The sequence below is a fragment of the Neovison vison genome, chromosome 6 (genome assembly GCF_020171115.1).
Source record: "Neovison vison isolate M4711 chromosome 6, ASM_NN_V1, whole genome shotgun sequence".
NCBI lineage: Eukaryota > Metazoa > Chordata > Mammalia > Carnivora > Mustelidae > Neogale > Neogale vison.
Genome location: NC_058096.1, coordinates 214,754,409 through 214,890,616, shown reverse-complemented (window position 1 = coordinate 214,890,616; position 136,208 = coordinate 214,754,409). Strand labels below are relative to the sequence as shown.

Below are 136,208 nucleotides of genomic sequence, written 5' to 3'. Positions count from 1 at the left end.
GCCACAATGAATTCCTGGCTGTTCCCTGAGCACTTCTGAGGGCCCTGGAATGTTCTCTCCCCAAAGTCTCCTCCTGATGGGGGAGGGAGACTTCTCTGATCAACACGTTAAGATTTTAACCCCTTCCTCACTGTCTTTCTCAACACTCCACCATCTGACGAATTTGCTCGTCTCTCACCTTCCCACCCCCACCAGAGGGAAGCTGTGGGTTTTGTCCCACACTGTCTACCCATGCCCACAGCAATTCCTCGAAGAGCTGGCACTGATGGCGTTAGTATCCATGGAAGGGGCAGAAGCACCATAGCACCCCGGTGTCTAATGCATGTGGCCTGTGGGTGTGGGCCGAGGGCTGCCCTCCTGGACTCAGGCCAGCAGCTGTTCCTAAATCCTCCTCCACCCCAGCATGCCAGGGTCTCCTGGGCTGTCACCACAGGAACTCCAGCTCCACCACCCACTGCAGTCACCCCGAGATGGCATGTGGGCCTGGCCTTAGCCGATGCTTGTCTCACTCAGCCATAGGCCACTGCACCAGACCCATGACCTGCCTGGGGGCCTCCACATGTCCGTGTGGGTCACATCAGAGGCCACTGGAGATTCAGACAAGAAGCTCCCTTCTCTTTGCTCAAACAATAGTAGAGCCGCTCTCGCTAAACTGCCTCTGATCCCGTGCAGGGCGTGTGTGTGCCTGTGTGTGTGCATGCACGCGCGTGCGTGTGGCAACAAGTGGTACAGCAGGTACTATGTATAAATGTGTGCATGAGTGGGAGGTGAGAACGTGGTCACCCTCTACCCTGAGGAGGAGAAAGAGCAAGGAGACCTGCTCTGCCAAGGGCTGTGTCCCTCACCCCTCCTCCACACCTCTTGCCAGACACAAACAGAAACTTGGCCATGAATAATCGATAAGCTGCAGCCTCTGCAGAGAGGCCAGTTCAAGTACAAGGTAACAGGAGAGGACTGTCACCCAGTGCTAACGGCTGGCAGGGCTGGGAAAAAGGGAGGTGAGGGACTATGAGAGGCTCTGCGGTGGAGACAGAGGACTCGCCAACACACACACGCACACGCACACATGCGCGCGCGCGCGCTCTCTCTCTCTCTCTCTCCCCATGGCCTGCAGGAGGGAGAGAAAGCAGCCTGCCTCACGGCACTGAGCCAAGTGAGGAGATGGGACAAGTCAGGAACTCTGCAGGGCCCTCTGGATGCCAGAGTGGGGAGAGGCCCCAAGACCAGTGATTTTTAACCCCTGTCTGGGTCCCCTTCCCCTCCAGAGATTCAGGGTAAGCTCTAGATCCTCTCTCCAGAAAAACACCTAGTATGTTAAAACAACCTATGGAACTGGGGGTACTATCCCAGGGGCCCCGGGGAGACACTCTGGTTTAGCTGTAGGTGGAGATCACCAGCGCTGGACTTGCGTAGAATGAGGGCTGCACAGTGTGAAAGACGGGGCTCAGCTCCCTCACGGAGGCCCATGCAGGGAGAGTGTCGCGGTGCCAGTGCCAGGAAAGCAGTGACACTCTCCCCTCCCAGGGACTTAGGGCAACTGCTGCTGGGACAAGAGTCCTGGGTTAGCCTCCCCCTTGCCTACCTCAGCTGGAGCTCCGTGAGAAGCCTTCCATCCGCATGTGGGCTTGTGCCAGGCCAACAAGAGGCCAGCCTGCTCCCGGGAGGAAACAACTGTAAAGAGGGCACACACACGTGAGTGCTCTAGCTGGTTGAGCCCTGCACGGGGAAGGAAGAGCTCCTGCAGGGAACCTCTCAATTCTCCTGGGCCAGGCCAGGAGCACAGAGGTAGAGACCCCTGCAGAAAAGTGATGAGTGAAGGGACAGGATGCCATGACAGCTAAACCTGGGGGCCACCAACCCGGGTTGCTCTCGCCCTCCCTACTCAGAAGGAGCAGACAGGGCAATGTTAGGCCTGACCCTGGTGTCCCCTGCCGAGCCCGTGCTTTCTGAAGGGCTGATCTGTGTTGGACGATGGCTCTGTTCCTGGCGGCTGAGGTGTGGCTCTGTCTCCTGCTCATCCTGCAGCATCTAGAAAGGTACAGAGAAGACCCTCCGTGATGGTGACTGGGGCGAAGTGGGCATCTGGTGTTGAGGGGAAGAGTCCAGCTAAGTAAGCCACCTATTTTGTGTCAGGGAAAGATTTTAGAAATATGTTGTAAGGGAAAAATTTATAATTAATAGGGGAGAGAGCCAGATAAACCGGAGAAGCTTAAGTTTCTAAATGTCAATGGTGGTTTAATTTTCATGGAAAATGTCAAGCTCCATCATGGAGGGGACATGGGTCCCTCTGAAGAGGCAAAGAGGCTGGGGTGGAGTGGCCAGTCCACAGCCTCTTCTGAGGAGACAAAGTCCTGGAGTGAGAAGGGATCTGTTCCAAAGACATAATTTCAAAAGCAGGCCCCTCTCCCCTGCCGGGTGGGGGATGGGATGGAAGGCTTGAGCTACAGCTTACAGCTGCAGATCGGCCCTGAGTCTCAAGAACAGATGTGAAGAACTGCTTGTAGCACGGCGGTTCTCACGGGGACGATCACCCTGAGGCCCTTCACGCTGGTCAGCACACTCTGGTGGGGAGACTGCTACTGGCATCCAGTGGGTAGAGGCCAGGGAGCACCCAAAATTGCACAGGACAGCCCCACCACAGAGAACCATCTGGCAGCAGTGCCGAACTGGAAGTCTGCTGTAGACAATACAGTATCTCCCAGGCATCAGGCCTCCTGTTCCAGGTAAGTGGTTCTTTGGTTTAAAATACAACTCACCCAACTCACTGCACCATTTTCAGCCGTGAGGACTATTACCTCTCCTAACACTCCAACCACTGCTCCCACCTGGGCTGTGTACATGTTTGACACAAAAAGGGCAGTCCCTGTACTGAATGTGCTGGAAGCCATCACTGTAAGACCCAAGAGGGCCTTGAAATCAGCTTGTATTTTTTAAAGATTTTATTTACTGGGGCACCCTGGTTAATGCAGTTAAGCACCTGCCTTTGGCTCAGGTTATGATCCCAGGGTCCTGGGATCCAACCTCACAGTGGGCTCCGTGCTCAGTGGGGAACCTGCTTCTCCCTCTGCCCTTCCAGCCTACTCATGCTCTCTCTCTCAAATAAATAAACAAAACCTTAAAAAATTAAAACAATTTTAAAAAAGATTTTATTTACTTATTTGACAGAGAGCACAAGCAGGCGGAGCAACAGAGGAAGAGAGAGATTCCCCACTAAGCCCAGAGCCCAACGCAGGGCTCCGTCCAGGACCACCAGAGCCAACGGCAGATGCTTAACCAACTGAACCACCCAAGCGCCCTGGAATCAGCTTTTAAATGACACTCCTTATGCGGCATACAGAGGCTCCACCAGCACTGTGGTGAGTGTCACATCCTAAGGGAGCTACTATAAAAAAAGAAAATACCACGCTTTCCTGTAGGAGGACCTGGGTTTGACACTGGTCTGTCACTGCTGTGTAACCTCTGTGAGGCCTCCTCTGAAGCAGTGCTCACAGCTGGCCCACTGGGGGCGGGGAGGGCCTCTTGGTGGGAGGCCACTGCTGCCACGCTCTCCATCCACCTGATTCTGTTCCCAAGTGTCCCTGTCCACCAGCCTTCCTGCCAGGCTCTATCTGGTACCTTTCTGTGGGAACCTGCTCATGCCGAGGTCGCCCTGACATGTTTGGGAACGCCCGGTATCAAAACAAAATGTGTCTGGACGTCAGCAATCTTGTCAGGGCAGCGCCTCTGCCCCTGGGGGGCCTCTCAGGTCTGACCACCCTGGCTGTCTGCCATTCCCTGCCTGCGGATTCCTTGGTGTTTTAAAGCCCAAAGTCAGTGATAGCCAGCCTACCAGGAAGGACTTGCTCCTTTACCTGCTGGATGCCACTGAATATCCCAACCGCTTTTCCTTTAGCCACTGACCAACAGCCAGAGACTGGGGTCAGAGACTCCTTTTCTTTCCAAGGGAAGGATTTATATTGTTTAATGGATGAGACTCCAGTTATAAAATTTCAGCTGTGCCCACACCTGCACGCCTACCTATCCTAGGTGACTGTGTTCAGACCCTAGGACTAGACTGCACTGTGACTTGCTTCCCATGATCTTGCTCATCTGGCGATTGAGAAATGGGTGGCGCAAGAAGTAGGGGGCCCACATGGGGCAGGGAGGGCCTGGTCTGACTTCACCTTGCAGGTGAACACTGTGAAGAGCCAAAAATGACCCCTGGCCCTCCCTTGGGAAAGCGGCACCTTGGAGACCCACATTTGCCCCACCCAGCCACATTCCCCTCTGCGGCTGGAGCAGCTGGCTTTCTTCAGATCGGTACCAGAGGAAACACTATGCCTGTGTTTCAGGGCCATGTCATATGAAAAGACTCTTCAAGTGCTGAAATGATAGGGTACAGAATGTCCACTCTGGGATACAGGTGGGAACGGTACTACCACAAACCTCGCAGGGGCAGGGACCACGCCTAATCTGTTGACTCCTGGCAGAGCCGGCCCTTGATAAGCACGTAACTGAATTAATGTTTTAAAGATCTCAACAGGACAGCCAGAAAAACAGAGGCCGCTGTCTGTGAAGCAAGCTAGGCTCTGTGCTCCAGGACAAGGCATCTGAGGCACAGGTGTGGAATCAGGCCAACCTGGGAGCAGACCCAGCCTGTTTCCCTCCTAGCTGTGTCACCTTGGGCAGGTGCCTGGACTCCTTCAGCCTCTTAATCACACCCAGGATGTGGAAAGAGAACCACCTACCTCCAGGGTGTGACTGCAAAGCACTTAACCCAGACCCCCATGTGCCAGTGGTGAGGGCTGTGGCGTTTCCCTGGGGGCGGGGCCAGAGCAAGGCTGCCACCTGCCCCAGAAAGGTGAATGCCAATGGGCTGCATAGGTTCAGCCGCTGGGGAAGGAGATGTTAGGCAGCTCTCCCACTGCCTGTTGAGCAGGCAGACCCCTGAAGGAAAGCAGAGTCCCTACAAATTCCAGCAGGAAAGCAAAATTCTGTCTATGTTTGAAAAAAATCGTATCAGGACCCTGAAATGACCTTTAAGGTGGACAAAGACTCTTTCCAGTTGGGGACTGAAGTCCTCTCCCCTAAGCCCAGCCCTGACATGGCTGGTTTTTGCAAAGTTATCGCTCAAGGTCTCAGGCAGTCTCTGTATATCTCTCAGAAACCTGCTGCCAGAGTCAGGCCCTGAAGTGTGGAGAGAACTGGGGGCTCCAGTCAGGAAAGCGAGAACCTCCATTAACTCTGCCGAGGCTGACAAAATACGTGCAGGTCACTGCCCAGGGCTCTTCAGCTCCCAAACAGACCCCTTACAGAAAGCCAGGTCTGTCCTTTCCGGAAAATCACTGACTCCATACCCACCAAATCTGCAACTCATTCCTCTAGATCTGTGTGGCATATAAACAGATTGTCATGCACCCCAAATTCCACGCACCCCCTACTGGGTGGTTTGGAAGAGGCTCATGGCCACTTGACACCTGTCCTGGGATGGTCTGCCACAACATGGGGAAGCTCTTACCTGCTCAGGTGAGGCTTCGAAGTCAGGGGCTTCCAGGACATCCTGTATCTGGCTGTCTGGCAGGAAGTCAGGTTCCATGGCTGGGGACTCCCCCAACACAGCCTGGTCTGCAGAGCCAGGAGGGGGCTCATGCCAGCCTGTGGGGTCCGCAGGGACATCTATGCTGTCCTGGCAGGCCCTGGTCTCCTGGGAAGGGCCACCCACTGCTTCTCTGTGCGCTGGTGGAGCAAAGGCTCCAAGAGACAGACTGAATCCCTCAAGGTTTTGTTCAGGGCTCTGGCGACCTAACTCAACTGCTTTTTTACCTGTGGACTGCAACAATAAAGGCAGTGCACACACACCTCCCAGCCCCTCTCGATCCAGGCCAGGCACCTTTGTCTGATTAATACCTGGGCCCATTTCCGAGGCTAGAAGACTGAAATCTCCTGCACCTGTCGGGGGCTCTCTTATCCTGTGACCCAGAGTCAGGCAGGCTGCAGGGCCCCCTGGAATGTTGCCAGGGAGCTTGTCTTCCCACCCTGCCTCCCCTCTGTGTCCTGTTCCCCCCATGAGAGTTGTGCCTCTGAGCAGGGTCCCACTGCAGCCTCCATCAGGGGCCTTCCCACTGGGACAAGTAGGTGCCCTCGTGTTGGCCTGCTCATCTGGCCGGATAACCTCCAGAGCCCTCTGTTCTGGCTCAGTGGGGTGTGTGCTCAGATCTTTGATGACAACGGTCCCAAGGGAGGAGTGTCTTGGGCTGCTACATCTCTGTTCTGCTTCCCTGCCAGTCTCGCTGGTTATCTGCAAGGTGTCAGGGAGGCCCTGGGCTGCAGATCTGGGCTCCGGGCCCTGAGCGATGGGACCTACGACACTGTCTCCTTCCTCCTGATGCCTCTCAGGCAGGTCAGCCCCTGCTCCCCCCTGGGGGCCTGCTTTCTGGAGTGCTCCTTGTTCTGACTCCTTCTCTGCAGCACCACTGCTCAGCAGGGGCCCTTTCTGGCCATGATAGTCTAGAATCCAACACCCTTCCCTGCTTTCACCCTCTGTTGTGTTGGTTACTTGCTCCAACAGGTGGTCCTGGCTGGCCCTCTTGGAGGCCAAGGGCACTGTCCCCCATTCTGGAGAGGCATCAATGGAGGCTGAGGGCTGAGGGTTCCCACTGCCAGGCACACATGTCATGGGTTTTTGGTCTCTGTGCTCAGGGTGGGTGCTGTCTCTCTGGGTCTGGGCACTCAGCTCCCTGGCCTCCCAGGAAGCAAGCCCTAGGGATTCCTCCCCCGGCTGGCTTCTGTCCTGCTGGGCACTGGGCTCTGGTGGTGTTTCCTGTGGAGAGAAAAACACTCAGCCTCGAGCCTTCAATTATCAACCATTTCTAAAGATTTTTTTCTTTTCTTTTCTTTTTTTTTTTTAAAGTAGGCCCGTGCCCAGCGTGGAGCCCAATGTGGGGCTTGAACTTATGACCCTGACATTAAGTCCTGAGTGAAATCAAGAGCTGAACACTTAACTGACTGAGCCACTCAGGTGCCCCAAGACTTTTCCAGTTGTAATTACCCCCCATACAAAGTCTCAGATGCTGCACGTGATGTCCCCATTCAGTACCAGTGCTGGCCATAGTTAGAACCAGGGGCTGCACCAGCAAGAGGAAGCACAGGAATCCCTCCTTCCATCAGCTCCTTTCCACCAGCACCAGGCACACAGAGGCTCTTGGACAGATCAAGGATATAAAAATCAAGGAGGCCTGTGGATTGTGCCCATGTTGATTGCCTGGCGCTGGTAAAAGTTGCTAGTTACAGAACATGTTACCACTGGAGGAAATGGGAGGAGGGCATACACAGATCTCTCTGAAGTGTTTTGTTTTTTTGTGGTAAAATACACATTACATAAAACTCGGCATCTTAACCATTTTGAAGTGTACAGTTTAGCCCCATAAAGTACGTTTGCTTTGTTGTACAAACATCACTACGATCCATCTCCAGAACTCTTTCCATCTTCCCAAACCGAAACTCTGTTCCCATGAAACAACTCCCCATCCTTCTCTTCCAGCACCTGGTACCCACCAACTGTTTTCTCACTGTACAATTTTTTTTTTTGAGAGACAGTGTGTGTGCACCAAGAGGGGTCGGGGAGCAGAAGGGAGAGAATCTTAAGCAGGCTCCAGCACAGAGCCCAATGTGGGGTTTGATCCCATGACTCTGAGATCATGACCTAATCCAAAATCAAGAGTTGGACTCTTAACCAACTGAGCCACCCAAGAGCCCCTGCCTCCTCTAGGGACCTCCTATAAATGAAATCCTATAGTATTTGTCCTTTTGTGGCTGGCTTATTTCACTGAGCATAATGTCCTCCAGGTTCATTTATGTTGTAGCAGGTGTCAGAATGTCTTTGCTTTTTACGGCTGAATAATATTTCATCATATGGATATGCCACATATTGTTTATCTGTTCATCTACTGATGGACACTTGGGTCTGTGCTATTTTTGCAACTTTCTAGGAGTCCATAATTATTTCAAGATAAAGACTTAAAAGAGCAAGAAGGAGAAGGAAGTGAAGTGAAATGTCCCTAACGGAAGTAGAAATGACCAGAGCAGGGTGGGAAAGGAGGGTTCTGGCTGGGACATAGATACGTAACTGTCCTTTAGGTAGATGGCAGCTCAATCCAGGCTCTCAGGCCTAAACCTCCAGAAGCGCTGCAGCCCCGGATCTCCCCCAGCTCTGGATGCTGGTAGCCAACATTTTCACCTGGTATCTCCCGGTCACCTCCGACGATACACGGCTGACACCGGCTCCTGAGTGTGCCCTCAGAGGCTCCCTGTCTCGACTACAACTCCATCCTTCAAGCTATTCAGGCCCCAAACCACGGAGTCAGCCCTCCGTTGACTCCCTTCCCCTCACATCCATGCCATCAAGTCTCCCTCCAAACTGGACTGCAAATAATTACATTTGGTAGGCAGGGACAGAGGTTTGTATGCAAGGGCACTCTACAGACAGCAACTGTCCGCCTTCCCACACTTCTCTCATGCAGTGACCAGCGCTGAGGGAGAAACCTCTGCCACAGTTACTCCTTACACCAATCAGGCCCAGCCTTTCTAGGAGGGTCTGCACTGCCAGTATCAGACCACTGAAGGCCAGAGCCTGTCAATTTGGCTTCAGAGAAGCCACTGGCAACCAGCTGCTGAGTTACACAGTGTTTCCCACAGTCAACAGCGAAGCTAGGACCCCTCTTACTAGTTAGTTAACTTTAAGTAAGCTCTACTCCCAACATGGGGCTTGAACGCACAACCCCAAGATCAAGAGTCACATGCTCCACTGAGTGAGCTGGTCAGGCGCCCCAACGCTTCTTGTTTTTAAATTAAACTTTTTGTGAGATCATTGTAGATTTAGATGCAGTTATGAGAAATGATGGGGAAAGACTCCTCATGCCCTTTACCCAGTTCCCCAGGGGTAACATCTTGCATAACTCAAGTACAATATCACAACCCAGACGCTGACGTCGATAAAGTTCACCGACCTTGTTTGGCTTTCCAGTTTGAGCTCTACTTGTTTGGATGTGTGTATGAAGTTCCCTCTCACGGTGGAGGCTGTGCATCCACCACACAGACAAGATACGGAAAATCTCCACCATGGGATCACTGTGCTGCCATGTGTAGCCACACTCGCCTCCCTCCACCCTGCCAACCCTGCTCCAACCCCCTGCAACCACTAACCTCCCCACCATCTCTATAATTTTCTCATTTCAATAATGTCATGCAAATTGAACCCTCCAGTGTATCACCTCTTTGGACTGGCTTTTCCCACTCCACACAATGCCCTGCAAGTCCATCCAGATTGTTGCGTGTTTCACTAGTTTGTTGCTCTTTAATTGCTGGGTTGTGCACCGTGGCGTGTTCAGCCATTCACCCACTGAAGGATATCTGGGGTCTTCCCAGTTTGGGATGATTACAAACACAGCTGCTGGGAATGCCCACCCCTCACTTTTGCAGGGGTCTCTGTTGCCAGAGACATCATCACCCTCCGAGCTCCCAGGGGAAAGGACGAGAGAGTATATTGAAAGACCCACCCTCTTCCCCCAAACCACACAAAATCTTCCGAGAAGCAAAGGGGTTCAGGGATAGAATATGGGCTGTCTTTCTGCATTTTTACTATTCTTATGCATCCTGGGGAAGAGGGCTGTGGCCTTGACTGCTTTGCTGCAGGCCCAGCTGTCCTGAGTACCTCGCATAGGCCTGGTGTGCACTCCACAGACATCTGCAGCACGGCGTACTGAAAAGGGGCACACTGACCAGTGCGGTCTAGCCAGTGCCAAAGAAAACCAAGGCTGAAGTCAGCTGCCAAGGATGGACCAAGAAGAAGCTGTATCTACGGGGCTGACCTGGCTGATTTTAGGGGCTCCGTCCCTGAGGTCCTCTTCCCTCAGCTCTGCTTGTCCTATCACTGTCTTCCTGGGTTTTGCAAACTGGGGGACAAACCTCCTGGCTGGGTTCTGTGAACCGGAAACAAGAAAAAAACAGCAATAAAGATAAAGGGAGGAATGAGGTTTCAGAAAACAAATGCCAAACCAGTTTCTTTCTTGCAGCCTCAAATGCAGCCCTTGCCCTCCATCCCCAGCGCACAGTCTCACCAGCCTGTCAGCCTTCTGGTGAGGAATGGAGACAAGAATTCCAGCTTAAGGGAGGCAGTGTCATTGGTTCATTCATGAGGCCCTAAAACAGGCTCACCTGGGAAAGAGGAGAGGGAACTGGCTCCTTTTCTGGTTGCCCGAGGAGCTTGGAGGGAGCTCCTGCTTCTTCATCATGGGAGCTGGATGGAGAAAGACAAAACAGGGGAGGTTCGGAAGTCCTGGGACGCTGTCAGTGCATATGGTGAGGCAAACAGAGGAAAGTGGTGCTCAGTCTCCTGTAAGGGAGGCAGGCCCTAGAGCACGTGCTTAGAGCAGATGGGAGGGAGAAAGGAAGCAGTGCCTACGGTGACACTTGGCTGACAAGAAGGGTGCAGAGACCCACAGCTAGAATCCAGGCTGCCTGCTCCTGCAGCAGTTTATCCTTATAATCCCAAGAATTGGCTCCTAAAATAAGAATAGGAACTCCCATTTGGAATAACACTCCAACCCCCAACTCTATAAATTCTAGAGAAATGAAGTTGTAGATTAAAAAAAAAAAAAAGCATCTAAAAAGCAGGTGTAGGGGTGCCTGGGTGGTTCAGTTGGTTAAGCTTCTGTCTTTGGCTCAGGTCATGATCCCAAGGTCCTGGGACAAAGCCCTGCATCAGGCTCCCTGCTCAGTAGGGAGCCTGCTTCTCCCTCTCCCACTCCCCCTGCTTGTGCTCTCTCTCTGTCAAATAAATAAATAAAATATTTAAAAAATAAAAAAGCAGGTGTATTCGTAATTGCCAAAACGCAGAAGCAACTGAGGCAGCCTTCAGCAGGTCAATGGCTAAACCGCGTGCATCCAGACGCCCAGGCGCCCCTAAAATTGAAATTTTTAAGTTTTAGTTCCAGATTTTGACAATGAGTATTATTCAGCGCTAAAAGAAATGAGCCATGAAAAGACTGAGAGGAAACTTAAATGCATATTCCTAAGTGAAAGAAGCCAGTCTGAAAAGGCTACATACTGTATGATTGCCACTTTCTGACATTCTGGAAAAGGCAAAACTATGAAGACAATAAAAAGATCAGTGGTGCCAGGGTTGGGGAGGGGAGGGATGAACAGATGGAACACAGGATTTTAGGCAGCAAAAATATTCTGTTTGAGATTATAATGGTGGATACATGTCATCCTGCATTTGCTCAAACCCAAAGAACATACAACACAGAGTGAACTCTAAAATAAACTGTGGATTGTGGGTGATTATCTATGTCACTGCAAGTCCATCCTTGGTAACAAGTGTACCACTCTGGTGAGATGGTGATCATGGGCAGGGGGGCGGCGTGGGGGGTGGCTATGAGAAATCTCCATACCTTCTCTTCAATGTTATTGTAAACCAGGCACCTGGGTATCTGGCTTCAGCTCAGGTCATGATCCTGGGGTCTTGGGATCGAGGCCGGTACTGGACTCCCCACTCAGTGGGGACTCTGCTTCTCCCTCTCCCTCTGTCCTTCCTCCTCCTCATGCTTACTCACTCATTCACACTGTGTCTCTCTTTAAAGTAAATAAATAGCATCTTTAAAAAAATTAAATTATAAACCTAAACGTCTCTAAAAATCTGGGTCTTTTTATTATTTATTTTTTAACATTTTAGAAAAGATTTTATTTTATTTGACAGACAGAGATCACAAGTAGGCAGAGAGGCAGGCAGAGAGAGAGGGGGAGGCAGGCTCCCCACTGAATAGAGACCATGATGTGGGGCTCGATTCCAGGACCCTGGGATCATGACCTGAGCCAAAGGCAAAGGCTTTAACCCACTGAGCCACCCAGGCACCCCAAAACTAGGTCTTTTTAAAAAGCATCTGAGACTTACAGTTTTATCTAAATAAATGTGGATATATATTGTTAAGAAAAAAGATCAAAATCTGGAACTAAAACTTCAACATTTCAATTTTAGGGGCACCTGGGTGGCTTAGTCGTTGAGCATCTGCCTTTGGCTCAGGTTATGATCCCAGGATCCTGGGATTGGGCCCTGCATCAGGCTCCCTGCTCAGCAAGAGGCCCACTTTTCCCTCTCCCACTCCCCCCGCTTCTATTCCCTCTCTCACTGTCTCTCTCTGTCTCTCTCTGTCAAATAAATAAATAAATAAATTTTTTAAATTTCCATTTTAGAAATTTTAGAAGTGGAATAGGAAAAAGCATGAAGATGTGTAACAGGTTTAAATTGTATTAGGGAGCTGTTGGAGAAAGAATAAATCTAGATACTGAGAGCAAGAGTCTCTGTGAAAAGAAATTTTTTTTTTGTCAGAAAGAGGGAGAGAGAAAGCACGCAAGCAGGCAGAGGCGGAGAGAGAGGCAGGCTCCCTGCTGAGCAAGGAGCCCGATTCGGGACTCGATCCCAGGACCCTGGGATCATGACCTGAGCCGAAGGCAGCGGCTTAACCCACTGAGCCACCCAGGCGTCCCTGAAAAGAAATTTTTTAAAATATTTTTTATTTATTCATTTGAGAGACAGCAAGTGAGCACAAGCAGGAGAGGAAGAGGGAGAAGGAGAAGCAGACTCCCTGCTGAGCTGGGAGCCTGAGGCGGGGCTCAATCCCAGCACCTAGAGATCATGACCCGAGCTGAAGGCAGACACTTAACGACTGAGCCACCCAGGCGCCCCATTTGAAAATTTTTATTCAGAATGGGTTGTTTGGGTGGCCTGTAAGGTAATATTTCATTTCTCAACATAAATGTGTTAGGTTTGTTTGCTTTATATTGCCTTTTTTTCTGTTATACTTCTATGCACATGGTATTTCTTTCTTTCTTTAAAGATTTTATTTGCCAGAGAAAGACACAGCAAGAGAGGGAACACAAGCAGGGAGAGTGGGAGAGGGAGAAGCAGGCCTCCCGCTGAGCAGGGGGCCTGAGCAGGGCTCGATCCCAACACCCTGGAATCATGACCTAGACTGAAGGCAGATGCTTAACGACTGAGCCACTCAGGCACTCCACCTTTTTTTTTTTTAAGATTTTATTTATTTATTTGACAGTCAGAGATCTCAAGCAGGTGGAGAGGCAGGCAGAGAGAGAGAGAGAGGAAGCAGGTTTCCTGTTGAGCAAAGAGCTCGATGTGGGGCTTGATCCCAGGACCCTGGGATCATGACCTGAGTCGAAGGCAGAGGCTTTAACCCACTGAGCCACCCAGGTGCCCCTCTTTTTTTTTTTTTTTTTTTTTTTAAGATGTATTTATTTATCTGAGGGGTAAAGAGAGAGAGAGAGAGAGAGAGCACATGTGTGGGGAAGGGGCAGAGGGGAGAGAGAATCTTTAAGCAGACTTTGCACTGACTGCTGAGCTCAATGCAGGGCTTGATTCCACGACCCTGGGATCACAACCTGAGCCAAAACAAGAGCCAGACGGTTCACCGACTGAGCCACCCAGACACCACACACATGGTATTTCTTAATAAAACATTTAAAAAACAAAACTAGAAAAAAGAGGGTGGGAACCCACTTATATGCATTCTGACTATTACAGACTCAAGACAGCAAGATGGGCAGTGCCTAGGACCCCATGAGCCCTGTTGGCCTCACCAGGAGGGAGGAGTACAGTGATACTGTGGCGCCTGGGAGAATGGCTTAGGTGTGACATGTGGCCCCTCTTCATATCATGCACACGGCAGTGCTGCCTTTAATCTTAAAACTGCAGTGACCTGAGATCACACATCTTCCACCTCCAAAAACAGTTTTGTTGGGCAGACTGTGTGCTGCAATTGTTTACTTAGAAAACCTGGCAGACCAGTCCATGAGGCTTTCTCTGAGGATTTCTGGTGGCAGGAACCCTCCTTCTCCTAACTCCTGCTAGCCCTTTCTACTTTGCTCTAGTTACATGTGGTTTAACCCCATGAACAAACTATTCTCCAGATTCTCCTTTTCCCCCCACTGCCCTTCATTACATATTCCTGGGGAAAAAAAAATTAAAAGAGGAACTGAGAAACCATGGTGGTTAGGAGCACAGGAGCCAGACACAGCCAGGCCCCCAGCTTGCCCTGCACCAGTTCAGTGGCCTTGGGCAAATAAGTCATTTGATCTTTCCAAGTCTCAGAGTTCTCACCTGTGACATGGGGATAAAAACCTATCTCACAGTACAAACGAATGGATAGGTGGTAAAGTGTTTATCATTAGCATACTGTCTGGCACATAACTACTATCTCCTTTCATGAGTTATTATTTCGCAGACCTACAACTCCATCAGTCCCTTCTTGGTCAAGAAGGAATGCAGGCTTAACATGGGTCTGATCAGCAGACAGGACAAGATGCATTCTATTATTAAGTGATCTTGAAAAATTCAAGTTTTTCCTTGCTCCTGGTTAAAATATCAACCTTTCTTGCTAGAGAGGAGAGTCTGGGGAGGAAGGCTTTGAGAAGCAACCCGAGGGCCCCTGCGCCCTGCCCAGGGGGAGGTGTGGAGTTGGATGGGTTACGTTGGTCCCCTCCCCTTTGCGTCCTGTCTACTGGGCTGAGGTCTCTGTTGGTGGGGAGGCTGGCTGGAATGTGCCAAGGCACCTACCTGGAGGCTGTCTGTACTGGTTCCTCCATCTTCTGCTCTGCAGAGGAAACAGGTTCTGATCTGCTTTCTGACTCTTCAGGGAGACATGAAGAGCCCCACTCAGAATTCTGGGGGGGCCTGTCAGAATCTCCTAGCCTTGGGTTCTTTGGGGCCTTCAGAGGACGGACTCCTTCTCCTCCTGATTTAGAGAGAAAGGAAGATAAAGGGATGGGAGATGCAGGGAGTGTGCACTGCCATGGCTGACACCAAACATGGCAGGGCCACAGCTGCAACATGAGCAAGCTTATTCCAAGGGTAGGAAACCCCTGCTCTGACTCTAGCCTGGAGAGAGACAGATGGGATGGCACCTTGTCCAAGAGCTTAGGTGGCCATGGGATTTAAAGGCTTTTTACCTAAGGACCGGTCGTGACTGAGACTGAATCCTGAGGTGGCCTGGCACCAAACTATGCCAGATAACCTGGCCCAGCCGACTGTCTCTCTAGGAAGGTGGTGAGAGGTGTGTGTCCTGGCTTCCTTGGGTCTCAGCTCAAATGCTGATGTAAAGGGACATTCCTGACTTCTCTAAAGAGCACCCTCTTTCAGACCCATGCTCTTTTTTTTTATTCTCTTCACAGCTTTTTAAAAAATTTAATTTTTTTGAGAGAGAGAGGGGAGGGGAGGAAAAGAGACTCTTAAGCAGGCTCCACACCCAGTGCAGAGCCTGACATGGGGTTCGAGGTCAACCCTAAAATCATGACCTGAGCTGAAGTCAAGTTGGAAGCTTAACCACCTGAGCCACCCACGCACGCCCACTTCACAGTTTTTTTGTTTTTTGCCAGTAGCTATGCACTGGTTATTTTCCATCTCCCTCAATATAAGGAGGGGTCTTTCTCACCCTCTGCTGAGTTTCAAGTGGCTTGAAGATCATCTACTACACTGTTGGTGCTCAATAAATACCTGGTAGATGACTGAATAAACATCTTTGTAAAACAGAGATCACCACCAGGAAACACAGACAGGACTAAATTATGTGCCACTCTAGTTTTCTGTGATGCCTGCAGATTATCTGTCCTGGGAAAACTGGGACCTAGAGTCGGCAAGTAGGGAAGTGATGTTCCAGCTGCCCCTTGGTCTCTTCTACCTCTGTGATACCTTCCCCATCACTGACAAAAACAAACAAGAGCCTAACACATATTTGCTGAATGAAGGAAACTTCCTTACACAGAAACTGCCAATAGTGGCTGACTTCTAAGACCTCCCCAAATGTGGCCCCAAACCAATCATTCAAAAAACAAATGATAGGGGTGTCTGGGTGGCTCAGTGGGTTAGAAGCCTCTGCCTTCAGCTCAGGTCATGATCTCAGGGTCCTGGGATTGAGCCCCACATCAGGCTCTCTGCTCAGTGGGGAGCCTGCTTCCCCCCTCTCCTCTCTGCCTGCCTCTCTGCCTACTTGTGATCTCTGTCTGTCAAATAAATAAATAAAATCTTAAAAAAAAATGATAAGGGTTGAATCTAGTGAGTTCCATGACAGACGATGTCCTGAGAAGTTGGATGCGTTATGATAAACTTCAAGGTAGGGTTCCCACTGTTACATCCATCTTATGAATAAGAAAGCTAAGGTACATGGAGGCCAAGGAATCTGGAATGGGATCCAGTCAGTGCAACTGCAGAGCCTGCACACCTAAGGGTACTTGAGTATTTACTGAGCACCTACTATGGACTATGCCTCTGACCCCACAGTGAGAACAAAAAGGCAAACCAGACCCTGGCCTGATCTTTCTGGAGGTCTGTCAGGGAGACCCTTTCCAACCTCAGCTCCTCACAGAGCTTGAAGCAAACCCACTGAATAAGCTCCCTCTCCCCAGGACTGATCACCAGGGTCCTCATTAGCATTCACTCAGCTGTTTGTGCTCCAGAAGACCAATGACTTTCCTATAATTTCTGGATTCTGTAAGTTACGGTGTGCCCATTTAGAACTTCACTGTACTGCTGCGTATTTGATTAGTGCTCTCAGCTAGAAGCATTTTTTCTTTCTCCCCTGAGTAGACCTAAGGGTCACAAGGGCAGGAACTAAGTCTATTGCACCCACTGATCTCCTCCTTGTCCTGCCTGTCATCCCACCCTGCTTAGGTGTCCACCCCAGTGCTGCACTCAGAGCAAGGCTCCAATGAATGCTTCTTACACGACCATATTCCCGTCTTGTGGTCTGCCAAAAAAAGAGGCAAAATTAAGCAGCTTTGTTTATTTGGTTTCTTAAGATGCCCAAACACTAGCTCACTTTGCTCATCCAGTGGACATGTGTACCAAATAAAAACCAAAATATCAACAGAAGTGAAGAGCCTCCCATTTCCTTCCTGTGATCTATCCCCACAGGACTAATTTAAGAAAAACTAAAGGCAGAACCTTATGTTCAACACCAAAGGCCAAAGATGTTGGGAGGGAAGGGCTTCTTTCACCACCTGCCAGAATTATCTTCTTCTCTCCCCACCTCTTCCAGGACACACAGAAACAGCTGTCCTGGACCAGCCTTGGATCCACTGAGCTAGGGAGCCCACTGCCAAGAGAGGCCCCAAATGACCTGCTGTGGGTGGGCCTGGCTGTCCCCAGCTTCCCCAGGCAAGGTCAGTGAAATTCCTATGTTTCCGAGCAGTCTGTTGCTCATCTCTACACAGAACATTTTTAACCCATTGCTAATTTTTCTATCCCACATTGTGGGAAAAAATAAATGAGTGCTACTCCCTATGCTCATTATCCAGTAAGTAGTCATTTCTAAACTTTTTTTTTTCAAAGAGTTTGTTTATTTATTTGACGGAGAGAGACAGTGAGAGAGGGAACACAAGCAGGGGGAGAAGCAGGCCTCCAGCTGAGCAGGGAACCCGATGAGGGGCTTGATCCCAGGACCCTGGGATCGTGACCTGAGCCAAAGACAGATGCTTAACAACTGAGACACCCAGGCACCCTCATTTCTAAACTTTCAAGAAGTTTAAATTATCTTCAACAATGACAGGGAAATGGAGCTATGCTATGCTGTGCTAGCTGTTTTTCTTTGTGCATGAGAAAACTACATATATACATATATGTGTGTATACACACACACACACACACACACGTAAAGATGGTCATGATATTCCATAAAATGAAAAATGGGGATTACAGATCAGCATGTGTGATGATTCTATTGTCTAGTAAAAAAAAAAAAACCACTGTATTTGTGTATTCAAAGAAATTTGGAAGTAGGGTACTGAGGTTCAGTGCCTGGATTTTGATGCTGTCCTGTGATTTATCATTGTCCTGTGGTTGCATTGGACATTAACCTTAGGGGAAGCTGGAGGGAGAGTAGAAAGAACTCAACTATTTTTGCAAGTTTTTTTAAGTCCCAAATTATTTCAGAATGAAAAGATTTGTGGGGTTTTGTTTTATTTTGTATTTAATTCTGGGAGGAGAATCATAATACCAGCTAACACTTGTGTACTACCTAAGGTCTATCCTTCATGCTTTACAAATACTAATCCACATATGAGCTCTAGGGCGAGTTCTCTGCCTTGGTACTCTTGATATTTGGAACCAGATCATTTTGTATTGTGGGCAACTGTCCTGTGCATTGTAGGATTTAGTACATCCCTGGCCTCAACCCGCTAAATGCCAGTAACCAGCCTGCACCACATACATCAGTTATAGAAACCAAAAATGTCTCTAGACATTTCCAGTGTCCTCTGAGGGGCACAAATCCTCCCCCAACCAGGTTGAGAATCATTGTTTGAATGGAAAGGGAAGGTGCCTTTATTATCCTCTATTTACAGAAGGGGGAAACTGAGGTGCAGAATAAGTCTTCTGACATAGCACAGGGAGCCTGAGAGCTGGGATGAACCCAGGGTTTTGGTTCCAAAGCATAACAATTAACTACACACCCAATGACCCTGTAGCACCTCAAAGACCTTGTAGTTCTATTCAAAGGTTGTCTCTGAGAGTGCACCCCTGGCCTAAGCCCATGGGATCCCACCAGAGACTGGAGGAAACTGCAGAAAGCTTTCACTTTCTACTGTATGAACTTCCCACAATTTATACTTTTCTTACTAGCATGTACTAAATCACTTTTTTCCCCGAGGAGCTTGATGTGGTCATGTTAGCATTTCTGCAACAAACAAACCTACAATCCTCCTATAACCAGAAGCAGCAATAAAGCAGTGCCAACTTGAATGTCCAAATACCTGAAGTCCGAAGCTTCTTCCTCTTACTCATTTTATCCCTCTTTTGAAAAATCTGAAAACGAGCAAAATCCCATCATTACAAGTAGTCCCTTGTCTCTGGGTACAGACAGACCCAGTGACCCTGGCTGAGGGCAGAAATCACTCTCACCCCACCTCACCCTATCTGCCTGGGGGGCCAAGCTGGGCTCCAAGGGGACACAGTGTGGGGAGTCACAACCACCTTGGGCCATGACCCGGTAAGAATTCAACCTTCCTTCATGCTGCAGGGAGCAGAGGGAACTGCCCACCTGCCCATCCAGGGAAGCCCTGATGACCCCAACTCTAGTCCCTAAATTGGGACAGGCCCTCCCCTCTGGCTGTGGTCTGAGACCCTTGCAGGGAATCCTGAGGATTCTGGAAGGAGCCACCTGGGGCCCTTCAAAGGGGCAGGGAGCCTTGTGGGGGATGCCTGGGGCCCGGAAGCAGGAGACACCATAGACCAGCTCCTGCCAGCCCTGGGGTCCAGACAAGCCCCAACCGACCTGGGCCACTGAAGTTGTCAAGGTCGCTCTGTTCTTATCAGGAACTGAGTAGGTCTGCCCGGATCTGTTGGGAAACAATTCGGTTAAGTCATTTGCGTTAGGATTTTCTGAGAAAATAAAAGGCAAAGTTGGCTCTCACGGAGGCCGGGCAGCAAGGGGTCTGGAGCTGAAGGGCGGGAAGGCCCGAAGCCTGAGAGCTATGAACCCGACTTCCGGTGACCAAACCTACATTAACTCCACCGCGGCCACCTAAAAGTGTGGAATGCCCAGAACGGGGCCGCCAGGAGAAGCCAGAGCCCACAGGTGGCCACTGGACGCCGCGAGTCCGGGAGTCGCCACCGACCCTCACACCTGCTCGCGCGCGCCGCCTCTTTCCCGCGCAACCAGCGGCCCCGTCGTGCGCAAGCGTGATGATAGCACCGCCCCTCACACTCACACACCACGCGCGACCCGCCTCTTTCCCGGCGCAGCCCACAGCACCGCCCACCGCCCCGCAGTACGCACGCGTACCCGCGCATTGCCTGCCGGGAGTCGTAGTTTCATTGCGGCGGGCCCAGTAAGTCCAGTGGCTGCGCTCCGGTGCCGCGGCGCCTGAGGGCCGAGGCGGAAGTGAGGCGGCCACACCGGGGGTCGAGGGCGCAGGGTCAGCGGTCGCGGGGAGCTCGTGAGGGGCGCGGGGCTCAGGAAGTGCGCGTGCGCGGCAATAGCCCCCGGGGGAGGAGGCAGGGCAAGGCCAGGCGAGGTGGCCAGTGGCCTGGGCATCCAGCCTGGAAAATGCACAAGAGGAAGGGACCCCCGGGACCCCCAGGCCGAGGTGCCGCCGCCGCCCGCCAGGTGAGTTTGTACCCCACGGCCTCGCCTAGGGAACCCTACTCAGCCCTATCACAGGTTCATTGGAGGGCCCCACCCCCCAGGGGAACCCGATCACCACCCGCAGGTAAGCCCCGGTCCCCGCCCTCCAGATGAGGTTCTGCCCCCAGAGTGCGGCCTACTGGCCCTGGCTTCCCAGCTTCTCAGCTCTTGGCGCCCCGCCCTGGGCTCGGGGCCACCTGTTGCCGCAGCCTCTCCAGTTTGGGAGGGGAAGGCCTCCGACCTGGGATATGGATAGTTCCTGCACTCCTGGCCCAAACACGCACGGAACCTCCCATCGGCCAGGCCAGATAAGACCCTTTTTATCCCCACTGTACAGATGAGGACACTGAGGTCCAGAGAGGTGAAAACAGCTTCCCAAGGTCATAGGGATTAACAGCTTGGCCAGAGCTAAGTGCAAATCCAGAGCTGCTGCCATGAGCCCATGGGACTATGTGTGGCTCTCCTTTCCCTCCTCCATCTCCTCTGCCTCAGGCACCTGGACAGTTTGTTTTTTCTCAGCTTTGATGGAAGAAGCCCAGGCCACAGCTTAGTGCTGGGGTATTAGAGTCTGGCCAGCCTGGAGTTCCCTGCTGGCCTTTGCACGTTGGACACTCGGCTTCACAGTCTTGTGCCTCAGATTCCTCATCTATAAAATGGAGGCCCTAACACAGGACAGGTGTGAAAATTCATTGAGATAGTTTATGGAAAGTGCTAGAACATAGCACTCAGTAAGTGTAACTTCGTTATTATTCTTAAAAGGAGCCATACGTAATTGCCCATTTTGACCCACAGAAAAGGCAATTTTGTATAGTTCAACATAATAGTATCACATCATGATTGGTCATGAACCAGGAGGGGATAGCTTCCTTTGTCCCAGGTCCGTTATCCAATAAAAACCCCACTTTCAACTTCTTTGTTGTTGTCCGGGCTTCTATTTGCTCTTGCAGCCTTCCTGCATGGCCCCCTCTGCTGAGTATGCTGGAAGGAAAAGCCCAGAGTGCCTTTGCTTTGGGCAGGGTGTTGGGCCTGCTTTTCCCGCTGAACTTGGTCAGCAGCATATCATGGGCGTGGGCTCAGAGCAGGGAGCAGGGTCTCTGCCTGCCCTTTGCCCTGTGTTGATCTGTGCCAGAGGACCTGGCCCATCTTGGGACACCTGTTGCATTCTGAGCTTGTTCCGGCCTCTTAGCACTCCCCAGGGAAAATGACTTTCCCCAGGAGGTCGGGGTTTCCTTCCTCCTGAGGGAACTCTGGGTCCATCCTGGCTGCCTCTGACATCTAATTGGACCCTTGCTGTTCCCTCAGCTGGGCCTGCTGGTTGACCTCTCCCCAGACGGCCTGATGATCCCTGAGGATGGAGTTAATGATGAGGAACTGGAGGCCGAATTCTTGGCCTTGGTTGGAGGCCAGCCCCAAGTCCTGGAGAAGCTCAAAGGCAAAGGTAAGACTCTCAACACACCCCTGAACAGTTTTTGAGCTCCTGCTGTGGGCGGGGCTCAGTGCTGGACCCTGGGGAGAAGGAGGACAGGAAACAGAGAAAGTCTTTGACCTCCTGGAACCCACAGCCTGGGTAAGAGGTGAAGTGATGAACTCTGGACCTAGGGTGAGGGTTCAAATCCCACCTCTGCCACTTACTGGCTCTGTGACTTAATAAGTCCTAATATCTCTGTGGACCTCACTTTCCCTATCTGTAAAAGGGGAATAATGACTGCACTTAATCACGGAAGTTACTCTTCTAGTGTTCGTAAAGCACTTCCAGAGGGTCTAGCATTTCCTCCAGCTTGCTGTCCCATGATCAGGGCCGGGATGAGGGAAGCACAGAGCGGTGGGAGAGACCTGTGAGCTGGGCCCAGATGCCCGCAAGAAGCACCCACAGTAAGGAGTGCCAGGTGAAGAGCTGGGAAGCGCTTTTGGGAGAGGCCACAGCCCCTGCAAAAGCCCCCTAGGGGAGGTGGCAGAGGGCAGCAGCTCTGTAGTGGACAGAGGGGCTAGAGCTCCGAGGGCAAACGGAACCTTGATACTTTACCAGTAATTCAGCCAGTCCTCATTATTGATGGATTCCATATTTGTGAATTTTCCCTACGGGCTCAACTTTATTTGTAACACCCAAATCAATGCTGGCGGAGCTTTTGCTATTATTGGCAGGCGTGCGCCGAGCTGCCGGAAGTTGGAGTCGCTCAGCACAGATGCTCCCAGCTGAGGCAGAGCACGGGGACGCTTTATTCTGCCTTCTTGTCCCTGGGTGGGCTGTGAATAAGGCTCCTTTCCACAGTCTGTGTCAGACTGCCTTTTTTTTCTCATAGTGGTGCTTTTGTTGGTGGTTTTGCTCTTCAAAGTGGCTCCCGAGTGTAGGGCTTAGTGCTGTCTCGTGTCTCTAAGAGCAAGAAGGCTGTGAAGTGTCTTATGGAGGAAAGATGTAGCAGATGAGCTTTATTCAGATGTGAGTTACAGGGCCCCTGTTGGCCTTGAGTTCGATGTTCACAAATCAACAATCTATTTTTAAAAAGGTATCGTTAGATAGAAACACACATCAAGCGAGGTTACGTATTGACTGGTTGACAAAAATGTTGTGCCCAGAGGCTCATGGGACCCGAAGCTTCTATCTCCTCTAAGGGGCAGTGGTCCAGTGTTCGCGGAGTGGGCATTTATGGCAGCTTCATAGAACGTAACTAAAGCAGTTAATGGGAATAACTCAACAAAATGCTGACCACGTGCTGCTCTGGAGTTTCCTCCATCTTTACTTCCCACCATCCACCTGTGAGGGAGAAGCTCTTGTCCTCATCCAATAGATGGGAAGACTGAATCCCAGGCAGGGCAAGCGACTTGCCCAGGGCTCCAGAGCGAGAGAGCTGTGGAGCCAGGGTGCCGAGGCGGGCGGGCTTTGCTGGGATCAGGATTGTACCTGGTGGGCCCGAGGACCGTGGTGGGGTGCCCGTGGAAGGGCTGGGAGGGGGACAAGCTGCCCTGTTCTTTGGGGCCATGGGTCACTGGGATGGGAGGCTGGGGACTCTTGAAGGATCCCAGTCCAGCTGGGGCCTCTCCCTGTCGCCAGGCCCCCTGCCCATGGAGGCCATTGAGAAGATGGCCAGCCTGTGCATGAGAGACCCGGATGAAGGTGAGGATGAGGGTACAGACGAGGAGGATGTGGAGGCTGATGATGACCTGCTGGTGAGCACCCCGGGGCAAGGCAGGGGGTCTCCCGTGCTATCATTGCGCCATCCAGCGGGCCCTCATGCTGGGCCCGTGGCCGTGTGCCCCTGCAGGCAGAGCTAAACGAGGTCCTTGGGGAGGAGCAGAAGACTGTGGAGTCCCACCCTCCTGCCACTCAGGTACAGCCCAGCAACCTGCTCCCCATTGCCCAGAGTTCGAGGCCTTTCCTGGTTCCTCAGCCATGTTACCTTGGGCACGTGACATGACACACCTCTGAGACCCAGTTCTCGGCACCAGGAACAGGGATAATGGTTTCCTGGTTGTGGGGGGGGCAGTTGGGGACAGCTGGGCCAGGGGCAACATGCCTGGTGTGTGCGGAGACACTTGACAAAGGAACTCCTGGGGAGAACTCAGGTGGGGTCACCACCCAGACCATGCCCCGGTCCCTCCTGCAGCCGAAGGCCACAGCCCCCAGCCCAGGGGTGGAGGCCACCTTGCAGGAGAGGTTGGCCCTCTACCAGACGGCGATCGAAAGCGCTAGGCGAGCTGGAGATGGTGCCAAGCTGCGGCGCTACGACCGGGGGCTTAAGGTGAGCCGGCATGTGACAGGAGGGTGCTGGCGCCCTTCCACTGCCCATTGCCTCCAGCTCCAGGCTCCTCTAAAACCCGCTTTCACACCTTATCTCAGACCCTTGAAAACCTGCTGGCCTCAGTCCGGAAAGGTAACACCATCGATGAAGGGGACATCCCGCCACCTGTGGCAGTGGGGAAGGGCCCGGCAGCCACGCCCTGCCACACTCCGACACCCACCCAGCTGTCATCTGCACACCAGCCAGCGCCAGAGCCCAGGGTCACGGTAGAAGGCCTTCCTGCCAGTGCTCCCACCACATCCATCGGCTTAACTAAGCCCCAGCTTCCTCCAGGTAGGCCAAGGGCGGGGCTGGTCTGACGTGGGATTTGTGGGGGTGGTATTCAGCAGTTGGGCATTTTGTGGGAGTGCTGACTCATTCATTCATTAAATATTCTTTCATTCATTCATTCATTGGGCATGTGCGAGCAGGGGGCGGGGCAGAGGGAGAGAGAAAATCCCAGCTCTGTGCTGAGCTCTGAGCCCAGTGCCGGGCTCGGTCCCACAGCCCAGAGATCATGACCTGAGCTGAAATCAGGAGTCAAAGGCTTCACCAACCGAGCCAGCCAGGCACCCCGATTGTTAGATGTTCTGAACACCCCTCCCCTTCCTAGGTCCTCATGCCTCTGGAGTTCACCAGTACCTTTTTTCTGTGTGTGGTGATGTAATAGGTATAACATAACATTGGCCGTTTAACCATTGCTCAGTGTGCAGTTAATGGAGTGGCCTGTGGCACAGTCACACATCTTTTTCCAAAGAATTTTTGTCACCGCAAACAAGAACTCTGTCCCCATGAAACACTAACTCCCCGTTCTCCCTCCTCCAGCCCCTGGCTCTCCCCATCTGCTCTCTGTCTGTGGATTTGTCTCTCCCAGATTTTTCGTGTAAGCAGAACCACATGCTTTTTGTCCTTTTGGGTCCAGCTTCTTTCACTTTGTGTAACGTGGCCGCGGGCATCAGAGCTCTGCTCTTTTGGAGGGCTACCGTTCTCACACAGAGAGTTGTAAGTGGATCATTTCCAAGCCCTCAGCTTGTCTGTCTTCTCTCCTAAAACTCACCTGCTGGAGGTTTTCCAACCTCCCAAGAGGTTTTCCTTCTCTGATTGCCCTCCTCCCACTACGGGAAAGGAGTGCCCGCCCTGGTGCCTTCTAGAATATCAACTCGGGCTCTGCCTCAGAGGCAGACACTCCCCAAGTGAACCAAGGAGACACTTAAAACTGGGCTGGCCTGGTTGACAAAGTAAACAGCAGGTCTAAATCTTCCCGTAGCCAGACTAGTTTCTAAGCCGTTGTTCTGGCAAAGGTCAAGGAGGATTGTTGGACATTATCACCCGAACTTCGCTGCCAAAATCACCAAAACATTTTTCACGATGGGGTTTAGGCACATGGCTTGGCAGGGGTTCAGGGGATCTCCCGGCAGGGTGATGACAAGACTCCGGCTCTTGCCATCTGTTTGTTGGTGTGAAGCAGGTTTCTGTATGCATTAAAAAAAGACAACAGGGAAGTTGGGAAAGAGTAAACCAGGAAACAGTTCATTGGTAGAGGGTGGGCACAGGCCCGACCATGCCAGGCAAGAGGTACCTTGCTCACAAAATTTTACTCTTGGCATATAATCCGGAAGCTTGACATATTTAGGCTTTGCTTTCTTGCACGCTAATAATAACAGTGATTGAACCTGGAAGAACGTTTTCTTAACTCAGAGACTTGCAGTGATGTGTTGTAAAACCAGGCAAACGTCAAGGTGTTTTTGCTTCAACCTACAGACGGCTTTTCCAGCAACTACACCTAAACTGAAAGCTTAGGTGCGGTTGTCCGTCTGAGAAGGTACAACGCATGCGGCTTTCCAGGCGTTTCTAGGATTTGTGGACCCTGGGTGGTGTATCTGTTACACTTTGTTTTTTTTATACCAAAAATTGCATGGATTACTTTCAGTTTAGAGATACTTGCCCTGAAAACCTACTGAACTGTGTTATTTGATCCTGTAACTAACACATTGAAAAGAAGCTTAACTCTTTGTTTCCTCGCTTGGCCAACGCACTGCGGGGATGGATTTTGGCTGAACAAGTATATAATAGGGCGGTCAAGAAAAGGCTTCCAAACACCCACATTTACAAATGACCCTTGAACAACACAGCTTTGAACTGAGCGGGTCACTATTTCTTTGATTAACGCAGAACAACACTGTATTTCTCTTCCTTGTGGATTTCCTAGTCTCATTTTCTTTAGCTTACTTTTTTATAAGAACATGATATATAATGCACATAACATCCTAAAGGTGTAGATCGACTGCTTTTACTATGGGTAATGTTTCCGGTCAACAGTAAGCTCTCATGGTGAAGTTTTGGGGGAGTCAAAGGAGATTTTCAGCTGTGTGGCAGGAGGGGTGTTGGCACGCTTAACCCCCACATTGTTCAAGGGTCCACTGAATGCCACTGAACTGTATACTTAGAAAGGGTTAAGATGCTGAATTTCAGGGGCGCCTGGGTAGCTCAGTCAGTTAACATCTGCCTTCAGCTCAAGTCATGATCCCAGGGTCCTGGGATCGAGCCCCGCCTCTGGCTCTCTGCTCAGCGGGGAGCCTGCCTCTCCCTCTCCCTCTGCCTGCTGTTCCCCCTGTTCATGCTCTCTCTGTGTGTCAGATACATAAATAAAATCTTAAAGAAAAAAAAAGGTGGTGAATTTCATGTGTATTTTGCCACAATTTAAAAAAAGACAGAGGCTTTAATCCTCGGAACTACCCAGGCACCTTATACAAAAACTTTTAGATGCCAGTTTAAAAATTCCTGAGGGTACAGAAGTTTTCCAAAATTCTCTGAAGGCCACCAGTCCTGGGCTTGGGTGTCCGCCTTCAGGCGGTGACCTCAGGGAGGCTACATCCCCTCTGAGCCTTGTTCTCACATCCTTAAAATGGACCTCAAGAACAGTCTTTGTTGTGAGGATTAACTAGAACTGGTTCAGGCGTGCCTGGATGGCTTAGTCGGTTGAGTGTCCGACTCTTGATTTCAGCTCAGGCCATGATCTCAGGGTCATGAGATCAAGCCCCACAGGGGACTCTGCACTCAGCATGGAGTCTGCTTGTCCCTCTCCCTCCCCCTCTGGCCCTCTCCCCTCTCTCTTTCTAAAATACATGAAATCTTTAAAAAAGAAAAAAAAAGAAGAAGAAGAGGGGCGCCTGGGTGGCTCAGTGTGTTAAAGCCTCTGCTTTTGGCTCAGGTCATAATCCCAGGGTCCTGGGATCAAGCCCTACATCAGGCTCTCTGCTTAGCAGGGAGCCTGCTTCCTCCTCTCTCTCTCTCTGCCTGCCTCTCTGCCCATTTGTGATCTCTGTCTGTCAAATAAATAAATAAAACCTTTAAAAAAGGAGAGAGAGAGAAGAAATGATTCATATACTGTCCCCCCTTCCAGGTCCCTGCAGCCCCGGCCCCCTGGCCCAGTTGCAGAGCCGCCAGCGGGAATATAAGTTGGCTGCCCTCCATGCCAAGCAGCAGGGAGATACTGTCACTGCTGCCAGGCACTTCCGTGTGGCTAAGGTGCGTCCAGGCAGGCGGACGGGGTCAGAGGGAGAAGACAGGATGCTCTCGACTTTGCATGGCTGCAAAGAACAGGGGCTCTGCAGTCACACAGGCCCAAATTTGGGTCCTGGCTGCCGGTCACTCTGGAGCTGTAGTTTTCTATACCTCTTAAAGCCCCAATTTACCCTGTCTATGAAATGGGCATAAACATGGGAAGGGGCTTAAACAAGATGGTGCAGAGGAATGAATAGAGCTAGGAGTCCTCAGTCAAACAGTGAGGCCCAGAGGCTCCCCACAGGGTCCTGGCCCCCCCAGCTGCAGCTTCCTGCCCTGACCTCCTTTTCTCTCTCAGAGCTTCGATGCCGTCTTGGAGGCCCTGAGCCGGGGGGAGCCTGTGGACCTGTCCCGCCTGCCACCTCCCCCTGGTGAGAACCCTACCCTGCTCACCCTTCAGGACCTGATGCCGTCACCATCACCGGTCACCTGGGAACCCCCTCAGGCCACACCAGCCTGGGGGTAGGGGGTGCCCAAGCAAGCCCCTCATAGGACTGGACCTCTCTGCCCTCAGACCAGCTGCCCCCAGACCCACCATCACCACCACCACAGCCTCCAACTCCCACCACGGTGCCCTCCACGCCAGGTAGGCTCCTGGGAACCCTGTGTGGTGGGCAGGCCAGGGCAAGACAGTCTCCCTCCTTCCCAGGACTCTGAACCCTGCCCCTCTGCCTCCCGCCTCCCCCGTCTGCCGCAGAGGTTCCCCCACCTCCGCGGACTCTCCTGGAGGCCCTGGAGCAGCGGATGGAGCGATACCACGTGGCTGCAGCTCAGGCCAAGGCCAAAGGGGACCAGCGGAAGGCTCGCATGCATGAGCGCATCGTCAAGGTGTGTGGGGGCCTGGTGGGCAGGTAGGTAGCCCCCGGAGACCTGGCCAGGTGGCCCTCATACTGTGTCTGTTGCAGCAATACCAAGACGCTATCCGAGCCCACAAGGCTGGCCGGGCCGTAGATGTGGCTGAGCTGCCGGTGCCCCCAGGTAGGCGCTGCCCCTCCCCCCAGCTCTCTGGCCTCTGAGGCTTTGCAGCTGCTATTCCTTCCAATGGTACCTTCCAGGGAGCTCTCTGCTACACATTCAGGAATTCTGCAAACTTGTTAGGCAGTTGGTAGCTTAAAGTTGGGTCCCAATAGGAGTGTTTATACCCTGGAAATGGGCAGACACTGAAAATCAGGGGCGTTTATTTGGAGAACCCGTTCATCAGCCCGCCGCCATCTGATCCCTCCATTTCTTCTTTGTTCAACTCACTCTCTCCTAGTCATCAGCTCTCAGCTTTACACATACCTACTCAGGCTCCCATCAGCCTCCCAGTGGTTGGGGGTCTCCTCTGGGATCTCAGAGCTGCCTGTGTATCCCCCATGGGAGCAGTTATCACTCAGCACCTCGGTGTTCTGGGAATCCCTCCAGGCCTGTGATCACTTCTTGTGCCCAGTAACCCACCTCATCTGGTGCTTGCTTGTTGGAGTCTGATCGAGGCCCAGGGTCAGGTGAGAGGCACCAAGAGGCAGGAGGGAGATTGGAATGGTCTGGTGTCTCCACAGAACCAGCAAGAGCTCCTTCCTGCATTCAGAATATATCCAAAGCCCTGAAGCTCCTTAGGAGGGGAAGGAACCCAGGTCTCCCCCAGAGTGGCATGGGTCTCTCCCTCCTGACTGGGCCCTAACTGGCCGCCCAGGCTTTCCCCCCATCCAGGGCCTGGAGGCCACTGAGCCCACGCAGCAGAGCCTGGTGGGGGTCCTGGAAACTGCCATGAAGCTGGCCAACCAGGATGAAGGCCAAGAGGATGAAGAGGATGAAGAACCTAGGAAGGTGTGTGTGAGTAGCTGGGGTCTTGGGGTGAGGCAGTAGGGTGGCAGCAAAGCAAAATATTGATATTGGGGAAGAACGACCTTATCCTTGCCCTGCCTCTTCCCAGCTTTGAGGCCATGGCAAGTCATTTTGCTCTCTGATCCTGTCTCGTCATCTGTAAAGTAGGCGTGGCAACAGTCTCTGTCTCCCAGTCTTGTTGCAAAGATTCAGCGAGAATGAGACCATAGGTTGTGTTCAGTGCTGAGGAAACAGAAACTAAGACAGCCCCTGTTGTCAGCATCAGGCCCTGACCCTTTGGGGAATGGAAGGACCGCAGGCACTGGGAGAGCCCTGACTTCCTCTCCATCCCTCAGCAGCCCACCAGCCCTCCGACCACCGCAGCCCAGCCCAAGGCCCCACCCTCAAGAGCAACCCCGTCAGGCTCAACCCCAGCAGCTAAAACAGCCCCCAAGGGCACATCCACCAGAGGTAGGTCCGTCCTCCCCTCCCTGGCTGCCCATTGCCTGGCCATGGTCTGGGCAGTAGCCACTGACACCCCCATACCCACAGCCCAGCAGCAGCTGGCCTTCCTGGAGGGCCGCAAGAAGCAGCTCCTGCAGGCCGCGCTACGAGCCAAGCAGAAGAATGACGTGGAGGGGGCCAAAATGCACCTGCGCCAGGCCAAGGGGCTGGAGCCCATGCTGGAGGCCTCACGCAACGGGCTGCCTGTGGACATCGCCAAGGTGAACTCTCTAGACCTGCTGGACTTTCCCAGGCACCCACCCATGGGGCTCTGGCCACTTAGCCATGTGACTGGGAGTAAGCTGCTCTAACAAATAAGTTCCTCGAAGATGGTGGCTGAAAGAAGACAGACATATTTTTTGCATGTAACGCTTTGAGCAGTCTGGGCTCTGAAAGACAAAGCCCTCTAGGGCCCAGGTTCCTTCTGTCTTGTTGTTCTGTTGCACCCTAGGGGGTCACCTCTGTCTACATGGTGAGAGTGGGTTGATGCCCTGTCTGCATTCGGTCTGTGGGAAGCAGTGAGAAAAAGAAAAGGCAAGGCAAGCAGTTTCCTTTAAAGGAAGTGACATGGTGTACTATCATTTCTGCTCACCTTGCACTGGCAGAGCTGAATCACATGACTGTACCTAGCTGCAAGGAATGCTGGGACATGTAGTCTCTTGGCTGTGTGCCTAGCCAGAATGCCATTACTAGGGGAGACAGGGTAAGGATCACATCTGGGAGAGACAGTTGACAGATGCTGCCACTTTGGGAGGGACTATCCACTTTTCTCTTTGCACCACTTTTCACCTTCGGGAAGAAGAAAAGACCAGGGCAGGGGCAAAACAGTGGTCCAGGAAGGCCTTTCCAAGCAGGGTTGACATTTCCATGGGTGGGCCTGTTTGTTGCTAACCAGCAAGCCCTTCCCCATGAGCCTTGTCTTCCCCAGGTGCCACCCGCCCCCGTCAACAAGGACGACTTCTCTCTGGTCCAGCGGCCCGGCCCAGGCCTGTCTCAGGAGTCTGCCCGCCGCTACGGCGAACTCACCAAGCTCATAAGGCAGCAGCACGAGGTGAGGCGGGTCCCTGGCCCGGCTCAGTGGGCCTCCCTCAGGGTCATGGCCCCCAACCCTCCACTTACTGTCTCCTGCTCTTCAGATGTGCCTCAACCACTCTAACCAGTTCACCCACCTGGGCAACATTGCTGAAACCAGCAAGTAAGTTCCCCTGTCTGCACCTCTGCCACACATTTGCACCCCCAGCCCACCCTTGGGACTAGGGATCTGAACAGGGCTCTCTCGGTGGCAGATTTGAGAAGCTAGCAGAGGACTGTAAACGGAGCATGGAGATTCTGAAGCAGGCATTCGCCCGGGGTCTCCCCACGCCCACTGCCCGCTTTGAGCAGAGAACCTTCAGCGTCATCAAGTAAGGCCCTGATGCCCCTTGGCCCAGATGTCCCTTTGGAGAGGGGTTTGCCCTCCCCAGAAGCCAGCAGAAGGCTTGCCTCTGGGGGAGAGTTTGATTGGGTGGTGAAAGCATGGTATATGCAAGGGTCCTGAGGCAGCTATGAGGTGCAAGTGAAGGATGGTGATGGGATGTTGACAGTGACACATTGGGAACTGGGGAAGATCTAGTGAGTGCAGACATGGGCCTTGTTCCAAGGCCTGGGTGAGCCCTCGAGGTGATTATTGGTCCTGCTCCTTTCAAGCCTTCCCACACCCTGGGAATTGGGGTCATTTTTCCCATTTATAGATGAGGTTGGGTGCAGCTACTGCAATAATGTAAGACAAGTCACACCCCTCACCCCAGCTCCCCATCAACTCATCTCTATCCACTGTCCCCATTTTGCTTGCCTTCTACCACACAGGCCTCTTTTTGGTCCCTCAGATGGACCAACCCTATTTCTACTCAGGGCCTTTTCATTGGCTGTTTCCTCTGCCTAGAGCCTCTTTCCTGGGTCTCCATGTAGCAGTACCTCCCCGGCATCCAGAATCACCTGTGATGTCACCTCCCTCAAGAGGCCCTCCTTGACTGCTCTGTCTACAGCAGCCCCTCCCGCGTGCACTCTACCTTCTCCCCTATTTTAATTCTCTGCAGGGTTGCTGTTTCTCTATTTATGTATTCGTCGGTCCTCTGTTCACTGAGCTAGCTTGGGCTCCATGAGCACAAGGGTTGGGGTCTATCTCACTTTCTGCCATATCCCCAGCAGCAAGGACACTGGCAGACACATAGTAGGGGCTCCAGAAACATTGCTAAAGGAAGGGAAGGTCTCCCAGCGGCTAGGGCACTCACTGGCTGGTACATGGTAGATGCTCAAGAAATGTCAGGTGAAGCGAATCAGGACCACCACACGGCAGCTGGGGCACTGGATGATGAATATCAGGGACCCCAGAAACGTTAAATGAAGGGAAGCTCCCCTGACAGTGAGGCCACCAGCTGGCACAAAGTGGGTCCCAGACAGATCCATGCAGACTGAAGAAAGGTCTCAAACATAAGTCATTGGCCAAATGGTACAAAGAACTCCAGTCTGTCTGATTTTAAAACTGAAGCCCGGGCCTCCTGGGTGGCTCAGTGGGTTAAAGCCTCTGCCTTCGGCTCATAATCCCAGGGTCCTGGGATAGAGCCCTGCATCGGGCTGTCTGCTTAGTAGGGAACCTGCTTCCTCCTCTCTCTCCCTGCCTGCCTCTCTGATTACTTGTGATCTCTGTCTGTCAAATTAAAACAAAAACAAAAACAAAAACCGAAGCCCACAAAGGCCAGCAGGGGGTTGTTCTCTGGCCCCACCGAGGGAAGAGAAGGTGGGTGGGCAGTGGGGCTGAGGTGCTTCTGTCTCTCCATCTGCCCTCCCGGAAGGATCTTCCCTGACCTCAGCAGCAATGACATGCTCCTGTTCATCGTGAAGGGGATCAACTTGCCCACGCCTCCAGGTGAGGGGCGGCAGGCTGGGGTCAGGGCTGTGGGACTGCCCCTCTGCCCAGTTCTGACCCTTGCCTGCCCACAGGACTGTCTCCTAGCGACCTGGATGTCTTTGTTCGGTTTGACTTCCCCTATCCCAATGTGGTACGTGGAGAGCCCAGGAGGAACGGACTCAAGCCTCATCGGGCTGGGAATGGGTGGGCAGGGATCTGGGGGAGGCCCCAGCCTCCCTAAGCTTTCCTGCTCCTATTTGGCTGCAGGAAGAAGCTCAGAAAGACAAGACCAGTGTGGTTAAGAACACGGACTCCCCCGGTGAGCTGAGCGGAGGCTGAGCGGAGGCGGGAGGCACCCCAGCCCCATGCCGCAAGAACACGAGACCATAGCCTGACCCCTCCCTCTCTCTTCTTCGCCCACCCCGTCTTCACCCCCTGAGTAGAGTTCAAGGAGCAGTTCAAGCTCTGCATCAATCGCAGCCACCGTGGCTTCCGAAGGGCCATCCAGACCAAAGGCATCAAATTCGAAGTGGTCCACAAGGGGTGAGCTGGGGGTGCAGGAGCTGGGGGCACTCAGGGGGGTGGGGGGAGCCACCCTGGGCCAACCGTCCTGTCCCCGTCACACATGCAGGGGGCTGTTCAAGACTGACCGGGTGCTGGGCACAGCCCAGCTCAAGCTGGATGCCCTGGAGACCGCATGTGAGGTCCGGGAGATCCTGGAGGTGAGGCGTGGACATCTGCCCGCAGGCTCTGGTGTGGCTCTGTTATGTTTAACATGACTCAGATTCCTCCTGCAGGCCGAGGGCCTCCCAAGGGTCCCCTCCGGTGACCTGCTTCTCCCCCGGCGTTGCGGGCAGTTCCCAGACCTCCCTACTACCCAGCTCTAAATATTCCCAGCACCCTGCTCCATTTTGACCAGTTCATATCTCAGCATACCCAGGGGCTCATATTTTAGAAATCATGCTGGTCCCCCCTGATCCCGACCCTGGGCCTCCAGCCACTGCCTGCTTCTTAGGAGCCTCCCCTCATTTCCATGCAGGTCCTGGATGGTCGCAGGCCCACGGGGGGGCGGTTGGAGGTGATGGTCCGAATTCGGGAGCCGCTAACGGCCCAGCAGTTGGAGACCACAACTGAGAGGTGGCTGGTCGTCGACCCCGTGCCAGCAGCTGTGCCCACAGTGAGAGTCCTACCCATCAGCTACCCCAGGGAGGGAGGCTTGGTGCAAGGGGGCAGGGCCGACAATCACAACGCTGGTTCTGTCCACTGAAGCAGGTTGCTGGGCCCAAAGGCAAGGCCCCTCCTGTGCCTGCCCCTGCGAGGGAACCAGGGAACAGGTAGGTGGCTGGGTCTAGCCATCCAGGAGAGAGGCCCCTTCTTCCCATCTTAGCCCCTCCTGGTCAATTTCCCACTGGGCACAAATTGTAGTGTGTCTCTCCTGTGTTCCAAAACGTGTCCTGCCCCACTCTCCTGCCCGGCTCTGACTCTTTTGGCTCCCAACTTGACTATGGCCTCCTCTAGGAAGCCTTCCCTGATCACCCAGCATTACAATCACCTGAGTGAACAGCCATCATCCCCACTAGGCTGCAGGCTTAGCAACAGCAGGGTGGGCCTGGCTTGTCTCCTGCTGTTCTCCAGGGCCCAGTGTGTCTGTCAAATTCATGGGGTCAGGGCTGAGGGGTTCCTTGCTGCGCCTCACCCTTCCCCAACTCCATAGATCCGCACGGCCCCTGCATAGCCTCAGCGTGCTGGCCTTTGACCAAGAACGTCTGGAGCGGAAGGTGGGTGCCTGCTGCGGTGGGGCAGGATTGGGGGTTCTGTAGGCCCCCGGGGTGGGGCCATCACAGTGGCCTGTTTTGCATCCCCCAGATCCTGGCCCTCAGGCAGGCGCGGCGGCCGGTGCCCCCGGAAGTGGCCCAGCAGTACCAGGACATCGTGCAACGCAGCCAGTGGCAGAGGGCACAGCTGGAGCAGGGGGGCCCGGGCATCCGGAGGGGTAGGGTCTCAGGAGGGATGCATGGGGGAGGGCGGGGCGGCCATCCCCATCCTGACCCGGCTCCCCCCCACCCCCGCAGAGTACGCGGCCCAGCTAGAGCGTCAGCTGCAGTTCTACACAGAGGCCGCCCGGCGCCTGGGCAATGATGGCAGCAGGGTGAGCTGGGCGAGGGCCAGGCGGGTGTGGGGTGGAGGCGTAGGGGGTACAGGGCTGCTGGAGGTGACAGTGACCCGCTGACCACCTCTTGGTCTCCAGGAGGCTGCAAAGGAGGCACTGTACAGGCGGAACCTGGTAGAGAGTGAGGTGAGTGGCCGGGGTGTGAGGGGTGGTGTGTGTGTGTGTGTGGCTGTGCTTATGAGCACCCCCTGACCCCTGTGGCCTCTCCCGCAGCTGCAGCGGCTCCACAGGTGAGGGGCCAACCAGGCAGGCGGCCCCTGGAGAGTGGGGAGCAGGCCCAAGGCCCTGGCCCTGGGAGGAGTGGACAAAGCCACAGCCAAGGACCAGAGAAGCAGACAATCAGCGGACAGTCAGCTCCGGATGGACACATCCCCCGACTGGGTCCCCCAGCCAGGCCGCAGCTCCCTGGCAGGGGGCGCTGGGGATGGCACTGCCAGGCGGCTCATGCCTCTAACCCAGGCCCGGCTGGGTGGGTCCTGGACAGTCCTGTTTGCACAGCCTGGGGCGTCGGGCCCCTGGCCTGCCCTGGAGGTGGGGGAGGCAGCTAGGACCAAGCCCCGAGGGCCCCTGCAAGCACTTTACTTCCTGTCCCTCCCCAGCCTTAACCCTGAAGCCCACCCACACCCCAAAGAAGCCGCTGAGGTCAGCCAGAGCCCAGCTGGCTCCCCAGGGCTGACACAGGGAATAAACAGCCAGGGCCGCGCCTGGCTCACTCTGTCCTATCTTTGTTTCTTGCTCCCATCCTCTGTGACTAGCTGCCACCCCCCATCACCCCTGGGCTTGATGGCAACGTGTCTGCAAGAGGGGCAGGCTGTGGGGGGAGTGTGCCCGTGAAGGATGTGTCCACGTCGCACACTTGGTACAGGAACACGTGAGGGCCTGTGGCCTGCCTCGAGGTGTCTGCCATGCCATGTGTTTCTGGAGCTGGTGGCCTTGGGCATGTCTGGGTTTACACACGTGGTCAGGCTTGACACGGTGGTTCCTGGTGGCCCACATGTGGATCAGGGCTTTGAGAGCCATGCCTGCTGCTCACCGGCTACGGGACCAAGTTGCCTGACCCTCTTCGCCTCCCATGGCCTCCCCTTCCTCAGCTGGCTGCCGGGGTTGGGGAGAGCCTGTCCCGCGAGGTGAAGGGCAGCTGGGGGTTGGTGAGCTTCATTGCTAGGATTTATTGTTGCTGTCTCCACCTGCACGGGGAGTAGAGTGTGTGTCCGGCAGGGTTGGCGTTGTCTGTGTGCCCGGTGTGCGGGCTGCACGCTTCAGCCTCTCCCAGGGTGCCCTGTGTGTGGAGGGGGTGCCCTTGCCCCAGCCTCTTGGCCGGCACAGGTTGGGTGGCCCTCGAGGCCTGAGAGAGCCTGGTTGAGGTCCCTGTGGACAGTCTCCTCAGTCCATGGCCCAGTGGAGCCCAGAGGTCCAGGCTGTTGTGCCGGGCTCCTCCAGGCTCAGGGGCCCCCTGCCCGTGGCTGACGTGGGGCTGTGGGTGGCAGCTGGACCAGGACCTGCTCAGGGTTCCCCGCCGTGTCCACCACACTCAGGTGCAGGAGGCCCAGGAAGGCCTCAGGTGCAATGCTGGTCATGTGAAGCCTGTTCGCCCTGGACCAAGAGGCGGGCATGAGGGTGGGTGCCAAGGGAGGGGGCCACAGCCATCCCGACCCACCCAGGCCTGCTGGGGTCCGCCACAGCCCTCCAGGCCCACCCCACCCCACCCACCCAGACCCTATCTGCCTGACCGCCCCGGGGCACCTGAGGAAGAGGGCACGCAGGCGGGGCGTGCTGAGGAAGGCCTCGGAGCCCACATGCCCAATGCGGTTGCCCTGCAGGTGCAGCTCCTCCAGCGCCTCGGGCAGGTCAGGGGGCACGAAGGACAGCTCGTTGTGACTGAGGTCCAGCACCTGGGCAGAAGGGTGGAGACGGCGCCGTGGTGGCCCCGGGCCTGGAGCCATCCACTCAGCCAGGCCCCAGCCTCTCCTCCTGGGCACACACCAGCCTGGGCCTTCTGCCCCTCCCCGTGGCCCCTTCATAGCTTCCAAATGCCTCCTCTGGTCAGGGCTACACTGGCTTCCCTCTGGGGCAGCCCATGATCTAGACGCTGAGATGCCAGCCAGACAGATGGATTCGGTCCGTCATTCACAAAGGTGGCATTTCCCTCATCTTGTGCCCTCCTGACCCTGATTACTTAGGATGGCTGCCAACTGCTCTCTCCCTCACTAGCATGTCCGGGCCGGGCCAGGAGCTGTGCCATTTTGTGCCCAGCTCCTAGAACAGCACCTAGAACAGCACCTGGCACCCACAGAGGCTCTCAACTCTGGCACCTGGGGTGTTCAGAAGGAGCTAGCGTTGCCGTGTTTGCTGGGGGAGGTGGATGCAGTGGTCGCAGAGGACCCGGTGGCAGGGACAGCACGGCCAAAGGCCCAGAGGCTGCCCCTGTCTTACCCAACCCCGGCCCGTTCGCCAGGCTCTCTGTGGCCTCCCAAGGCCTTGCTCAGAGAGGCCGAGGGGCCATGAGGACAGTGCGGCTGACCAGCCCGCCCCTGACCTGGAGGGCCTGTAGCTCGTGCCAGGTGCCAGGCCCGATGTCTCCGATCCGGAGGTGATTGTGCGCCAGGCTGAGCTCCCGCAGCTCGTTCAGGCCGGCCAGCAGCTCGGGCTCCAGGGCCCGCAGCTGGTTGCGCTGGAGCCGCAGGGTGTGCAGGCCGCCGGGCAATCCGCCCGGCACCCGGGTCAGCCGGTTGCCGGCCAGGTCAAGGCTGCGCAGGGCACGCAGTGGGCGGAAGGCCCGGCGGTGCACATGGGCGCTGACCAGGCGGTTGTAGGCCAGGTTGAGCTCGGCCAGGCCCGGCATGCCGGCCAGGTCGCGGGCCCCCAGCACGGTCACGTGGTTGTGCGGCAGCACCAGGGCCCGCAGGCGGCGGGGCAGTGCCAGGGGCACGCGCTCCAGCCTGTTGCCATAGAGGTGCAGCGTGTGCAGGCCCCGCAGCGGCCGCAGTGCCCCAGGGGGCAGCCCCGTCGCTCCCAGCTGGTTGTGCTGCAGCAGCAGGTAGCGCAGGCCCCGGGCCCCCCGCAGCCGGGCTGCCTCCACCCACCGGATGCAGTTGCGGCCCAGGTGCAGCACGGCCAGGGAGCGGGGCAGAGCGGCAGGCACCGAGGCCAGCTGGTTGTGGGACAGGTCCAGGTACTCGAGGTGGTGCAGCTTGCTGGTGGGAGAGAGGGCCGGCATCGGGCTGGGTGCCGCGAGTGAGGGGTGGGGGGTTGAGGAGCGGTCCTGAGGTAAAAACTGGAGACCCCAGCTTGGGGCTGGGTGAGTTGAGAGATCTGGGCGGGAGGCCCGCTTGCAGGACAGAGTTCTGGGTCCAAGACGGGCATGCGGCGGTGATGACGTTTGGATGGTGGAACTGAGCACAGAGCAGCCCGGAGCAGGGACAGCCTCTAGCTGCTTGGCTGAGCCCAGCGCACTGGCAAGAGCTCACCCAACGAGGCCCCAGTTTGGGAGTCATGCGCCAGAGGGGGATAGAGGTTTGGGGTACCCAGGCTCTGAATCTTCAACCCCTCCTGCCAGCACGAGGCCGCACCCCTTTCCTACCCTGTCCTGGGCCCCACCTGAAAGTGGTGGCATCCAGGCCACTGTCCGTCAGCTGGTTGTGCTGGAGGTAGAGTTCTCGGAGGTGGGTCTGGCGGCTCAAGGCTCCTCGGGGCACCTTGGAGATGAAGTTGTTCTGGGAAGGGAGGAGAGAATGAAATGGGGGGGGTGGTCAGGGAGCAAGGGCAGCGGGGAGCTATGGAAGGCTCTTGAGTAAGCGAGTGACAAGGAGCTCACTTTAGCAAGGCTGTTCGGAGAGCCCCTGTGAATGACCCAGGGACAAGACTCAAAGATATTCCTGACCCTGAGGAGGAGGAGGGCTCCCCCAGGAGAGAGGCGAGGGGGGCCCCCTGAGGAGGCGGGAATGTGGGGGCAGCAGGGGGAGGGGGGCACCTGCAGGTGGAGCCGCTCCAGCGAGGGCGGCAGACTTGGCGGCAAGTAGCTGAGCCGGTTGCTGGAGAGGCTGAGGGTGACCACAGCTTCAGAGCCATGGAAGGCGTCGGGGGGCAGGCCGGCGTTGCTCAGCTGGTTGTTGTGGAGGTACACGGACCTGAGGGGAGCCAGGCTCCGGCCACCAGCCTGCCCCGGGCCTTCCCACCGACCCCCATTCCTACCCCGTTCCCCAGAGCTGCCTTCGGGTGTGCCTGTGCGTGTGTACACACGGCTGCTGCCTCAGCCTGGACTTCTCCCGATGGAGCTTCCTGGGTGTCCCACCTCATACACTGCCAGGCTAGGGCTCTACCCCCTCGAACCCCCCCGGGCAGGTGCGGGATCCCCTCAGACTCCCAGGGACGGGGTCGTGACCTCAGGCACATCAGAGGTGTGAGAGATCTGGGCTGGGCCAGGGGCTGCTACCTGAGCGCAGGCTTCTCCCCAAAGGTAAGCGGGAAGATCTCTGTCACTTGGTTGGCAGCCAGGTCTGCAACTCGGAGGGAGCGGGGCAGAAACTGGGGGGCCACGGAGAGCTGCGGGAGCACAGCCACACTGGTCCCGGCGCCCTGCCCTGCGGCGCCCTGCTGTCCCGCCTGCCCTGTGTGCCCAGCCAGGCCAGGCCTCCGGGGCCGGGGCAGGCGGGGACGCTCACCTTGTTGTGGGCCACGTAAATGTGCTGCAGCTGTGTGAGCGACTCAAAGGCCTCATCGGGCAGCCCTGGGGGCGGGACGGGCCGTGAGAGGACCCCGGGCCTAGCTCAGAGCGGTGCAGCGAGGGAGTCCACGCCCCCAGCTGCCCCTGGGCTCCTGTCTGGGGACCAGCGGAGGCCCCTCCGGGCGCCCTCCCACACATCTCCCCCGCTCCCGCCCTCCAAAGCCACAGCCCCCGCCATGCCCCGAGTTTCCATCCTGCTCAGCAAAGGACAGTTCTGGGAAGTACCGCAGAGCTGCCCACAGAGCCGGCAGGGGAGGGAAGGGGCGGCCTCCGACCTCCCGCCTCCAGGGGTCCCCTCACCCCGCACCCTCAGAGGAGAGGAGATTGTTGTGGAGGTTGAGGGTCCGCAGGCTGCTGAGACGCGACAGCTCGTTGTAGGGGAGCTCCTGGAGCTGGTTGTTCTGGGGGGGAGGCAGTCACACCCCTGAGCCTCAGGCAGTGGCCAGAACCCCATTGCCTTAATCAAGGGAGCCTTGCCACCCCTCACTCCTACACTTGATCCCCAGAGCCCTGTTACCCTGCATCTAGAACAACCCTGTAACCACCCAAATGCTGACCCATGGCACCCCAACTGTTCCTGTAATTGCCCCCTGGCCTCAAACAACCCCATAACCAAAAAAGACGCTGACATCTGATACTCCATCCCCCCAACAATTGACCCAAATGCTCCATCTCTCTGACCCCCCAAAACCCTGTAACTGCCAAGACATTGACCTCTAACACCTCCAAACCCTCAGCCCCTCCTACTTCCAATATCTGCACCCCCACCTCCTCTTGCCCCTAATGCACAGACCCCAACACTCTCATCAAGGCCAGCTTCCACCATTGCCAACACCTCACTCCCACCCACGGACCGCGTACCCCATCAGCCTCAACCCCAGCACTCGGAACTCTCACCCCACCAACCCCACCCCGGGCTCCACCTGCAGGGAGAGGTGCTGAGCTGCCCTGGTGATGTTGTCTGGGAACACCTGCAGGTCCAGGCCATTGCAGTCCACTGTGTCCGCCCGGGGGCAGGAGCAGCGTGGGGGGCAGGCCCGGGGCGGGGGCTGCGAGCTCTCCCCCATGTGGGGGAAGGCAGCGTCCTCCATGCCGGGCGTGGGCGGGGGGCCGGAAAGCAGCAGGAGCGGCAGCAGTAGGCTCAGCCGCTGCAGAGGGACAGATGGGTCAGGGTGTCCCCATATCGGGCACCAGGTCACCATGGAGACAGGAGCATCCCCACATCGGGTGGGGGTGGTAGGGGGAGCAGACAGACTCCCCTCCGACCCCTGCCCTCTTCTCCCCCCACCCCACCCCCACCTTACCATAGCCAGCCCCAGCTCTGCCGTCTTGCTTGAAATGCCGACCAGGTCTCCCTAATGGAAACCAGGCTGTCACCTCCTGGAACCTCTTCCGTGGCTGCCACTGCCCCCCATCTCTTGGCACGGGCCACCCTTCACCCAGCTTGTTCTCCCAGGGGCTGGAGGGGGGATGTGGAGAACTAGCTGGCCCACCCCCTTCCCCGCCCTGGGGAGGGTGGGCGGGCTGCCGGATGGGGTGGTGAGGACACGCCAGCCCGTCCCCTCGGTCCCACCCCCACCAACCACCCCAGCGCTGCTTGCGTAACCTCGGCCAGCCTGGGCCGGGCCACAGGAGCATGGAATGCTTGGGGGAAAGCTAAGATTCGCCCTGTCTGGTATTTGGGCCAACCACAGAAATAGAGGTGGGGGCAGAGGAATGGAGGATGCTTCAAGCCACAGGAGGGTCCCCAAGGAACTGGGGCTGGCAGCAAGGGGTCAGGGCAGGTCTGGGCTCAGCCCGCCAGCCCAGATGCCAGCCTGGAGGCTCTCAGCCAGGTCTGCCATCTGGGCCCCTCCCCCTCCTCCCCCAATGGCCACGGCCGCCGCCTGAAAGGAAATTACACGTACTGAGGCACCAGCCCGGTGGTTAAGGATATGTGCTCAGCGCCAGCCTGCCTGGGCCTGAACCTGGGCTCTGCCACCTCTCTGGGCCTTGGTTTCCTACTCTGCAAAGTCGGGAGTGGGGGCGATGGTTGTCTCACCTCTCAGGAGTGGTAAAAGGATCAAAGGAGATAATCCACATGAGGTGGGTGAGACAGTGCCTGGCACAAGCCCTCTATCCCAGAGCAGCAGCATGGGGAGAAGAAGTCGACCTTCGCCCCAGGTCCTAGTTCCCAAGATGCACCTCTTGCCAGCAAGGTGTCTTCAGGCAAATTGTTTTCCTGCCCAAACCTCAGTTTTCCCTCACATAAGACAGAGATGACAGAATACACTTCCTTCCTCGAAGGGCTCTCACAAGGCAAATACCAGGTAGTGGACAAAGCTCTAAGCACATCTGACCCTCATGAATGCCCAGCTCAGGAGTGGCTGAGCCAATGGGCTGTGGGAAGAGGGTAAAGGAGGTCGAGTGGGGGAGGTTTCCCAGAAGCAGAGCCCGAGACAAGGATTGGGTGCATTTGCCTTAGAGAAAGAAGCTGTAGGGGAGCAAGGAAATGACAGAGGAAAGGGAGGGAGCAGTCAATGATGAGTTATTGCTGGGACAATCAACTTCCCTGGAGCTTACCAGTATCAGCACTCAAAACCCTGTGTCCCAGGAAACCCTTAGTCCTGGGCCAACTGGAACAGTTTGTCACTCTTGTTATCAAGCAAGTGCCCAGCAGAGGCACATGGGGCTGAGTCCTGCTGGGGAATCCCGGCAGGTTGCATAGGACACATGTCCTACCTGGACAGAGGGTGGGGAGAGCTGGGATAGTGATTCTCCAACTCCCTCCATCGGGCTCTGTTTGAGGGCTGCCCCCGAAGGGTCTGAATTCACTGGCACTTTGGGGAGAATAGGCACCAGCTCTAAACAAATAGAGGTGCCTGACGGTGAGGTCTGAGTGGAGCCCGGTGGGTTCCAGGCAGCACCTGTTACGGGAGGGTAGGGGTGAGTGAAGTACATCAGGGGGTGGGGGTGGGAAGAAGGGGCCAAGATGTGGGAGAATGGTGGAGAGAGAGGGCATATGTATTGTTAATCCCCCTCCCACGGAAGAAGGAACTTGGGCGGTCATTTGTCCACATTTCCAGGACTGTGTGGGGACACACAGGACAAGAGACACTCCGGGTCCCTCTGGGCTGGGGTAGGAGATGGGTCTTAGCTTCAGCCAGAAGAGAACAACAGTCCCTAGCCCAACTTCTCCATGTAGGACCAGTGACTGTTAGCTTGGACGCTGGGTAGAAGCTCCCTGGTCTCCCTAGCAGAGTAATGGGACTAGCCCCACAGACTACTGAATTACTGCATTGATCCTAGCCCCAGCGAGAACCAAGCTGTTTCCGACAGGCCTCTTTCTGTTGCAAAGGATGGAGAACCCAAACCAAACTAGCTAGTGCAAATGAGGGGATTTATTGACTCCTGAACAGAAATGTTCAATGGGTGTATCTTTCAGGCATAGCTGGATCCAGGAGCTCAAATGACATCCTCAGAATGGATTCCCTCTCTGTCTCTTGGCTCTGCTAGCAAGCTTCCCTGTGTGGGGCCAAGATATCCCCAGCAGCAACACGTGCACACCCCCAGCCCTAAGCTTAAATTTCATTGGCCCAGCTTTGGTCACATGTCCTTCTGGAACCAGATCCTGTGGCCAGAAGGATGGAATGTGCTGATTGGTTAAGAAGCTAACCACGGATCTTATAGATGACCCACTGGCCTTATCTCTCTACAATAAACACTTTTGTCTCTACCTTGCACTTGCCCAGCCCAGCCCAGCCCTGCCCTGCCCTGCCCTACCCTGCTCTGCCCTTCCTAGCCCTGCCTGGCTAAGTCTAGCCTTCCCCTACCCAGCAAAGAGTACTGCAGGAACTGTAGTGGCGGAGTGTAGTGGCCCATACCAGGCATAGAGCCTAGTATAATCACCGCTTATGACACCTTCATAAGCGCACAGGGAGTGCGTGTAGGATTGTGTCTGTATGTGTGGGAAGGTTTGCACGGGGAGCGACTGTTGGTGTCTCTTGGCTCTGACCTCAGAGTAGAGAGGACTACAGAGTCATGGGAACAAGGGACAGCTGCAGTAACCCTGGGCAGCTAGTGCAGCAATCTGGTCTCATTTTGGGCCCTGGGGGGTACTGGGAGGAGGTGGGGGTTGATGTGAAAGAGAGCAAGATAATGATGGGAAATGTAGTCTCCCAATTAGTGAAAGAAAGGAAGGGTCTTAAATCAGGACCAACTAATGATCCCAAGGTACACCTTGGGCCCACCCCTTCTTATCCTCTAATGGCATTCAACCTCAAGACACAGGCGAAGGCCAAACTCAATCAGGCTTCATCTGGCTAATTAGCCTTCCAGGATCTGGGCCAAATTCTTAAAATTACTGATAGTTAACATATGAGTGCCTAAGATGAAGAACCACATTTCCCAGCCTCCCTTGCGGCTAGGTAAGGGACTACCTTACGACTGTGTAAGCAGACATGGTATGCACAACTTTGAGGGAATGGGAGTGCCTTTCTCCTCTTTGTTATTGGAAGCTCAGTGTGATGGCTGGGACTCCATCGGCCATCTTGGGCCATGACATTAGCCTGAGAATAGTGGCCTTGAGTGGTGGAACAACAAGATAGAAGCAACCAGGGGGCACCTGGGTGGCTCAGTGGGTTAAAGCCGCTGCCTTCAGCTCAGGTCATGATCCCAGGGTCCTGGAATCGAGCCCCACATCAGGCTCTCTGCTCGGCAGGGAGCCTGCTTCCTCCTCTCTCTCTGCCTGCCTCTCTGCCTACTTGTGATTTCTGTCTGTCAGGTAAATAAATAAAATCTTAAAAAAAAAAAAAAAAAAAAAGGGTAGAAGCAACCTGCATCACATGTCTGGTGGAAGGCCATCCCTACAATGACTAGGATTTTGATCACCTCCTATCTACCCTGCTGGTGAAGGAGAGATCTCCTGCTCTAAATGACATAAGGTAGTCAAGTGTCTGACACCCAAGCTTGTATAGAAAAAATCAGCATTGGCTTATTAGTCGTATACACTCACAGCCCAGAGGAGGGGAAGGACATTGTATAATATGCAGAGCCACATGTTGGGCATGCTAGGATAATTTCTCAGCCTGGCAGAGAGATGATCCCATTAGGCTGAGGACCAGATGGGGTGCAGCTGGTCGGGCTGATAGCTCAGTTAGCTAGGCAGGGAGCCTCTCCCTCTGGGCGGGGGGCATGTCTCACAAAAGTGGGGAAACTCATGGTTAAGCCCCTTCGGGGCTCTATGACGCTCAAAGATTTTTTTTTTTTTTTTTTTTGACGCTCAAAGATTTTTTTAAGAGATTTTATTTATTTATTTGAGAGAGAGAGCACAAGCAAGGGGAGGGGTAGAGGGAGAGGGAGAAGCACACTCTCTGCTGAGCAGGGAGCCCAATTCTGGGATCGATCCCAGGACCCTGAGATCATGACCTGAGCTGAAGGCAGACATTTAACCCATTGAGCCACCCAGGCATCCCACTAAGTTGTTTTTTTTTTTTTTTTTTTTTTAGATTTATTTATTTATTATTTGAGAGAGAGAGGTGGCAAAGGGGCATAGGAAGAGGAAGAGAGAAAATCCCAAGCAGACTCTGTGCTGAGCATGGATCCTGACACGGGGCTCGATCTCACTACCCCAAGATCATGACCTGAGCCAAAACCAAGGGATCCTTAACTGACTGCACGACTCGGGTGCCCCAGATGTCTTTCTTGTGAAAGCCACCATTTCTATTTCTTTCTCCTTTGAAAAAACAACATATTCTTGTCTTAACAACTGCGGAAGCTATCCACAGAGTGAGAGCTGAAGCCACAACATAGATGGCATTAGCCAAGGAGAAAGTATCAAGTGAGGAAGGCTCATGCCTGAGGGGTGGGCAGAAGAGAGCCTGCAGGGGTCATGAAGAAGGAGGGTCAGAAAGAGAACCGGATGGGGGACGCCTGGGTGGCTCAGTTGGTTAAGCAGCTGCCTTCAGCTTAGGTCATGATCCCAGCGTCCTGGGATCGAGTCCCACATCGGGCTCCTTGCTCGGCAGGGAGCCTGCTTCTCCCCTGCTTCTCCCCTGCCTCTGCCTGCCATTCTGTCTGCCTGTGCTCACTCTCTCTCCCTCTCTCTCTGACAAATAAATAAATAAAATCTTTAAAAAAGAAAGAAAGAAAGAAAGAAAGAAAGAGAACCAGATGGTAAAACTGAAATTGTGCCTGCCCTGTTCTTGTGATGGTTAATTGTATAGGTCAAGTGGAGGTTATATTATAAAATGATATTGGGCCATTGGGTACCCAGATTAAACACGATTTCTGGGTGCATCTGTGAAGGTGTTTCCAGAAGATATTAGCATTTAGTTGTCCTCCCCAGAGCATCTGGGGCATTATTGCCCAAGATGGGCATCATTTAATCCATGAAGGGCCTGAATAGAACAAAAAGCAGAAAAGGTGTGGCCGGGGTTCAGGGGGCCAAGAGCAGGACCAAGACCCTGGCTCCTGGGGCCCCAAACAGACCAGGTTCAGCCACTTGCCACTGACAAAATCCAAGAGCAAGGAAGGGAATCTATTTCAGGGAGGCCAACGTCAGGAAAGACCTTAGACCAGTGTCTCAAAGATGGTCTCCCAAGAGCAGAAAATACTTCCAGGTTTATAGAAGGAAAATGTGAGGCAAAGGTGGGTGGGTACACACATGTGGACAGTGAAGGTCAAATCGATCATTGTCTTGGAGGCAGGCATGGAAGGGATCTGGCTGTCTCAGGGCTGTCCTTGTGTTTTGAGTGGGTAGTTTCAGTTTCCATCGCAGGAATTTTTGCCCTCAGTGTCTTCTGCCTAAGCCACGAGACAATCTGGGAAAAAGAACCCAACTTGGAAAGTTTGAGGTCCAAACGGAGGCAGCCAAAGCCCTCTTTCAAATGGAGGAATTGGTCCTTTTCTCTTCCCGTCTGACTTGGGAGTGGGACACTGATCTCCTGCCCTTGGACTGGGATTTGGGATTTACACCGTCAGCAACCCCCGGTCCTCAGCCTTGGGTGCTCAGACTGGAATTATAACGGGAGGCTCTTGGGTCTCCAGCTTGCTGATGGCTAATTCCTCATTATAAATCTCTCTCTCTCTTTTAAAAAGATTTTCTTTATTTATTTGGCAGAGAGAGAGAGAGTGCAACCAGGGCGAGTGGCAGAGGAAGAGGGAGAAGCAGGCTCCCCGCTGAGCAGGACTCTGAGATCGTGACCAGGTGGCCCTAAATCTTTCTATAGATAGATAATAGATGAGATATCGATATACGTATGGATAGATCAATCAATAGACATAGATCTATATATACAGATCAAAGATTTATATATATATAATGATATATACATATATATATGGAGATATATGTAAAAAAATAAACGTATGATAAGAGGTATATGCAGGTACAGATATATCTGTCTTATTGGCTCTATTTCACATATGCATGTATAAAAGGATATATATATATAAAGGATAAAGGATATATATATATAAAAGATATATCATATATACATACAGATACATACCACATTGGTTCTGTTTCACATGTGTATTAGACAGGCAGGCAAGATCACTCTGTGTTCCAAACAGCCCCGAAGGTCAGTGAGTAACACCAGAGTTGATCATCCGCACAATATGATCCCAACAGATCAGCAGGGCCTCTGAGCCCCACAGCCATTCAGGGAGCCAGCCCAACAGAAGCAGCCCCATCTTGAACCACAACCCCACCCCCACCACCCCCACCCCCCGCCACCGATTGCCGGGCGACATGGAAAACAGAGACAGGACTTCCAAGTCAGCTTTTCAGGGTTTTCCATCCAGAAGTACCACCGAACCCTTCTGCTCCTGCTTCATGGGCCAGGATCAGTCACGTAGTCCTGCCTGACTGCGAGAGACAGAGAAAGTGAGGGCGAGGGTTGGGGGATGGGGAGGAGTCAGTGGAATATTTGGAGTGTTACTCTCTATGCAGCGCTCAAGGACCAGAAGTCTATTCTGAAAAATCACTTTTTAAAAAGATTTTGGCACCTGGGTGGCTCAGTGGGTTAAGCCTCTGCGTTCAGCTCAGGTCGTGATCTCAGGGTCCTGGGATCGAGCTCCACATCGGGCTCTCTGCTCAGCAGGGAGCCTACTTCCCCCTGTCTCTCTGTCTGCTTCTGATCTCTCTCTGTGTCAAATAAATAAGTAAAATTTTTTTAAAAAATTAAAAAATAAAAAGATTTTATTTATTTATTTGAGGGAGACAGTGTGAGCCGGCAGGGGGAGGGGCAGAGGGAAAGAGAAGCGGGCTCCCTGCTAAGCAGGGGCTCAATCCCAGGACCCCAAGATCATGACACGAGCCAAAAGCAAATGCTTAGCCGATTGAGCCCCCCAGGCGCCCCTATTCTGGAAAAACTCTTACACAGCGGGTAACGGATACGTGCAAGGACATTCCCTGTGGGGCTCTTTTATTACAGTGAAAATATTCTCTTGCCCTGGATCCCACACGGCTTGTGATTTGAATTCTCGTCACTTCCTCAGAGAGCCCCTTACCAGAACCCCCCCAATCAGAAGCAACATTTTTTTTAAAAGATTTTATTTATTTATTTGACAGAGATCACAAGTAGGCAGAGAAGCAGGCAGAGAGAGAGGAGGAAGCAGGATCCCTGCTGAGCAGAGAGCGCTATGCAGGGTGGGGGGGGCTCTCGATCCCAGGACCCTGGGATCACGACCTGAGCCGAAGGCAGAGGCTTTAACCCACTGAGCCACCCAGGTGCCCCCAGAAGCAACATTTTGGTCTCTCTCTCCTCTTCCCTGCTTTATTTTTCTTTCTGGTAAATTCTCACATTCTAATTTATGTATTTGCCCACTGTCCATGGTCCTCCCCCACAGTGGAGGTGGGCCCTTGGCCGTAGTCACCTCTGTTCTCCAGCACCTGGAACGGTGTCTAGTACATACCGGGGGTCAGCAAACATCCGTTGTGTGAACAAATTTTTTTTAAAAGCCCATAAGAGGAAAACAAACAAATAAAAAGTGTGTCCTATTAAAATAAGAGAGACCCAGATCTAGACTTGCAAGGGACTACTCGATCTCTACATCATGCATTAGTTTCCTGGAGCTATTGTACCAAGGGCCGCGCACAAGGCAGCTTAAAAACAACAGACATTTATTCGTTTCAGAAGTTCAAATTATTTATGTGGACTTGCGGAAACTGGAAGTCCAAAGTCAAGGTGTTGGCAGACTTGTTCCTTCTGGAGGCTCCTTCCTTGTATCTCTTCCAGCTTCTTGTGGTTGCTGGCGATCTTTGATGTTCTTGGGTCTGTGGCTGCGTCCCTGCACGCTCTGTCTCAGTTTCCACGTGGCCTTTTCCTGTGTGTGTGTATGTGTCTGTTCCTCCTCCTCTCTCTTATAAGGACTCTGGTCTTGGGATTTAGGGCCCAGCTGGTTAATCCAGGATAACCTCATGATCTTTAACTTAATTACTCATTTTTTTTCCAAATAAGGTCATATTCACATGTTTAGTGGGTCAGGACATCAGAATATCCTTTTGTGGGTCGCCATGCAAACTGTTGTATGGATTAGTGTGAGTCAGGCTAATCTTGGAGGGAAAAAAGGTGCAGAACAAGGATGGCAATTTTGATCATTTTCATAAATTAAAAAAGGTAGGGCGCCTGGGTGGCTCAGTCAGTTAAGAGGCCGCCTCCGGCTCAGGTCATGATCCCAGGGTCCTGGAATCGAGCCCCGCATCGGGCTCCCTGCCCAGCAGAAGTCCTGCTTCTCCCTCTCCCTCTGCCTCCTGCTCTGCCTACTTGTGCTCTCTCTCTATCTCTCTGCCAAATAAATAAATAAATAATCTTTTTTTCCCCCCTAAAGATTTATTTATTTATTTGACAGACAGAGATCACAAGTAGGCAGAGAGGCAGGCAGAGAGAGGAAGGAAAGCAGCCTCTCTGCTGAGCAGAGAGCCCAATGCGGGGCTCGAACCCAGGACCCTGGAACCATGACCTGAGCCAAAGGCAGAGGCTTTAACCCACTGAGCCACCCAGGCACCCCAATAAATAAATAATCTTTAAAAAAATTTAAAAGGGTATCTGCTGCCTTGATGGGTGGGTGGGCAGCTGGGGCTAAGGGGAGAGGAATGTTGCCACCATACGTCCTTGTACGTCTGTCGAATTAAAAAAAAAAAAACTTGACTGCAGTATTCATGACATGCGTTAGTATGAAAATGCTTAAAGATTTTATTATTTATTTATTTATTTATGTGGGAAGGAGAGAGAAAGCTTAAGTGGGGTGAGGAAAAGAGGGAGAGGGAGAGGGAATCTCGGGCAGACTCCCTGCTGAGCACAGAGCCAGATGCGGGGCTCCCATCTCACGACCCTGAGATCAGGACCTGAGCCGAAATCAAGAGTCGGACACTCAACCAACTGAGCCTCCCAGTCGCCCCCAGAGTGAAAACATTTTAAAGTGTACATGAGTCAAAACGCATCATTCCAAACCTCAGCAATTGTGCACTGAGAAAACCGTAACCATAGTTACTGAATATTACCATCACCTCCGAAAGCATCCTTCTGCCGCTGGGTCAGCCCTCCCTCCACTTCCCCTTCATGCCCAACCCCAGGCAACCACAGATCTACTGTCTGTCACTGTGGATCAGGTTGTAGTTTCTAGAAATTAATATGAATGGAATCATGAGGTGTGTAGTTTGTGCTGTCTGGCTTCTTCTATTTGGGACAGTTGAGTTTTATTTTTTTAATTTTTATTTTTTTAAGATTTTATTTATTTATTTGACAGAAAGAGAGACAATGAGGAAGTGGGAGAGGGAGAAGCAGGCTTCCTGCTGAACAGGGACCCCGATGTGGGGCCCGATGTGGGGCTCGATCCCAGGATGCTGGGATCATGACCTGAGCCGAAGGCAGATACTTAACGACTGAGCCACCTAGGCGACAGTGACTTTTAGATTCATCTGTGTTACATGTATTGAGAGTTCATTCCTCTTTTATTTTTTTTAAAGATTTTATTTATTTATTTGTCAGAGGGAGAGCACAAACAGGGGGAGTGGCAGAGGGAGAGGGAGAAGCAGGCCCCCTGTTGAGCAAGGAGCCAAACGCAGGATTCGATCCCAGGACCCTGGGACCATGATCTGAGTTGAAGGCAGATGCTTAATGACTGAGGCACCTGGGTACCTGGGCACCCGAAGTTCATTCCTCTTTTAAAATTTACTTACTTAAAATTTTGGGGGGCGCCTGGGTGGCTCAGTGGGTTAAGCCGCTGCCTTCGGCTCAGGTCATGATCTCAGGGTCCTGGGATCAAGTCCCACATCGGGCTCTCTGCTCAGCAGGGAGCCTGCTTCCCTCTCTCTCTCTCTGCCTGCCTCTCCATCTACTTGTGATTTCTGTCTGTCAAATAAATAAATACAATCTTTTAAAAAAAATTTACTTAAAATTTTGAAAAATTGAGATAGAACTGGCATAGAACATGGGTTTTAGATGGACCATAATTTGTTCTTGTTTATTACTTGGATGGGCCACCATTTGTTTATCATATGCTTATGGTCTTCTACTTTCTTCTTATTTTAGGCTGTTGCATAAAACTGCTATGAATGGTCCTGAGCAAGTCTGGCAGTAAACATGTCTTAGAGAAGTTCTCTTGGGTAAATACATAGGAGTGACATGGCAGAGTCATACAGTGAGTGGCCATTTAACTTAAGAAACTGCCCAATTGTCTTCCAAAGTCATTGTGCCCCTTTCCACTCCCACGGGCACTCTGTGAGAGTTTCAGTTCCTCCGAGTCCTTGTCAACACTTGGTATGGTCAGACTTCAATTTTAGCCATTTTGATGGGTGTGTCATAGTAGGACGTTGTGGCTAGATTTGTGTTTCTTTGAGGACTAATAATGTCAAACATCTTTTCTTGTACTCATTGACCATTCTATGTCTTCCCCGTGATGAATTTCAAACTGCATAAAGGTAATATTTATTTAAAAGTAAATGATCACACCCCCTGGGACAGCTTGTATCAAAAAACAGAAGACAACAAATGTTGGCAAAGATGTAGAGAAACTGGAACTCGCTATCCACCCAGGTGCTACAACAACCTCTAAATCCCTTCCCATCTTTACCCCAATACCTAGGGTCCATGAACTGACCCATTGGCTCCGAATATGGCCACTTCTCTCCATCTCCATGCTATTACATGAATGAATCTAAGCCACCATAACTTCTCCCTGGCCTCCCTGAGGCCATTCTTGCCCACTACCCTTAGTCCCCTAAACATTGTCCACACAGAAACCAAATGATCTTTCACCAAAACTCTTCAAAAACAACTTTTTATTTTGAAATAATGATCACGTTACAGAGGATTTGTGCTAAGGACTAAATGTTTGTGTCTCCCCTAAATGCATGTGTTGAAACCGAGCCCCCAATGTGATGGAATAGAAGGTGGGACACAAGGCAGGTGATTAGATCATGAGGATGGAGACTTCATGAATGGGATTAGGACCCTGTAAGAGAGCTGGTGAAATCTCTCTCCCTCTCTCTTTCTGTCTCTCTCAGCCACGTGAGGATATAGGGAGGAGACAATTGTCTACAATCTAGGAAGTGGTCCCTCACCAGACACTGGCTATACCAGTGCCTTGGTCTTGAACTTCACAGCCTCCAGAACTGAGAGAAATAAATTAACCCAGTCTATAGTATTTTTATTATGGCAATTCAATAGGCTAAGATAATTTGCAAAATTGGCACCCTGCAAAGTTGCAAAGTTCTTGTCTACCCTTTACCCCATTGGCCCGAATGTTAACATCTTACATAACTATGGTACAGTTGTCATAACTAAGAGATTAACTAACATTGGCACAATACTGTTCATTAAACTACAGGCTTATTATGAATTACACCAGTTTTCTCTCTGATGTCTTTTTCTGGTCCAAGATCCCATCCAGGACATCACATTTCATTGACTGCGTCTCCTAAGACTTCTCTAATCTCTGCCAATTTCTTCGTCATGCTTTGTTTCTCACAACCTTGGCATTTTTTAAAAAAAGATTTATTTATTTATTTACTTGAGAGAGAGAATGCAAATGGAGGGGAGGGGCAGAGGGAGCAGGGGAGAGAATCTCATTTTATTGACTCCACGGTGAACACAGAGTCCAACACAGGGCTCAGTCTCAGGATCTCAGGACCATGACCTGAGCTGAAATGAAGAGTTGGACCTTAACAAACTGGGCCACCCGGGTTCCCCCTCATGACCTTGACATTTCTGAAGTGTCCTAACTAGGTCTTTTTTCTTTCCTTTTTTTTTTTTTAAGATTTTTATTTATTTATTTGACAGAGAGAGATCACAAGTAGACAGAGAGGCAGGCAGAGAGAGAGAGGGAAGCAGGCTCCCGGCCGAGCAGAGAGCCCGATGTGGGACTCAATCCCAGGACCCTGAGATCATGACCTGAGCCAAAGGCAGCGGCTTAACCCACTAAGCCACCCAAGCGCCCCTAACTAGGTCTTTTGTATTATATCCCTCAGTTTGGGACAAACGTCTTGTCTTTTCTCATGAGTGGACTGAGGTTATGGATTTAAGGGACAATACCAGAGACGTGATGTGTCCTCTTCATCACACCCTATCAGGGGTACATGCACATGACTCATGGCTACGATAATTTTTTTTAAAGATTTTTTGTTTATTTGTTTGTTTATTTGAGATAGAGAAAGAGAGAGGGAGAGAGTGCAAACATGGGGGGAGGGCAGAGGGAGAAGCAGGGTCTCCGCTGAGTGGGGGAGCCCGATGCAGGGCTTGATCCCAGGACCCCGGGATCATGACATGAACTGAAAGCAGACAATTAACTGACTGAGCAACCCAGGGCCACTCCCACCACCCATGATGATAATGTTCATTACCTGCTTGCGGTAGTATCTGCCAGGTTTCTCCACTATCAAGTTACATTTTGCACTTTCCATACTTTGATTCCTTAGACACAAGTCTCTAAATCCAGCCCACACCCAACAAGGTGAATTAAGCTCCACCATGTGCTCGGGCAGGGTTCGTGGGTGGGGAGAGGTAGAGAGAAAGAGAGAATCCCAAGCAGGCTTCACCCCCAGCCCAGAATCTGAGGCAGGGCTCAATCCCAGGACCCTGAGCCAAAATCAAGAGTCAGACACTTAACCTACTGAGTCACCCAGGTGCCCCTGTGGACATATATTTTTAAAAACCCAGCAAATACATATTTTAGGAAACATACTTTTAGCGTAGGCAAATGCCATGTTTCCTCCCTGAAGTTTCATTCACTAATTTTACCAGTGGTAGAGTACAACTCATTGGTAGATTTTGACTGCTGCAATTATATCTGTGATGTCTGCCTGATAATGATTTTTTAATTTCCCTCATTCCTTCTATACTTATTAATTAGACATGTCCTATATGGAAGGGTCATCTCTTTCCCCCCATTTTTTATTCAATCATTTATTTATACCAGTATGGATTCATTGGTATTTATTTCTTTGGATCACGATGATCTTTCATTATTAGTTTTTTTTTTAAAAGATTTTATTTATTTATTTGACAGAGAGAGATCACAAGTAGGCAGAGAGGCAGGCAGAGAGAGAGGAGGAAGCAGGCTCCCTGCTGAGCAGAGAGCCCGATGCGGGACTCGATCCCAGGACCCCGAGATCATGACCCGAGCCGAAGGCAGCGGCTTAACCCACTGAGCCACCCAGGCACCCAGTTGTTTTTTTTTTTAATCTCTTCATCCAACATGGGGCATGACCTCCAGGCCCTGATATCAAGAGCTGCATGTTCTACCCACTGAGCCAGTGAGATACCCCATGGATCACAATCTTTTAAATCTCCCAACAGATTCCATCATATACTAAAAACCTTCCAGAGACTTCCCTTTATGCTTAGGAGTAAAATCCAGCTATCTGGCTTACCAACACTCCCTGCCTTCTTTCCTGTCCTTGTGTTTTCCTTGCTTATTTTTTCCCTTGTTCATTCCTGCTTTGGCCTAAACTGGACTTTCTGTGGTCTCTCAGTCATGTTACCCTCATTCCTCTGAAGGCTTTCTCTTTGTTGGAATATTCCTCTTCCACACCTGCACAGGGCCCCTCTATGACTGCCCTGAGCAGCCTTCTTCCTTCCCTTTGACTTCTAATCCTACCTGGAATTAGATAACCAAAAATCCATTTCCTACCTGTCTTGTTCCCCAGCTCTAGAATATAGTAGGCACTCAATAAATATTTGTTGACTAAATGAATGCATGAGGCTGGACAAATGAGAAGACCGAGATCCATTCACTTCTTCCCTGATTATAGTTACAATTGAGGTATATGCATGTCAGGTACTCGGGAGCACTACGCTGTAAGCCTCAGTTTCATGACAATGAAATGACCCTTGGAGTAATATATTATTATTTATAAATATATTATTTATAATAATAAAAGGACCTATCTGCAAAACTGTTGCGAAGATTAAATGAGCAAACGCCACAAAAAGATGATACTTCTAGCAGACATTCAACAATTATTACTGTCATCTGTAAAATGGGCACAACAGGGACCTACTGCATAGAATTGTTGTAAGCTCAGAACCATGTCTAGCACATGTAAAGTGCTCTATAAGCCATTGATGCTATCGTTAACATCATCGCTGCCCCCGCCCATCTGAAAGATGTTTTCATCAATTCTCATCTTTTTTTTTTGCAAATCCCTTTCCTTGGCCTGGCCCGGCCTGTGATGGCCCCAGGATAGTCGCCAGGCCTCTTCGCATCTGGATAGGGCGCTGTGGGGACTCAGGCCCGGTCTGGACCACAGGCTCCCATCGCCCCGCCCACGGGCCTGGACCGCCCGCGGTCTCCATGGAAACCCACCAGCCACAGTGGGGCGTGACGCCGCCGAGAGGGATAGGGGCCTTCGCCTATCCGGTCAAAGTCGCCTCGGCAAGGGGTGCAAACCGGGCCTCTTGACGGGTGCGTCCTTGTGGAAAGGCGGGAATACGGCGGCGAACCACAGGGTTTGTACCATCTCAACCAATCCAGGGCCGAGGTGGCTATGATGGACAGGACTAGCGGGAAGAGGCCCCGAATGCGGGCTTTCACCCAACCGACCGGCCGCAAAGCCGAGAAAGGGCCAATGAGGAGGCGGCGGGGGTGGGACAAAAAGGCCGGTTGCTCCGGAAGTGGAGGGAGGGGGTGAAAATGGCGCCCAGCTCGAAATCGGAGCGGAACAGCGGGGCCGGGAGCGGCGGCGGCGGCCCCGGGGGCGCCGGGGGGAAGCGGGCAGCAGGGCGGCGGCGGGAGCACGTCCTCAAGCAGCTTGAGCGGGTCAAGGTAAGGCCTGGAGTCTTGGAGGAGCGCGCCGGAGGGTGGGGAGAAGGGACGAGGGAGGCGGAGGGAAGGAGGCGTTCGCGGGGTGAGGGGTTGGGGGCGGAGCCCCGGGGGAGGGGGCGCTGGGGAAGGGGGCTGGGCGGGGCCCGGGGGAGAGGGCTTGGATGGAGGGGGCTGGGACGGGGGTTTGGATGGAGTGGATTAGGGGCGGGTTCCGGGGGAGGGGGCTCTGATGGAAAGGCTGGAGTGGTGGCTGAGAAAGGGCTTGGAGAGAGGGAGGTCGCTGGAGGAATAAGGAGGAAGGGGGCGATCCAGGGTCAGACTTATTTTTCAAAACCCTGCTCCCATGGCCCCTCCGTTATGGAGCTTTCCCACCCCCGTGGTGGAGCCCCTGCTACCGGCTTTGGGCTTCCTCTACCTGGTGTTCCTCTCCCTGTCCCGGCTCTGACCGCCCGGGAGCTGGGAATTCCTGTACCTGTGTCTGCCTCCCCCACTGAATGGCAGCGACCTCCTTGGAAAAAGCCTGGTCTTCCCCCTCAGACTGGGAGGTCCCTGAGCACCGCTCTGTCTTCTCCATCAGACAGTAAACTCACAACGTGCCAGCATGTCTCTCCCGCATCCGTTGGGGTGCTCTGGGAGGGCAGACATGTGAATCTGCTGTCAGGTCAGCAGCAACCTGGGCAGAACTATATTCCCGTGGATAGGGAAAGTGCCTTCTCCATTAGTCTGGGAACTCTGTGAGGGCAGTGCTGTGTCTCCTCCTTTTGAGGAGGTCCTGGGGCAGGGACTGTCTCCGCCTTCAGCCTGGTTGTTCCCGGGTTGGGCTGTGGCTCCACCCTTAGCTTGGAAACTCCTGGGACAGGGATTGTGTCTCCCCTGTCAGCCTGGGCTTCACCAACAGAGCTGTTCCATAAGACTGGCATCCCCTTGAGGAGTGGGCTTTCTCCCTCATCTGCTAGGGAGCTTGCCAGATAGGTCTCTTTCCCATCAGTACTCTTGAGGGTAAGGCCAAGTGTCTCACTCAGACTGGGCTGTAGGACTCAGGGTGCTCTGATCCCCTACTACACAGCTTGTGCCTGCCTGTCCCCTCCTTGAAGTTTTTGGGATGAGGGAGATGGTTAGAAGGTGGCTAGGTTAAGTGAGAAGGGGGAATTGGGCAGGAATTGGAAGGTCACTGGTCAGCCCCTCTTCTGCCTCAGTAGGTCCCCAGGTGAGGCCAGGGCCTTCTCAAAGGTCCTGAGCACTGTGTGTGTAGGCTAATGGGTTAGGGTCTGGTGAGTTCAGTTGGTCAAGCCTCCTTAGTGGCCAAGGACACCTACAGCTCAGTGTACCATGAAGAAGCCTTCAGGAAGGCAGCCAGTGGCACACTGTGGCCAAGGGTGAATGGGAAACCTTCCTGGGGGTGGGGGGTAATGACAGTGTCGGTCCTTAGAACCTGGGTGCTTGGGCAAGAGGGGCCCTGAGGTTGAAGAGATGTGGGACTGGGAGGGTGTCATGGGTCCCTAGTGTAAGGGGACGCTCAAGTGAGGCCCAGGGCATGGGTCCCTGGTGGAAGGGGAGGCTCAAGTGAGGCCCAGTTGATCCATCTTCCCCAGCTATTCCCACCTTCCAGAGCTTGGACTGCTCTTGACCATCATGGTTGTTGGGAAGTGGGCCTGTGTGTCTGGGCCAGACCCTGGGGGTGCTACTCTGCTTTAGGTGAGGGGACTGGGGCGTGATGGTGCCTCAAGAGCCAGGGCCACCCCTTCCCCAGATCAGTGGGCAGCTCTCCCCTCGCCTCTTCCGGAAGCTGCCGCCCAGGGTCTGCGTCTCCCTCAAGAACATTGTGGATGAGGACTTTCTCTACGCAGGGTGAGGCTGCGTGAGGCTGGGATGGGGTGGGAGTTGGTGGGGGGTGGCTGGGTGGGGTGGTAGGTCGTTCTTGACCTGGCTGTTTTGCCTGCCCCCACAGACACATCTTCCTGGGCTTTTCCAAGTGCGGCCGTTATGTTCTTTCGTATACCAGCAGCAGCGGGGATGATGACTTCTCCTTCTACATCTATCATCTGTACTGGTGGGAGTTCAACGTCCACAGCAAGCTCAAGCTGGTAGGGCCGGGCCCAGGGCTGGGCTATCCCTTCCAGCAACGTGACCAGCAGATCACAGCATCCCCCGAGCCTCACAGTCCTTGTCTGTAAAGTGGAGAAATTCTACTCCAAGGGTCATTGTCAGTATTCCGTGCCTTAGGTCAAACCAGGTGCAGCTGCCGTTTTTATAGTTGAAAGTGGGTAGGTGGTGGTACTTCCGTGTGATTCGCCTCAGCCTAAGAAGCACACCGCAGGCTCAGGCCAGGTGGGACCTGGTAGCTTTGCTAGTCTGTTCACTTAACCCTGACTTTGACTCCTTGAACCCCCCTCCCCCAGGAGGTGAGTGCTGTTACCACAGTTTACACATGAGCTCGGAAAGGTGAACAGGTTTCGGGGTGGATAGGGCATGGATCTGATGTGTCTGGCAGAGTCCCCTTTCTTGGGGCTGGGCTCTCTCCTCAGCTTCCTCCTGTGCCAGGCCGGCTTCCCTGTTTCCCCTCCTCATAAGGGGAGCCTCCCCAGCCTGTCGTCAGGAAGGCAGAGGGGTGTGGTGTAGGAGCTGCTTGGGACTCCCTGGGTCGAGCCACCCCCCCCCACCCAAAAGGTTGCTCCTGCCGGCTCAGCCCCAGCTCCAATTCCCGCCCAGCATTGTGCAGCCTTGGTCCCCTACGCATCCCCACCCTATTTGCTCTCACCCTATACCGACCCTGAATGTGCTGCTCAGGTCCGGCAGGTGCGGCTCTTCCAGGATGAGGAGATCTATAGCGACCTGTACCTGACCGTGTGCGAGTGGCCCAGTGACGCCTCCAAGGTCATCGTCTTTGGGTTCAAGTAAGATTTGGGGACATGGAAGGCCTGGGGACCCAGGGAGGGCGGTGCGTTGGCCAGGTTGCTGAAGGCGTGCCGGCCCCCAGCACCCGCTCGGCCAACGGGATGCTCATGAACATGATGATGATGAGTGACGAGAACCACAGAGACATCTACATCAGCACCGTGGCGGTACCACCGCCAGGCCGCTGTGCCGCCTGCCGGGAAGCCAGCCGGGCCCATCCAGGTGAGCGGCTGGGGGTCTCGGGGTGCGGTCTGCCTCCCTGCCCCGAGGCCATGCGTGAGCCCGCAGTGCGTGTATTGCTGCAGGCGACCCGAGCGCACAGTGCCTGCGGCACGGCTTCATACTGCACACGAAGTACCAGGTGGTCTACCCCTTCCCCACCTTCCAGCCCGCCTTCCAGCTCAAGAAGGACCAGGTGGTGCTGCTCAACACCAGCTACTCCCTGGTGGCCTGCGCCGTCTCCGTCCACTCGGCAGGTAGGCCCCTGGGTCTGAGGACGGGCCTGGTGCCCTCTGGAATCCTCCAAGCCCCCAGTCTCCTGATCCCAAATGAGATCTTCAGAAGTGAAGTCCCTTGTCCAAGGTCACTCAGCTGGAAAGCAGGGATATGGACTCCCAAGCTAGCTATGCTCCACCCCAGCGCTGTCCTCTAGAACTTAGCACAGGGCTGGGATGGTCTATATCTGCCAGGTCTATATCTGCTACAGCTGCCACTAGTAGCCACTTAAAGTGGCTCGTGTGACCAAGGAACTCAGTTTTTAATTTCAGTTAATTTTAGTTGAGTTCAAAAAGCCACATGTGGTCGTGGCTACCATGCTGGACGGCACAGTGCTCTCTCCAAAAATTTCCAATTTCAGGGAGTGGTCAGTGGGCAGATGGCTGTCGTATGTCTTTGGGAATAGGAAAAATGCCAGTGGAGATCACAAGGTGATGTCCCTTGACAGAGTGGCCGAAGTTAAGAAGCTGGACAGTGGTACGGGCCGGTGGGGATGTTCCCTCCCTGCCCCCACCGCCACTCTCTCAGGGCCGCACATGTGAGCGGTCCCGCGTCTGAGCACATCCAAAGCTTGGCGGGCTGCCTGCTCTCCATCCCTGGGGCTCAGGGAGGTCAGACAAGGCAGGTGTTCTCTTGGATGAGCAGTTTCAGTGGGTGCCCCAGCACGCGTGACCATGGAGCGTGCTTTAAAGATGTGCTTGAGAGCAGACGAAACAAAGGGAGACCTATAACCGGATAATGATACCACTTACATATAAATTAAAAATATGTTTTGATTTTGCAAGAACGCAGTCAAACGAGAAGATACCCACTAACTACATGAAAATGGTTTCCCCTGGGAGGGGGAGGGGAGTGGATATGAAAAGAGAATTAAATGTATAAAACGGAGTGCACACATCAGCACGAGCCAGGGCGCCTTGTTTCTGGGCCCATCCAGGGGCCTCCTGGCCCTGGCCGCCTGTGCCAGTGTGGGCAAGGCCCTGCCCCTCATCAGGCTGTGAGCCCCCAACAAGCCGGGGCTGGCTGAGACCCAACCCCTGGACTTGTGGCTGTGGCTCCCTGTAGGAAGGGTCACGTGGGAAAGGACTCGGCTGTACGCATTCGGGGGTGAGGGGGCCACTGTCTCCCATGTCTAACACCTTACCACTTACACAGAGGGACAGTGAGTTTTGACTTGGCCATTTTCCGTGCTGGTGGACAGGAGTGCATTGGTTCGTGCTGTCCTGCAGCGTGACCTTGGACAAGTTTCTCCTTGAGCCCCGGTCCCTAGTCTCTGAACTGGGAGGACACAGCCTCCCCGCTCAAGATTGATTGTGGGGGGCCCTACGGAGGTGGTGCAGGCAGAGGTCCTGGTGCTGCTCATTCTGTGCTTTGGGGTTCTCCATGCTGAGCTCACGTTCCCAGAGGGGAGCTGGTCCCTAGTCAAGCGGACACCAATGGAGGCCTGGGATTTGGCTGCTGAGTGCCCAAGCCAGTCAGCTCCCTTTGGGAACAATGAATGGCTGTGTAGGAAACTCAGACTTCGGTGATCTTTAGCTTTTGTCACTGTCAGCCGCCCAGGGGCAGGGATTTGTGTGGCTTTCCACTCGTGTCCTCAGTGTGTGGTATTTGGTAAATGCTCGAAATTGAAGTCTGAATGAAAGTGTTGTTTATGTGCACATGTGCGTGTGTAAGGCCTTTTTCCTTTCTGAGTGTTTCTGACTGATCTTTCAACATAAGTAAGTCTTCTAGGAGGGTCTCCTCAAGGTGGATTTCTGAGAAGCACCCCTATGGCGGTTAGAAAGGTTGGCAGTGTCCTAAACTTGAACTCGTCTGTTGAGCACCCCTACCTCCCTCTGCTTTTGTTTCAGGCGAGAGCAGCTTCTGCCAAATTCTGTATGACCACACCGCCTCCCCTCCAGCACCCCCCAGCCCCCCTGGGCCCCAGAGCCCTGATGTGCCCCCTGCCCTCCCCAGCCCCTGCCCTGAAGCAGCTCCCACCCGGCCCCCTGGGGCCCCCGAGCCCTCACCTGCCATCGCCAAAGCCAAGGAGTTTGTGGCCGACATCTTCCGCAGGGCCAGAGAGGCCAAGGGGGGGACCTTGGAGGAAGCCCGGCCACCCCCTTGCCCAGGGCCCTCGGGCAGCCGCTGCCGTCTGCCCTCAGAGCCCCTGGCCCCAGGCGGGGAGGTGGTACCCCGAGATAGCCCCCCAGCGGCAGAAGCACCGGCCCCAGAGCCGGGCTACGTCAACTACACCAAGCTGTATTATGTGCTGGGGTCCAGCGAAGGGACAGAACCGGAGGATGGTGAGTCAGGAACCCACGCAGCAGGCAGGGCGCTGAGCGTGGAAGTTCCCCCTCCCACCCCTACCCCCAATTCCTGTGCCCTCAGAGTTCGAGGATGACAAGATCTCCTTGCCCTTTGTGGTGACTGATCTCCGGGGCCGCAACTTGCGGCCCATGCGGGAGCGGGCTGCCGTCCAGGTTGGTGCCTGTGGGAGGCAGGCCTAGGGGCAGCCCCTGGGGAGCCTGCTGGGGTCGCAGTTACAGCAGCCCTCCCCTCCCCACCACCCACAGGGTCAGTATCTAACGGTGGAGCAGCTCACACTGGACTTTGAATACGTCATCAATGAGGTCATCCGCCATGATGCCACCTGGGCCCACCAGTTTTGTTCCTTCAGCGACTATGACATTGTCATCCTGGAGGTGGGCCTGAGGAGGGGACAGGGTGGGCCCAGGGCCTCTGTATTCTGGGCATCACCTCAATAGCTGTCACCGTTGTCCCTGCCCCGCCCCCACCAAGGTCTGCCCGGAAACCAATCAAGTCCTCATCAACATTGGCCTGCTGCTCCTGGCATTCCCGTCCCCAACTGAGGAGGGGCAGCTCCGGTGAGCCGGTGGGAGTAGAGATGGCCCCTGTCTCCGCACAGCAGGAAGCCACACTCAGATTCTTCTGTGGGGGTGGGCAAGTGGGGATGGAGACGACTTCCCCTGCCCCCAAAACCTGGACCAGGCACACCGTAACTGCTCCAGAGAGAGCAGACCCTCAGGGTTGCCGGGGTCCCAGCCCTTTCTCCTTTGCCCCCCACCCCACTGCAGACCAAAGACCTATCACACCAGCCTCAAGGTGGCATGGGACCTCAACACAGGCATCTTCGTGACAGTCAGTGTAGGCGACCTCACTGAGGTCAAGGGGCAGACCAGGTGAGGTGGGGCTGGGGCCAGGGCTGGGGGCCAGGGACCGGGGTGGGCGACCGGGGTGATGAGAGCCCTCACCCCCTTGCCCTCAGCGGCAGTGTCTGGAGCTCGTACCGCAAGAGCTGCGTGGACATGGTCATGAAGTGGCTGGTGCCTGAGAGCAGCGGCCGCTATGTCAACAGGATGACCAACGAGGCGCTGCACAAAGGTGGGCCCTGGGACCCGGTGATGGTCAGGACTGAGGTCCTCTGGCACCATGTCAGGCTAGAGCAGGTGTGGATTCCTTGGTGTTCCTGAATGGAGTGAGGGGAGGGAAGGGCAGGCTCGGAGAGGACCTGGCAGGTGTGGCGCCTGGGGACCCCCAGCCAGTCCATTCATTCAGCAGACCTCTACTGGGTAGCTGCCGGTGGGAGGCCTGCAGAACTCAGCAGGGTCACTGCCTTCTGGAACCTTGTGGCCCAAATCAAATCAGGGCAGGAGGCAGGCCCCTCCCCTCAGCCTGGGCCTGTAGACTTCATGGCTCCCTTCTGCCCCTTCCTTGCAGGGTGCTCGCTGAAGGTTCTGGCAGACAGTGAGCGATACACGTGGATTGTGCTGTGAGGGCCCGGCCGCTCTGGACACTGACTCCAACTACCTCCGCGGCCTGGGAGCCGGTTGCCTTCCTGGCAGCCTCTCCCCGGCTGGCCGGCCGACCGACTGATGACCGACCGACCGACGGACCCGTGTTAGGCTGCGGGGAAGGGAGCTGGGCGGGGCAGCCCCTGGTGGCCTGAGAGTCTGGACGCTTCTTATTTATGCCTATTTAAGTTGGGAAGGGGCAGAGGGAGGGAGCCCCCTGACCCACCATCCTCAAGCACCCACCTTCACCCCGCACTGGGCACAGGCCCTTGCTCTCTACGCATCTGCCCCTTTCCTTGGCTACAGGTGTGGACATTGCCCCCCAGGGAGGCCGAATGGACCCCCCCTTCCCCTGCCTCAGCCTCCCCCCTACTTGTGGCGGCAGACCTTGTGGCCATCCCCTCCCTCTGCCCGTCGTTCCTCTTCATGTAATAAATGTTTTATTTCTGAACCTCCCTGAATTCCCTTTACTGCCGCTCGGGGCCCAGTTGGAGTCCCCAGCCCCAAGGCCCCGTGAGTCAGCAGCAGACACATACCACAGCGGAATTTATTGTGTTTTAAGAAAGACTACAAAAAGGTAGAAAACAGCTCGGCACACTAGACTACCACACGCGTGGACACTTTCACGGCCAGGAGAGGGGGGGCCCCGAGGGAGTGGGGAGGGGAAGTTGGGGGGCCACCCCAAAAGCTGTAGCACGCGGAGCACACAAAATAGTGATTTTTATACAATAGGTCAGATCTTTTTTTGTCTTTTTTTTTGTTTTTTGTTTTTTTGCTTTTTGCCATAAACATCTATCTCACAGGTTGAAGACACTGAGAAAACCGGAACAGATAAGGCCATGATGGTTGGAAAAAAACCAACAAGTTACCAACTCCGCTCAGGCGGCTCACAAATCGCACAATAGTCATGTGGGGGGCGGGTCGCACTGCACGGAGGAGAAGCACAGTCTCCCGGGAGAGAAGGAGCACAGAGGTTCCATTACAAACCAGAGGCGGGTGGCCTGGGATGCTGGGGTCTTGGATCTGGGAGCCGAGCCCCTAGCTGGGGCTGGGACAGGCGTGGGCACTTCTGGGCCCCACTGCTGGCAGCAGGCCCCTCTGGGCTCCCACCCCCAGCCCAGCCTGCTGCTCTTTGGAAGCTGGAGGCGGTGCCCCCCGCCGCCCTCCCTCCAACCAGGCCGGACAGTGCCCTCCTGAGGGCTGCGGGGCAAGGGAGGGCCCAGCTCTGGAGAAGATGCGACACCCACGGCTTTAATTGCACTTATACCAAGGAATGGGGAGCGGTGGGGTTGCTGGGGGGAGGGGTCCCGGGGCTGCTGCTGACAGTGGGGGTCCCCAGGTGATACCCACCTGTGCCCACCTGGGGCTCAGGGTTGGGCCCGGGACAGACTGTGCAAAGCCAGCGAGCTGAATAAGTTAACAGTTCCACAGGGGAGGGGGCCTGCCTGCCTGCCCCCTGGGACACGGGAGGGTAGGGCTGGGGGAGGGAGATGCTGAGGCCTTCGGGGCCAAGGAGCCTAGCTGGCTGTCCCACGGGGCACCTGGGCACGGTGGCGGGTTCCTTAAGGCACGTCTTGTGTGTCAGTTTGCAGCTGCGGCTCCGCCTGGCCCTGTGATTGTGCCGCCCCCACTGGGGGCAGGGACCCCCTAGCCTTCCCTGTCTTGGAGGCCCCCTCCCCGCCCGAGGCTGGACTGGTGACAGCGAAGCCACAGAAGCTGTGAGGGACCCTGGCGTGGATGGGCGGCGGGGGCGGGCGGGCGGGGCAGGGGAGGCCGCGGGCTTAGCTGGAGGGCAGCGCCTGCACGAAGAGGCCACGCGCGTCTGTCCGTGCCAACTTGGCAGGCGGCTCCAGGGCATCAGGGCCCAGAGCGGGCGACTCGCCGCCGGCCGCCAGCGAGATGTCCTGCGGCAGCTCATCCTCGCTCTCCTCCTCTTCCTCCTCCTCTTCGTCTGGGGCACACAGAGGAGGCCCGACTCAGCGCGGGGCGGCAGAGCACCGCCGGCGCCTCCTCCATCCCCACCGCCCTGTCTGCAGCTCCTGGGATTCGGCCCCACGACAGAGACACGCCCCGCCCCGCCTACCTTTGTCCGGGTCTAGGGGGTTCAGCGAGGTGGTCAGGTTGGCGAACTGCAAGGAGGCAAGACAAGGGGTGAGGGTCCCACCAAGGGGTCCCCCGCCCGCGCCCTCTGCGCCCCGCGGCGCGCACCTCGCCCATGACCGCGATTGGGGTCTCGCCCTTGGCCTGGGCCACTCGATGCTCGATCAGGTAGTACATGTACTCGTCGTAGAGCAGCCGGATGAGGTGGAAAGAACCAAAGCTGGCAGCGCTTCGCAGGGTCAGGTCCCGGATCACCATGGAGCTGCGGGCGGCCGAGAGGAGGCCATCAGGCCCGATGCCACCCCGCGCGCCAGCAAGCCCAGATTCCCGGGTCAGGCCCCGCCCTGGCTTCCCAAGTGCGTCCATCAATGAGAGCACAGGGTCCTCACTCCGCCCACCGCCAACAGCCTCCCTGCCCTGGTGAAAAGGGACCCGAGCTCCAAGGAAGCGTGATCTTCCCTGGTCCCAAATTCCGCGAGGAGGAAGGGCTTCCCCCTATGCCATTTTGGCTAGCCCCGGGACAGGAGGAGCCGGCTCTAGACCCCGCCCCCAGGGGGCGGGGCCTCCCACCCCGCTGTTCCCCGCCCTTCCCCGCCGGGCTCTCGCGGAGCCGGAGCGCACCTGTAGAAGGACCACTTGAGGAGGAAGAGCTTGGCGGCCTTGGGGAAGCCGGCGCTGCCCTGGTAGGGCTTAAGCACCTGGCTCACGACGCCGTCCAGCCAGGCCGCCCACTGCTCCAGTGAGTTCTGCTGCTGCAGGGTCACCTTGAAGTCCTGCTCCAGCCGCTGCACCACGCGGTCCTCGCAGCGGCACACCCACGAGGCCTGCTCCTGGAGGACAGCGGCAAATGCCCGCGGCTCAGCGGCCGCACCCCCCTAGCCCCCGCCGCGCCGCCCCGCGCTCCCCGGCCCTGTCCCGCGCTCACTTGCACGTTGGCGAAGTCCACGCGGTTGAGGTCGCTCAGCATCTGGTTGATCTGCGCGGTGTTCTGCAGCACCGCGCGGGCTGCCTGCGCCAAGTGATTGAGCGACGTGTAGCGTCGCAGCGTCTGCGCAAAGGCGCCGGCTGCTGCCACCTGCGGGGCGGGGGGGGGGTCGCGGATGTGCTTGGGGCTGGTGAGAAACCCCCATCCCCTACCCCAGCCGCTGCAACTTCTCTGAGACTTTCTTTCTCCCCAAAGGGAGGATGTACGTCGTGGCTTTTGTTGGATCAAGGGGTCGGGATTTTCAAATTTAGGGTGGACACCCGAAGGGACCAAAAAAAAAAAAAAAATCACTATAATGTGTCTGACCAGCGTCATTATTTTTAATGAAAGGACACAAGAAATTCACAGAAGACACTGCCTAGAAAGGGCTCGAACTGTTATTCCCTTGAATGTCAGGTTAGGGAGGGTGGAACGTTGTCCATCTTGGTCACTGCTGTGTTCCCAGCATTGAGAACTACGCTGGCACACTGCAGGTGCTCAATAAATGCATGCTGAATAAATGAATGAATGAATACATTTGCTCATTTTTTCATTGGCTCCAGCTTCTACTCTTCCCACCTCCCCACTCCTCACCCCTGTCCAGTGCACCCAGGGCCAATGCTTCAAGGCCCAGTTCCGTATAACCGTCTCATTAACATTTTAAGGACGATGAAAACCCCCTTCTCTTCCTTTTATTTTTTTGCTCAAGAGCAGACACAGCCCATCTAATTCCTCACGTCAGAGTACTTCAGCGTACTTCGTGACTACGCAGCACTGACGAAGAGGGCCACTACTCTGTTCCCTTATGTTTCCCACCCCCCTATTGAAACTGCCTGAAGAGAATTACTTCAAGTTGCATTTGGTTTTTATTTTTTTAAGATACCATTTTGTGTACAGAAACACCACAAAGGGTTGTGTTTTAGAAGTGGGTAAAGACGATAACCCGAAGATCACTGTGAGGGAAGAGGCATGGGGACAAATCCTAGGGCCTCTATGAGGGCGAGGAGAGGGAGGCCCCCAGCCCACAGTTGCACAGCCAGGTGGCAGGAGCTGGGCCCAGCACCCAGGCTGGCCGCTCAGCCCCCGCCTGTGAGGCTGTGCCCAGACCCCTCACACCCTCACCTTCACACGCAGCATCTCCTCAGGGATGTTCACCATGGCATGCGTGAGCCAGCTCTCCAGGCTCTTGGCAAAGTTCCGGATCGCTTGGGTCAAGGCACCTGTGGGTGGCAGCGGGGGCTCATCAGGACCGTGGCGCGTGGGGATGGGGCCGGTGGTGGGGCAGCTGTCCTGCACTCACTGGGGATGGGCCGCAGCACGTCCGGGATGAGGATCTCCACCAGGCCCTGGTACAGCACGTTGTCACAGTGCTTGGTCCACTGCAGCACTGGTTCAAACTTGGAGAGGAGCACCAGGCTGGCCTTGGGCAGCCGCTTCTCAGCCTCATCATGCCTGTAGACAGCCACCCCAGCCCTGAGGTCAGGCTGACACGGGCCCCGATGCCCCCGGGGTCAGCTGGGGATCTTGTACCCTGCACATGAGGCACGGGCGCGCACCCACTGCAGGGAGGAAACAGCTTAGCCGGGGACACTACCCCACATGCTGTCAGACTGATACACAAGACCTGGAGCGGGGGTCGGAAGGTTGTGTGCACCCCGCACACCCCAGGGATCAAGCAGATGCCCCCCTCCACCTGATGTCTGAGCTCTGGCCACCCCTGGGTGCTCTCACTGGGCCCCTCCTTCTCTCCCTCCTCCCCGCTCCCACCAAGGGACTCACACAGCCAGTGGAGGCGCCTCGTTGGGCTGGCTGAGGTTGTATCTCCAGAAGGTTTTCCACAGCGTCTCCACCAGGGTGAACTGCAGGTTCACCATGACGTCGACAATGGCCTGTTGGGGAGTCTGGATGCTCAGGGACATGGGGGTGGGCGGCAGCATGGCTTTCCCTCGCCCATGCCCACTCACCCAGCTGCCCTACCTCACAGTGTTCCCGGTACAGGACCTGGAAGGCCTTGATGTCCCCAGGCCCAACACCCTCGGGGAGGACTTTGCCCTGGAGGTCAAGCTCTGAGAAATCAGGGAGACTCCTCGAGGCATCTGGAGGCAGGAGGGGATGCCGTGAGGCCCTTCATCCTCCCACCTGCCTGCTCCCCTCATGCCTCTCCCTGGGATCTTATCAAGTTATCATAGCTTTCCTCCCAAGCGGGGGTCCCCCACAGGCAGTGGGGAATGGGGCAGCCCCGGGAAGGCAGACGAACCACCTCCACTCTCTCCAGAGGCCCCAGACCCTGGCCCAGACCCCACCCCATGGGCCAGAGCGCTCTCACCCAGGAACTGCTGGTACTGCTGGACCTGGGCGCTGATGTCAGACAGCCCAGTGGCCTGCTGCGGCCCCACGGCCACACCGTTGGTCATGCCCTCCATCTTCTGGATGGGCTTGAGCCTGGAGAAGGGGCGGTTGGAGCACTGAGACAGGCCAGCATGCCCTTCCCCGCCCACCAGCCCAGGGGCTGGCCCCGTCTTCCTACCTTTGCTTCTGCGAGAAGGGCTGGCCCCGCATAGCCATGTGCTGCTGGTCCTCCATGAGCCGCAGCAGGGGCGAGCTGGCCTTGATGCGCAGGCCGTAGTAGTGGTATTTAGAGTTGCCCCTGAGAGGGAGGCAGAGGCTGAGAGCTGGGCAGAGGCTGAGAGCTGGGGGTCCTCCAGCTGTCCACCGGGGACCTTCGCATCACATCTGCCTCCCCCCGGCCAAACGGCCTGGGGAAAAGACCCATGTTCCACGGAGCCAGGGGTGCTGTGCTGGGGAAGTACACGGACTGTGGGTGCCAAGAGAGGTCCTGTGTATCAGGTGAGTTCTGAGAAGACAGGGCCAGTGTCTGGAGAACTCCTCAACCTCCGATCCTGGCACGGGGCAGGAGTCAGCAAGTACTTGTTGACGACTAGTTACAACAAATTGCCAGGCACTGCTCTGAGCCCTTAGCATATACAAATCCCCGCGTTCCTTAACCCTGTCCTACGAAGGGTGCTCCTGGCACCCTCTGGGGACAGAGGAAGAAACTGTGGCACAGAGAGACACAGTACTCTGCCCACGGGTTATGCACATGTAAGTGAATGAGGTGACACATAAGCTGGGAAGGGAACTGGACCCAAGAGATGGGCAGGGCTCACCCCAGGGAGGTGTAAGGGTTGCGAAGGAGAAGAAGGGAAGTGTGGGGTCAGGGGAGGGCCCCTTGTTCCCTCCTACGTGAATCCAGACTTGAAGGCCCTGATTAAAGTACCAACCATGTACAGTGCCCGCACCCTCAAGTTATGTGCATTTTAGCACTGGAAGCCAGATCAGCCACAAGAGAAGCAACACAAAAGGCATGTGGGATGGTGCTCCGTAGTAAGGACGAAAAGCAAGCAGGGAAGGGGAAGGTGGGGAGTGTCAGGGAGGTGGGAGGTGGGGAGTGGGAAGGCTTTTCTTTTAGTTAGGCCAGGGGGCATCTGAGTAAGGAGATGGGGAAAAGCGCATGAATGAGAAGATACAGCGGGTGCAAAGGCCCTGGGGTAGGAGTGTGTGGGTATCAGAGGAAGGGGCCAGTGGAGCTAGAGCAGAGTGAAGGAGGGCATGAGAGGGGTAAACGTGGCCGTGGAGAACTTCGGGTAGGGGTGGGTGGCCCACCTGGTGCCAAGCCGTCGGGTGCGCAGGCCCATGAAGACAGAGCGGATGAGCTTGCCGAAGGAAGCGGCATTGACTGGCTCCAGCTTCTGCTCCTGGCAGTGCAGCAGGTAGTGGCAGTAGAGGGTGCTCCGCGGCAGGCTCACCCCCTCTGCCGTCTCATAGTTGTCTAGGAGCCACTGAACCTGGGGCCGGACCAGGGACAGAAGAGCACTAAGAATCACTTCAGTTTCTCAAGTACTCATTGTGAAGTGCTCTCTGTACCTATTTCCAATTGTGATCCTGACAGCCACACTGCAGGCGACATCATTTCATAATCACGGTGGGGAGTGGGGTGGGGGGAGGGAACTAAATCCCATGGAATTCTCTAGAGCTGCACTGTCCAATGTAGTCACCACCAATCATATGTGGCTATTTAAATTTACTTATACTGAGTGGAAAATGCCAATGTCGGGGCGCCTGGGTGGCTCAGTGGGTTAAGCCGCTGCCTTTGGCTCGGGTCATGATCTCAGGGTCCTGGGATCGAGTCCCGCATCGGGCTCTCTGCTCTGCAGGGAGCCTGCTTCCTCCTCTCTCTCTCTCTGCCTGCCTCTCTGCCGACTTGTAATCTCTCTCTGTCAAATAAATAAATAAAATCTTTAAAAAAAAAAAAAAAGCCAATGTCAAAAGGTCACATGAAGGATGATTCACTGAACTTTCTCAGAATGACAGCATTATAGAAATGGGGAACAGGGGTAGGAGAAGAATCCATGAAACAAGATGGGATAGGGAGGGAGACAAACCATAAGTGACTCTTAATCTCACGAAACAAACTGTGGGTTGCTGAGGGGAGGGGGTTGGGAGAAGGGGGGTAGGGTTATGGATATTGGGGAGGGTATGTGCTTTTGGGTAAATTGGAAGGGGAGGTGAACCATGAGAGACTATGGACTCTGAAAAACAATCTGAGGGGTTTGAAGTGGCGGGGGGGTGGGAGGTTGGGGTACCAGGTGGTGGGTATTATAGAGAGCACAGCTTGCATGGAGCACTGGGTGTGGTGAAAAAATAATGAATACTGTTTTTCTGAAAATAAATAAATTGGAAAAAAAAAAAAAGAAATGGGGAACAGATTCATGGTTGCTGGGGGTTAGGGATGCTGGGAGGGAGGAGGGCGGGGGTTACTATCGAAGGGGGAGCAGGAGAACGATCTTTGTGGCAATGGAGCAGTTCTGCATCTTGACCGTAGCTGAGCGGTGGTTTCCCAAACGTACACCCGTGATAAAAAGATACAAGTAGACACCCACAGGTACCAAGCCCAGTTTCCTGGTTGGATACTGTACTGCAGTTACAAAAAACATAACTAGATGGGTAACAGAGCTGGGGGGGCGGGGACCAGAGGGATCTCCCTGTTCTATTTTTGCAACTTCCTATGAATCTACAGTTATATCAAAATAGTTTAAAGAAAAACAAACTCCAGAGGTCTCTGTACTGAACAGCACAGAGGGGCTATTTCCATCAATGGAGAATGTTCTCGACAGCACTGCTCTGTGAAGCATGTCTGCAAACTTTGGGAAAGGACCCAGAAGGGATCCCATTACGGGGTCATGAAATCAGTTAGGTGGGTCACAGCCAGCACTTAAAACAAGAGACTAGAAGCCAGGCTACATGGATGTATAAGGAAGAGTCTGCCCACTTTCTGAGAAAGCTGCTGTCTTAATTATGTGGTCCAGGATGCACTGCTATGTCAAAGGGCAGTAGTTAAAATCACTCCAGACCCCAAGGTCCAAAAGGATGAGGACTGCCATGGGACCACCAGGCCCTGAACTATCTATAGTCACAGAGCTAGTGAAGGGCCCTCCCCCAAGTGACTCCAGATAAGCCCATGTCTGGGCGGAGAGAGGTTATCTCACTGCCTTCCAGATGGACAAAGAACCTTGCTCAGGGCAGCTCCCCCCATGCTGGGGCCTGCCTCTCCCTCCCCTTACTCTAGACCTGTCGTCATCAGCTATAACCCCAGGAAACAACCCTTCTTGCGGCACCGCTCTAACAGCTTCATGCATATTAGCTGAGGCCCAGAGAGGCTGAGTAACTTGTCTGAGGCTACCCAGCAAGGATCTGATCCCAGAATACCTGCATCTGAGAACTCTGGTGCAACGCTTACGGTGGCTGATGGTGGCGACTGACCACTCACCCACCCCTACCACCCTCTCCCCCCACCCCCCACCACAGCCTGCAGCCACCCTCCTCCCACTGCCAGACTCTGCTGGGCCCCGAGTTGGCACTTACAGTGGCTGGCGAGGCACGGGTGGTGTGGGAGTAGGACTGGCTGGCACTGCCCAGCATGTAGCCGCCCTGGATCACATAGGTTCCCGCTCCGCTGCCGCCGCCGCTGCCGCCGCCGCCGCTGCCACCGCCCCCGCCACCGCCACTGCCTCCCCCGCCGCCGCTGCCGCCGTTGCCACCACTGCTGGCCCCACCCCCGCTGCTGGTGGAGCTGGTGACCACCTGGGTGCCGGACACGTACATGGGCACGGAGCCGGTGCTGGCCACCGCCTGGGAGGTGGCAGGTGTGCTGACCTGGGCGGCGGTGCCCGCGGCCTCGTAGTAGCTGGTGCCCGCTGTCTGGGTGTACAGCGGCGTCTCCGGGTAGGAGTAGGTACTGGAGCGGCTGAAAGAGAAGCAGAGGGAGGAGTCAGAGGGCCAAAGCTGGGTGGTGGTGGGGTCTGTGGGGGGTTCCTGTGGGGCAGACCCCTCCCAGGAAGGTAGCGAGGAGCAGTAGCCCAGTGCAGCCAGCAGTCATCTGTGCTAGCCCAGGCACCCCCGAGGGCTTGGCGGGGCACAATTGCTCATTTAATCATCAAAGCGGCCCCTGGCATGGGAGTCCACGTGTCAGATGTGAAGAAGCCAAGACAGAATGGCTAGGTAACTTGGAACAGGCCACACACTTCAGTCAATCCACACAAAAAAAGTCACGTACCTACTGTATGCTGAAAACTGTTCTAGGCACTGCAGACCCAACAGAGGAGGACAGAGGAGGCCCTGCCTGGGGGCTGATGTGGTGGTGCGGAAGCCAGAGAAGCAAGCACGAAGGTAAATCGAGGACACAGCAGAAGGTGGGCCATGCCCAGGTGGTAAACAAGGCAGGAGGGGGGTGCTGGGGAAGGGGGGGTGGTTTCTATGTCTGCATCCAGTGGCCACCCTGGGGAGCCACTCAGTGATGACTTTTGGTGTGCAGAGGCATGTCCCTTTGAGGCAGCGACATCGTGACCTGGAGCCTTGTCCTCAAGCTGTCCCAGGACCTGAGTCAGAGAATGCAGGCACAAGGCTGAGGTCGTCGCAAGAGTGGGAAAACTGGGTCCATCTTTGGAGGAATGTTAAGAGAAAGGTGACGAGATCCTATGGACGGGTGAGAGAAAAAGAGGAAGGTCCTGCCGAAGAAGCAGCTCCAGAAAATTCTGTCAGGTGAACGGAAGAGGTGGGGAAAGGTAAGGATGAGGTTTCTGGAAGAGGGGGGAGACGAGGGCCATTTCATATCCCCGTCTACATCCATGGTGGTGGAGGGCCCATGGAGGGTGGCAGGTGTCTCATAAGACACTGTGGGGGCACAGTTTCGATTTCGAGCCCTCTTAACATATTAGTGACTAGAAATAACATTAAATGTTAAAAATCCAGAAAGGAAGCAAGGCTGGCCAGGTGGGGCCTGCCTCAGAAGGCACTGTTGGGAGTCTCCCGAAGGAAGCAGGGGGAGGAGACTTATAGGCCTCTGGGGGCAGTGAGGAGAGGGAGGGGGTGTTGGGATTAGGTGGGAATGACAGAAGGCGTGGTCACTGAGCTGAGCCTCCAGCCTGATGGACACCAAGATAAAAGCACCCTGGTCCACACGTACTGAAATGGCACTGAGCAGCACCAACAGCGCATCGCCTGAAGCGGCACCAGCAAGTGCCTTCTCCACCCCACCCCTGGCTCAGCCCGGCCCAGCCCACCCCCCCTCCACACAACACATGCTCCAAAAATATGACTTTGATAGCTATCTGCTGAATGACAGACTGAATGTGTGCGTCTCTGGATGCGGCCTGGACAGAGCCAGGGACAGAGGTGCAGGGACTGTGGCTTTGGCTGGGGGTCGGGGCGACCCTGCTGCCGAAGGGCTGGGCACCCAGTAAAAATCCACTGCGAGAGACAGACAGAGACACACTGCTGCTAACAACTTCACGCAGCAGAAGAATCTGATGGCAATGCGGGGCTACGTGCAATCACACGTACCAATCACGGCGGGAAGAACTTGAACAGAAGCAAACCACAGATGCTACCAGGGGAGGCAGAAGGAGCCAGCGTGGCACTGCAGGGCCAGGGCTTGTGCCTCAGCTCTGCTTCTAACACCCCTGGAGGCCCTAGGGGGCAACTGCAAGGCTAAGAGACTGGCAGCACCAGAAATGAATCAATAGAGCTATGAGGTAGGTGGATGCCATGGACCATGACCATGACCATGACCATGACTCAGGTGCCAGGGTCATGACCCTTGGGATCTGCCACAGCATCATGACCCCTGGACCAAGTTGCTCTATGAGCAAATCCCTAGCATCAGCCCCACTTAGGACAAAGGTGGGGATGTAAGAAAACAACAATGACAAATGTAAAGAAAACCAATGGAAACTTCCAAAAATTAAAACAACAATCACTATAATCCTGGAATCATTACTACAGATGATAGGAGAGGGAAGGTGGTGGGCGGAGGATCCAGGGCAAGAGGGAGCCAGAACTGGTACGAGGGCAGGCCTGGGGCGTGGCATCTGCCCGCTGGGGCACCCGGTCATGCTACAGTGTGTGTGTGCAGCAGCGGGGGTCAGGGGTCACCGAGGGTCGGCCGGGTGGGCACTGGCCACGTCATTCACGCTCCATCTGCACAGTGGAGCACCACGCAGCCGTTTAGGCAGGGGGACTGGGGGCCACTCAGAGAAACATGGAAGAGCGTCAAGATACACCGCTGGCAGAAGAAATAAGAGACAGAACACTGTGCCTGTTTCTGCACAAAAAAGGGGGTAGTTGCTATTCTCAGAATATCTCTGGGAGGAAACAAAGAAACAGGTCACAGCACCCCCTTTGGAGCAGGGTTGGGGTCAGCCGTGAAGAGTTCCTCTTTACTGTTTCCCACTCCCTCTTAAGAAATTCTGTCTTGTAAAAATGGAATTTTCTTTTTCCTTTTCTAAAAACCAGGCCCATCTGACTCCAAAGCCCTAAATGATACCAGGTATCATTAGATCAATGACGGCCTTTCCCAAGCTGTGAGGGTCCCCTCCGCTTTCCCCCTGCCTGGTAGCTATAGGTTATCCTTGGGAAGCACCAGCCCCTGTCATGCTTGGCGCTGGGACTCGGGTGCACACACACACATACACACAAGTCCTAGCAGGGCCCTGGGCAGACCAAGGTCCCATCTCCCGTCCCCTCCCCCAGCCCTCTGCCCACTCACATGGCACTGGCCGTGTAGCTGGCGTCACCACCCTCCACATACTGCACTTGGCTGGAGTACACGTGTGGGACAGGCACCTGCTGGAGCTGCTGCACCTGGCAGGGGAGGAAGGGCACACAGAAGGTCAGGGGTGGGCCAGCTCCTCTGCCTCTGTCCCTAAAGGGCTGGTGGCTGTCCAAGCTCACAAGGACACCTGGCTCCCCGGCTGGAAGGCTGCATTTCTGGGCTTTCTGAACACATCCTGGACAGGGCCAGGTGTCAGAGGCGCAGGGACTGCACTCTCCACCGGGACTGGGAATCGGGTGAGGGTCTGTCAGGAGTGCCAGGACTCTGTGCTTAGGCTGGGGACAGCAAGAGTGGGGCCTGAGGGGACCCCAGGGTCCTACTGTGGGCATGAAAGTTGGACCCCAGGAGGACAGCCAAGCACTGGGACATGGCTGTCGCTGAAGCTAAAGTCAAAGCCAAAGCCTGAAAACTACATACAAACAGTGCCTCAGGGGTGGCGCCTGGAAACTAAGTACAGGATGTTGGGGGCGGAGTCAGAGATCAGGGGTGGGGCCCGGGTTTGTGGGACGGAGCCTGGAATCACTGACAGGGCCTCAGGGGCGGGGCCTGAGTTTCCCACTCCATCCCCCACCCTCTATGGGAGCGAAGCCTGGGACCAGGAACCTGCCTGGGGTGGGGTGGGGGTCAGAGGCGGGTCCCCAGACTGGCCCCGCCGAGGTTGGGGGGGCCTGACGGGCAGCCCGGGGCCGGGTGCGGGCCGGGGCCGGCGGATCCCGCCCCCGCCCGCCCGATGCCCCCCCGCCCAGAAGTCCGCCACCTACTTTGAGGGCCGTGGCGGCCGTGCCGAACACTAGCACCTGGGGGACTCTCTGGATCCTGACCCTCTGGTCGGGGCTGGCTCGGGCCGGGAGCCCGGGCTGTGGCTCGAAGACCACTTTCTGCTGCGGCAGGAGCAGGTGCGGGGGCAGCACGCCCACCAGCTCCACCCACTGCTCGGCGCCCGGCTCGTAATGGGGCGGCGGCGGCTCGGGGCTGCCTAGCTGCGGGACCTCGCCGCTGCGCGCGGACTGGAGCGGCGGCGGCTCTCGGGCCAGCGCGCTCGGCCGGGGCCCGGGCGTGGGTGGCCGGGGCGGCGGCTCCGGCGGCGGCGTGGGCCGGGGCTCCTGCTGCTCTGCCTTCCTAGCGGGAAACTGACTGCCTGAGCTCTGGAGGACAAACAGAGATACTGGGGGGTCACCGGGGGAGGCCGCGGGCGGGGTTCCAGGCCTCCGCCGCCCACCGGGTAGCTGAGCTCACGCAGCAACCCGTCAGATCTCCCACCCGGTGTCTGTGGAAGGGGAGAAGCCAGATCTTTCTTAGCAAAACCTGGGCCCTTGAACTGCCAGGTGTGTGTGTGGGGGGAAGGGCTGAGTCTGCAGCCCACAGCCCCAGGTGGAGCCTGGGGCCGGGCTGGGGCCCTGGAGGACCCCCAGCTCCCTTCCCTCCCGGCGGCCTGCCAGAACTGCACCCCTCCCCAGCCCAGCCAGGGCCCCATCCCACTTTGCCTCCAGGTAGATGGAGGAGACACGCACCTCTTGGGCCACATGAACTGGCTGGAGGCCCTGCACCGTGAGCTGCTGCACAGGGCCGGCTTTGGGCGCCTGTGGAGTGGCTTGGACCACGGACCTCTGGGGAGGGAAAAGGCAAGTTAGACTGGTAACCATGGTGCCCCTGGTGGCCCAGGCATGCTGGAGTACCCCGACACCACGCCCACATGAACTCCTCAGGTAAGGGTCAGGGCAGCCTGGTGGGAAAGGCCACCATTCTGCCACTTTTCCCGCATCACCCTTCACGGAGTGCCTTTTAGATTCATCACTGCACTGACTCTGGGTGCCCAGTCACATGTGTGAACAGAGGCTCATCAGAGTGAGGCCCACAGGAAGTGTCAAAACTGAAGCTGAACTTGGGTCTGAGGGAGTCCTTGCTGTACCCCCCTTACTCTCTACATGGGTTATCCCACACCCCCACATCCCCACGGTGCCCCGGGAATCCTGATATCACCATCAGGGCCCACAGTGAGGGGCAGAGGCTGGGGGCTGATGTGGGGGTTGTTGAGCGGTGGATTAGGACTCAGATCCAGGCCTGGAGGGTCAGAGGGTCTGTGGTACTGGCAGGAACATCTGTGAATCCTTCAGGATGAGGTCTGTGCTTTCCTTTGGGGGAAGAGTCTATACCTTTCATCTGGTTTTCCGAAGGGTTTGGAACCCTGCAACTTGACTGATAACAACCAGATGGCAGAGACGCCTTGCTGCTTAACCTGCTCCAGCTGCCATAACTGGCAGCTCAGAGCAACAGACTCTGGGGGTCCCCAGAATCCACCCTGTAGTCTGAGGAAGAGCCTCTACCCCTTCCAAAGACTGGCCATGGATCTGCAGGTTGGGCTTCCCGCTGGGCTCCCTGGGGGTAAGCCAGGACTTGGCCTTGGGGCTTCCTCTAGGCAACTGAGCCCAAAGAGGCTGCATCATTTCTCAGAGTTTCCAGCGCCTGCTGAGAGCCCAGTGTTAGGTGCCCCCCCAAATGAGGACCAGATTTCACCCCCCAGCAGCCCCAACCGCCCTGCTCCCAGGTTCCCAGGGCAGAACCCATTATTTAGACGAGGATGCTGAGTCTGGAGTGAGATAGTGGCGCTTGCCAAAGGCCCGGATTGCGGGGGAGGGCGCTGCTGAGGCTGTCCCCCCATCTGCTTGGCTCCCACCGACTTTCCCCACCACAGCTCCCACAGACAGTTAAGGAGGCTGCAGAGGCTGCCTGGCCAGGGCCCTTTGCCCCAGCCACTGCCCGCCTTGGCCTGGCACCTCTTGGGTGACGGGGACACTCTGCTGAACGCCGTGGACCGGCAGCTGCTGCGGCACTGTGCCCGTGGGGGCCGCGGCTGTCTTGCTGGAGGAGCTGTTGGCCTGCACTGGTGACCGCTGCAAGGGAAGGAGACACGGGGGCGTCGTCTGGGCACCCAGGCCCTGACAAAACCCTTTTCAGGAGGGTTCTCCCAAGAGCTGTTGGGGGCGGGTGGCAAGCCACAGAGATCTCAACCTCCTCTACTGGAAAGTGGTCAAATTCCATGAATCCGAATCCCAAGTCCCTGCCCCGATCACTCCCAGGCAAAGCTGGGGGTCCGGCCCAGAGGTACTGGTAGACCCATCCTCCCCAGCGAAGATGGCCTCAGCTCAGAGGCCACCCATTGCTGCCACAATCAGAGACACTGCAGCCCTCAGGTGAGGGAATCCCCATTTAACAGATGACGTGCTAAAGCACGGGTGGGAACGGGTGGGAAGGGATGTCCCAAGGCCACACAGCTGATTGGTGGCACCAGGCACTGACCCCAGGCAGACTGTCTACAGGTCCCTGTTGGCTCTGGGCCATGCTGTGGCACTGTGTATCATCAGCTGTTTCACACAGAAAACACTGGGCTCAGAAGGCTCCAGAGCCCCGGCCAGCATCCCCCAGGAGAAATGGCTGAGCTGGGGCCCTGACCCCAAGCTCCCGATGCTGCCACCCATGCTCCCAGCTGTCTGTGGCCTGCTGGCCTCTGACATCCTCACTGGTGTTTGGGGGGGGCGGTTCCCCAGAGCCCACCCTGGTAGTCTGAGGAGCCTCTACCCGTCCTGAGTGGGGCCGGACTTTGGAGGAACAAGTGGGCTTGGGGGACAGGGACCCCTCCAGGTGTATGCTGGGGGTACATGGCCAACCTGGGGAGGTACAGGCACAGCTGGTGGGGCCACTACCTACCTCAGGTGGTGAGTGCACCTGCTGGGGGCCGTGCACTGTCAGGGAAACCTGGCCACCCTTGCCGCCTGTGGCTGTGCTCTGCACCACCAGACGCTGCGTGGGGAGAGCCTAGAACCAGGAGGGAAAAGGACCACAGTTCACTCCCAACAGCCCGTCTTGGTTTTCCCAAGCACAGGACACTATCCCAGGCGATGCCCCAGTGCTGCACACCTCTTAGCTCACAGAACTACCCCCAAGTCCCAGTGCAGCCCTGACAGTAACCGCACTTCACAGAGAGGCTCAGGATGGGAAGAGTGCTTGCCAGAAGTCCTGGACCAGTAAGTGGCAGAGTCAGGGTCTGTGTCCGGGGAGCCCGGCTGCACAGGGCACGCGGGATGGTTCTCACCCTTGAAGCCTGATGGGACTTTGTCCCGTTCTGTGCTGAGCCCTGCCACCCTGCCCACAGCCTTCTGGGGGACAGACCACCACCATGCACTCACAGTCCCTGTGCTGGCTACGGGCTCTTGGCTCCTAAGTGGCATTGGGTTCTCTGCTTTGAGACACTGGGGCTGGACCTGAAAGTCGCCTTCCTCACTGCTACTCCTCAGTTCTGTCTATTAAGAGAAGGCGTGCAGGTCATCCTTCCCCGATGGCCCCTGACTGCCACGGTCTCACTTGCTGGAGCAGCAAGTGGGGAGGCGACCGGATAGAGCTTTTGTCCTTGATGCTGCTGCGGGCAGATCTGCGCAGGCCACAGGGGGTTGGTGGTGCACCCAGGGCAGGGGTGGGGGGGGTGGGGGCAGGGGGAGCACTGTGAGGCCAGGGCTGGGTGTGGCAGCCTTACCTGCTGGGGCACTGGGATGTTGGTGAGCTGGAGGGGTGACACATGGCCCGGCTTGGCCTGCACGCTCGTCTGGACCAGCAGACGCTGTGAGGACAAGGAGTAAGGACCTGAGCCATGCTAGCTTCCCCGGGGAGGCCTGGCCCAGGTGGGTGGAAGCGGGGGCTGAAGTGGGCATCTTGATAAGAACATGGGAGCAGACAGGAGGCAGCGAAGCCAAGCACCCGTGACCAAAGTCACCACCGCCCCCTCACGGACACTCCTGACCAGCCCCGGGGGGAGGAGTGTGTCCTACCTGCTGGGTGCCCTGCACCTGCTGAACCACCTGAGTGGGGACTCCGGTCTGGCTGGCTGTGGAGCCTGGGCTGGCCTCTGATACAGTCTCACTGGCCCGCATAGCGCCTTCTGCAAGGACGGGTCACTGGGTCAGCTCTGCCTGTCGTCCCTACCCCCACCCGGAACCTGAGCCTGAACCCACGAGAATGGCCGGGCCTCTCCAGCAATCCTGCCTGCCTCCTGGCCAGCCCTAACACTGCCCATGGGGGTGAGCCTGAAGGACCTTTGGTCCTTGCCAGGCAGAAGCAGCTCCACCCCACCCCACCTCGTCCCAAAACCAGACTAGAAGGGGTGGCCGAGGAGCCAAGGTGCAGCAGGGGCCCCCCAGAGGCCTGGATCCCTTTTCCCAACAGATAGGATCCGTGGGCAGTCAGGGACTGGCCTCCTAACCTGGAGTCTCAGCAGCCCTAGAAGGACCAAGGGGCTGGGGCCACCTTCCTCGAGATGACTCCTGGCTTCCCAAGAAAAGAAGATGGTCCGAAGAGTGACCCTAGAAGGCCTTGCCAGCCTGTGGCCAAGCATGCCCTCCCTCTCCACGGCCCCAGCCTCCCTGTCCTCAGTGGGACGGGGGCAGGAGGGGGCTTGGAGGGGGACAGGCAGGTACTCACGCTGACAGGCAGCCGAGAAGAGGCAATCGTAGAACATGGTGCCCCTACCCCGCTCCTACCCCCGTCTCTCCAGGGGAACCTGCCCCACACTCCTCACTCCTCACCCACCTCTCTGGGAACAGCAGGGTGCGCGGGCGCGCGGGAGGCTTTATACCCGCAACCTTGGGGAGCTAATCCCCCGCCCCTTAGATGCAGAGCTCCCCAGCTGCCCTCTTGGAATAAACACCCTCCTCCCGGCAGGCGTAGCCCAAGCATGGCCGTCCCTGGGCTGGGGCCTTGCTATGAAGTCAGGAGGGAGACTGGTACCTGGAGATGCTATCGGGTGGGCACAGGTCAAGTTTCATGCACATCTCACTGAGTGATTAAGAAGGGAGCTGAAAAGGGGAGAGGCTCAGAGGGCAAGTGTCCTTGAGAGATGCTGGATGGAAGACCCCCCCCCATCCCCAGCCAGGACACCATCCACCCTGCTCCCTCCATGAGGCCTCGCTTGCTCCCAGTTCCAGAGGACAGGCTGGGGCTGTGGGGCGCATATGTGCCTGCCCTTCCTCCGGTCTGCTACCAGGAGCCAAGGTCCCAGTGCTACCTCCTTGTGTGTGGGGGGGGTCCCCTGGCAGGACAGGAGGGGGTGGGGAAGGAGTAATAGGAGTAACTAGAGTGTTTCCAGCAGCCCAGGTGCTGTGCTAGGGTCTTCCTGGGTAGCCGGAGACAGAAAGAACTTTTATTACCCCCATTATGGGGTAAGGCAAGAGACCGGGAGAGAGGAAGTGACCTGCCCAAGGTCACCCAGCTGGGAACTGACATGCCAGGAGGCTGGCCCGTTATCTGTGCCCACATAAACCTCACATTGTGCATGGAAATCTAGAGCCTCAGGTCATGCTTGGGCTGACACCCCGAGGGCAGTGGTGACCAGTAAGGTGAGGGTCTATGGGAATACCACTTTAGGACCAGAGCATCCCTAGCCTCCAAAGTGAGAAGCTGGGCCTCAGCTATGTGGGGACACAGGGAGAGGGGGCCTGGCCAGGGCAGAAGTGCAGTCCCAGGTAGATGCAAGAACCTCAGGGACCAAGTCCAGGGCAGGGCTCATGAATGTGTTATGTACTGGGTGTAGGGGGAGTGGCGGCCAGATGTGGGAGGTGGTGCTGGGGAAAGCCTCCCATTGGCCACACGTGGACGGGCACTGGAACCACCTCAGGCCTGCCTGGCCAGCTGCCTCTGTAGCCAATTCCAGGAGACACCATCTCCTACTTGGCTACACTCTTCCCCTGCATCTAGGTAGGCTTCTCTGAGTAGTGAGGGAGGGAGCCCTCACCGAGAGGGGCCCCTGGGGAGAAACCCGAGAAAGCCCTAAGTCACGTGTGGGGCTGTGATACACCTGGGTGTCTGTATCTGTGGGACACGGGGAGCCAGGCCCAGCCCAAGGAATGGCACCCAACTGAGGCGGCCTCCGACGGGTTTTTGCCTAGTTCAGGGTGGACAGTGAGTGGGGGTCTGGCCCCAGCTACCCAGGCCTGGAGGCTCGGAAGAAAATGCCGAGGCTGATCCTTCAGTCAGTGGGACCCTTAGCATTTGAGAGGCCTGGGGACCTGCTGATATCAGGGACCTGCCTGGGATGGGGAAGCCCCAGGAAACAGTCTAGGCTGGCTCTCAAGGCTGGGACCCTCACATCTGCCAGGCATGCCGGGCTGTACCCTGAGGATAAGCAGGTGAGATTCTAGAGTCTACTGTCCGGATGAAAGGCTTCCTGTGTGTGCGCGTCCCTGCCTGCCCGTGTCCTGCCCTCGTTTTGTGTGTGTGTGTGTGTGTGTGTGTGTGTGTTGGGGGTTGGAGTATTAAGTCTGCAAGCCTCTGCATCTGTCTGTCCGCCTTCTCCATTCTGGGCATGTGCATGAGACCAGGGAGGGCCCCCACAGTCTCAAGTCTGTAGTCAGGAAGTGGCAGCTGATTTCCTGTCCCTCAATCTGATGAGCATCTCTTCCTCCCTGGGCCCTGCACTTCCCCACTGAGACCTGTTCATGTCTCCAGTGCCGCGAGCTCTGAGGGGGAAGACTGAAGGAAGCCCGAGAGGCTTGAAGACGAGCTGGGGCCCCATGCCTCTCGGATGGCGGAGGCGAGGGGCGTCTGGCTCCCTCCCTCCTGATCCTTTGCTCCTGGAGATGACTTCAGTCAGGGCCTCTGAAAGGGCCGGTGGCTCCTGGGTCCCTTGTCTGTCCTGACCATTTCCCCAGCTGTGCTGGGAGATGCTGAGAAACAGCCCCCATCTCTCTCACGGACACAAGTCTTGCTGGATTCCCAAGACTCCGAGTGCAAGAGAAGCAGGGAAGAACGGCTGGCCGCACACGTCCCTTCAGCCCAGCGCTGTCTGTCGCGGGCAGGTTTGCTTTCACCTTCCTGGGGGTGTCAGGACCCACAGTGTCCTCCTTCTGCCCCAAGTGTCAGGTGCGAGTGTGGCGGCCTGCGAGGACAGGGCCTTACAGATCTAGAGGGCTGTTCCCGAGCAGGGAAACTGGAGCTCCCTTCCCATCAGCTCCAAAGACACCTTAGGGCAGAGCCCACGAGGACCGGGCTGAACGAGCTGCCTGTGGTGTCGTTCCCAGCTGGCTTCCAGCCTGGGCTCCAAGGTGGGTCTGGGGCCCCGCCTGTCCTCTCCCTGCGTCTCCCCGGATCCCTGGTCAGATGCGATTGCTCTGGCTCCTGCGGAGCCCCAGGCACCTTGCTGCAGCCTTTACTGGTGTCAGTTACCCCCCACCCCCACCCCGCCACGCCTGGGACAGGCTCAAGTGGCCCAAAGGCTACCCTTAGCTGAAAAGGGACACTAACCCAGGAGAGGGTCACGGAGGAATGCTAGGAAATCACTGCAAGGGGGTGGGGGAAGGGTAAACGGGGCAAATAGAATGACAAGGTGCAGCCAACCTCCTCTTCCTCAGAAAAGGTATCAAGGAAGCATCACCCAGTCACCCTTCAGAGGACAGCCTCACTGCCGCTGGAACAGGGAGCAACAGGGCAAAGGACCCCTGTGAAAGGCCGTCAAGGTACCATGAGACCAAGAAGGAATCCTGAGAGTCGCACCAGCAGCCCAGCAGCACAGACCGGCCTTGTGGTGCACTGGGGGATCCGGGGAGCGGGAACAAAGGCCTTGACCTCTAAGCACCAGAGACCCCCGGGGCATGCAGCAGGAACTGGAGAGGCTGAGGAGGAGAGACGAATGTGCTGGGAGTCGGGGTGCTCTGGGGCCTCGAGCCATGTGCCCTCTCCGGACCCTTGCCCTGAGGACCCTGGAGCCCCAAAGCAGCCAAAGCCAGCACCTAGGAGGTCTAGAGCCAACGGGATGCCCTGTAGGCTGACCAAAGTCCTCCAGCAGTGACAGGCGAGGCCTCCCACCTGCTCTCAGCTGCCCGGGGCTAGCAGACTGTGAGGGCTGCGATGGGTCGGGCCAGATTTCTAGTGGCTGTTCATGGCACAGGGACGTGGCAGACAGAGCCCCGCCCTCAGGGACAAGGGACGGACATCCTCACCATCATCAGCACTTCAGGTGACATGAGTGTTAAGAAGAAAAACAAAGCAAAGTGAGGACACAGGGCGTGAGCAGTGGAGGTGGGGGGGTGTGGGCATCAGGGAGGCAGCATCTGAGCGGACACCAGAACACAAGGGCCGAGCCACCAGGGGGTTGGGGACGGAGCGTTCCAGGCAGAGGGCACTGCAAATGCAAAGACCTGGAGGCCAGACTGAGCCTTGTGGGGTTTTGCCGCTGCGGGAAGGCCAGGAGGGCTGGAGTAGGTGTGGGAGGGAACGGATGGGGCCGGCTGAGGCTTGGTGGGCTGACAGGACTTCAAGACGGAAGTTGGGAGGCTAGGAAATTGTCAGCAGGGGATCCAGGCAGTGTGGAGCTTTTAAAGCCCTTCCCTAGTGGAAGGGGCCACAGGGGCCAGCCGTCCTCAGAGGAGAACGCCAAAGTCACGGTTTCTCAGGCAGTGACTCCAGGGCCATCTGCCTCAGAATCACCTGCATCGAACTGGGCTGTGATGGGCTCCCTCCTGGTCAGTGCAGGGGTGGACAGTGACCATCGAGGGCGGAGGCTGAACTGGGCTGGGGGCCCTGGAGGTGGCAGAGGTGGTAAGTTCTGGGAGCAGAAGCGGGGACGAGAGGTCTTGCTCAGAGATGGGCCGGGCAGGAATCCGTGCTGACCCAGGCCCAGGGCTGCTGTTTGTTAGGATGAAAAAGTCTCAGAAGAGGGTGTGATTGGATGAGGGGAAAAATCCAAGGTTCTATTCGGCAGTGCTGGCTTGAGAGGCCGTTCCATCCTGAGTGGATGCGTCACAGGTGGCTGGGGTTCACGGCCATAGCCCAGGGCGCAGGCCGTGGCGGGGGCATGTTGTTAGCACCAAGGTGGCAGTGGAAGCTGAGACGCTGGACTAGGCCCCTATGAAGGGCGATGAGGAGGAAGCAGCAAAGGGGATGGAGAAAGGAGGCAGGAAAGTAGGTAGGGACCAGGGCAGGGGGCGGTTCCGGGAGGAAGGGGACAAGTATGTCAGGTACTTCCCAGGGACCGAGGAAGAGGAGTACCAAGAATGAGCAGCAGATGGGCAAGGTGGGAGCTCTGGGCGACTGGAGTGACTGGGGTGCAGGAGGGGAAAGGCAGAGGCAGCAGAGGAGAGAGCACAAGTTAAGGAAGGGAGGGTGAATCCTTCAAGGAATTCTGACTTAAAAGGAAGTGAAGACGTGGGCAGCAGCTGAAAGGGTACAGGAACTGGGGTTTCCGATTAAATCGGGAGGTGTCTCCTCTCAGCAGGTCAGTGGGACAGATTTGCAAGAGAGGGACCAAGCGATAAAGCCTTGGAGGGGATGGCCTGGGATTCGCAGAGCTGGTGGCTCCAGATGACCCTGGGAGGCGTGAGGCTGGCTCAGGTGAGATGGGGTCCTTCTTGATACGTGGTGGCACCTGTTCCCAGGGAGGTAGGCAGTGGGATCAGGGGTAAGGAGCACAGAATCAGACAAGACGATGGAGGTGGGGGTGGGTTTCTTGTTGCAGGGGGGAGCATGCTGGTGAGAAAACCTAGCAGAATAACTGGGCGGTGCCGGGAACAGGCCAGAGATTAGTGGCCTGGGGACCCTGGCCATGTCCATGGCTGGTGCTCTCACATGGCTCTCACATGACATCCCTCCAGACCAGTCCCTGTGGTAAAGAGTCACCACCCTCATCCCTCTCTGGGGACCTCCACACTGCCAGGAACCTAAGGGAGGCGCTCAGGGCCCCGGCTACACCTGCTCTGGTCCCACGGGGCCATGTCAGCTGCGATGTGTCACTCTACATTGCCCTATCTTCCTAAACCCAGTCTTGACCTGCCCCTTCCACAGCCTCCCAAGATACCTTTATGATTTCCATCCAATCCTTTTCCACTCTGGAAAGATCAGGCCGAGGTGGAGTGTGTGGTTCACCACATTCTCCCCGCTCCGCTAAACACACTGGAAGCCACAGATGATGCCCAGCCCTGGTCTGAGCTCCACCTTCTCAGGGGAATGACTGCCTGCCCTGACCCTCTGCTCCCAGTTCCTTTCTGCTCGGCCCAGCTCGGCCCATCTCCATCCTGGAAGAACTGGGGCATGGGGAAGATGGCCTAGGCACGAATCAGGGTGCCACAACCTAAGCTTCTGGATCGCTTTCTCCATGGCTGTAAGGGGAGCCACTGTGAGAAATGGGTCCTTGGCCATATGATCACAAAACTGCCCAACCAATGGCCTCCCTCGGCCCCTGGGTCCCGCCAGAACCGAAAAGGTTGCATCTCGGGGAGGCCTCCCAGCTGGCCTCCATGCAATGCCTCCGAGAACACCTCGCACGTATCCCGAGCCCACGAAGCTGTTACCAGCCCTCTACGGAGGAAACAGGCAGAGCGGCCGAGGGTGTGGTAAGGAACGACTCAGGCCAGGAGTGCAGCGGCTGGGCCCTCACCTTCCATCTCCGAGAGATGCTTGCGAACTTTAAGTCTCCCATCCAGTCCTTCCCTCAAGTGGCAGTTTACTTGGGGACAGCGACAGAAACAGCCCTAAGAGCTGCCCCAGTGGGAAGGAGTTTAGGTGGACAGAAGCCTCGCTGCTCGGCCTAACGACTCCTTCCCCAGAAACACCCTCCCAAGTCTCCCAGGGGAAAGCCGGCAAATCTGAAAGCGGCCGTGCTGGTGACAGGCCCAGTGACAGCGGGAGGGCATCACTGTGCCCCCCACATCCAGGATGCCTGGCTCCCCAGACTCCTCTCTGAGTTATTCACAGAGCACGCTGGCTCCGAGCGCGTGTCCACTTACCAGAGACGGTGACCACGATGTACTGCTGGGACGCCGGGGACGGGGCAGGGGCGCCGGCCGGCTGCGAGGGCGTGGGGGTGGCCGGCAGCTCTGTCACGTACTGCTTCTGGCTGCCTGGTGGCTGCGCCTGGGGCTGGGGGCTCTGCAGCTCAGTGACATACTGGGGCTGGGGGGTGGCGGCGGTGGCAGGCGGCTGGGGGGGCTGGGGCGCCGCTGGTGGCGGCGGGGGCTGGGGCGGGGCCTGCGGTGGCGGGGCTGGCTGCGGGGCTGCTTGAAGCTCGGTAACGTACGCTGGTGTTGCCATGCCAACAGTGGGGAAAATGATAATAAATAAGGCTTTTTTTTTTTCTTCCTTGGGAAGAAGAGGAGGAGGAGGGAAACAGAAAAAAAAAAAAGAAGGAAAAACAAGAATTAATCGACAAGCAGAGGAAACCAGGGACAGTTCCTGGCTCCCTAGAGACACGTTTAGGTTCGTCACTAACTTAATTAAATCTGGAGGCTGGTGGCCAGATCCAGCCAGCCCATCACTGCAGGGGAACTGGTTACGGACTGAGACTGATCTCTGCCTCTTCCACTCACCCCAGTCCAGGACTTCTGCCTTCTTCCTCCCCGGGCCCTGGTGCCCGGAGCACCCCTGTGCTAAAAAGGAAGGTTGGGGAGGGTGGGAGACACACGGCCCCTCTCTCCCGAGGACTCATGCAGCCTGTGGCGGGGGGAGTGCTTCCTCTACATTGTTTCATTTTAAACTTTGCAACAACCGTGTCTGGGTTTGGGTCTGCTCGGCCAGATGAGGAGCTGAGGCTCAGAGAGGTTGAGGAACTTGCCCCAGACCACACAGCAGGCAGAGGCGAAATCCTGGGCATTCTGAGCACAGCAGCAGTTGGCTAACTGCTGGAAGGTAAAGTCCTGGGGAAAGCTGCCTTCCGACTGGCCTGTCCCAGTTCCCTACATGCCTGTTGTTTGGGCTTGGATTCTTGGCTGAGTATCATTTCCAGTGGGGCACCAGAAAGGGAAAGGTGTTTGAGTCCAAAAAGCCCTTAGAGCAGCTTGTGACCACAGGGACGTTCAGGCCCTTGAATGGACCAAAATGGGCTACGATACCAGATATGAGCTCATCCCAGGAAGAGTGCCCTTCTGAGTCCAGGGGCGCTGGGCTGAGAGCAGGCCCTAGCCACAAAGCAGGCTCCCCAGTCACTGCTGACCTCGGAATGGGACTGGCCCAACCAGGCAGAGGTAGCTTTTTGGGCTGCTGAGGGCTTGTATTCCCTCTCCCAGGTCCTGGTCTAGGCAACCCATCCCTCTTGCCTAGCTCTGTCCCGTCTAGCTCACGGCCCCCCATGCCTGTGCTAAGCGCCATCCTCTCTCTCACCCCAGCCCTGCCTCATCAGAAGAAGGGCACATGGCTTCCCTGCTGCCCACACTAACCAGTGCCATCCCCAACCCCTGAGCATTTGAGGATGGTGGAACCAACACTGGAGTGGGAACGAGGAGAAGCTCCAGTCCCCATACTTTCATGGCCCCTGCCTGGCCCAGGGAAGTATTTAAGTTGAATAGTCCTGCCCGCGTTCGGTCGTCGGTGACACTCGCAGGCACTCCAAGCCCCCAGGGCCACTGAGCCAGAGGCCTTTCTGCACTAACCCTGGAGCACCTCTGTGCCATCATGTGCCAGGGGGCGGCCCTCCGGCCACGGGTGGCTAAGAGTGGGATCTGCAAGAGGAAGGGGGTGGGGAAAGCAACTGCTGCTGGGTGACCAGAAGCCCCATGAGTCTCTGCTGTGCTTGCCTCTGTCCCGCAGCCCCCTGAGGGAGGAGCCACCATAACCATTTCACAGATGAGGAACACCGTGTGAAGGGTGCCCAGCAACTGGTAAAAGACGATTTGAATCCAGGTCTTTCTGATCTCCAGATGTGTGCCCTTAGCCTCCAGCCCTACTTGGAGCCAAGCACGGGGCTCGTTTTATTTCTTACACTCAGTAAATAGCATCACCCCTGTTTCTCAGACAGGGAGACCTAAGCCCCATCCACAGAGATTCAACACCTGCCACACAAAAGAAAAAGTCACTTTCCCCCAGATCCTGCCCTCCCAAACTCCTTTCTGCCAGCATCAGAGGGGCTAGCTACCTCCTGGGGGCTCGTCACACCCCTGGACCAAACTCTGGTCCAGGCCAGGAGCTGATCAGGTCTGTCTGCCTGGTGTCAGACCCACCTCGACACGAACCCTGACCTGCCTCTTCATTCACAAACATGTTACTGACCTTCCTCTGGGCCTCAGTTTCCCGATCTGTACTGGGGATAATGAGAACACTAACTCAGAGGGCTGTCATAAGGATCCAATGATACAAGCCCAGTGCCCAGTAAGGGCTGAGACGTGGAAGCCATTCTTATCCTTGAACTGAACAAATGCCCATGCCAGGTGGAGATGGAGAAGCGAGGGGAAGGAAACACATTCCTCGGGCTCTAGGAAGGAGGTGCCCAAGGGGAAATCAAACTCTGGTGTTCATCAGCATCACCTGCATAGCTAGTTAAATGCAGATTCCTGGGTGCTTCTGCCCAAGGAGTCTGGGATGGCCCCAGAGTCTGCTGTTTGAGCTGACTCTCCCTCAGGATGATTCCAAGCTTGCTGGCCTTGAGGGAACTCTCTGGAAAACCCTGGCCTGGGCTTTCTCGGCCCTAGCAGAGCGTGCTCCCTTGGTACCGCCCACAAGGAAAGGGCTTTCAAAGCTCCACACTTGCAGGTGTTTGCTCCTCCTTGAGCTACAAAGCCTGCATGCCCCATCACTTCCACTCAGGGGCAGGGGAAGGAGGTGACATCAAAGACTGAAAGAGCAAGCTTGAAAAGGTGAAGGGGAGATTAATGAAACAGTTAAACCCACTTCTCTACTGGAGGCCCTCTCAGCACTGTCATTGTCAATCTCTAGGAGGGCAATTCAGGATACCAAGAGTCCTACAATTATTCGACCAGGGAGCCCTTTCCTTTCCATTTGTGGATGACTAGGTTAAGCAGAGATCTGCAGGGTGCTCTCTAGAGAGAAATAAGTCACAAATATTAAACAGTATGAGATCCCTTTCTTTCCAGAACAGGGAACACGAAACAAGGAAGTCCCTCAACAAATTTGTTCCTTGGCAATGAAACTGCCAAGAAAAGCACCAATGGCTGCATCTAACTTCAAAGCCAACAGCTGTTTTTGGAGAATGTTTGAATCAATTACTTCAGATCAGGGCCAGCAAACTTCTGTAAAGGGCCACAGCCAAAACTTTTGCCTTTGTGGGCAGACAGCCTAGCCTCTGTTGTAACTACTCAACTCTGCCACTGCAGTGGGAAAGCAGCCATAGATAATATGTAAACAGACGAACATGGTTATGTGCTAATAAAATTTTATTTATAGACAATGAGATATATATTTCACATAGTATCACATGTCCTGACATTTTATTTGGGCCACAAAATTTTCTCTTTTAATTTCTTCCTCAATCATTTAAAAGTATAAAAAAAATTATTCTTAATTCACAGGCCACACAAAACCAGGTGGCAGCCACAGTTTGCTGACCTCTGGTTTGGATTCCAGATTCTATAACTGAATGGTTTATGTCTTGCACAAGGCCCTCCCAAGGAAATGGAAAGAAAACTCCCTTTCCTCATCTGCAGAATGGCTCTCTTGAGGAACTTGCAGTGGAATAGGGAAAATAAATACAAGGATGTAGGTTTCCTTCATCTTCTATATCCAGTTAGTTTTCAGGACTTCTCAATGATTCCTTCAAAATAGATCCTAAGGCTGGACACTTCTCTCCACCTTCATCAATACCCTGCTACTCTGACCTGTCTCCATCTCTTTCCTGGACCCCTCCAACATCCTCCTTACTGGCTCCACGCTCCACTCTGGTCTCTATAGTCCTTAAGATCCTTTGAGGGCACCTGGGTGGCCCAGTCGGTTTAGCATCTGCCTTTGGTTTGGGTCATGAACCCAGGGTCCTGGGATCAGATCCTGCACTGGGCTCCCTGCTCAGCGGAGAGTCTGCTTCTCCCTCTACCCCTGCCCCCTGCTTGCACTTTGCTCTCTTGCCCTCTCTCAAATACCTTTTTTTTAAAAAAAAATAAGATCCTTTGAAAGCACAAATCCTATCTTGTTGCCCATCTATTCAGAAGGCTCCACAGCTCTTATCACAGAGACGAAATAAAATCCAGAGCCCTTCCCAAGCATTATGGGGCCTTGAGGTCCTTCCTATCTCACCTTGAATGTTCTAGTCCAACTGGCTCTTGCTCCTAGAATGCTCCAGGCCTCCTCCTGCCTCAGGACCTTTGTACCAGACTCTTCCACCTGACTGACATGCTCTCCTCACCTCTACCCCCATTCTCTGCTGCTGGCTGCTTATCATTCAGATCTCCACTTATATGTCACCTTCTTGGGTCTCAGGTGTACTCTCCTCCCTCAACCCCAAGTACTCTGAAGCACACACTCCTATTTTGTTTTCTTCCTGGCCCTGTATTTCCTTGTTTGTTTATTTTCTTGTTCATAGTTCCCCTTTCCTCCATGACCAGAAATACAAGCTCCTCAATAACAGAGACCCTGCCTGCCTTGCCCATTACTGTACCTCCAGCTCCTAGAACACTAATGGGCACATAGTCGGAGCTCAACTTTTACTGTCAAATACGTGTCCCCATGCCAGGAGCACCCTGCTAGTAAGTGTCAAAGGCCAGTTTGAGTTTACCAATTGATGAGCCCTTGTGAACCAGTTCCTGCCTCCTGCCCCTGCCGGCAGCAGGCTTCAGCAGCAGGGGTGGCTGGTGCCCAATGGCCCAGAATGGGGCACCCAGCCCAAGAAGAGCACTGTCCAGTGGCTATCTGCAGACCACGTCCCTGGGGAAGTCTGCCTGGCCCATCCCCGAGCTATTGAGACGTACATGGGGAGGGAAAGGCAAGGACTTCAGCTCCATTCCCACGACACCCACACCCCTGGCTCACCCAGCTGCCTCTTGGAAGCCTTGGGGCTGAGTCTGGGCCCAGGCCCAGGAGAATTTTTCTTTTTGGCTACTCTCCTAAAGCGGCAGAAAGGCTATTCAGGATCAAGGGGAATGACATTTTCTCACTAGAAACTGGAGTCCTGGTATCCAGCTTCCTGGGATCTCTGTCATCTCTGTCATCAGCCCACACAGCCCAGCAAGTGAGTCAACCTTTTAAGCCACTAGGCTCTCACCCAATTCAAAATGATAAAAATAAATGCGAGCGGTGTAATTCAGAGAGCTGAGCAAGAAGGGCCAATTGTGAGAACAGTGGCAGCTAAGAGCATCTGAGCAATTACTAGGTATCTGATGCTCAACATGTATTCTTTTACGGGATCCATAACACAGTGATATGAGCTCAAAATGATTAGCAATGATCACTGCCCCTAGCTTAGACAGGAGGAAACTGAGGTCCAGAGAAGTAAAGTAATGCATCCACAGGCACACAGCTAGAAAGCAGTTGATTGTTTCCAAAAGCAAACCAAACCAGTGCTCTCTACCCTCGCGGAAAGACCCCTTTGGGCTTGGGCCCTTCAAATACAAAAGTTACAGCAGGGGAGAGGCAGTTAACAAGACTAGGTGATCGGTAGTATCACCTTCTGCTCAAAGTTTGCCTTTCCAACAGGTGGTGATGACCTTTCTGGCAGACCTGGCATTTCCATATTGGCACTGAAAATTAATCTCCACCCTTCCTAAGCTTCCAAGGGGTCCTGTCACCTCTCAAAGAGGACCTGGTCTAGAAAAAATCTCTGGAGAAGTGAGACGCTCCCCCGCGCAACCTTATCTCAAATTCTTGAGGGAAAGCTTTAGGAGAGCCTGAAATAATTCTTCTCCTTGAAGTTTAATGATTTTAAAAGAAAAAGGCTGAAATTTGCACACCACCACTCTGCTCTGCTGATGCCAAGCTCCAAAGCAAGACAGAGAACAAGCAAAGTGGACTTGGCCCAGCTGGCTGTTTGAAAAAAATAAACTCTTCCTCAAGCTGGCAGATCCTGTTGCCCGGCAAAGCAGTCGCTCAGATTCTCCTGTAACAAACATGGAACACTTCCCTTTCCCTCTGATCTTGATGTCCTGCGCCTGCCCACGTGGCTCTGGAGGCTGGTACCTCCTCAGTGACATGTGACCCGGTTGACACCAACTTGACTGACACAAAAACATGTGTCTGGCCAAGAGAAGCAGTTTAAGAAATCTAAGAAACTTCCTCGGCGCCATTTGCTAACCATCCCCAGAAGGGGAGACCTTGATGGGTAGAATGGTTAGAAATCAACCCAGCTCCAGAAAACAAATCCTCTGCTCAGGGACACCAGACCTAAGAGCACAGCCCACGGAGAAGCATTCAAGTTTCTGTGCTGTCTCAGTCACCCGAGATCACTCCTCCCTGCCATGGGCTCCGATTTCTGCAAACTAAATCCTCCCGGCTAAAGCCATATTTCTAGCCCACAGCTTCTCCATGAAACTTTGTTCCCCTTTGCCTTCTCTCAGAGAGAAGGCAGATTTATGAGCGGACAGCAGTGTTTGAAATTAAGATTAGCTAACAGTTCTTTCAAACCACATTCAAAAACAGCACATGGGGTAAAAGTTCAAAGATGAGCCCTAAAGAAATTTCTGAAAGGAGTCAGGAGTCCCTGAAATGCAGAAAAGGGACCTCAGCAACGATTCTCCCCACTTCACAGGATGGAAAACTGAGGCCTGAGATGTGGCATACACTGTGTACTGGGAATGACTGGGCAAGAGGAGGGGGGATTCTAAAGCGACGCGGCACAGGTGGCCTCCCATCCCTTTGGCACGCTGTAAGGCCCAGGCGGCAGCTGCCGCACCCGGTTCCCCCCAACCCCCGGAACCCGTCGGCCCCGCCCACACCTACGACCTGGTCCCGCCCACTCACCTCGGCCCCGCCTCGCCCCTCCCTCGCTCCCATTGGCCCAGCCTCCCCAGGCCCGCCTCTTCGCACCTCCCAACATATAAAAGCCCCCCGCCCCGTCCCGCCGACCTCCACTCGCCGCCGGCCTGCTAGCGCCCGCCCCTTGCGGGGGCTGGGCCCCGGACCCCAGGGGCGGGTGGTGTCGCCCCAGCCGGGCCCCGGCCCCCTCCCCCACGGCCCCGACAGTCGCCGCCGCCATTTTGACCGACCGCCCCTTCCCCCCGGACTATGATTATAGCGACACCCGCCGCCTGGGCCCCGCCGCCGTCCCTGGCCCGGCCCGCCACCCTGGGGCCGCCCCGGTTACCTCGGCTTCTTCCTACTTCTGTCCGCAGAAGGGCTTTCCAGAGGTCTCGGAGGCGATGTTGGGAGGGGGACGGAACGTGCCGGGGTCCCTGGGCCGGGTGGGGGGGGTGGGGGTGGGGGTCGGCCGGGCGGTTGTTGTTGTTGACTCGCGTTGCCGGGTTGCTTGGTCGCCACGACTACCGTGGCTATGGCGCCTCCGTTTCCCTCACCGGGGCAACTGTTGCTACCCACCCTACACACGTCACTGGCGGGGGCGGAGTCCCGGGTGATTGGCGGCGCCGAGAGAAGTGATTGGACGGGGCTAGGTCCTGCTCCTAAACTATTGGTCCCAAGTCACGCTTTTCAACACACTCTCGACTTCTCAGCGCTCTGATTCATCGGTGTGCATGTCCATCAAAGAAAACTGAGCCCTCAAAGGCAGGAGAACCCGTCACTCCCGCAAGGAAGCCGCGGCCTAAGAATAAAGGGGTGGGGTCTGTGAGGTAGGGATTGGTTTGCGGCTGTAAAACCTGCCTTATGTTTCCCCTAAGGGGACGTCAGTCTTTTCCAAAGGTTTGCCGCGCTCCCTGGCTGGGAGCCGTGCGCATGCGCGCTACGCAAGGCCAACTGGGAATGGTAGTCCGCTCTGCGTACTTTAAACGCCTTACCAACTGTAAAAGGCGAGAAAGGAAAGCTTTCTTCCTTCAGACTGCTCGCTTCCCCGGCGGGTCAGTTCCTGGCATCGCGCGCTTACGTCGCGGGAGGAATATGGTGACGTGTCCTGTTCTTCTGTGACGTCAGCTGCGGGGGCCGGGCTAGGGGGTTCGATGACGTCACTGGGAGCTCTCACCCTACCCTCATTGCCCTCTGGCGGTGGGATGGTCGTGGGGAACCAAGGTGGGGTTCGGTCCCAGATCCCGTCCCCTGAGCAAACTTCCCCCGCCGCCCCACCCGCGGCCACCTCTGTCTAGACCCGGCCTCCGCGCCTGCTCGCGCTTCCCCGCCCTCTCCAGCCGGGAAAGGTCACAGCTGCCCCGACAGCCGCGGCTATCTCGGCCCCGCAGGCGGTGCGGAGGACCCTGGGAAAGGTCTCCCGCAGGCGGTGGATTTAATTAGAGGCTTCTATCGAGGGCGATAAGCAAAGGTCGGCACCCAGCCCCTCCGGGGGGGAGCTCCGGTTGCCCTTCCCGGCTCCACACCACAGCCCCCACCCCATGGCGCTCCCCAACACCGTCCTCCTCGCCTCCGTTTCCGCCGGCGAGAAGAGACAGAAGCGGGTTAAGATTAGGGTGAGCGCGCCTCGGGCGCCAAAACTCAAGATAAATGACATTCTAATCCACTATTCTTTCCCAGTATTTTTTAAGTATCAAAATTAATGGGAAAAAAATCCATGAAGAGCAAAATACCGAAATTTTAAATAAAGGTAAGATCCGCCAGGACTGAGATTAAGGTAAGGTGAGTCATGCAAGTGCAGGATCGGATCTTGTCTTTTACTTTTTTAAAAACAAAAACGTATTTTAATCATTGAATTTTTTTGCTTTAATTTTGATTTTTCAAAATATTATCTTGATAAGTGAGGGTTTTGGTGTCCCGCTCTTCAAATTTTGCGCCCTCGTCTCCACCAGAAGCGGTGGGGAAAATAAAAGCAAAGACTCAGAGCCCATGGTTCTAATTCGACTTCGGCTGTGTGACAATGAGACAAAGTGTGTCTATCTCCGAGCTTGTTTTGTGGTTCAACCAATTCCACACTTCCTGTGTGCAAGGCCCGGGCTGTAAAAGTAAAGAAAGCAGACAGATCATTAGACCTTGCATTCTACCAGGGGAGACACAATCATTAGTGAAATTAATACATGAGATACGTTTCTGCGGGCTGTAAGAGCACCATAAGACGATTTGGGGAGGAGTGAGAGTCCGTGCTGTAGCCTGTGTCCCCAGAGGAGGGGTCAAGCAAACTGAGCGTGAGTAGTGAGAAGCAAGCCCCATAAAGTTGGAGGGAACTGCAGAGGCAAAAGCCAGGCAGGGAAGGAACAAACATCTGGCTGGGGGAGAATGAGCAAAGAGAAAAGTGGTCAGAGGTGAAGTCAGAGAAATACAGGTAGCCAGATGACTTCTCAGATATCCTCCCAACAACTCAGCAAAGTGGAATATTACCCCCCCCCAAACTAGCTGGGTAAGCAAGCAGCATCTCAGAGGGGGAAGGTGCTCCCTTGGGATCACAGGACTGGAGGCAGCAGAGCCCAGACAGCCTGTCTCCTTTTCTGGGACTTTCCAACGTGCTTTCATGCCCCTGGATATGAACCTCGAAGGAAGAAGCGATGCAGCAGCAGTCCCAACCTGCCTGGAAACACTGGCTGAGCCCCAGCCCTGACAAGTTCCCCCAAGAATTCATGAAACTTCCAGGCATAAGGTGTCCAGGATAAATCCGAGCTGGCAGAGCGAGTCACTCAGCCCTGCAGCTGCGCCACAGGCGGAGGTCCCGGGGCCAGTCCTGTGGGGAATGGGGACTAGAAGCCCTATTTCCACCTCCCCCCCATTTCCCCACCTTTCTGGCATCCCTAAGCCCCAAGGTGGGCACAGCCAAGCCTGAAAATTATTTCTTCAATCACAAATATTCATCATAAGCCTTTGTGGCAGGGAAGACAGTGTGGGCTAGAAATGTTCTAATTTTTTTTTTTAATCTGATAGTACTTGCATGGGTATATAAAGATGCCCTGAGCTCTCCATTCAAAGACTGTGTACTTGGGGCACCTGGGTGGCTCAGTGAGTTAAGCATCTGACTTTTGATTTCAGCTCAGGTCATGATCTCAGGGTCGTGAAATCAGGCTCTGTGTAGGACTCTGCACTCAGTGTGGAGTGTGCCTGTCCCTCTCCCTCTGCTCCTCCCCTTGCTCGCACTCTCTTTCTCAAGTAAATAAAAATAAAATCATTTAAAATATCTGTGCACTTTATGTACGTTATGCTCCAATTTGAAAGTTAAAAACACGTACTACACACATTATACTATTGGAAGTGGCTGTTTGACCAACGCCTTTCAGACACACTGGTACTTAAAAGTAAGGGATTAAGGATGGTCTTGCCTCCCCAGTGTTAGCTGTAGTGGTCACTAACAGCCCAAGAAGAATGCCAGCTTAAAAATTTAGGAGGAATGGGAGAATTAGAAAAATCCCCATTTTCTGGAGCACCTGGGTGACTCAGTTGGTTAAGCGTCTGCCTTTGGCTCGAGTCATGATCCCAGGGTCCTGGGATTGAGCCCCACATCGGGCTCCCTGCTTGGTGGGGAGTCTGCTTCTCCCTCTCCAGCTCTCCAGTGCTTGTGTTCCCCCCCTCGCTATTTTTGTCATAAAAAATATATATTTTTAAGATTTTATTTATTCAACAGACAAATCACAAGTAGGCAGAGAGAGAGGAAGGGAGCCCCCCCCCCCCCCGCCAAGCAGAGAGCCCAATGCAGGGCTCCATCCCAGGACCTTGGGATCATGACCAGAGCCAAAGGCAGAAGCTTTAACCCACTAAGCCACCCAGGTGCCCCAATAAATAAATAAATAATTTTAAAAAAGAAAAATCTCCATTTTGCAAAAGTTGAGAAAATTAGTGATTTTGGCAGTGATCATCAGTGGGCATTATAAAGGGTCAGGTGAAGGGATGATAGGGAACAAAACGCACACCGGGTGCCGGGTGGCTTGCTGGATATAGAAGAGTGGACTTCATCACGGAAGCCAGACTGTCACCAGCGCTAGTTGCAATGAAGCTCTGCACCACAGGAAAGGGACCTGTGGCCTCAGAAGTAAGTTCACAGTTTCCCCTATGACACATCTTGCCAAAATGTTAAACCTGACTCTGATTAAGTCTCTCAACCTAACATCCAGTTTGCACAAAATGGAAAGAAGAGAGACAAATGTCCACATCAGGGGGCCCTGGGTGGCTCAGTCTATAGGGCATCTGACTCTTGGTTTTGGTTCTGGTCATGATCTGGGGGTCATGGGATCAAGCCCCTTGTCCGGCTCTGAGCTCAGCAAGGAGTTTGAGATTATTCGTCCCTCTCCCTTTGCCCCTCCCTGCTCCTCTAAAATAAATAAAATCTTAAGACAAAACCAACAACAAAAAAACAAAAAGCAAAAGAAAACATCAGGAAGCAACAGATAAATCCAGAGCAGAGGGTGGGCTGTCTCTTCAATAAGTCAGTCCCAGAAAAAAGGAGTGGGGATATTCCACGGCTAAATTGCTCTTTGTGGCGAGGGACTGTCCTCTGCATCATAGGATACTGGGCAGTATCCTGGCCACCATGAGACGCCAGGAGCACCCTCCCTCTCTTGCCAAATGGCTCTGGCTAACATTTCCAGTACTGTGTTGAATAAAAGTAATGGCAACAGGTACCCTTCTCTTGTTCCTATGTTAGAAGAAAAGCTTCCAGTGTTTCACCAGTGAGTATGATGTCTGCTGTGGGCTTGTCAAAGATGGCCTTTATCATGTTGAGCTGTTTTCCCTCTGTGCCCAGTCTGTTGAGAGTTTTCATCATGAAAATATATTGAATTTTGTCAAATGCTTTTCTGCATCTATAGAGATGATCATATGACTTTTATCATTTTGTTAATGTGGTGTATCACATTGATTTGCAGATACTGAGCCGTTCTAGCATCCCTGGAATAAATCCCTCTTAATCATGGTGTGCGATCCTTTAAATGTATTGTTGAGTTTGGTTCACTAATATTTTGGTGAGGATTTTTGCACCTGTATTCGTCAGGGATATTGACCTATGATTTTCCGTGTGGTTATTAAAACTAAAAGTAACTGAAGTAAAAATGCAATGAACAATTTAGTTCCTTATTCCTCCCGAACTCATTTCAAGCACCCAATAACCACATGTACCCTGTGGCTACCATGTTGGAAAGCACAGATATAGAACACTCCCATGATTGTAGAAAGTTCTATTGACCTGGGCTGCTCTAAATCAATCCTGAAAAGATGTTTCAGAGACTCAGGGAAACTTGAAATATGTGTGTGGTATAAGATGATAGTGAATAATGATTGTACATTTGTCTTTGTGTAAATATCCTTATTTTCCAGAAAGGTATGCAATGGTATTTAGAGATAAAAACTGATGTCATAAGGTTGAAATGAGATAGTGTGTTTAAAACACCTAGCACAAAACCAGGCACCCATCAAATCCTTAATAAATGTTAGTGTTCATTAATATAAAAGTATGGAGAAAGGGCAAATTGAGAAAAATATTTACAATTCATTTTACAACCAGACAGTAAATATCCTTCATATATAAAGAACCCCTCGAAATCAAGAAGAAAAAGATCAACAACCCAAAAAATAATGGATAAAGAAGGTGGCCAGAGAGGAAAGAGAAAATGATAATAGTTCTGGAACATATGGAATATGTTCCATGGCACTTGTGGAAGAGAAATGTAAATATTCTCCATTCTGACATACCATTTTCCATCCTTTATACTGGCAAAAATCCAAAGATTGATACACTCTGTCAATGAGGCTATAGAGAAACAAAAGTCTCCTTAGTTGCCAGAAGGAGTGGGAATTAATGTATCCCCCAAAGGGAAAATTTGAAATGTCTATAAAAAGCACAAATACACAGGGGCGACTGAATGGCTCAGTCAGTAAAGCCTTGGACTCTTGATTTCGGCTCAGGTCATGCTCTCAGGGTCATGAGGTCGAGCCCCACTTTGGGCTCCAAGGTCAGCAGGGGATCTGGTTGAGATTCTCTCTCTGCCTCTACCCCTCCCCTTGCTCTCACTCTCTCAAATAAATAAATCTTAAAAAAAAAAAAAAAAAAAAAAAAAAGCACAGTGCTCCTGAGTGGCTCAGTTGGTTAAGCATCTGCCTTTGGCTCAGGCTGTGGTCCTGGGGTTCCAGATCAAGCCCCGCGTCTGGCTCCATGCTCAATGGGGAGTCTGCTTCTCCCTCTGACCCCCCCACCCCCACATTTTCTCTCTCTGTCTCCCTCAAATAGATAGATAAAATTTTTTTAATAAGTAAAAATAAAAAATAAATGAGATTTTTAAAAAGCATAAATACATATATTCTTCAAGCCCGAAATCTCACACTGGGGAATTTTTCCACTGATACACTCACATATGTGTGAACTGATGTGTCTACAAAGTTTTTCACTGCAGTGTTAGCTTAAAAACAAATGGATGGGAAAATGTCCATCTCTGGGAGTGAAATTAACTAGGGGGCATCCACACAGCAGAATACTATGTAGCTGTAGAAAAATAACAAAGTGTACAGAGAGAGTTTTATTTATTTATTTTTTTTATAAGTTGGGGTGGAGCAGAGGGAGAGGAAGAATCTTAAGCAGGACCAGCGTGGACCCAGATACAGGGTACAACCAGGTACAACCCTAAGCTCAGGTACTGAGCCAAAAGGTACTGAGTACCAACTTAGGTACAACCCTAAGCTCATGACCTGAGCCAAAATCAAGGGTTAGATGCTGAACTGACTGAGCCATCCAGGTACCCCTGAAAAGAATTTTGATAAGATGAGATCTCCTGCATTTATTAAGTGGCCAGGGGGTGGGGGAAGCAAGGTGTAGCAGAGTGTGTGAAGCAAGCTACCTTGGATTGAAATTGCACGTGGATGAACTCGAAAACATTGTTCTAACTGCAAGAAGACAGACACTAAAGGACAAATACCATATGAGTCTAAATACACAAGGTAAATAGAATAGGCAAATCCAGAGACAGAAAGGGAGGATGGTGGGCATCAGGGGCTGAGCGGAAGTGTGGGGGAAATGGGGAGTTAGTATTTAGTGGGGACAGAGTTTCAGTTTGGGAAGACAAAGACCTCTGAAGGTGGATGGTGGTGACGGCTGCACACTATACATGTGATGTATTTAATGCTACTGAGTGAGACACTTAAAATGGGTTAAAGTGATATATTTTATGTTATACATATTTTACAACAAACAATTTTAAATGCTCCAAATTATGTAAAGACAGGTGTGGGGGGGGGCGGATAAGAACCTATATTCGTATTTGTTTGTACAGGTGCATAGAAATTCTGAAAAGATACTCAGGGGGCGCCTGGGGAGCCCAGTTGGTTAAGCAGCTGACTCCTGAATTCAGCTCAGATAATGATCTCCGGGTTTGGGGACTGAGCTCCGCATCTGGCTTTGAGCTCGACAAGGAGTCTGCTTGAGAATTCTCTCCCTCTCTTTCCTTCTGCCTCTCCCTCCACATGAGAACTCTGTCTCTGTCTCTCTAAAATAAGTAAATTAGGGACCCCTGTGTGGCTCAGTAGGGTAAGCCTCTGCCTTCGGCTCAGGTCATGATCTCGGGGTCCTGGGATCAAGTCCCGCATCAGGCTCCCTGGGGAAGCCTGCTTCCCCCTCTCTCTCTGCCTGCCTCTCTGCCTACTTGTGATCTCGCTTTCTCAAATAAATAAATAAATAAATAAACAAATAAATCTGGAACCCCTGGGTGGCTCAGTTGGTTAAGCATCTGACCTAGGCTCATGTCTAGGTCTCAGGGTCCTGGGATCAAGTCCTGTGTGGGGCTCCCTGCTCAGTGGGGAGTCAGTGTGTTCCTTTCCCTTTGCTTCTCCTCCTGCTTGTGCTCTTTTTCTCTGTCAGATAAATATATTAAAAAATAATAATTTATTAATATAAATAAATAAATAAATAAGTGTGTGTGTGTGTGTGTGTGTGTGTGTGTGTGTGTGTGTTTTAAAGAAGAAGAAGAAAAGAAAGATACTCAGGAAATCAAGAGCAGTGGGTTACCTGGAGGGGAAAGGAAGGGTCTGAGATTGGGAAGGAGATATTGCAGCATAAACATTCTTATACTTTTTGTTTCTTTCTTTTTTTTTTTTTTTTATTTATCTGACAGAGAGAGATACAACGAGAGTAGGAACATGAGTAGAGGAACTGGGAGAGGGAGAAGCAGGCTTCCTGCCAAGCAGGGAGCCTAGTGCGGGGCTTGATCCCAAGACTAGGGGATCATGACCTGAGCCTAAGGCAGACGCTTAATGACTGAGCCACCCAGGAGCCCCACACTTTTTGTTTCTTGATGCACCAGAATGTACTGACCATTCAGAAATAGGATTAGTTAAGAACTTTGGAGAGAGTGGCTTTGTTTGGGATTGGTAAAAGTTGGGTGCATTTTTATGCTGACTGAAAACAATAATGATGAAAATAATAATAATAATATTGGGAGCATATAACATTTCCAGATTCTTCTTTTTTTTTTTTTTTAAGATTTTATTCATTTATTTGGGATAGAGAGAGCATGAGAGAGAGAGCATGAGCCAGAGGACAGAGGGAGAGAGAGAAACAGACTCCCCACTGGACAGGGAGCCCAGTGCAGGGCTCAATCCCAGAACCCCAACATCATGACTTGAGCCAAAGGCAGATGTTCCACCGACTGAGCCACCTAGGCGCCCCCCTGATTCTTATGTATTAGTTTCTTACAGCTGCTGTTACAGTTTGCCACTGTATTGGGTGGCTTACAAAAACAGAAATTTATTCTCTTACAGTTCTAGAGCCTGGAAGTCTGAAATCAAGCTGTTAGCAAGGCCATGCTCCCTCCATCTCTAGGGCAAGATCCTTCCATGTCTCTTCCAGCCTCTGGTGGCTCCAGACATGACTTGGCTTCTTCATGTACATCATTCCAATCTCTGCCTCTGTCTTCCCATGGCCTTGACTCTTCTGTTTGTCTTCAGCACCTGTCCTTGGATTTAGGGTCCAACCAGATAATCCAGGAGGATCTCATCTCTAAGTCCTTAATTATATATGCAAAGACCCTTTTCCCAAATAATATCATGTTCCAAGTTCCCGAGGGTGAGCAGACAGAGCTATCTTTCTGCGGGTCACATGCAATCCACTGCATTTCAGTGTGTGCTATGCGTGGAGCTGAGCGCTTTGCAAAAATGTCACCGAAGTCCCCGAACAGGCCCGTGAAGGACATGTGCTTATTAACTCCATCTTCCCAATGAACTCAGAGAAGTGCCATGCCTGGCTCAAAGTCACAGGGGAACTGGAATTTTTTTTAAGATTTTATTTATTTATTTGGCAGAGATCACAAGTAGGCAGAGAGGCAGGCAGAGAGAGAGGGGAAACAGGCTCCCCGCTGAGCAGAGAGCCCGATGCGGGGCTCGAACCCAGGACCCTGGGATCACGACCTGAGCCAAAAGCAGAGGCTTTAACCCACTGAGCCACCCAGGTGCCCCTGGAATTTTTTTTTTAAGATTTTATTTATTTATTTGACAGAGAGACATCACAAGTAGGCAGAGAGGCAGGCGGAGAGAGATGGGGAAGCAGGCTTCCTGTTGAGCAGAGAGCCCAATGCGGGATTCGATCCCAGGACCCTGAGATTGTGACCTGAGACAAAGGCAAGAGGCTTAACCCACTGAGCCACCCATGACCCCCGGGAGCTGGAATTTGAATGCAGCTCTATTGGGCTCAAAACTCGGACTCTGTGTGAGGCACAGAACAGCCTTCCCATTCTGGGCCTGTCAGTCACAATCAGACAAGCCGCCATTACTTCCTGGCGTGACCTTTCCCAGCCTGTGAGCTAGGCACTGGGGATATGGAGAAAAGGGCAGGAGGGTACACCTCTGGAGGGTCGCCAGGAGAAGAGGAGGTGGAGGGGAGTCTATTATTCATCAGCCCTTTCAAATCAATACGATCAGATATGACTCCTGCCTTCTGGCGCATCGCCTTGGCCCAAGACACCACAAGGGGCAGATAAGGCCAGGAGTTTGTCATAAGGAAAAGGACAACGGAATAAACTTTGAATCCAAAGGGTACGTGTCAGGAAGAAATGACATTTAAACAGCACTTACTGCCTGCCACAGAGGGTTTTAAGATGGTCTCATTGATTCTTTCCTACTTAACAAGTGAGAAAACCAAGGGAGAGAGAGGTTAAGTGACTTGCCTATGGTCACCCAGCAGGAAAGAGGCAGAGATGGAATTCCAGCCCAGCTCAGCCCATCGCCAGAGCCCCTATTGTTGTTTATTTAAGTTGGGCTGAAACTGATAAACATAAAATTAACTGTGTTAAAGCGAACAATTCGGTCACATAGAGTATATTCACGATGTTGTACCCACACTACCTCTGTCCAAAACATCTTCACCCCCCAAGTTATACCCAGTGGTGATTACTCCCCATTCTGTCCTCCCAGCCTCCACCAGCAACCACCAGTGGGCTTTCTGTCTCTATGGATGTGCCTGTTTTGGGTCATTTTAGATCAACAGAATCATGTAATATGGGACCTTCTGGCTCTGGCTTCTTTCACTAGATGTACTGTTTTCAGGGTTCATCCACATTATAACTATCAGGGGGCATCTGTGTGGCTCAGTGGGTTAAAGCCTCTGCCTTCAGCTCAGGTCATGATCTCAGGGTCCTGGGATCGAGTCCCGCATCGGGCTCTCTGCTCAGCAGGGGGCCTGCTTCCCTTCCTCTCTCTCTGCCTGCCTCTCTGCCTACTTGTGATCTCTCCTGTCAAATAAAAAAATAAAATAATAAAAAAATAAAAAATCTTTAAAAAAAATAAACACATGCATACAAATAGCACTGAAGTGGTTAATTTTATGTATAGGAATTTTATCCCAATATTTTATTTTATTTAGATTTTATTTATTTGAGAGAAAGAGCATGCACAAGCAGGGGGAGAAGCAGAGGGAGAGGGACAAGCAGACTCCTTGCTGAACTCCCCAAAGTGGGGCTCTATCTCATGACCCTGAGATCATGACCAAGAGTTAGACACTTAACCCACTGAGCCACCCAGGTGCCCTTATTTCAGTATTTTTATTATTGTTATTTTTTAAAGATTTTATTTATTTATTTGTCAGAGAGAGTGAGCACAAGCAGGGGGAGTGGCAGGTAGAGGGAGAAGCAGGATCCCTGCTGACCAAGGAATGTGACATGGGACTCAGTCCCAGGACCCTGAGATTACAACCTGAGCAGAAGGCAACTGAGCCATCCAGACGTCCCTTATTTTTATTTTTTAAAATATTTTATTTATTGGGGCGCCTGGGTGGCTCAGTGGGTTGGGGCCTCTGCCTTTGGCTCAGGTCGTGATCCTAGGGTCCTGGGATCGAGCCCCACATCGGGCTCTCTGCTAGGCAGGGAGCCTGATTCCTCCTCTCTCTGCCTGCTTCTCTGCCTACTTCTGATCTCTGTCAAATAAATAACTAAAATCTTTTTAAAAATATATATTTTATTTATTCAATTGAGAGAGCGAGTGATTGAGAGAGGAGAGAGCACAGGCCAGGGGATGGAGGAGCAGAGAGAGAGAGAGAGAGAGAGGAGCAGACTCCCCGCTGAACAGGAAACCTGATGCAGGACTTGATCCCAGGATCCCGCAATCAGGACCTGAGCTGAAGGCAGACGCTTAACTAACTGAGCCACCCAGGGCTCCCTACCCCCCCCAAAAAAAGAACACTATTAGCTGAGAGGACCTAAAAACAATGCCCTGCCCACCCCATCCCCCATCCCCAATAGTGATGAGCACAGCCAGCACCCCAATCTTGACTTTTCAGTGCCATTCTCCAATAAAGGGAATCCAGACTCTTTGGGAAAGTGGCTGATTCTAGCTAGGACTGGGACAGGGAAAACACAAGGCAAGCCCCATATTTCTCATTGTGCCAGACAATAAGAAGCACTAAAAATCTAAAAAACAAAATCAGACAAATACTGTGGAGTCATGTCAAAAGTACATTGCATGAAATGAAATGCTTAGAGCAAGGGACAATTGAAAGAGCTCCCAGTGGCCACAGCTGGAACAATTTGGGCAACAAAATAAATAACAATAGTGTTGCATTATAATCCAAAGGATACAATAACTGTTTACAAGTCCATACTGGCATAAATAAATGACTGGATAAACAAATAATTGGAGACAGAACAGCTCTTCCTTCCAGAAGTCCAAATCATAAATAATGGTACATGTAGAAGTAATGGGGCAATGGAAAATTACTAATAAACAAAACAGACAGTATGGGAATAATTTCTATACACACAGTCCCCTCAGAATGCTAAAATCAGTGGGTAGACTTTAAATGGAAATGGGATTGGGACACCTGGGTGGGGAAGTACGTTAAAGGTCTGCTTCTTGATTTCAGCTCAGGTCATGATCTTAGGGTTGTGGGATCCAGCTGTGTCAGCTCCCACTCATCAGGGAATCTGCTTGGGGTCCTCTCTCCTTCCCTCAACCTCTGTGCCTCCTCCCTCCCCACTGTGCCTGTGAACTCTCTCTCTCAAAAGAAAAAAAAATTAACTCTTAAAAAAATAATAAAATAGGGGCACCTGGGTGGCTCAGGGGGTTAAAGCCTCTGCCTTTGGCTCAGGTCATGATCCCAGGGTCCTGGGATGGAGCCCCGCATCAGGCTCTCTGCTCAGCGGGGAGCCTGCTCCCCCTCTCTCGTTGCCAGCCCCTCTGCCTACTTGTGATCTCTCTCTTTCTCTCTCTCTCTCTGTGTCAAATACATAAATTTTTAAAAATCTTTAAAAAATAATAAAATTAAGGGAAACAGAATCTTCTCATAGCCTTAAAATGTTTCATCCCAAACATTTCTCAATTACTACACTTTTAACCTATGTCCACAAATTCTTCTAAAATGCTCCCTTCCCAAAAGGTCAAGATTAATTCCTCTGTCTTGGTGGGAGGCTGGAAATGTTTTCTGGACCCGAGTCATGGTTTCAAAGTCTGTTTGGTTTGTGAAAATTCTTCCAGGTGTCCCCTTATAATTGGTGCATTTTTCCTTAGGTGTAGTCCTACTTTGACCAAAAGTTCAAATTGTTAGAATACAAAAGGAAATCAAAAAAGGAAAGAAAAGGAGACAAAGAACTATCTGTCTCAGGTAACACCCCCCCCCTCCCGTGAGTGTTAGAATTGTACCGAAAAGCAAAGTAGTGATGACGGGAAGGCAGGATGGTGGCTACCTCCGGTGGGGGGGGGGGAGGGCGGGGTTGTGAGCAGAGAGGATACGCAGCAGGGGGTGTCTATGCTCCTGGCAACTTCCTACTTCCGGACCTGAGTGATGCTATCGTGGGTGTCCTGTTTATGATTCCTTAAATTTTACGTTCGTGTGGTGTCCTGGAGCCAGCCTGCTCCAACTTGTGAGAACTGATGGTGAACTTTTCAGGACTTTGGTGACCACACTGACATCCCATTGAGCTTGAAATTGACCAGAAATCAAATCAACATCTGCTACAAATCAGGGTCTTTTTTTTTTTTTTCTTTTGTCTGGAGAACCCATTTGTAAACATTTCCCAGCACATCACAGCTTCTCTATGTACATTAATTAAGCATATAAAAATTATTATTATCATTTTTAAAAAAAATTTTTAAAAGATTTTATTTATTTATTTGACAAAGAGACACACAGCAAGAGAGGGAACACAAGCAAGGGCATAGAGAGAGGTAGAAGCAGGCTTCACTGAGCAGGGAGCCCGATGCAGGGCTCTAATCCCAGACCCTGGAATCATGACCTGAGCCGAAGGCAGATGCTTAACCATTGAGCCACCCAGGCACCCCCAAATTATTATTTTTTAATTGTGGTAGAAATACACATAGAATTTGCCATCTTAACCATTTTTAAAACCCAGTGACATCAAGCACATTCACCATCCATCTCTAGAACACTTTTCATCTTGCAAAATTGAAACTCTGTCTCCATAATAGTATTTTTTAATCCTTAAAACTTTCCGTTAGAGGGCATGGATTCTGGAGCCAGATGGCTCTTTTGGAATCTGCATCTCCACTCCCTGCCCCCCTTACTAGCTGAGCCTGGGCACCTTCTAGCACCGCTCTGTGCCTCGGTTTCCTTGCCTGTAATATGGGAATAATCTTAGTCCTAATCTCCGAGTCCAGTGGCTCTCAAAAGCATGGTTTCTGGACCACCACAGTACCAGCAAGGATTGGAAATGTGTTGCAAATGCAGATTCTCAAATGCTCTGTAAATAGGGCCCAAGAGGTTAAAGCACTCTTTTAAAATAGGGTTTTAACAAGCCCTTCAGGAGATTAAGAGGCTTGCTCAAATTTGAGAACCATATCAGAGGTTATTGGAAGAATCGAGTAGATATAAAATACTTCGAGAGGTGCCTGGCCTTGCAGCACAGCCCATACTTTGGAAATGCTCATTATCATTGTTGATATTATTCATAGAGGAGGTCCTGCCCTATGGGGGGGTGTCTGGCTGTGTCCTGTCTTCCAGTGTGGTGGGGTCTGGATTCCTGGTCTCTGCTGAACTGAGACCTTCTCGCCTCTCTGTTGAAGATGACAGTGAGCTGGACCACGTCACTCCATCCATGGTTAAAGGTTATCGCTCGGTCCTGGAAACGGGAAAGGTCGGGGTGGGGGGGCCATGCCCTCATCCCCTCTGCTGAAGGAGATAAAGGAGGTCACTTTCCTTCTCCATGATGGGTGGGGAGAGCCAGTATGTATAAATGGGGGGGCCAGGAGGCAGCAGAGACACAGACACCCAGGGAAGTGCCTCGCTGTGCCCCAGAGTCACAGGTGTCCTGTCCAGCATGGCCAAGCGCCCGCTGCTGTTGCTGCTGCTAACTGTGTGGGTGCTGGCTGGGGAGCTGTGGCTGACGTCTGAGGCCCGAGCATCGCCCTACGGGGTGAAGCTCTGCGGCAGGGAATTCATCCGGGCAGTCATCTTCACCTGCGGGGGCTCCCGGTGGAGACGGTCGGACATCCTGGCCTCTGAAGCTGCAGGTGAGGCTGCGAAGGGAGGGGGTGGGGGGAGGGGGTGGGTGGACAGTGGATGGAACACGGGATGGTCCAAAGAGCCAGGGACGGGGCAGAAGAGTCCTGTCCTACTACATGCAACTGGGGAAACTTGCCCAGGCCTCAAAGCTGGGCAGAGGTGAGGGGAGCCAGTTAACGGAGCTGGGATGGGGGAGGAAAGCCATCCACACTCTCTAGCCATCACAGAACTCACTGCTATTTCTGGAGCACCTGCCCAGTGTGAGCCTACCTTACGGAAGAAGGCTGCTGCTTGCACAACTCCTAGGATGGGGGATGGGGGTGTGAGGGGAGACGCGATTTAGAAACCCACCTTGAAGTGCCTTCTAGCCTCTGAGGAAGATAGCAGGGGGCTACACAAGGCCAGATTTTGCCACCTAGCAGGTGACTCTCCTAACGAGTTGATTACCCTCTCCAAGCCCCTTTTATCTGAAAATAGGAGGCACAGTCTGTAAATCTCCCAGGATGGTTAAGTGACGACACTGAGTCCAAAGCAGATTCGGACACCGTCTAAACTGGGTGGGGGTCTCTGTCAGAGCTCAAGCGGGGGGCGTGGGGCCTTGTTTCATGAGGGGCAGGAGCTGGAAGACACACTGCCTGGGTCAAGTAGCAGCCCTACAACTTCATAGCTGGGTTTTCTTGTGTAAGATAGTCCACCAGATGGTGTCTTGGGGTTCTCGTCTGGAAACTGGGGATGATAACAGCTGCACCCACCTCATGGGGTTGTCAGGAATATAGGAGTTAATCCACTAAATCCTTTAAAGCAGTATCTGGCACACAGTAGGTGCTCAATAAATATCAGTGCTATTTTTGAGTGCTTCTCATATGCCAGACACTGTTCGAGGCTTTTCTGTGGGTATTAATTATCTCATCTACTCCATAAAAAACTCTAGAAGACAGGAGTTACTACCTCCCCCACTTTGCAGAGGAAACCGAGAGTCAGAGAAGTAAATTCATTTGCTCAGGATTGTAAACTCAGAGAGACTGGATGGGTGCTTAGCTCTGCTCCCAAACACACGTTCTTTTTTTTTTTTTTTTTTTTTAAAGCGCCCCATTTTATTATTTTTTAAACTTAGATTTATTTATTGATTTTAGAGAGAGAGAGAACTAGCCTGAGTGGGGGGGAGGGGCAGATCTGGAGAATCCTCAGAATCCTCAGAATCCTCAGAATCCTCAAGGAGACTCCACTTCACCGAGTGAGGCTTGACCCATGACCCTGAGATCATGACCTGAGCCAGAATCAAGAGCTGGATGCTTAACCGATGGGAGCCACCCAGATGCCCCCCAAAACACATGTTCTTAACCATCAGTTTCTCAATAAAGAGTAGGAGAAGAGAAATGGCAAGAGAGGAAAGGCAAGCTCGGTGAGGTTGAATAATTTGCGCATCAAACCTGGAGCCCAGGCCTGAATAGAATAAAACTTTTGGCTGTGAGGCTGCATCACAAGAATCCAAGTAGCTAGGCCAGCCAGACTGTGCGTTTGACAGAAGCTGAGTCCCAAGCACTAACTCTTTTCATCTTCCCGCTTACCAGATGCAGACTCGGACCCAGACAGTGAGGGGGATGAGGCAGTAGCCTCCAGCGAGTGGTTGGCCCGGACCAAGAACCCCCTGGCTTTCTATGGGAGTGAACCCGTCTGGCAGGGAGCTCCGGGGGCTCTGCGCGGTGGCCGCGATGTCGTGGCGGGTCTCTCCAGCAGCTGCTGCAAGTGGGGGTGCAGTAAGAGTGACATCAGCAGCCTCTGCTAGACCAGGGACTGGGCGGCCAGGGGCCCTGGGTCCAGCTGGGCACCCACCTCTGGCCTCTCATGCATTCATTCATCAGCAAGTCAGGTCAGGTGCTTGCACTTGGACACAGTCACCCCTCAATGACCCTGACCTTTGACCAGCCTATCCTGACCCTGAGCAAACTGCACCTACCTGGCCAAATGGGAACCTCTGACCCTGACCCCTGACCTCTCCCCAGGCCATATCACCTCTTTGCCTGGCCTGCATGTTCTCTGCTGCTGTGGTGCCCCGACTCTACCCCAACCGATCTACCCTCATCCAGACCTTTGCCCCCACTGATTCTCTTGCCCAAACTGCGGCCACCGTCTCCTGACCAGAGCAAATTATGCTCCTGCTCCAGATCCCAGCCTTTGCCCACTCCTTTCACCCTGCCTTCCTCCCCCTCCCCCTTCACCTGCTGGGGTTCCCAGGCTGGAGACCCTAGAGCTGGTGGTGGGAGCCCTGGGTTCCTTCACATCCTGGGGTGGGAGTCTGAGTGGGAGGAAGGATCAGAACCTTCTTCAACCCCCAAAATAAAAGTTCCAAAGGACTTCGCGGCGGCGTGCCTGTGTGTGTCATGGGGAGGGAGGATGCCGCGGGTCTAAGCAGCGCTCGGCGGCGCCCTGCAGCAAGCCCCGGGCCGTCCCCCCTCCCCTTCCGCGGCCGCAGCCGGCGCGGCGGGGGACTTTCCGCCTCGGAGGGAAGGGGCGGGGTCCCGGAGCGCAAGGTGCGGAGGCGGCTGGGAGCCGAGCGACGCTTCCCTTCGCCGCTCGCTGTTGGGGCGGGAGAGCCGGGCGGGCGGGCGGCGCGGCCGCGCTGGGCCGGGCAGGGCCGGGCAGGACTCGGGGGCGCGGTGGGGCGCCATGCGGGGGCCCCGGGCCCCCCTCTTCCGGCCGCGGCCGAAGCTGGTGCTGCTGCCCCTGCTGTTGCTGCTGGGCCACCGGACTCGGTCCCGGGGTGAGTTGTGAAGCGAGCTCGTGTCGGGCGCCCTGCCGCCGCGATCGCCGCGAGAGCGCCGCGCCTCCGTGTGCACCGCAAGTTTGCGGAACGAACCCCGGAGGGGCAGATGCCCCTCTGCACCTCCTCGGGCAGGGACCGGGCGGAGAGACGAGTTGGCGCACGGGGTCGAGGGTGGGGGGTCGGCCGCGAGGTGGGAGCCCGAGGCCCACGGGTGGGGTGGAGGCTCTAGGGGTGGTAACAGGATGTGACTGGCACAGGGAGGGGAGGAGTTATGCCCAAAGACTGGGGAGGGGTATCCATCGCCCCCTTCCTGCTGCTCTCGCCGGGAAGGGACCCCCGGATCGCCCTGCACAATTGGCAGAAGTCGGGGGAAATTCAGGTTCTGGGATGTGCAGGATGGGGGAATTGAGCCCCTTCCCTCGGACACCCTGCGCACCCCCACCCCCACCCCCGCCTCCCTCTCCAGACAGCCCTGGGCCACTGCAGTGCTATGGAGTTGGACCCTTGGGCGATCTGAACTGCTCGTGGGAAGCTCTTGGGGACCTGGGAGCACCCTTCACGCTGCACCTCCAGAGCCAGAAGTAGTGAGTACAACCGGCTGACGTGAGGAAACTGACGCTTTAGAGGGTGGCCGCTCAGGTCCTAGCATACTCGGGTTGAGAGGACCCAAATAGTTCTGTTCCGTAGCCCTCCCCCTCTCAAGCCCTTGATTCCAGGTTTCAGCATTTCCTTGTTGTGTGACCCTAGACCAGTCACCGACCGCCCCCCCCATCAAAAGATGATGATAAAGAAACCTGCCTCCCAGCGTTCGTTCAGAGGGTTCAATGAATTAGGCATCAGCAAAGAGAAATTGCTTAATAATTAGAAGGTTTTTTTTTCATTGCTGTGTGACCTTAGGCAAGTAACCTAACTTCTCTGAGGGTATAGAAAGGTAATTTGGTCTGGTGCCAGGGATGCAGCAATGAAAGAGGCAGTCAGAAAGCCTGTCCCTCGTGGAGTAAAGGGGAGACCTAGGTTCCCTCATGATGAAGCACAGCTGCAAACTCGAATTCATTTCACATGTGGCTACTTGAGGGAGAAGTAAAAGGGGCATTGAAAGGTGGGAACCACAGTGGGGTGGGTGGGTTGGGTTTTATTTATTTATTTGAGAGAGACAGAGAGAGAAATAGAGAGTGAGCAAGCACACAGAGGGAGAGAGAGAAGCAGGCTCCCCACTGAGCAGGGAGCCCCATGCAGGGCTCAATCCCAGGACCCTGGGATCATGACCTGAGCCAAAGGCAGACGCTTGACCAACTGAGCCAGCCGGGCACCTGGTTTTTGTTTTTTGTTTTTGGGGAGTTTTTAAAATAGATTTTATCTATATATTTGTCAGAGAGAGAGCGCACAAGCAGGGGGAGCTGCAGGCAGAGGGAGAAGCAGGGGCCCGATGCAGGACCCTGGGATCATGACCCAAGCCTAAGGCAGACACTCAACAGACTAAGCCATCCAGGTGCCCCTTGTTTGTTTTTAATGATGGTAAAATACTCATAAAATTTACCATCTTTTTTTCTCAACCATTTTTAGTGTTCAGTTCAGTGGCATCAAATACATTCACATTGTTGTGCAATCATCACAGCCATTCCGTTCCAGAGGGGCCTAGTTTTAAATGGTGTAGGATGGAGGAGTCGGAGAAGGCCTCCCCCTTTCTTAATGAGATAGATCCACATCACATAAAGCTAACCCATTTTTAAATGAACAGTTCAGGGGGCTCCCGGGTGGCTCAGTTGGTTAAGCATCTGCCTTCTGCTCAGGTCATGATCCTGGCATCCTGGGCTCAGGCTCCATGTCGGGCTCCCTGCTCAGCTGGGAGTCTGCTTCTACCTCTCCCTCTACCCCTCCCCCTGCTCATGCTCTCTTCCTTTCTCTCTCTGTCAGATAAATAAATAAAATCTTAAAAACCCAAACAAACAATGAACAATTCAGTGGCATTTGGTACATTCACAGTGTTGTGCAACAACCTCCTCTGTCTAGTTCCAGAACATTCTCATCACCCCAAAAAGAAGTTCCATCCCCATTAGCAGCCACTCCTCATCCTCCTCCCCCTGCCCCCTACCAGCCCCTGACAAGCACCACCCTGCTTTCTGTCTCTATGGATTTGCCTGTTCTGAACATTTCCTATAAATGGAATTATAAGAAATGTGGCCTTTCATGTGTGGCTTCTTCCACTTAGTATGTTTTTGAGGTCCATCCACGTAGTAGCAGGAATCAGAACACCCTTCCTTTTTTATGGCTAAGTGAGATTCCACTGTATGGATCTATCAAGTGTGGGGTATCCACTCATCTGTTGGTAGATATTTGGTTTGCTTTCATCTTTTGGCGATTGTGACTCGCACTGTTATGAACATGCACGGTCAAGTTCTTGAGTTCCTGTTTTCCGATTCTTTGGGCCTGTGTCTAGGAGTGAAATTGCTGGGTCCTATAGCAATTCTGTGTTTAACTTTTTGAGGAACTGCCAAACTGTTTTCTGCGGCAGCTATGACATTTTGCATTCCCTCCAGCAGTGCACCATGGCTGCAGTTTCTCCACATCTTCACCAGCACCTGCCTTTTTTTTGTTACTGCTGTTTTATGAAGGCCTTGTTCTGAACTTTTGAAATCTAATCCGTCAGGATATCCTAAACACCGCTCACTGTCACCCGCATCTGGTCTGTCAGCAAGCCTTGCTAGCTCCACCTTCTACATTATCCAGAATTTGACGCGCTCTCCTTCCTGGGCACCCACCCTGGTCCAGCCCCCATCCACCATGGCTAACCTGGGCCATGTGGTCAGTCACCTTCTCTCCTGGGGCCCCTGGCCTGCACCTTCCAGCCCACAGTCTGTTCTTCGCCACAGCCGCCAGGGGGCGCCCGTGAACATCCGTGTCTGGGCATATCTCTGCTTTGCTTCCGGCCCTCCAGGGGTCCCACCTCACTGGGGTAAAAACCCGAGTCTTTCCTGTGGCCTGCTAGGCCTTGCACAGTTTGCCTTTCGCCTCGCTGCCCTCGCCTCCTCCCGCTCTCTCCCTCACTCATTCTACTCCTGCCGTGCGGGCCTCCTCCTTGCTGTTCCTCAAACACAGTCGTGAGTGTACCTCAAGGCCTTTGCACCCCCGAAGGCTGCTTTTTCCTGAAATGCTTTCCCCCAGGTACTGCATGGCTCCGCCCTCATGACCTTCAGGCCTTTGTTCAAAAGTCTCCTCTGAGAGATCTCTGACCTGAAACAGCACTGTCATTCCTCACCGGCCTGATGATGTTCTTTATCATCCATTACATACGTTAGGGTTTCTGCCTCCCACACAGGAAGAGCAGCTCCAGAGAGCAGGTCCTCACCCGCCTTGGTTGTAACCCTGTCCCCAGCTTCTATGAGAGGGCCTGTCAGTATGTATCTGCTGACTGGATAGTTGTGTAAGGACAAATGGCGTACTTATAAGCAGGTGCCAATGAACACAGTAAGCAACGCTCTCATGACATGTACTGGGCAGCCAGTGCGGTTTTAAACACATACCTTTTATTGTCTCATCGATTGCCCTCGCTCTCCAGCCCTTCAGCAGGTCCTGCTATCACCCTCGTTTTGTAGATGAGGACACAGGCACAGAGAAGTCAAGTCAGTTGTTCACGGTCACACAGCTCTGAAGTGGCAGAGCCGGGATTTGAACCCAGGGAGGGGAGTTATCATTATGGCTCTGGCCCCACACCGATATACCCCACACCCCGTCATTCCCACATCTCTCCTCACAGCCATTCCAAAAGAACGTGGACCGTGCCAGTGCCCGCCGGGCAGAGCTGGGTGACCATTCCAAGGGAACAGCTGACCATGTCTGATGAACTGCTTGTTTGGGGTACCAAGGCAGGCCAGCCTCTCTGGCCCCCAGTCTTCGTGAATCTGGAAACCCGAAGTAATCGGCGGGATGGGGGGGTTTGCTCTATGTGGGGTGGGTGGTCCCTGAGGTCCTAGCTTAATGCACCTGGCCTCCCCTTCCTCAGTGAAGCCAGATGCACCCAGGCTGTACCCTGACGTGGACTTTTCAGAGGATGAGCCCCTGGAGGCCACTGTCCATTGGGCCCCACCTTTGTGGCCACCCCATAATGTCATGGCCTGCCAGTTCTACTACCGAAGATGCCAGGGGACGGCCTGGACCCTGGTGAGTGTCAGGGACCCCCCCTTCTCCTCACTGTCTTCCAGGCAGGGCCCAGGGCATTATCCCCAAATCAGAAACCCAGCCCAGGACCTGTTCCTTACTTGTTCTTATGATCTGTCCACATCTCACACAAAAGGCCTGTACGTGCATCTTGTTCAGCTAAAAAATCACCCCCACCACCAAATAATCTAAAATTCCTTGCAGTCCCGATCCCAAATTCCACTTGGAATTTTTGAGAAACTCAGTAAACGTCCTCAAACATTGTTGTGAATGAATAGAAGTTCTCCAATAGCTTACATTAACCTTAAAATTATGAAACCCTTCCAAGAACTCTTTGAAGTGGGTGCATTTTATACCTACCCATTTTACAGATAACGAGCAAGGTTTAGTTTAAACACCTCAAAATAATGAATAAAGGCAGCTGACATTTCTGAGCACCTGGTATACATCAGGTTCCAAGCTAATTGCATGGATTATCTTGATGAGTCCCTCCTCACCTCCCTTTATAGTAGATGCTTTTATTTATTTATTTGTATGTTAATTTTTGTTTATTTTAAGTAAGCTCTGCCCCACCCATGGGACTCAAACTCAGGACGCCAAGACCAAGAGTCGCATACTCCACTGACTGAGCCCGCCAGGAGCCCCTATAGTAGATGCTTGTAAGATTTTTATTTCATAGCTGGGGGAGCCAACCTCAGAGAAGTTAAGCACCTTAGCAAGCTCACACAGCAAGAAAAATGGAAGGGAACTTTAGAGCAAGGAGACCCCAGAAGGAGTTAGGGGACCAGCCCCTGTACTTTGTACAACCCAGAAATTACCAGGATCATTTCCTCTCATATCTCATTGGCCAGAGCACAGTCACATGGTCTCACCTGATTGTAAGGGAGGCTGGGAAATGGAGTCCTTACTCTTGACAGCCGTGTTTCCAGCTGATATTCAGAGCTTTCATTTCCAAAGGAAAAAGGGGAGAATGGATATTAGGGATAACCAATAGTCTCAGCTGCAAAACTTTGCCATGTGGAAGACAGTTGTCACTGTGATTATTCATGCAATTCAGAGAAATGCCGAGATATAGGCTTTGGAATCTGACTGCCCGATTATGACTCTCAGCTCCAGCATTCATCTGCTTTGTGACCTTGGGCAAGTCACTTCCCCTCTCTGGGCCTCAGTTTTCCTCAACTGTAAAATGGGGATAATGATAAAATTTACTACCTACTGCTATACATGACCCATAGGGTGGCTAGTTCGTCTCTTCTTCTTGCCTGGGATTGTCCCAATTTCAAATACAAAAGTTCTGTGTCCTGAGAACCCCAGGGTTTGGGACAAAGCAGGCTAGTTGGAGTCTGCTGACATATCGGGTCAAGTACTCTCAACTCAGTCCTCGGCTTCATTGCTCTTTCCTCTCTATCCCCCAGCTGGAGCCGGAATTGAAGTCCATTCCCCTGGCACCTGTTGAGATTCAGGACCTGGAGCTGGCCACTGGCTATGAGGTGCGGGGCCGCTGCCGAATGGAAAAAGAAGAGAATCTTTGGAGCGAGTGGAGCCCCATTTTGTTCTTCCAGACACTGCCCTCTGGTGAGGATCTCCAGGCTTGCCCCTATAACCTCGTCTCCCCTCCTGGCAGTATGTACCACTAGGCCGCTCTCATTTGTACCCCCTTCCCTCATCCTTGACAGCTCCAAAAGATGTATGGATATCTGGGAACCTCTGTGGGACACCAGGCAGACAGGAGCCCCTGCTTCTGTGGAAGGTGAGCTATGGAGAGGGGTTCCATTCTTTCTGCACACGTCAGGAAACCCCAGATAACACCAGTGTAAACAAGACGGCGGTTCCAGTGCCGCCTTCTTGAGATTGCTCCAAGGCTCCAAGGAGGGGATGCTCAGAGAGGCCCTGGCATAGTGCTGGGCACAGAGCTAGCCTCCACCCATGTCAGCTACTTCTGGGAGATCTGAGCCGAGACATGAAGGTGTGCACAGATGTTCCAAGCAGGGGGGAACAGCAGGTGCAGAGGTTTGAAAGCAAGTCTAGGCTCAGCTCCATAAAATACAGCACAGTGTTCCAGGGCTGGATGCTAGTGTCAGAATGACATTAGGAGATGATAGACAATGATGCAGCCGTCCTCACTGATCCAAATCCGTTGAGCATCTGCTATGTTCCAGGCATTGCTAGGCCCTGGCTCACAGTAAATAATGGCAAGGAACAAAACAACAGAGCCCATACCCTCTTGGGCCTCACAATCTAATATTAATTTTAACCACATGTAACACAGACCTCTTACTATGTGCCAGGTTCTAGCCTCCATGCTCCTTTATATTAATTGACTTTACAGATTTTACAGGCTTATTTACAGATAAGCCCCAGATGAGACACACCGGGGCGCCTGAGTGGCTCAGTGGGTTAAGCCTCTGCCTTCGGCTCAGGTCATGATCTCGGGGTCCTGGGATCGAGCCCCACATTGTGTTCCCTGCTCAGCAGGGAACCTGCTTCCCCATCTCTCTCTGCCTGCTCCTCTGCCTACTTGTGATCTCTCTCTGTGTCAAATAAAATCTTAAAAAAAAAAAAAAAAAGAGAGACACAGAGAGGTTGCTTCAGACCACACAACTGGTTAGTGGCAGAGTTGAGACACACCAATTCACAGCCTCAGTGTCTACGTCATAACACATACTTTGTTAACACCCCTTCACTATGCTGAAATGAAATACATAGATAACCCATTTTTCTCGTGTCTTAATGAATACATAATGAAGTGTTCTAATTGTAATATTCTGTGGAAGAGAAAGGGAAAATAAAGTAACTGCATATGGCAATTATGCAACTCAGCAATGTGAGAGGAACACTAAATCTGTATGTACCTAATAATATGGCTTTTAAAATACATTTAGCAAAAATTGACAGAACTACAAGGAGAAATACATGAATCCACAACCGTTGTAGGAGATTTTAATATACCCCATCAGGGATTTCATAATAAATGGAAAACAAGTGAAGATCTAGAATACTTGAACAGGTGATTAACAAACAGCCTAATGGACTTACATAGGAAACATCAGAATATGCCTTTCTTCCATATATAATTAGGATATTTACCAAAGTTGACCACATGTCAGGCCATAGATCCAGTTTCCAGGGATTTCAAAGGTGTGAGGTGATGCAGGGCACATTAAAGAATTTTCTAATTAGAAAACAGATTGTGGCGCGCCCGGGTGTCTCAGTCGTTAAGTGTCTGCCTCTGGCTCAGGTCATGGTCCCGGGGTCCTGGGATTGAGCCCCACATCAGGCTCTCTGCTTGGCGGGAAGCCTGCTTCTCCTTCTTCCACTCCCCCACTTGTGTTCCCTCTCTCACTGTGTCTCTGTCGAATAAATAAAATCTTAAAAAAAAAAAAAAAAAAGAACAGAGATTGTGCTGCGAATTGATCATAAAAACTGCCTAGAAAGTCCCCATGTCTTCTGAGTATTTTTTTTTAAAGATCATATTTATTGAGACAGGAGATTTTTTTTTTAATGATTTTTTTTTTTTTTTTTTTTGAGAGAGAGAGATATCACAAGTAGGCAGAGCAGCAGGCAGAGAGGAAGGGAAGCAGGCTCCCTGCTGAGCAAAGAGCCCGACGTGGGGCTTGATCCCAGGACCCTGAGACCATGACCTGAGCCGAAGGCAGAGGCTTAACCCACTGAGCCACCCAGGCGCCCCTGATTTTGTTTTATTTTTTTATTTGACAGACATCACAAGTAGGCAGAGAGGCAGGCAGAGAGAGAGGAAGGGAAGCAGGCTCCCTGCTGAGCAGAGACCCTGGGGCTTGATCCCAGGACCCTGATTCAGGGCTCTATCCCAGGACCCTGGCCTCATGACCTGAGCCAAAGGCAGAGGCTTTAACCCACTGAGCCACCCAGGTGCCCCTATTCTGAATATTTAAAAATCCAGTGAGCATTAAAACCAGGGTCCCCCCCCCACCCCACCCACAAAGATTTTGTCTTAGTACATCAAAAGGAGTTTGGTTCTGGGATCAGTTAACATTATTAGACAGGATAATCATCTACAAAAGTTTTTCCTCTATACAACAGTAGGAATTTTGAAATCCCAAAGAATTGCACAGGACACAGACTAGGATGAGGCAAGCAAGGCAGGCTCATATAAGGGCAGGGTCAGATCCTGTCCGTACTTCAGATCTTGAAATTTAGTTTGTCGTGGGTTCTTTGCCCTTGATTTTTGATTGATTAAAATATAATTTTTCTTGATTACTGGGTTTTTGGTAACCTCCCCTTTAACTTTTGCATCCAAGGGGAGCGTCTTACTCAGTTCCCCCTAGTGTGAGTCCTGGAACTGTATTCTAATGTCACCTTTGCCACTGAGCCCCCCCGAGACTTAGTTTCTTCATCTGTAAAGTGGAGCCAACAGAAATATTCCGCTGACTGGTTTGTGAGGTGGCCCTCACTGAGATACACAGGATGTGGATCTGGTAGATGGGAGATCCTAACCCCTTCTTCCTCTCATCCCCCAGGACCCGGGGCACTGCGTGCAGATGAGCTATAAAGTTTGGTTCCAGGCTGAAGGCCAGGAGCTGATCCAGAAGACGGCTCCCTGCTGCAGCTCCTTCATCCCTGCCCTGGCCGAGTGGGTTGGGGTGTCTGCCATCAATGCCACGAGCTGGGAGCCTCTTACCAACCTTTCTTTGGCCTGCCTGGGTAAGAGGCTGTGAATTTCCTTGGAGCGGTGCCCTGGAGAGGGAGGCGGGGACTTCCCGAGAGAACAGCCAAGACTTCTCCAACCCCCATCTAGGTCCAGATCTCGCCCCCCGAGGCGTGGTGGTCAGCAGCATTGCGGGCAGCACAGGGCTGCTGGTGACTTGGCAGCGGGGGTCTGGGGAGTTGCAGGAGCACGTGGTGGACTGGGCTCAAGACGGGGATCGCCTGGAGGACCTCAGCTGGATCCGGCTTCCCCCTGAGAACCTCAGTGCTCTGTTGCCAGGTGAGGTCGTGGGACACCTAGGTTCCCATCCCAGCTCCTGTCCAGCAGACTGACATGTGGACCTCCAGGAGGGAGTGCTGTGGTTAAAATATCATTAATTTCTGCAAGCAGTGTTCACTGATCACTCACTGTGTGCCTGGCCATGTTTTAGACACTGGTGTGCAGTGACAGCAGCTGTTGCCTATTGGCACTTACCAGCAGCATTAAAGTATTCAAACTTCCTTATAAAGTAAGTTTCTGTTATTATCCTGCTTAAGGTAGAGATGGAGAAAAAGGCCCAGGGAGGTGAAGCAACTGACCTGAGGCCACACAGCAAATAGATGGTAGAACCAGGATTTGAACCACATACTCAGGCCCCTAAAGCCAGGCCCTGAACCATCACACCACTCACTCTCAAAGCAACATCCCCATCCTCATGGAGCTGACTTTCTTGTGGAGTGAGCAGCCCAGTGAAACAAACAATAACAAAACAAGTACATCCATAATGCAATTGGGGGGATAAAGAATAAAACAGGGCAAAGGGAAGGAGGGAGGTTGCTATTTTAGAAAAAAAGGTTTTTAGAAAAGGCCTTCCTGGAAAAGCAGCGTTTGAACCAAGACCTGAAGGAGGCGAGAGGGGGAGCTATGAGGAAGTCTGAGGGAAAAGCAAGAGGGAACAGGCAGTGCAAAGGCCCAGAGACAGGAAAGTGCCTGATGTGTTAGAACAGCAAGGAGGCCTGCATGGCTGGAGTGGAATGAGTGAGGGGGAGAGCGGGAGGAGATGAGGGCGGGGAGGTGCAATTGTGCAAATTGTGCAAATTGTGCAAGGCCTGGTGGGCCACAGGAGGGACTTGGGCTTTTGCTGTGTGTGAGGTAAGAACCATGGAGAGTTCTGAGCAGAGGAGGGATATGCCCTGACTCTGTTGCTTACAGGTGATCTCTGCCTGCTCTCAGGGGGAATGGACCAGGGAAGGGGTGAGGGCCATACCAGGTAGGAACTGAGGAAGGGAAAGAAGCAGGCAGGTTCCGATTGGAGGTCCTGGGGCAGAATTTTGGGGATCTACTTGGATACCTTGTGTTGGAGATGTTCATCCAAATGGAGGTGTCCATGGGGCTGTTGGCTACTCGGGTCTGGGGACTTACAGTGAGTTCTGGGCTGGGGTGTGGCATTGGGGAGCCCATCCTTAGTGTAAAGGACTTGGAAGAGCATGAAAAGGTATTGAGTGAAACATTTAGGAAGGGCAGAGTCCTTCCTAAGGAAGGAGGAGCCCTGATTCTGGAAATTTCCCATTTGGGGAAGGCCAGGCAGCAGCAGTAGGTTTTGTGAAGGGACCTCAGGACCCTCACCCACCATGATGGGTGGTGTGCAGGCCCCACCCATAGCCTGGTGTTTGAGCATCTCCCAGCCTCTGGTACCCATCTTTCCTGGCTTGAAGGCTTTCTCTGGTCACTGAAGTATTTTGCCCATCTGAGAAGCAGTCTGGAAGTGCTGGTGAATTAAGTCGCCCCAGATGCAGCTCTTCACCAATTACTAAGTGTTGGTGGATAAATATCCCAGCTTCCTCCCTCCTTGGTTCGCCTCACTTTCCGGCATCTGCTCTCTGCTGCCTCCCAGAGGTCGCCAGCGGGATTGAGCTTCCAATGCCTGCATTGGGAACTTTTCTCATTTACTGGCGGCCTTTCTTTCCCTATTTCACTTCCCAGCTGCCCTGTTGGCATTCTTGGGGTTACCAACCAGAACAATTACTGTTACCCAAATATTTATCTCAACGAATTTTTCAGAAGACCCAAATGAAGACGTCTACCGAGTAGAAAATGAGTAGGGGAGGGAGAGCCAACTCTGTCTTTCTCCTCCACCAACCAGGGAATTTTGAAGGAGGGGTCCCCTACCGAATTACAGTGACAGCAGTCTCTCCTTGGGGCGTGGCCCCTGCCCCCTCAGTCTGGAGGTTCAGAGAGGAACTGGGTAAGTAGTGGAGCTGGAGAATGGGGGAACCCCCTGGAACTCTAGCTGGCCTTAACCCACTGGCTTTCTCTCCAGTGCCCCTAGCTGGGCCGGTGCTTTGGCGACTCCAGGATGCCCCTCCAGGGACCCCTGCCATAGCCTGGGGAGAGGTCCCAAGACATCAACTCCGGGGCCATCTCACTCACTACACTGTGTATGTACAGAGCGGGACCAAGCCTACTGTCTGCATGAATGGTGAGTTTCACCGCCTCGTGCCCCCGGCTCCTAGCCCCGCCCCCAAGACCCACCCATCAGTCTACCCCGCCCTCATCCCCCGATTGGCCCCTTTGGTTCCCTCTCAGCGCCTGGGAAAATCTGTGATGTCGTCTGTTCCCTAGTGGACAATAACCCTTGTGGCTATCAACATAATGGACTGTCGTTTGACCATTAAAACTGAAGTCTCTGATCTATATTTATTGATATTGAAAGATGCCTGTCATGTTCATTAAATGAAAAAGATAAAAAGATGACACAACTCCATGAGATGGTTCCATTTTTGTAAAATAAAACTGGCATTGTGCAAAGCAGAGGCACAAATGTGAAAACAAATTGCACACAATGTCAACAGGATCACAGGATTATGTAGGACTTTTCTTTTTCATACCTTTGGGTATAGGCTACATTTTTACTCCGAACGCATATTCCTTTTTAGAAATATTTTTATTTCCTTTTTTTGTTCCTAATTATAAAAGTTATCTGTGCTTATTGCCATAGCTGACACATTAAAGGAATATGTCATTGAGAATATCAGCATTCTTGGGGCACCTGGGTGGCTCAGTTGGTTGCACAACCAACTCTTGATCTCGGCTCAGGTCATGATCTCAGAGTCACGGGATCAAGCCCCACGTTGGGCTCCCCACTTGGGAGGAAGCCTACTTGGGATCCCCCCCACCCCCACACCATGCTCTGTCTGTCTCTCTCTCAAATAAATAAATATATAAATCTTAAAAAAAAATATACCAGCATTCTCATAATTTTGCTGACACTGATAATGCAGCTTCCAGATTTTTCCATGTATCTATTAACACTGAGATAGGAGTTGTGTTCTTTTTTCTTTTTTTTTTAATTTGACGGACAGAGATCATAAGTGGGCAGAGAGGCAGGCAGAGAGAGGGGGAAGCAGACTCCCTGCTGAGTAGAGAGCCTGATGTGGGGCTCAATGTGGGGCTTGAGCCCAGGAACCTGAGATCATGACCTGAGCCAAAGGCAGAGGCTTTAACACACTGAACCACCCAGGCGCCCTATCTTTGAAGATTTTTAACTTTGTATTATAGAAAATTCTAGCACACACAAAAGTAGGGAGACTAAAACCCTGGTGTGCCCACAGGTGTCAACAAACTACTTCCTGCCAATCTGCTTTCATTTTATCCCCTGCACTTTTTTTTCTAGAGTCTTCAGTGTCATTTTACCCCTCATTACATCAGTGCTTTGGCATTTGTCTCTGATAAAGCCTATTTTTTAACATAATTACTTTGCCATGATTGCACATTACAAAAGTATGTATGGATCATCAGAATAAAATTTTTGTTTTTCTATTTTTTTTTTAGGATTTTATTTATTTTTTTGAGAGAGTGTGTGTGTGTACATGAATTGGGGGGAGGAACAGAGGGAGAGAAGCAGACACTTGCTGCCTGCCTCGTGGCTCTAATCCTAGGATCCTGAGATCATGACCTGAGCCAAAGTCTGATGCTTAACTGACTGAGCCACATATCTAGATTATTAAATATATATACATTTATTATTATTATTATCATTATCATTTTATTTTTTAAAAGATTTTATTTATTTATTTGACAGAGAGAGATCACAAGTAGGCAGAGAGGAAGGCAGAGGGAGGCAGAGGGAGAGAGGCAGGGTCCCTGCTGAGCAAAGAGCCCAATTCGGGGCTCAATCCCAGGACCCTGGGATCATGACCTGAGCCAAAGGCAGAGGCTTTAACCCACTGAGCCACCCAGGTGCCCCTATCATTATCATTCTGGGAGGGAGAGAAGGAGAAAGGAGGGAGAGGAAGAAAGAATCTTAAGCCGGTTCCATGCCCAGTGTGGAGCCCAATGCAGGGCTCAGTCTGAGGACCCTGAGATCATGACCTGAGCCAAAATCAAAAGTTGGATGCTTAATCACACCCAGGTGCCCCTGGATTATTATTTTAAAAAGATGACAGTGTTAAAGACTATAATTTGGCCTCGGAATCTCTTATGACTGTGATGTTTTGCAACTTTCTTTTTTTCCCCTGCTGATTTAACTCGAACATCTTTCTTTCTTTTTTGTTGTTGTTTTTTTTTTTTTTGGACATCTTTCTATGGCAGTAGAGCCCAATCAGTGTTCATGTCTCCCATAATCCTACAACAAACCGAAAAGCTACCCCTCTTTTGGCTTAAAAGCAAAAAAGCACCATTTAGTAAAAATAAGTAAACAGATATAGTTCCGTGAGGTGTGCTTCTCCCCACCTACGGAGAATCTCCATTCACTGGGTTAATGTGCATATGGGCAATAGGATGCTCATTCTTTCTTTTATTTGTTTGAATATATATCATTTTTGAGGGCTTTCTGTGTGCCAGCCACTGATCTAGGTGCTGGGAATACAGCCCTTGTGGAGTGAACTTTCTAATGGTCAGGGAAGGCCTCACTGAGGAGGTGAAATTTGAGCAAAGACCTGAAGGCGGGAGAAATGTGGATATCTGGGGAGAGTGTTGCAGACAGAGGAAGCACATGCAAAGGCCCTGAGGTAGGATTTGACTCCCTCCCCAACCTCTCTGGGTGTGTCCTTCAGTGAGCCACAGCACCCGGAACATCACCCTGCCTGACCTTCCCTGGGGTCCTTGTGAGCTGTGGGTGACTGCATCCACCAACGCAGGACAGGGGCCACCAGGTCCCAGCCTCCGGCTTCACCTACCAGGTAAGGGGTGGGGGGTGGGACTGCCATAGCAGGGGCCCTGCTCAGTTTCAAGGAGCTAGGGGTTTCAGTGAGTGAGCAATCTTTTGACTTGGGGGTCGTTACTGATGATGCCTCAGGGGTATTCGGATCCTACTAAATACTTTGGATTATCAAGCAGTGTGTCTCTGACCCTTTCACCCATCCCTGACCCTGACCCGTGACTGTTTTATTCACAAGCCCCACTCCCACCCCAAGATCTCCCCCACCCTTAGCTCCTACCCACTCATGAGCCCCACTCCTTTACCTGCCTCCGGCACCCAAACCCAGCCCCATGTGTGCTCCTTTCCTGATCCCTCTCCCATCCCTGGTATCCAAATGTTCTGCCCCTCTGCCTCAGATAACAGCCTGAAGTGGAAAGTTCTGCCGGGTGTCTTTCTCCTGTGGGGCTTGCTCCTGACCGGCTGTGGTGTGAGCCTGGCCACGTCTAGAAGGTGAGGCTGTCAGACATGTGGGTCTTTGCCCAGGTGGGGAGGACAGTTGGACACTAGCTAAGCTTTGGTGGGGGTCAAGCAGTAAGGGAGCGCGTCAGGGTTCTGCGGATATTCCTGGGTGCTGCACACTGGGCCTGGGTATCAGGTCACTGAGGTTCTCTGCCCTCTTACCTACTTGCCAGGTGCCTCCACCTTCGGCATAAGGTACTGCCCCGCTGGGTCTGGGAGAAGATTCCTGATCCGGCCAATAGCAGTTGCGGCCAGCCCCACGTGGAGGTGAGCGGAAAAGCCTGGCTTGTCTGGGCCGTCTGGGAGGTTGGCGAATGAGGGGGTCAGCGGGGAGTGGGTGGGAGCAGGCTGGGGAGAATGGGGACACAGAATCCCTGTCTCTTTTCTTTCCAGGAGGTGCCTCAGGCTCAGCCCCCCAGGGACTTGCCCATCCTGAAAGTGGAGGAGATGGAGCCGCTCCCGGTTATGGAGCCCCCCAAGACCTCCACCCAGCTGGGCTCTGGCTATGAGAAACACTTCCTGCCCACTCCCGAGGAGCTGGGCCTTCTGGGCCCACCCCCAGTTCCCAAATTCCGGCCTGAACCCAGCCCAGGCCAGGAGAGGGGTGCCCATTTGACAGACGAAGACACTGAGGCTCAGAGAGGCTGAGTCACTTGCCTGAGGACACCCAGCCAGGAAGAACAGGTTGAAGGACCCCTACAGAGGGAGGGTCTGGCCCTCTGGGGAGTATATGGATGGAGGAGGGAGCAAAGGAACGTGTATGAAATCGAGTGGCAGCTGCCTCCCCAGATCTGTCCTGCTGCTGTTAACAGAAACGGCAGCTGGGCGTCCCCGCTGCCCACCTGCAGCCATGCGCAGCCCCGTATGGAGTTCCTGCCGACGGACTGCAGGCAGGAGTGCTGCGGGCTGATGCCCAGATGAGGCCCAGAGGGGTCTGGGCTCTTCCACACTTACCCTTGCCCATGAGCTGGACACCGGCGTGCCTGCCATCCCGCCTTAACTGTACGGGAGAAGGCAGACCACGAAGAGGAAAGGAACCTCCGTTCCCAAGTGACTGTGTGACTCTGTGACTCCAAGCCACCCAGAGAAACACCCTTGTACGTTTTTGTAGCTCCCGTAGCTGGGGCGCTGTGTCCAGCAGCCGTGTCTGCTCACACCGACTCCCTGACGCCAGCGGGAGTGAAGCCCTTGCTCTCCCCCCGGAGGTGGTGAGGGGGACCCGTGCCAAGAGCACACACGCTCAGACTGTCCAGATGCTTGAACGTTTTATTTTCAAGTATAAAGGCTTTGTCGTAGAAGGGGGCCAGGGTCACAGGCAGTGGGAAGCGTCCAGAAGCCCGGGAGGAGGTGATGTGCGGGCCAGCTGGCTCCCAGGTGGCCCAGCCAGCCCGGTGGCGCCCTGTCTGCGCCGGGGACCCGCTGCTGGATGCCGAGAGGCCGAGGTAGCTGTGAGAGGAGCCGGACGTGGGGTGGAGGGCGTGGGCTCACATGACCGCACAACACTGGCACGTCTTTTGCTTAGGACCGCTTGCCTCTTCGCCCTCGGGAGGGGCAGACGGCTCGGGCTGCCGGGCAGGTGCATAGGTGGGCACAGGCCGGGCACTGGGGTTGGCCCGAGGCCCTTGCGCCCGAAGCAGTGGCTGGCACTCGGCAGGCTGCTCTGGGGCTGGGGTCTCTGCCAGGAGGGGGGTGGTGTCCCCCGAGGGGCCCTGGCCCTCAGCAGGGGTTTGGGGCCTTACAGATCCCTCCTCCAGGGAGCCTTCCTGCTTCTCCTGGGGCTGTGGATCTTCCTCTTCTGGCCTTGACTCTTCCATGGCCCCCACGGGAGCCCCTGCCTCACTCACCTCCTCTGCCTGACATTCCTGTCCACCCTCAGACTCTCTCTGCTCTTCCAGACTCAGATCTTCCTTGACTGCTTCGGTCTTCTCAGCCTCCAGTGGCGCCTCATCTCCCCCTCTCTCGGCCTCCAGCGACTCCTCACCTCCCCCTTTCTCGGCCTCCAGTGGCACCTCACCTCCTGTCCTCTCTACCTTCGGTGACTCCTCGCCTTCCTTTCTTTCCAACGCCCCTGGTTCTTCAGTCACCTCTGGCTTTTCCTCATCTCCTTTCTGCTCTACTCCCAATGGTCCCTCATCTTCCTTCTCGGCCTCTGGCTCTTCTGCACTTTTCAGCTCTACTTGCAATGGCTCCTCGTCTCTTCCCCTCTCTGCCCTCAAAGGTCCCTCAACTGCCTCTCTTGCTACTGACAACAGTTCCTCAGCTGCTTCCCTTTCTGTCCCCAGCTTGTCCTCACCCCCCCTCCTCTCTGCTTCCAAGGAGTCCTTGCTTCCTTCCCTGTCTGCCATCACAGATATGTCTGCTCCTTCCTCCTCTGTCCCTGCCTTCTCCTCATTCCACTTCTTTCCTCCGCCCACTGGTTCCTCTGCTTGGCCACTCCCTGCCTCCCCAGCTTCCTCCCCTGCCCCCCTCTCTGCCCCCAGTGGACTCTCAGGTCCTCCCCCCTGTCCCCACATCCTGGGCCCTTCCAATCCCTCCACCCCCAGCTCCTCCCAGTCCTCGCTGAGGGTCACCCTCTCCACCCAAATGAAAGACCCGTCCTCTCCTCCAGAGCCCCCTGGCCCATCAGGGCTGCCCCTGGGAACACCTTCTCCAGGAGCTGCTCCTTCTAGTCTCACCTGAAGCCTCGGTGAGCTGGCCTGCGCAGCCTTCCGGCCCCCGCCCAGCTCCCCTGTGGCCTCTGAGTCCCCACTGTCTGGCCCTCCCACCCCCTCCCAGACCACCTCCACAATGCCCCTGTCCTCCTTCACCCAGGATGGGAGCTCTGGGCAGCTAGCTTCCTGCCTGTCCCCAATGGCCTCCAGCACCATCTCCTCTACCTTAGCCTCTAGCTCTGGGCCAGTGGCCGCCGTGGCACAGTCCTCCGTGGCCCTCAGCCCCTCCCATACCACCTTCACCACACCCCCTTTGGCCTCGTCCACGCCCCCCTTGGATGCTGCCAGCGCCTGACTAGGCTCCTGCTCTGGAGGGGGGCTGAGTCCAGGGCAGGGGCCATTGGCTTCTGAGGAGGCCCCTGCTGCCTCAGGGAACAGCCTCAGGGCTGACAGAGCCCTGACAGCCTCATCTCTGGCCTCTGAGGGGGACTCTGGAGATGTGTCCACTGGTCCAGCTGGTAGGGAGGCTCTCTTGTTCAGATCAGCGTGGTCTTGGGGAGTGAGAGGAGGAAAGGAGAGGAAACAGGGGGCGACAGAGTGAGATTCTGGCCCCCTAGATTCAGACCCCTCTTCTTGGGACCCCCAGACCTGGAGCACAAGCACCTACCTGTGGGACCTGCCTCCACGGTAGGCTGGGAGAGAGGTCGGTGACCCTGCAGGGATGACAGAGACAAGGTCAGGCCAGCCCGTGTCTGTACCTGCATGCAGGTATCCTCCCCTGCTCAAAACATCCTCAATGCACCCCCCCCACCCCGCCATCACATTCAGGATCAAACCCTCAGCCTTCCTCACCTGGTCCAGGGCCTCACACACATTAGGTGCTTATCAATACTGTGTCTGTGAGCCAATAGCTCTGTATTAGGGGCCTACTCTGTCACCTACTAAGATTGCGGTGGACAAGGGACACTTAAGCCTTTTGCTTGGGGGACTTACATTCCAGGGGGGGTAAGGTATAAACAAAAACAAATATGTAATGCCAGGGAGTGAGAAAGACTATGGCAGAAAAAAAATAAGCAGGAGGAGGGGCTCTCGAGGAAGTGACACTGAACAGAGAGAGACCCAAAAGGTAGGAGGAGACAGCCTTGAGTCAAGAGGTACATAAGGGCATTCCAAGCAGAGGAGAAAGCAGGTGCAAAAGCTCTGGGGTTGCAATGAGCTACACAAGTTCAAGGACTGGAAAAGAGGCTCAGCATAGCTGGAGTGGGGCAGGGTGGGGAGGGACAGTGCGAAAGTATGAAAATGGGCTCAGGGAGGGGAGTGGAGGGGCAGCCAAGCCCCAGGGATCTCCTCATAGTTCTCTGATCTTATTCCCTTTCCAGCCTCCAGGCCTTTATGTGGGCTGTTTCCTCTGCCTGGAATTCCCTTTCCACTCTTGCCTGGTTCCCACTCAGATTCAATATATATGGCACTGCCTCCAGGAGGCCTTCCCTGAACCCCCAACCTTACTCAGGTGATTCCTCCGTGCTCCTCCCCTGCCCAGGGCTCCCCCATCACAGACTCTTGGATGGTGAGCTCCCATGGGTCAGGAATCCTTTCTTCCACCTCTCTGGCAAGGAACTCCCAGCCAGTGCTTAAAACCTAACAAGTGCTGCTTCCCACATCCATAAACAAGTCTGCTTCTCCCTCTGTGCCCTGAAACAGGCATCTGGGAGCTAAGCTAAGGCACCAGGAAGAGCCAGGGGTTGTGGCCCCTGCTCTTCCCTATGGCCAGGCACAAATGTTGGCAGATCTTTGGACTTCGGGGACAACCCAGAGATCCAGATTTTAATGTAAGGTTGTCAAAAGCCTGTGTATTGCGTAGCATACATGCAGACCGTATCTTAATAAAAGTGCTGCTAAAACAAAAGCCCGTGTGGATGCCTCCAATCACAAGAGCATCTCATGGTGACCCACTTCCCACTCTGAGGCCACATTCCACGAGCACTGCCCCCTACCCTCCCCCCCTCCGCTTTTTCCCACCACATTTCTCGTTCTGGCCTTAAGAGCAATCCTATGGCAGAATTCTTCCTCAGGCCTGTTCCTGGTGCGAAGCCATGATCTTGACCCTCCCCCTCACCTCCTCCCGCCCTGTGCTGCTGCTGTTCTCATTTTGGACATAGGGAAACTGAGGCTGGAGCAAGAAATGCGACTTGTCCAAGACCACAGAGCTGAGCAATAGCAGAGGACTCGGTGGTGAAACTGCCGTTGGAGAAATTGTGCTTTTGTCCCTGCTGGCTGCCTCCCCCCCACCCATTGGCTCCCCAGCCCCTCACCTGTCTGCGCCAGGTGGGCCTCCCTGAGGGCTTGTGCTGGGCACCTGTGGACGCACTCTGCAACAGCTGCAGCTGGGACTGGAGTCTGAGGAAGAGAGGAGCTGCTGGGAGCCAGGACCCCAGGCTCAATGCTACCCCCCCCCCTTGGCCGCTTCCTTGGGGTGGACCTGGGGACCTGGCCTAGCCTGGCTGGCAGGGGCTTGACTCACGTGAACAAGCTGTCTTCCAAGTTCCGGATTCGGGCCTGAGCCTGGCCCTCGGGTGACTGGGGGTCTTCCGAGGTGGAGTCCTCCGGCCGCTCCGTCCCCTCAGCCGCCCCATCCATTAGCCAGCGCTCCCGGAGAGACTTCCTCTGGGCATGGGAAGGTAGCTGTGCGTAACGACTACCCCACCCCATGTCCGGTACCCTCCTAATCCCCGGGGCAGAGAAGAGTTCTTATTGCCCAAAACCACCCGGAATGGGGCAGACATTTCTCCTTCAGGGTGGGAATATGATACATGCCTTCACTGTGCACCCCCAGTATTGCCAGGTGGGACAGACCCCCACTACCAGCCCATAGCTCTTCCAGCCTAAAACAAAACACCCATCATCTCCCCACCCCTCCCAGCATGGGACAGGCGCCCCCAGAGGTGAAATCGCTTTTGGCCCCTCCCTATACCCAAGATGGGCAAACACCTTCACTGTTCCCATACTCTGCCCCCAAAGGTGGTACAAATGTCCCATCACCACCACCGCCACCTACCCTCCCAGGCTGAGGAAGAATGCCCCCCCAAAGCTGGAAGCCATGCCCCCAATTGCTCCCCCAAATTGGACACAGGCTCCTCTGATTCCCCCCAAACTGACTCTCATAGGCACCCCCACTTCATTGCCCAGGCTGGGCAGGCGCCCCTGCCCGCCCCCAACCTTGAGCCGCTCCACGCGGAGTTTCTCCTCTTCCAGCTCCCGGCGCGCGGCGCGGATCTCCTCCTGCAGCCGCCGCTTCTCCTGCGCACAGAGGACCGGGAGCTGCCCGCGGGCCGGGCGGGGCCGCCGCCTCCCTTTCCGCCTTCCCTCCTCCGCGGGGCTCGCGGGGGTTCCCGGGGCTCCCGGGGCTGCGAGCCGGGCGGGGCCGCGGAGCGCACGTCGGGGCCCCGGGTTGGGAGGGGGCTGCGGAGGCGCTGACTCAGCAGCGGGTGGGGGCGGGGCGGCGGGGGCGGGGCCGGCCGCGCCCGGGATGCTGCGGAGGCCTCGCCCGCGCGGAACGGGGGGTCTGTGGAAGGGGGTGGGGACGGGGCCTTGGAATGGAGATCTCCAAGGGGGACCAGGCTGTGAGGGTCCGAGATATGGAGTTACAGAGAGAGGGATTCAGAGAAATGGGGGTCCAGATATCGATATCAGAGGGAGGGGACTGTGCGCTGGGGAGTCCGGAGAGGTGCCGTCGTGAGTGTCCAGATTGACTGGGGCGTAGAGATGGGGTCCGGAGAGATGGAAATGCAGAAGTCAAGGGCTGAGAGATGGGAGTTAGTGGGATGGGGGTTCAGAGGGATGTGGTACAGATATGGGTGTCAGAGGATGGGGGTTCAGAGAGACCAGGGTGTAGAGATGGGGTCCAGAAAGATGAGGTGCAGAAGAGGGAGATCAGAGACATAGGGATTAATAAGATGGGGGTTCACAGGGATGGGATCTAGAGAGATGAGGATCCAGAGATGAGGGTCTAAGAGATGGGGTTCAGACATGGGGTGTTTGAGAGACAGGGGTTCAAAATGGAGCATCGGATGTGGATTCTGGGAGTGTAGGCTACACAACCTCACCATTCTGGGGGTGGTGGTGGCCAGATAGACGAACTAGGGAGCAGAGGGAGGGGCCTGAGGATTTCGGTGGGGTGCCCTGGGCAGGGCTGGAGCTGAGGGTGCCTTCCCGCCCTCCCCACCACGTACACACACTTCACAGCGTCAAGCCTGCTTCCCAGATTGAGAGAGAGTTGAGGAAGAGACCTGGGACAAGAGTAGGAGGGCCCAGGACGCCGGGTGGAGTGCAGTAGGAGGGCTTCACTTACAGCGATGACCTCTAGCCGCTGCCGGTAGAGGGAGCTCTCGACCATGGGCCTGTGGGGAAAAGGCAGAGACTGCGGAGGGGGTCTCCCAGGGCCAGGCCCACATCCGGCCACCTCCTGAATGCCCCTCTCTGAGCCAAGATCCCTGAGCTGCTTGGAAACCAACCAAAGCCCGGCATTTTCCTCTATTTCCCCTTTGCAACTGAAAGGAGTTGGGGGAGAGCTCAGGGGTTCTTTGGAGGGTGGGGGTAGAGCAGAGACCACAGACAAGTTAAACTAAGGCTCTTCCTAGGCCTGACATCTCTTCTCTGAGCCTCAGTTTCCTCATCTGTAAAATAGGCTGGGATAGCTTGATTCTCACCTTGCAGAGAGGTGCCCTTGCAAGGAAATATCCATGCAGGAAAAAACAGGACATAGTGTTCCAAAAACAGTAGTGTCATTTATTATTAATAATGTTAGTAATTCCCGTGATTAATAATGTTTATGGTTAATTATAAGAACCAGTCCAAGGCTGTCCTACAGACACTCTCAAATCCTGCCAGGCCCCTAACATGCTGTGTGTCCCTTTCCAATTCCACACCCTCTCCAGACCTCTGGGCTCCTACCCAAGATACCTTCAGCCCTGGGGGATGAGAGAATCTGGGGAGAAAAGTGTCCATCCCAAGGTGGACACATGTCATTGCCATGGTAACTCTGGAGCTACCTGCCAACTCCCCTCCCTGGGAGCAAAGGTTACCAGGTCATGTAGCCTAGCACTGGACTCTGAGCTGGGAGGAGGCAGAGGGGTCTTGGTGTTTAAGGTTTAACCTGAGCTCACCCCATCACTGACCTCCATGGAGGACCCCAGGATTCCTGCTTCCCAGCCTACAGAGCCACCCCTTCTGTGGGACAGTCCTTGTCACATGAACCTATACACAGATGTGCATTAAGTGCCCACTATGTGAATGGGCTTCACAGGACAATATCTGGAAGGATCTATCTATTTACCTGTTGTCCCTGATATGTAGCCCTGGGGGGACAGCACAGGACAAGCCCTCAAACATTTATTAATTTGAGCACTAACTCTATTGGGTGAGCATTAGCTACACTGCCCAAACTCTGCTGGCCCCCCCCCCAAATCCTCCCTGGCCACACCATGAAGACATAATAATGCAGGGCTTACTTCCTATAGTGCTCTAAGGGCTCTAGAGGGTTTCTGATAGACTCCCACAGTCACTTCTGCCTCTCCCTCCCTGCCCTGATCTTGAGACACTAGTCCACTCTTTGCTGAGTTGCTATTCTGAGAATAAAACCAGCCAACCATGATTAGCCAGCACGTACAGTGTGCCAGGTGCTGTTAAATGCTTTGCCTCTAGCAATTCATTTAATCTTCCCAGTGATCCTGGGAGGCAATAGTACCATTGGCCCTATTTTATGGATGGGGAAACTGAGGCTCCAAGAAGTGGTGAAAAGACTCATCTAAGATCACTGAATCAGGTGATCAGAACTCAGGGGTCTCAGGCCCAAAACACTAGAAACACTGCAGCTAAGAGGGGTCTAGACATCCTCTTCTTGGCAGCCACGAGGCTAGAGATCAGCCTGGGGGTTCCCGATTTCAGTTGACCTAGGGGGCTAATGTCATGCTTAATAGGGTATCCCAAAGGGAGCCCAGGCCCCCTGCTAATAAGTTTGCCCTTGGGGGAGGACTAAACTTCCCCCCTCTGCTGTCCCATTCCCAAGATGTAATCTCCCTGCCTCTTCCTTGCTGGGGGGGAGGTGTGTGGAGATCGGGTTCCCATTGCTAAGCAACCAGGTTTGTAGTTGGTGAATAATGCAACGGGGGACCCAAAAGAGTGAGAAACCAAATTGGGGTCCCTGGGGGGAAACGCTTACCCAGAACTCTTTACAAACCTCTGGAGCCCCTCCCCCCTCTTACTTTAAAATACCCTCAAACCTTGAATATTAAAATCCTCTGCACACCCCGTTTGATAGCGTTAATCTCCAACTCTATAGGAGTTCACGGCTGTGGCCTTTTGTCGCCAGGAACAGCTGGTGGCCATTTCACTAAGGAACTAAGGTTCCGATTTTGCCATCATCTTTCCCAGTTTAGGAGCTGTTAACTTTTTCTGTTATATCTCAAGCAATTCTTCCCACCTGGGACACGGAGGGATGTTTCTCAAGGCAGAACATGGGAGTGAGGGACCCTGGTATTTCCCGCCACTGTCCCCCTCAGTCACAGCCCCACCCCCAGGCTGGACTTTGAGCTTCAAGACTGCCTGCAGAAAATCTCTGAAAAAAGGAAGTGGGGGTCCACATTTCCCACCTGACTCTCTGCGGAGGGGGACATGAAGAGCCTGCGGGTTTGGCCGCCTCTCTCCATTCCCCCTAGGGACCTTAGAGAGGCCAGGCTGGAGCTCTCACCACCCCCCCCGCCCCAATAAAGGCCAGTGTCCTCCAAGGAACCCCTCTCAGACACTACCCACCAGCCACCCCCACCCCTGACCCCGGACACTTACATGGGTGTGGCTGGAGACCACATCTGGCTCTGCAGGGCCATCTCTGCCCAGAAGCCCACCTTCAGGTCTCCAGGATCAGGACCCACCACCCGTTTGCCTGAAGGTCCCTGGATGCTGTGACTTGGCTGGTGGGAAGGGGGGGCTGCAGGAGGGCACTGGGAGAGCTGGTCCAGCTGGTTTGGGCCAGGAGGCAGGAGACGCAAGCACGAGGCGCGAGGGGGGCTAGGGGCTGGCGGGCAGTTCTGGGGAGGTACTATCAGCTGTCCTGATAAATTATTTACCAGCCACTGGCCTCCTTGCTGCACTTGGCTGGCTCGAAGCAAACACCCTCTCACATGCATGGTGCAGGGTGTGGGTGAGAATGGGGAGTCACTTACCCCCTCCAGAGGATGGCAACTGTCCCTGGCATCCCAGATGCCTTAAGTCCAGCTGCCCACCAAGGGTCACCAGCGTGGCACATCACACATGTGGGATCCTCTTATAAATGACTAATCGCCCCTTCTTGGACCCTGGCTTTGGGGTGGGGAGGGAGGGACTGATTCGGCTAAGGGTTTCTGGAGACCAGAGGCTGAGCAC

The 136,208-nt window shown here is 54.0% G+C and overlaps 8 protein-coding genes across 14 annotated transcripts in view; 4 read left to right on the top strand and 4 right to left on the bottom strand.

Moving 5' to 3' along the window:
• BRME1 (break repair meiotic recombinase recruitment factor 1) overlaps positions 1 to 20,075 on the bottom strand; it is a 21,532-nt gene extending 1,457 nt beyond the window's left edge. The window contains exons 1-10 of the mRNA XM_044254896.1: positions 19,824 to 20,075; positions 19,543 to 19,562; positions 19,314 to 19,377; positions 18,793 to 18,844; positions 14,606 to 14,783; positions 10,192 to 10,273; positions 9,846 to 9,956; positions 5,498 to 6,799; positions 1,918 to 2,028; positions 1,583 to 1,671 (exon numbers count right to left, since the gene is read on the bottom strand). Of these exons, the coding sequence (XP_044110831.1) occupies positions 1,583 to 1,671; positions 1,918 to 2,028; positions 5,498 to 6,799; positions 9,846 to 9,956; positions 10,192 to 10,273; positions 14,606 to 14,783; positions 18,793 to 18,844; positions 19,314 to 19,377; positions 19,543 to 19,562; positions 19,824 to 20,075 (2,261 nt within the window). The remainder of the gene's footprint in view (positions 1 to 1,582; positions 1,672 to 1,917; positions 2,029 to 5,497; positions 6,800 to 9,845; positions 9,957 to 10,191; positions 10,274 to 14,605; positions 14,784 to 18,792; positions 18,845 to 19,313; positions 19,378 to 19,542; positions 19,563 to 19,823) is intronic.
• CC2D1A (coiled-coil and C2 domain containing 1A) lies at positions 19,851 to 35,591 on the top strand. Of its 4 annotated transcripts, none has more exons than XM_044254058.1 (29): positions 19,851 to 20,147; positions 21,468 to 21,603; positions 23,215 to 23,330; positions 23,426 to 23,491; positions 23,768 to 23,902; positions 24,001 to 24,235; positions 27,345 to 27,469; positions 27,804 to 27,876; positions 28,020 to 28,091; positions 28,203 to 28,333; positions 28,411 to 28,483; positions 29,178 to 29,311; positions 29,668 to 29,779; positions 29,861 to 30,033; positions 30,741 to 30,863; positions 30,949 to 31,007; positions 31,099 to 31,215; positions 32,644 to 32,717; positions 32,792 to 32,850; positions 32,967 to 33,018; positions 33,143 to 33,242; positions 33,331 to 33,421; positions 33,739 to 33,876; positions 33,972 to 34,033; positions 34,414 to 34,477; positions 34,566 to 34,692; positions 34,772 to 34,848; positions 34,948 to 34,995; positions 35,083 to 35,591. In XM_044254058.1, the coding sequence occupies exons 1-29, from the start codon at positions 20,088 to 20,090 to the stop codon at positions 35,101 to 35,103; spliced, it is 2,853 nt and encodes a 950-aa protein (XP_044109993.1). In that variant the 5' UTR covers positions 19,851 to 20,087; the 3' UTR covers positions 35,104 to 35,591. The 4 variants fall into 4 exon arrangements, with proteins under 4 accessions (XP_044109993.1, XP_044109991.1, XP_044109992.1 ...); XM_044254056.1 differs by having other exon boundaries at positions 19,852 to 20,147; positions 33,969 to 34,033; XM_044254057.1 differs by having other exon boundaries at positions 19,852 to 20,147; positions 29,665 to 29,779.
• Positions 35,592 to 36,018: 427 nt separating this feature from the next.
• On the bottom strand, positions 36,019 to 41,087 carry PODNL1 (podocan like 1). Of its 4 annotated transcripts, none has more exons than XM_044254050.1 (10): positions 40,897 to 41,087; positions 40,516 to 40,740; positions 39,900 to 39,993; positions 39,531 to 39,595; positions 39,302 to 39,411; positions 38,840 to 38,996; positions 38,467 to 38,582; positions 37,406 to 38,063; positions 36,613 to 36,761; positions 36,019 to 36,462 (listed from the first exon to the last, which is right to left on the bottom strand). In XM_044254050.1, the coding sequence occupies exons 1-10, from the start codon at positions 40,897 to 40,899 to the stop codon at positions 36,312 to 36,314; spliced, it is 1,728 nt and encodes a 575-aa protein (XP_044109985.1). In that variant the 5' UTR covers positions 40,900 to 41,087; the 3' UTR covers positions 36,019 to 36,311. The 4 variants fall into 4 exon arrangements, with proteins under 4 accessions (XP_044109985.1, XP_044109986.1, XP_044109987.1 ...); XM_044254051.1 differs by having other exon boundaries at positions 38,840 to 38,909; XM_044254052.1 differs by lacking the exon at positions 40,897 to 41,087 and having other exon boundaries at positions 39,893 to 39,993; positions 40,516 to 40,642.
• Positions 41,088 to 55,708: 14,621 nt separating this feature from the next.
• DCAF15 (DDB1 and CUL4 associated factor 15) lies at positions 55,709 to 63,475 on the top strand. The gene is made up of 13 exons (XM_044254049.1): positions 55,709 to 55,840; positions 57,591 to 57,688; positions 57,789 to 57,924; positions 58,628 to 58,734; positions 58,818 to 58,957; positions 59,041 to 59,211; positions 61,081 to 61,515; positions 61,601 to 61,692; positions 61,786 to 61,914; positions 62,012 to 62,097; positions 62,308 to 62,412; positions 62,499 to 62,614; positions 62,951 to 63,475. The coding sequence occupies exons 1-13, from the start codon at positions 55,709 to 55,711 to the stop codon at positions 63,004 to 63,006; spliced, it is 1,803 nt and encodes a 600-aa protein (XP_044109984.1). The 3' UTR covers positions 63,007 to 63,475.
• Positions 63,476 to 63,557: 82 nt separating this feature from the next.
• RFX1 (regulatory factor X1) lies at positions 63,558 to 94,437 on the bottom strand. The gene is made up of 21 exons (XM_044254048.1): positions 94,246 to 94,437; positions 87,020 to 87,371; positions 80,078 to 80,187; positions 79,786 to 79,869; positions 78,963 to 79,070; positions 78,032 to 78,148; positions 76,769 to 76,864; positions 75,192 to 75,286; positions 72,011 to 72,392; positions 69,752 to 69,933; positions 68,616 to 68,735; positions 68,415 to 68,530; positions 68,066 to 68,184; positions 67,868 to 67,977; positions 67,389 to 67,540; positions 67,211 to 67,308; positions 66,050 to 66,199; positions 65,746 to 65,954; positions 65,233 to 65,386; positions 65,108 to 65,153; positions 63,558 to 64,975 (listed from the first exon to the last, which is right to left on the bottom strand). Exons 2-21 carry the CDS (start codon positions 87,321 to 87,323, stop codon positions 64,806 to 64,808), a joined length of 2,922 nt encoding a protein of 973 aa, XP_044109983.1. The 5' UTR covers positions 87,324 to 87,371; positions 94,246 to 94,437; the 3' UTR covers positions 63,558 to 64,805.
• Positions 94,438 to 108,715: 14,278 nt separating this feature from the next.
• Positions 108,716 to 110,686, top strand: RLN3 (relaxin 3). The gene is made up of 2 exons (XM_044254047.1): positions 108,716 to 108,912; positions 110,461 to 110,686. Exons 1-2 carry the CDS (start codon positions 108,716 to 108,718, stop codon positions 110,684 to 110,686), a joined length of 423 nt encoding a protein of 140 aa, XP_044109982.1.
• An 859-nt stretch (positions 110,687 to 111,545) lies between these two features.
• On the top strand, positions 111,546 to 127,439 carry IL27RA (interleukin 27 receptor subunit alpha). The gene is made up of 14 exons (XM_044254046.1): positions 111,546 to 111,661; positions 112,131 to 112,248; positions 115,419 to 115,576; positions 115,665 to 115,822; positions 117,235 to 117,394; positions 117,496 to 117,569; positions 120,316 to 120,499; positions 120,594 to 120,782; positions 122,626 to 122,727; positions 122,803 to 122,961; positions 125,537 to 125,662; positions 126,039 to 126,132; positions 126,315 to 126,408; positions 126,535 to 127,439. The coding sequence occupies exons 1-14, from the start codon at positions 111,568 to 111,570 to the stop codon at positions 126,787 to 126,789; spliced, it is 1,965 nt and encodes a 654-aa protein (XP_044109981.1). The 5' UTR covers positions 111,546 to 111,567; the 3' UTR covers positions 126,790 to 127,439.
• Positions 127,390 to 135,813, bottom strand: PALM3 (paralemmin 3). The gene is made up of 7 exons (XM_044254044.1): positions 135,633 to 135,813; positions 133,141 to 133,189; positions 132,009 to 132,089; positions 131,314 to 131,456; positions 131,105 to 131,189; positions 129,460 to 129,505; positions 127,390 to 129,343 (listed from the first exon to the last, which is right to left on the bottom strand). Exons 1-7 carry the CDS (start codon positions 135,671 to 135,673, stop codon positions 127,626 to 127,628), a joined length of 2,163 nt encoding a protein of 720 aa, XP_044109979.1. The 5' UTR covers positions 135,674 to 135,813; the 3' UTR covers positions 127,390 to 127,625.
• Between the last annotated feature and the right edge of the window lie 395 nt (positions 135,814 to 136,208).

Bases quoted from the DNA above. Each gene is read 5' to 3' on its own strand.
- CC2D1A (XM_044254055.1), top strand. From the start codon at position 20,088: ATGCACAAGAGGAAGGGACCCCCGGGACCCCCAGGCCGAGGTGCCGCC. The intron at 23,492-23,767 runs GTACAGCCCAGC...TCCCTCCTGCAG, and splicing joins CCCACCCTCCTGCCACTCAG to CCGAAGGCCACAGCCCCCAG. The intron at 27,470-27,803 runs GTGCGTCCAGGC...TTTCTCTCTCAG, and splicing joins GGCACTTCCGTGTGGCTAAG to AGCTTCGATGCCGTCTTGGA.
- RLN3 (XM_044254047.1), top strand. From the start codon at position 108,716: ATGGCCAAGCGCCCGCTGCTGTTGCTGCTGCTAACTGTGTGGGTGCTG. The intron at 108,913-110,460 runs GGCTGCGAAGGG...CTTTTCATCTTC, and splicing joins GCCTCTGAAGCTGCAGGTGA to CCGCTTACCAGATGCAGACT.
- PODNL1 (XM_044254050.1), bottom strand. The intron at 39,412-39,530 runs GTGAGCGTCCCC...GTGCTCCCGCAG, and splicing joins TTTACGTGGCCCACAACAAG to CTCTCCGTGGCCCCCCAGTT. The intron at 38,064-38,466 runs GTGGGGCCCAGG...CTCTCCCACCAG, and splicing joins CTGGATGCCACCACTTTCAG to CAAGCTGCACCACCTCGAGT.
- DCAF15 (XM_044254049.1), top strand. From the start codon at position 55,709: ATGGCGCCCAGCTCGAAATCGGAGCGGAACAGCGGGGCCGGGAGCGGC. The intron at 57,925-58,627 runs GTAGGGCCGGGC...TGTGCTGCTCAG, and splicing joins TCCACAGCAAGCTCAAGCTG to GTCCGGCAGGTGCGGCTCTT. The intron at 62,413-62,498 runs GTGAGGTGGGGC...CCTTGCCCTCAG, and splicing joins GAGGTCAAGGGGCAGACCAG to CGGCAGTGTCTGGAGCTCGT.
- IL27RA (XM_044254046.1), top strand. From the start codon at position 111,568: ATGCGGGGGCCCCGGGCCCCCCTCTTCCGGCCGCGGCCGAAGCTGGTG. The intron at 111,662-112,130 runs GTGAGTTGTGAA...CTCCCTCTCCAG, and splicing joins CCACCGGACTCGGTCCCGGG to ACAGCCCTGGGCCACTGCAG. The intron at 122,728-122,802 runs GTAAGTAGTGGA...CTTTCTCTCCAG, and splicing joins GAGGTTCAGAGAGGAACTGG to TGCCCCTAGCTGGGCCGGTG.
- RFX1 (XM_044254048.1), bottom strand. From the start codon at position 87,323: ATGGCAACACCAGCGTACGTTACCGAGCTTCAAGCAGCCCCGCAGCCA. The intron at 79,071-79,785 runs GTAAGGCTGCCA...TCCTGGTTCTAG, and splicing joins ACATCCCAGTGCCCCAGCAG to GCTCTCCCCACGCAGCGTCT. The intron at 68,736-69,751 runs GTGGGCCACCCA...CCTCCCTCTCAG, and splicing joins ACCCGACGGCTTGGCACCAG to GGGCAACTCTAAATACCACT.
- PALM3 (XM_044254044.1), bottom strand. From the start codon at position 135,673: ATGGCCCTGCAGAGCCAGATGTGGTCTCCAGCCACACCCAT. The intron at 132,090-133,140 runs GTAAGTGAAGCC...CTCTGTGCGCAG, and splicing joins AGCGGCTAGAGGTCATCGCT to GAGAAGCGGCGGCTGCAGGA. The intron at 129,506-131,104 runs GTGAGGGGCTGG...TCATCCCTGCAG, and splicing joins GGCCCACCTGGCGCAGACAG to GGTCACCGACCTCTCTCCCA.